Source organism: Carassius gibelio, chromosome B3 (genome assembly GCF_023724105.1).
Source record: "Carassius gibelio isolate Cgi1373 ecotype wild population from Czech Republic chromosome B3, carGib1.2-hapl.c, whole genome shotgun sequence".
Lineage (NCBI taxonomy): Eukaryota > Metazoa > Chordata > Actinopteri > Cypriniformes > Cyprinidae > Carassius > Carassius gibelio.
This window is the reverse complement of record NC_068398.1, coordinates 34,391,944-34,536,122: the sequence shown is the minus strand read 5'-3', so window position 1 is coordinate 34,536,122 and position 144,179 is coordinate 34,391,944. Positions and strand designations below refer to the sequence as shown.

At 37.5% G+C, this 144,179-nt stretch overlaps 3 protein-coding genes and 3 long non-coding RNA genes across 6 annotated transcripts; 2 read left to right on the top strand and 4 right to left on the bottom strand.

Moving 5' to 3' along the window:
* Positions 1 to 9,466: 9,466 nt before the first annotated feature.
* LOC127953424 (E3 SUMO-protein ligase ZBED1-like) lies at positions 9,467 to 11,216 on the bottom strand. Its single transcript, XM_052552670.1, has 2 exons — positions 10,204 to 11,216; positions 9,467 to 9,990 (listed from the first exon to the last, which is right to left on the bottom strand). Exons 1-2 carry the CDS (start codon positions 10,651 to 10,653, stop codon positions 9,586 to 9,588), a joined length of 855 nt encoding a protein of 284 aa, XP_052408630.1. The 5' UTR covers positions 10,654 to 11,216; the 3' UTR covers positions 9,467 to 9,585.
* A 16,496-nt stretch (positions 11,217 to 27,712) lies between these two features.
* On the bottom strand, positions 27,713 to 68,728 carry LOC127953349 (endoplasmic reticulum metallopeptidase 1). Its single transcript, XM_052552549.1, has 15 exons — positions 68,370 to 68,728; positions 64,405 to 64,688; positions 61,985 to 62,112; positions 61,678 to 61,783; positions 56,789 to 56,935; positions 56,428 to 56,520; positions 48,410 to 48,622; positions 46,539 to 46,792; positions 45,721 to 45,895; positions 43,758 to 43,948; positions 34,176 to 34,328; positions 29,332 to 29,507; positions 29,124 to 29,239; positions 28,312 to 28,469; positions 27,713 to 28,237 (listed from the first exon to the last, which is right to left on the bottom strand). Exons 1-15 carry the CDS (start codon positions 68,639 to 68,641, stop codon positions 28,061 to 28,063), a joined length of 2,643 nt encoding a protein of 880 aa, XP_052408509.1. The 5' UTR covers positions 68,642 to 68,728; the 3' UTR covers positions 27,713 to 28,060.
* Positions 68,729 to 81,305: 12,577 nt separating this feature from the next.
* On the top strand, positions 81,306 to 83,502 carry LOC127953480 (uncharacterized). The gene is made up of 2 exons (XR_008153232.1): positions 81,306 to 81,573; positions 82,876 to 83,502. It is a non-coding gene; the product is annotated as an uncharacterized LOC127953480 (long non-coding RNA).
* A 22,470-nt stretch (positions 83,503 to 105,972) lies between these two features.
* Positions 105,973 to 111,772, bottom strand: LOC127953467 (uncharacterized). The gene is made up of 3 exons (XR_008153201.1): positions 110,199 to 111,772; positions 106,778 to 106,941; positions 105,973 to 106,613 (listed from the first exon to the last, which is right to left on the bottom strand). It is a non-coding gene; the product is annotated as an uncharacterized LOC127953467 (long non-coding RNA).
* Positions 111,773 to 114,801: 3,029 nt separating this feature from the next.
* Positions 114,802 to 126,228, top strand: LOC127953538 (uncharacterized). Its single transcript, XR_008153304.1, has 3 exons — positions 114,802 to 115,043; positions 125,728 to 126,124; positions 126,156 to 126,228. It is a non-coding gene; the product is annotated as an uncharacterized LOC127953538 (long non-coding RNA).
* A 6,305-nt stretch (positions 126,229 to 132,533) lies between these two features.
* LOC127953027 (uncharacterized) lies at positions 132,534 to 134,080 on the bottom strand. The gene is made up of 3 exons (XM_052551922.1): positions 133,649 to 134,080; positions 133,192 to 133,401; positions 132,534 to 132,998 (listed from the first exon to the last, which is right to left on the bottom strand). The coding sequence occupies exons 1-3, from the start codon at positions 134,078 to 134,080 to the stop codon at positions 132,654 to 132,656; spliced, it is 987 nt and encodes a 328-aa protein (XP_052407882.1). The 3' UTR covers positions 132,534 to 132,653.
* Between the last annotated feature and the right edge of the window lie 10,099 nt (positions 134,081 to 144,179).

Sequence of the window (144,179 nt, the reverse complement as noted above, 5' to 3'; positions counted from 1 at the left end):
TACTTTATTTGCGGGCTGGGGCGGGCCAAATAATTTCATAAAAGTGGGACCAGTGTGGGACATGAATTAAACAAGGACTCCGTGAAGCCCCCCAGGGCGGAGCAGAAGACCACCACAACCGTGTGGTCAGGACGAGAGTCCTCCAGGGCAGGGCAGAAGACCACCACAACAGTGTGGTCAGGGCGGAAGCCCCCCAGGGTGGAGCAGAAGACCACAACCACCGTGTGGTCAGGACGAATGCCCACCAGGGCAGAATAGAAGACCACCACAACCGTGTGATCAGGATGAGAGCCCCCCTGGGCGAAGCAGACGTCCGTGCAGCCGGACCAACGGGACGACGAAACTCTGGTAATCCCATGGTGTTTCTACTGGATTCCAGAAGATTGGTGCTGGCCTGGCTCTGCTCATGAAGATCATTGGTGACTGGCATTTGTTCATGAAGATCAATGGTGACTTGACTCTGTCCTTGAAGATCACCGGTGACTTGACTCTGTCCCTGAAGATCACCAGTGACTTGACTCTGTCCTTGAAGATCACCGGTGACTTGACTTGCCTCTGGAAGGTCAACGGTGACTAGTCCTGACTCGGGACGGTCATCGGTGACTAGCCCCGACTCTGGAGGGTCATCGGTAACTAGCCCTGACTCTGGAGGGTCATCGGTGACTGGCCCTGACTCTGGAGGGTCATCCGTGACTGGCCCTGACTCTAGAGGGTCATCCGTGACTGGCCCTGACTCTAGAGGGTCATCCGTGACTGGCCCTGACTCTAGAGGGTCATCGGTAACTAGCCCTGACTCTGGAGGGTCATCGGTGACTGGTCCTGACTCTGGAGGGTCATCGATGACCAGCCTTGACTTTGGAGAGTCATCGATGGCTAGCCCTGACTCTGGAGGGTCATTGATGACTAGCCCTGACTCTGGAGGGTCATCGATGACTAGCCCTGACTCTGGAGGGTCATCGATGACTAGCCCTGACTCTGGAGAGTCATCGATGACTAGCCCTGACTCTGGAGGGTCATCGATGACTAGCCCTGACTCTGGAGGATCCATGAACACCTGACTCGACTCTGGAGAGTCCACGAGCACCTGACTCGATTCTGGAAAGTCCACGGGAACCTGCCTCGACTCTGGAAGGTCAACCAGAATCTGACTGGACTCTGGAGGGTCAACTGCAACCTGACTCGACTCTGGAAGGTCAACCGGAATCTGACTCGACTCTGGAGGGTCAACTGGAACCTGACTTGACTCTGGAGGGTCAACAGCAACCTGACTCGACTCTGGAGAGTCCACTGGAACCTGACTCGACTCTGGAGGGTCAACTGGAACCTGACTCAACACTGGAGGGTCAACTGGAACCTGACTCGACTCTGGAGAGTTCACTGGAACCTGACTCGACTCTGGAGGGTCAACTGGAACCTGACTCGACTCTGGAGGGTCAACTGGAACCTGACTCGACTCTGGAGAGTTCACTGGAACCTGACTCGACTCTGGAGGGTCAACTGGAACCTGACTCGACTCTGGAGAGTTCACTGGAACCTGACTCGACTCTGGAGGGTCAACTGGAACCTGACTCGACTCCAGAGGGTCAGCTGTGGCTGTCATCCTGTGCAGCGGCGCTGGACAAGCAGCCATCTTGGGCCATGGCTCTGGACAGGCAACCATCTTGTGCTGTGGCGCTGGACCGGTGGCCAACTTGGGCATTGGCGCTGGGTTAGCGGCCATCTTGTGCTGTGGTGCTGGGCTGGCAGCCATCTTGTGTTGTGGCGCTGGATTGGCGGCCATCTTGGGCCGTGGCTCTGGACCAGTGGCCATCTTGGGCATTGGCGCTGGGTTAGCGGCCATCTTGTGCTGTGGTGCTGGGCTGGCAACCACCTGGTGCTGTGGCGCTGGGCTGGCGGCCATCTTGGGCTGTGGCGCTGGCTCAGCAGCCATGACGTGAACAGTCTTAGGAATCTCTAGGATCTTTGATAGCGTGGAGAAATAATCCAAGAACGTGCGAAATAAGCGTTCTGTGTGAATGGCTTGGTTTCAGTTTTGAATTATTTCCATTGAGCTATTTGCTATCATCATGTTGTTTCTAAGCTAAAAAGCAGAACATTTTGGTTCACTTCAGATCCACTTTACTGTTCGTGAGAGCAGATATGGCTGTTCATAACACAGCAAGTGTTCTCAATTCTAATGTGTTTTTAACTATATAATTGAAATTTTAACTTCTATGTCCATCTTTAGCCTACCCAGTCTCTACTGTAGTGATGGTGTCCCCAAATCATGGAATGTACTGCATTGCTAACATCACGTTCCCATTCTGATGAACACGCCCTCTTTACGTTATGATGTAGATGCAGAGTAATCAGTTTAATGCATTTACATTGCAGGATTTGACTTTTTTTTTTGCAGTTTATAGAAAAGTTTATCCCACCCCTCTCAAACTGATTAAAATGTAATTCAGTTTGTGCATTTTTATTCCGACTGAGGTGTTTACATTGAGCATTTTCATTCGGATTGGACTTTTAAAGTGATTCCAATGCTCCATGTAAACACACCTACTGTAAACAACTCTTGTTTTTATGAAACAATAATATAATAATCATTAGATTAATCAGTTATCAAAATAATCATTTGTAGCAATCCTAGAACACAAATGTTTTCTTTTTTCAAAAGTCCCAATTGATTCTTATTTATTCATTTTAGGCTTGATGAAAGTGAAAGAAGAAGCACAAGATCTGAATAAGGAAGAGATTCATAAATGTCAGAAAGATCATGATGTCAATGGAGAAACATTTTGCAGCATTCAAAAAACAGAAGTCAAAAGGCCTTTCAGCTGCTCTCAGTGTGGAAACACTTTCACTCGTAAAGAAAGCCTTAAGAATCACATGTTAATTCATGCTGGAGTAAAGCCTTTTACCTGCTCTCAGTGTGGAAAGGGTTTTACAAAGAAAAGGCAACTAATGGATCATTTGTATACTCACTCTTCTGAAAAGCCTTTCAGCTGCTCTCAGTGTGGAAACACTTTCACTCGTAAAGAAAGCCTTGAGAATCACATGTTAATTCATGCTGGATTAAAGCCTTTTACCTGCTCTGAGTGTGGAAAGGGTTTTACAAAGAAAATGCAACTTAAGGATCATTTGTTTACTCACTCTTCAGAAAAGCCTTTCATCTGCTCTCAGTGTGGAAAGACTTTCACTCGAAAACCAAGCCTTAGGAGGCACATGTTAATTCATGCTGGAATAAAGCCTTTTACCTGCTCTCACTGTGGAAAGGGTTTTACAAAGAAAGCACACCTTAATGGTCATTTGGTAACTCACTCTTCAGGAAAGCCTTTCAGCTGATCTCAGCGTGGATGGAGATTACATTTATGTTTATTCATTTAGCAGAAGTTTTTGTTCAAAGTGACTTAAAGAGGCAAAATGACAGTGCTCATAATACCACATTTCAGACCTTGTTCAATTAAATAATTGCTATACTGTACGGTATACTTTCCATGTCCAGAAAAGTAAGAAAAACATAATCAAAGTAGTCCATGTGACATCAGAGGGTCAGGGAGAATTTTTTGAAGCATTGAAAATATATTTTGGTCCAAAAATAGCAAAAACTACGACTTTACTCAGCATTGTCTTCTCTTCTGGGTCTATTGTGAGTGTGTTTACTGCAGTTTAGTGATATCCGGTTTGCGAACTAATTACTCAATGTAACCGGATCTTCTTGAACCAGTTTGCCAAATCAAACTGAATCGTTTGAAATGTAACTGCCCCTTTTGATGTCACATGGACTACTTTGATGATGTTACTACTTTTCTTGACATTGACATTATACCGTGCATTCATTTTCAATGGAGGGACAGAAAGCTCTCGGACTAAATCTAAAATATCTTAAACTGTGTTCCGAAGATGAATGGAGGTCTTGCAGGTTTGGAACGAAATGACGGTGAGTTATTGATAACATAATTTTAATATTTGGGTGAACTAACCCTATAAGTTGAGGATTGACAGTCCACATGTCCTCTTCATGCAATCCAGGTATGGGTTGACTGTCAGGTTCTCATTCTTTCTTTTTGACTTTTCTGATGACAAAGTAAAATACACCATTAAATAGCCATTGTTTGTTTACACTCACAGTACCTTCTGTCAGTCGATAGTCCTTCCTTCTTGAAGACAGCAAGCACATTGTTAAAGACCCACAAGCAATGAAAGGTCATGTGGCTATCTATAGTCTGACATGTTTTTTTTTTTTTTTTAAAGGGGTCATCGGATGTAAAATTCACTTTACAAGTTGTTTGAACATAAATATGTGTTGAAAGTCTGTGTACATATCCATCCTATAATAAAAAAAAATCCCTATTTCAAAATCCCCTTTCTTAAATCAGGCTGTTCTAAGATTCCTGTCTCCTCCCACAAAAGTTCATTGACATGAGCATCTTACCTTAGACCTGCTCTGAGTGAGCTGTCATTAGTCTGTCATTGTGTTGACTCAGGTGCAGGGGAAGACAAGAATGTCTCCAATGAATATTCAGGTGTTTTGTTGTTGGATGTAATAATGAATTCTTGAAGGTAATATGCTGATCCTGATCTACATAAATGCATCTATTGTCGCGTGAATCATTTGTGATAAAGCTTAATGTTTTAGTGGTTGCATTTTATTTTACAGTCCTGTTCCTCATGTACATACTATGTATTTATTATAGTAATTACAATAACTATGTAATAACTAGGTACTTACCCTGAACCTACCCCTAAACCTAACCTTACCCCATGTAGTTACCCTGTATAATCAGAACCTTCTTAGATAAATACACTGTATGTACATTATAAGTAGGGCTGTGCAAAAAATCGAACGCGATTTTCATGCACATCTCATCAGTAAAGACGCTCCTTTAATTAGAAGTATTATCTTCAGCACGTGTATTCAGATCAGGGTTGCCAGGTTTTCACAACAAATCCTTCCCCGGTGCTTTTCAAAACTAGTCCAAAACTAATTTTAAAAAAAATGCTTCCTGGGGTTAAAATATACGTTTTTTTTGGCATGGTTGTCTTGGTAAAATTTGCATTTTAGGAGCTTAATATCACGTTATTGGTATTGGGGTTGCTTCGAACCGCGGACATGAAAAACAACCGCAGACTTGGCAACACTGGTTCAGGTGGAGCGGCAGTTACTACACAGAGCCATAGTCTACCGACAACTAACACAACATCGCTTTCAAAATCGACAAAGAATCGCCTCCGATTTTAAAATCGATTTTGTGTAGATTGTCAGTGATTTACGGCTCGGTGTAGTAAATGCCAACCAGTGTTGTCAAGTCTGTGGTAAGTTTTTCATGTCCGCAGGTCGAAGCGACAATACCAATAACGTGATATTTAGCCCCTAAAATGCTAAGTTTACCAAGGGAACCATGTCATATAACTTAAATTTTAACCCCGGAAAGCAATTTTTATTGGGGAACCTCCTGGAAACGCGATTGTGCTACTTTTGGACTAGTTTTGAGAAGCAACTGGGCAGGATTTGTTGTGAAAACCTGGCAACCCTGATCTGAACCTACGTGCTGGAGATAATACTTCTAATTAAAAGAGCGTCTTTACTGATGAGATGTGCATGAAAATCGCATTCGATTTTTTGCACAGCCCTAACTATAAGTACATGTTAGTACACGTACTGTGAAATAAAGTGCAACCGTTTTAGTTCACCCAAAAATTTAATTAGACTGTGTTTAACTCACCCTCGAGGCATCCTAGGTGTACATGACTTCTTTAAGATGAATCCAGTCCAAGTTGTATTAAAAATTGTCCTGGCTATGCAGTCAGCGGGTGTTACATTTGAATGGTACACAAGTCATTAAATACTGCACAAGCATTTATAATGAAAATGCCTCACGTGGCTCCGGGGGGTGAATAAAGGCCTCCCGTAGTGAATCCATGAGTTTTTGTAACAAAGAAAATTCTTATTTCAAATGTAATAAACACTTTTCTCTTACTTCCATTATATGTCATATGCAGAAGATGTTCCGGCGAATGATGCAGCATGTATGCGAAGCAAGCTCGCCTTTGAGATAAGCTTGTCTCACAAGTTTGTTTATAGGAGAAAAGGAAGCACATTTGTTCAACATAATGAATTTTTTTTTTTCCCTCAATGATTTTTCTCACTAATCTCAACGTTTTAATTAATAGCTAATCTTCACCAACCTCATCAGATGAAGATCACTGAAAGTAAACGACCCCTGATTCCCACCTGAATTTATCACCTTTTTATTAGATTGTCTTTTCTATGTCAGCCATGCCACAAGAATACGTAATCTTTGTGTATTTATGCCTTGATTCGAAAGAAAATAGCGCATCCTTGTGGCGCCGCTGAAAAAGACGCGAATGCACTGTCTTCCAAAATGTAGCTACATTGATGTGGAGAGACACAGAGGAAACAAATTATTGAATAAAGTAATTTTTTTGTTTTCTTCACAAACAAAAAGTATTCCTGTTGCTTTATAATGTTAAGGTTGAACCACTGATGGCAGATGGACTATTCTAGTTATACAGCTGTTATTTCCTTGTCCTCAAGATAGATGACGGTCTCAGACCCATCTTAGACCTCAGGCTCCTGAACCTCCCCCATGAGATGTAAGTTGAGGATGTTGACATTGCTCTGATCCCTTAGGTCATTGGGTAGTCAGGGAAGACAAGCACAGAGTCTACCTGGTGGCCCCACTCTGGAGGAGCCAAGTTTGGTCCTCGGAGCTATTCAGGCTTTTCACGAAAGCCCCATGGCCAATCGCCCTGAGGCGGGACCTCCTCTCTCAGGCAAACAGGACAATCTGGGCTCTGCACCTATGGTTCCTCGATGGGAGCCTTTAAGCCTCCCCGGGGACATGCTACACACCATTGCTCAGTTGAGAGCCCTGTCTACAAGACGCCTCTATGCCCAGAAATGGTCAGTCTTCGTTGACTGGTGCTCAGCACGAAACAAAGACCCTGTTGTTTGTGATGCATCTCCGAAACTGTCATTTTTCCAAGAGAGTCTAGACCAGGGTCTTTCCCCTTCGACGCTCAAGGTTCATGTAGCAACCATCGCAGTATTTCATGCACCTTCTGATGGCAAATCATTGGGTCGAAACAACCTCATTGTGCGTTTCCTAAGAGGTCCTGGGCAGTTAAACCCCCCACGTCCTCTCACTGTTCCCACATAGGACCTTCACACAGTCCTCTGAGCACTCATAGGACCTCACTTTGAGCCGCTGCGCTCAGCTGACCTTCGGCCCCTTATGCTCAAAACTGCTCTGCTACTTGCTATTCGGTTGTTAAGTGATGACGTAAGAAGCGCTGCTTCCGGGTCCAAGCCTCAACTCGCTTCACTTGAGAATACTACCTCAGCAGCCGTTTAAGAGCACTGTTTATTCATATTAATCATTTAAGCTAAACGCTTTCAAACTTACGGTATACACTACAGTCTCCGTGCTCACAGTGTCCCAAACACAAATATTTTTTTATATATTTTTTAATATTTATATTTTCATTGTCTGGCTATCTGGGACTTCGGTATGGAGTTAAAGGTTAAGATTATAACTTTTTCGCTAGTATTCTATCACATTGTGAGTTTATATTAGCACCTTTTGTTGTTTTCTTGTGGTAACTGATAGAGCGTTTGGACACGGAAGCCCTGCTACGTGACGTCAGACTTAACAAGCGAATAGCATCAGTCAAGCGTGTTGGTGATCTGCAGGCCTTCTCTGTGAGCCCTGCATGCCTTGAGTTTGGGCCCAATGACTCGAAGGTCATTTTAAAATCCAGGCATGGCTACATCCCTAAAGTGCTCCTGACCCCATTCAGAGCACAGGTCATTTCCCTCTTGGCCCTGTTTCCTTTGTCAGGCGTGTGAAAGGTAGAATTACTCTGCCCAGGGAGGCCTCTGAGGATATACATTGAGTGGTCACAGCCATTCTGGTGGCCGCACCAAGGGGTCTTCGATCTCAAAGCAGCGCCTCTCGCGTTGGATAGTTGACGCTATCACTCTGTGTTACTCCTCTATGGGCCTTGAGTCTAGGGCTGTGCGATATGGGGAAAATATCTCACTGCGATTTTTTTTTTTTAATTTGACAGATTGCGATTTTGATTGGCGATTTTAAATTTGCAACGTCAAGCTTCAGCTCAATATTGTCAATAATGTGCAGCACAGTATGAGTATCATTACCCTGCTGAGAGAAAAAAAAAATTCTTACAGATTCTATGAAACCATTACGAAATTCCTTTTTGTAAATATACTGATTAAAGTAATACCTGATAGAGCACTGATGAGACCACCAAACAAACAAAACATTTTTCCCCGGACAAGTATACTTTTTTACTCAGAAAAGTGAATGATTGTTATACTTGTCTGAAGGACAAGCTCATGTAAAAGCTTAATGTGGAGCCATGTATTAGCAATGTAATTGCTGTGAGTTTCATTCTCTTTAATATTCATTTTTGTAATGTTGTTATTGTTTGTCTTTTCCTTGTTGTTACTTGGCATTTAAAATGGTTTGAGATGGATAGAAATGTCATCGCTGAGAGAGTTTAGTCTTTTTCAAAATGCACGTTTGCAGTGTAGCTATATTTGATGTATTTCATTGATACAGTCTTACTCACTTTTAGTTTTTTTCTTTTTTTTTTACATGAAATACTTTACCTAGTAGTAATATTGCTGTGAATTTCATGTTTTTCAATATTCAATATTGGTTTTCAAAATGTACTTAATTATAAGTAAATATGCTTTAAAATCATAAGATGTGATTTTTTTTTTTCAGTGTTACTAGCAAACTCTAACAGCAAGGTAAATTAGTGTTAGTATTTTCTAAGTATTAACTGTCCATAAATTGCACTTGACAAATAAGCTATTGAGGTTCTTTTTGCTGAATATTTTATATATTTAAATATATATAAAAAAAGTACAAGATTAGGCTAACTGAATATATGTGATATCAAATAGGGGTTAGCACAAATGTAATCTAAATGTAATCCAAAAGTAATCAGATTACGTTACCAAAAATGTGTAATCTAAGAGATTATATTACTGATTACAATTTTTTTCATGTAATCTGTAATCAGTAACTGATTACAATTCATAAGTAATCTACCCAGCTATATATTTAGGGATGCAACAATACAGTTAGCCCATGGTTCAATACATACCTCGGTTTTAAAACCACGGTTTTCGGTTCGGTTCGGTTCTGATGGCTTGACACATAAGAGTGTATTTCTGTTATTCTATGCTTAGGCAATAAGAACAGTAAAAGGTTAAGAAGAAAAAAAAATATTTTTATTGCAATACTCCTTTATTTTACTTAAGAGGAAAGAAAAGCCCACTAGTTCCTAGTGTATTGTATAATAGAATTTTTTTTTTTATTAAAACATCACACAGCTGCTGGTAGCCCATGTACAAACTGGGGAACACATAAATTCCTAAATTTTGAAAATACACATACATGTCAAGTTAGTAAACATAAATTGACCATTTCAAAGAAACATACTTGTACTTCAGTAAACATAAATCATCTTAATTAACCTTAACAGTACTCCAGTACAGTATCCTTCATTCAGAATGTAAAGTGCAATTTGACTTAGGTCAGCTATCTATTCTTGGATTTTGAGGTTCTTCTGTAAAAAGATAAGCCTGTCAACATTCTCTGCAGCAAGGCGAGAGCGTTTTGCACTTACAATGTCCCCGGCAGTGGAGAAAATTCTCTCACTCGCAACAGAGGTTCCTGGGACACAGAGGTGTTTTTGTGCAGCTTTTGCTACATGGGGGAACTTGCGTTCATTTGTTTTCCACCATATGAATGGATCAGCATCCACATGAATACTGTCTGCTAACTTGTATGTGGTGACTTCCTCCTCAATGATCTGGGGAAATGGCTTACCCTGCTGTTCCTCAGTTTTGAAAAGCTCCCCAAATACCTCTGACATTGCTGTCTTCTTGGGAGGGGGAGAGGATGGATTGTGTTCATCTGTGGAGGGCACAGGATTCTCCACTAGACCCTTTGCATCAAAGAGAATCATCCTTTAGTATAATTATTACACATATAAGCACACACAGCTCAGAACCACAACCACCTCCAGTGTAACATATGACAAATGTGAAATTATTTTGATCAGTGAAAAGGACACAATATATAAGAAACATCTAAATAGATAAAACAATCAAAATAACAAATGATAAAAAAACAAAAACAAAAACAAATCAAATAGTACCTGCTGTTCATGCTCCAGAATTTCATTGATGATATTCCTGTAGAGCTTATCGCGAGAGTCTTCATCAAGGTAAGGCAGGGATTTAAACCTGGGGTCAAGGGCTGTGGCAATTTGGAGGTAATCATGAAGATTGGGGTCAGTATACCTCATTGCCAGGTCATTTATAATGGCTGCTTTGGCTTCTTTGACTGTCGCACTGTCCTGGTCTCCTGGTGACATGGATTTGAGAATCATCTCTTTCAGAGGATGGATCATTGATATAGTGGGGGTTGTTTCACTGCTCATGAGAGTTGTCACTGTTTTCAGTGGTGTGAGGACCTGAATCAGTTCTTCTGCAAGTTTCTGTTCACTGTCATTCAACATGGTTACGTTCTTGACAGACAGCTTCAGATCTTTGTCCAGTAAGGTTGTGACATCATGAATTAACTTGTGTCTGGGCAAGTTTAACATCTCCTGGTTCACAGTCAAAACATGGTGGGCTTTGGTGCTTTTGTGAAAAAAGTCAACATTTTTCTAACCCTCCCCAGGAGGCGGGACACTGTCAGAACACTGCTTCGATGAATCTCAAACACAGTTTTTCACTTTCAAATGACAAGTTTCACGCTCTCCCTTTTGCACTGAGATATTTGGTTCAAAAGTGATTTGTGCATCTGTAGAGGTAGTGGGTGGGACTGTTTAGAGATTAGAGATTTTTTTTATTTTTTATCTTTTAAGCAACAAACAAGAAAGAAGGGAAGTTTGCATAAACATTTGTTATTTAATTGGCCAAACTGGCTTTTGGCTATTGAAAAAAATTATCATAACCATCTGAAATTAACGGCAGTAACTGCACAGTAAGTAGCCTACATTCAATACAAGCATAGATGGTACAGACATCAGCATTTAGCTTTTATTTTTGAATTAGGTTGAAACTACAGAGAACTGGCCTTAAATAAAAGATTAACTGTAACCATGTGAAATTAAAGGCAATAACTTCATAGTTCTACAGTACAAACAACACAATCAACCCACAAGAGGTTTCTTAATCAGCATTCAGTATATTAGTTTTTACATTTGTTTTTGTTTTTTTTTTTTAAAGAAAAAAGGTCTTTACCAGTGAGACTAAATAAAAGTATGCTATACAAATACATTTTTCAAAATGTTAAAATCAAATAATGTTGGTGCGAATAAAACAAAGATGCAAAGTGTTTCATTCATCCAGTTAAAACATTTTAGGGTAATGATTCACATCTATATTTTTTTACTTGAGCCAATGAAAAATAAATTTATTTTAACTTATTGTCTCAAGTAAAAAAATATAGATGTGAATCATTACCCTAAAATGTTTTAACTGGATGAATGAAACACTTTTTTTCAGTGTGCTACAGCAGGTGATTTTTAAATCAAATTAAAGCTGCAGTAGGTAACTTTTGTAAAAATGTATTTTTTAAAATATTTGTGAAACCTGTCATTATGTCCTCACAGTAGAATATGAGACAGATAATCTGTGAAAAAATCAAGCTCCTCTGGCTCCTCCCAGTGGTCCTATTGCCATTTGCAGAAATTCGCCGCTCCCGGTAAGAAACAACCAATCAGAGCTGTGGTTCGTAACTTTTTTTTGTGTTCAAAATTTACAAAATGTATATTATAAGCGAGTATACCATGAATCCATTTTCCAAACTGTGTTTTTAGCCTGTCATGAATCACTAGGGTACACCTATAATAAGTGTTTATATCCGGACTATTTTCGATTGCTTCGGGGTACTGCGGCGGAGTAACCCAGTACCTTTGTGATTCTTTATAGACATAAACAGAGAAGTAGCTCCGGCTACAATGTTCTTCCGCAAGATGCAAGCAGTTCTGTTTATTAACCGCTAGAGCGTCAAAAGTTACCGACTGCAGCTTTAAGTCTATGTAATTTTAAGGTAAAATAAAGGTAAAAATACAGAACTGACGTTTATCTCTGGCTTTTCAAACGTGTATGCAAGTTCTAATAAAAAAATAAATAAATCAGTTTTGTCACAGTTTAGTCCGTTTCGTTTCTCATCCAAAACGTGGGAAGTTGAACATCTCTTTATGGTCTACTCGTGTTCAGGGCGCGGACCGGTACAGTATATGCTCATGCAGGAAAGGCTCTTATTTTGTGCGCCAGTACACCAGCGGCTGTTCGCTTCCTGCTATCTGTGCCTCAGAAATTAAACTCTGCATTTCCAGTACCGATCGGCTGCCTGTGTCCTGCGCACAGATTTCGAAATACTCTTCCACACAAATGACATAGCGAACGATTACAATGTCGTCTGTGCACGCGAGCGCACTTCTGGAAAAATCGGACCCAAAAAAGACCAAAAACCGTCCAGTTCCGATTTATGGTCGGTCAACTGGTGCATCCCTAAGAGCTACTTTGGGTCGTTGCTGAGTAGGGGGAGGCAGACCTGGAGCCAGTAGATATAGGCCCCAAGCAGTTTTATGTCCCCGTTGTTCCTCATGCATCCAGTAGGGGGAGGCTGTATATTAGTATATGAGCCTAGTCATATATCAGAACAGCAGACCATATCTATATGTATGATAGCTGCAGACCTTCTTGAAGTGATACGAATTGAGGTATGTTAAATAATCTGTTTATTGTAAAGTTATTGTTGTTGATTGTATTGTAATGATGCAACATCTATTATTTATAAACGACTGATGCGATATCAATTCAAAAGATGGGTCAATTTATTTAGAGAGGCAAAAGTACTTGATTGAGTCAGATGTTCTGTCTGACTCAAAGTTAGCTAGGTTAAGCTGCCCCTGGTCTTCTCTTTAAACTCTCTGTCTCACTTTTAAAATTAATTACATTTTTATTTTTATCTTGTTATTTGTCTTTAGCTAGCGTGGCATACCTTCTGGTGAGACCCTGTTTACTCCTTGCATGTAAACATACTCCACATGGTTTCTGGAGCAACATTAGAGTGGATAATCACAAATTTATTTTTGACATTCTATGATGTGAACACACAAAATACACATTTATAATAGGTATGTATGTATGCAAATCTCAAAGTCTCTATTAAAAAGAGTTGAATTGCACACTCACTCAAGTATTTTGTCAAATAATACATACATACTGTACGTCATGCATGATAAAACCCACATAAATTTTTTTTATCCCATATGGTTTGAATTTAGATTTTGGTTTAAGTTGTTTCTTATAAATGAGATGATCTAATTCTCTAATGTATATCTTAATATACTGTTTCCTTAAAATGCCTTACTGATCTGGACAAATGTATGTACACTTAATATTTGTTTTATCATAGTCCATTCTTTAGTTCTTTAACTTGTATCTCAAAAATCACATACATGCAAATGTTTTTAATGTAATTTTCTCTGCACAGTCCACCATCAATGAAAAAAAAATAAAATTGTGGCTTCCATCGAGAAAGTGCCCGTGCCATTGTTCATTGAAGATCAGGAGCAAATTGATGTTATCTACACTCACATGACTCCAATTGTGGACGGCACACCTACACACTCAGATTCATTATGGATGTCCGTTTCCCAGAGGTAGGTCTTGTGTGTGGGTTGTGCTCTGCATGGTGTCATATTCACATTGTTTTTAATGTCAAATAGTTTATCCATAATGCTAGACCATTGCTCTAAAATAATAGTTTTGTGCTTAATATAGAAAAAGCGTTTTTGATTTTACAACAACAACAAAAAAAAAACTAAAAAACTAAAAATGCAAAATGATGCTTTGTTTATTTGGGCTGTGATAAATCTTTCTGTGGTAGTCTATCATCTATGCTCTTGCTGTTGTAAAACGTGTCCATCCTGGAGGCTGAGGAGAAATTCCTGCGAGGACCTGTCGTTGACGCAAGGTAAAAAATGTTGAAACATGACATCCTGCGATTATTTATAAATAACCATTGTTAATGGGAGCACTTTGACAGCAGGATAAAAAAAAAAAAAACAAATAAAGAAAAGTGGCAAGTCATAGGAGAGTCATCTACAGGAGTCATGATATTAAGAAATAAAGTCATGGTGTTAATAAATAATTTTTTGTGAGCAACAATATTGTCTCTTTCTTTTAAATGACCGTTGGAATTTTAGAAAAGGGTTCGATTGTGTTTGTCCGAATGCTATTGTAAGGTCCAAGGAAGGTATCCGGTGCTGGATGATGGTCTCCTGCGTGTTCGGTCTTTCAGTGCGTAGGGTTAATTCAACTTAGGTTAAACTCAAATCTGACTCCATTTTATTATTTAATCTGACTCCATTTTCTTATCTAATCTGACTCCATTTTAGTATGATCTCGAATTTAGGTTGAAAGACAAATTAGTTCTTTGTTGGTGTTTAATTATAATTGTTATTTTTCTGACATTTGATTATTCATTATTTAACTCTTTACTTTATTTAACTGTCTTTATTTAACTGTGTTTATATGTCGCTCAGGGTGCCCCACGACGGCCGTTCTTCAACGTGTGCCCCACGATCACAAACTCGCCAGTCTCAACAGTAGTCAGAGGTTATGACTAATACTATTTAATAGGTTACCCATAATTACCATATTTTAAATAGTATTTCCGTTTAGTCCCCCTCAGCTACCCATGTACAACTTAGTTAAAGCTCAGAACAATAATCAGCGGTTCTGCTAGCACTATCTGTCTCAGTAACTTGCATGCCACTTCTTCTGATGATGATGGCTTTTTCTCATCCATCAAGTCAAACGCACAAGAAAGCTCCAAAGAACTTGAAGGATATCTGTCAGGCTGTGCTGACCACACCAGTCTGCTGAAGACCTTTCCCTCCATCTGCAAGTTGTACATCAGGTTAAACACAACCCTTCCTGCCTCAGCAGCATGTGAGCGGCTGTTTAGTACAGCAGGGCATTTATTTAGCCCCAGGAGAGCCAGGATGGACTCTAGCAATTTTGAAAATCAGCTTTTGCTAAAGCTGAACAGAAGCTTTTACAACTTTAAATAGTATTGTGTAGCTTAATGGTATGTTTTGATGATATTTCAACTTAAAGGGTTAGTTCACCCAAAAATGAAAATTCTGTCAGTAATAAATCACCCTCATGTTGTTCCAACCCCATAAGACCTTCGTTCTTCTTCAGAACACAAATTAAGATATTTTTGATTAAATCTGAGAGCTGGATCACTCCTCTGTATGCTTCTACGGGAATGAAACTTGCTGTCCCAGAAAATTATTAAAGAGATCGTTAATATAGTCCAAGTGACTAAAGTGGCTCAATCTTAAGTTTATCTAGCGACGAGAATACTTTTTGTGCGCAAAACCCCCCCAAAAATAACGACTTTATTCCACTATTCATTTCCTTCTCTTTGGGCCTTGAGTTTTTTCATGTAGTGTTTTAGTGCAGCGCTTCTGTGTTGTACGTCACATGCATCACACACATGACCAGCGTCGGCCAATAGTGAACCTACGTGGTGACGGGCAAAATAATTTTTATTTTTGGGTAAACTAACCCTTTAAAGAGGTGGTTCTTCCTCAGTATTAACAGTATTACCTTGTATCTTGCACATCTTCTGTTTGATGTAGCTATAATGTTATGGAACATGTCTATTAAAGTTCAACCCCTATACTGGGACAAGGTGCTTCGTTGTCTATTTTGATTTTAAACTTAACAAATTCTTAATTGCAGTATCTAATCTCATCATTTGTTCAATTAAAACATTGCATATCCCACCCAAAACAACTGATCTGCTTAATTATTGATATTTACAGTTAATTTGAATATTTATTTTTTACTTCCGGTACTTAAGTATGTTTTAAATCGGATACTTTTGTACTTTTACTCAAGTGATGTTTGAATGGAGGACTTTCTACTTTTACTGGAGTCATTTTTTATTTAAATACATCTACTTTTACTTGAGTATAACTTTTGAGTACTTTTACCACCCCTGATATTTTCTAGCAATTAAATGAAAATAAAGTTCTGTTTCTATAATAAAAACCAAATTATAGTTTAGTTTGGAAATAAATTTTTCAATATGCACTTTAAAATTTAACTGACTATCCTATACAATGCCCAGATATTTATAACACATTGAAACACATTGAAATATAACACACTGAAAATATGAAATATGAAGTATAATGAAAATAAATAGGTCCCAAAACTGATCCCTGAGGGACACCCTTTGAAACTGACAGGACAGATGAAGGTCTTTCAAAACCACAGACTGTGTTCTCTACCTGATAGATAGTCAGCAAACCAATGTATAGCAGAATCAGAAAGAAAAGTAAAAAAAAAAAAAAAAACTTTTGTATAGTTAAATTATATGAAGTATCAGTTAACGATGCATTGAGTGGATTAGACAAAGCAGGAAGGTGGTTTAGACTCAAATAAGGAACCTGATTAAGTGAAATGTTTGTTAAGGGTCATGAAACCCCCCATTTCTGCACTAGTTAGTTCTCACCGCAGTTTTAAAAAATGCTAAAAAAGTGGGAGCGGACCAGGGGAGGGGGAAGAGGGAAGACAGACAGCACACACAGCTTTGCGTTCAGACAGTTTCATTTCGCTACCATTGAGTTAGAAACACAAATAAATGCACAGCCATTTGATGCACCCTGCATTGAAAACATATTTCATTTACATTCAGTCATTTAGCAAACGCTTTTATTCAAAGCGTTTCAAACAGTTAAAATTAGCGGATGCTAACATTGTCCTCTGCTATAATTTTAGAATAAGTAGTCTGGGGGTTTCATGACCCTTTAAAACTACCTAAAATAGAGGTCTTCTGTGTTATCAGGTGGCCGTTTTCTGTAATAATTTTGCTTTAATTTCTGTATTGTTGGCTTGCGACAGTGATTTAACCATTTTCCAAAAATTAATCTGATTATTTTGATTTTGTGATGTTTCGAGTAAATATAAATCTGATTTGGCCTTTTTTTAAAATAATTTAAATTAATACGACTCCAATCAAATAAATAAAAATCATGATGGAATGCTTGTTCAACTAAATGTTTTCTGTTTCTCACAACGAGAATTTGAGGTTTACATTTTGGACGTTTGCTATTCCTCACAGCAGCTATGACACAGTGATCACTAACATCATTGGCAAAAACACCTATATCGGTGTACTTATGGGGTGCATTAGTCAAAAAAGATCTAATAAAGTCGATTTGAGATTTAGCCGAGTGGGACTGTCAATTAGTTGTGTTAAGTTGTGTTAAGTGTTACAAATGGATTTAAAATGATCTGAGGCAGGAGTTAACCAATCCCAATTAAAATCCCCAAATAAAAGTATTTCATTAAATTCAATGGCAGAGAGAGGCTGTTCAAGTAAGACGAGAGTCAGAGTTTGCTGAGGGAGGCCTATAAAAACCGGCTAAATAAGCATCCTTAGCAAGCTCAATTTTCAGTACTAAAAGCTCAAACATCTTACTAATCGATATTGCAGTTATCACCCTGGTATGGAATTTATTTTGTATTTATATTACAATTCCACCAGCCTTTTTCAATCGATCACATCTAAACAGAGAAAATCCACTTATATTTATGTCACTATCTGGTGTAGCTTTACTTAACCAAGTTTCAGAGAGAACAATAAAATCAGCATCTGTTGAATCAGCCCAGATCCTAACAGAGTCCATTTTCGGAAGTAAGCTGTGAATGATCAAATTAATAAAACCAATACCAGATCTAGATTTAAAATCATCTGGTGTACTCAAAGAGCCAGGTCCAGGATTAGGGTGAATATTTCCAGATATCCGGTTCGTAAGACGTACCCCTAACACAATGAGTGATTCTCTTGGCACAGCTATTAGAAAACTTACAATTGTCAGACAGGTTGCTCACATGACATCTATGTCATCAAGCTCAGTTTGAATCTGTACGCTCGACCCCCAGAAAGTGCGTGCTTCTAATTTACTTCACTTGTCTCTGTTGAATCCAATGAAGGTCACTGTGTCCATTTCTTTTATTGCCTATGGTACAAGCTTGCGTTTATGCTGCAGAAACCTACTAGCTTTAATAACTTTTGTTGTTGTGTTCTGTTTGTATAATGTGCGCAAGGTTTATGTGCATGCTCCAAGTCTTTCAATTTTTAGTGTATCTCTGTGGCAGAATTACAGCTCCACATACTGATCTGACATCTATAATACATAGTTTTGAGTCAAAATGAGAAAAAAAAAGTTAAATTGGCCTAAATTCAGACTTTTCTAAAATGGAGGCTGCCATCATGATGATTTCAAGATCAGGGGACATTTCAGAAATATCAGCAAGTATGTATTTATCACAATTTTGATTAAATATGTTAAAATCTGCAAGTTATCAACACCACAGACACTAATAATTTACAACATGAAATTGTCAGACATTTAGTTAACTTTAAGAAAATTCATCAGAAAGAATCTAATCATCATGCACCCCTCAGATCAACCAGCACCTGCAGTGACATTTACACACAGGAAGTAGTCTAAATAGTCCCCCCCCCCCTTTTCTTAAAGGGGCAAAGGGTTAGTTCACAAAATAATCATATCGATTGAAGCATTTAACATTTATGAATGAATTAAATGTCAGTAATGAACAAGACTGCACAAATTATAGCGATCACGAGGAAGCTCCATGTACAGTAAAGTACAACACCCCATCAGTTATATTCATGTCTATAGTGCCACCTGCTGGTGCAGTTTTGTAACTTCTTAGAGAAAATTAGGATGTTATAACGAGAAAACAACTTTCGTTATGCCGAGATAACAATAAAATTAAGTCGTTATAATGAGAAAACATTCTTTATGTCGAGATAACGAGAAAATTAAGTTGTTATAACGAGAAAACAAAAAGAAAAAAAAAGAGATTCCGTAGGTGAGAAAAGATGTGTGAAGCATTTAAAATCTCTCAAAAACATTGATTAGACCATTTCTGCCACAAGGTTGTTCCTGTAGTTTACTGTTAAATCCATGGTGCATGGTGGAGATTTTGTGTTTACTGAACAATGTTTTTTCTGGTTTCCACATCAGTGGAGTTTGTTCTGATATCAGCTTTAACAGAATTCTTCGCTGAGTTTGAATGCTTCTCACAGGATTTCACAGAAATGTTATTGATTCTGTGGTAAATTCGACTGCTTTCTTCACTGAATCACCCAACGCTGTGTATAACAGTGTAACGTGATCGAGGTCAGCGCGTGGCTCTGGCTCGAGCAGATGAACGGTCTGCGCAGCCCGAACTAGTAGCGCGGAATCATTCCTCTTTCAGTTTGTTTATCCAATGACTGAATGAGAATTGCAATGTCATTACGGGACGCTTCTAAGCCCAAATTCTGCGGACCTGTTATGGCAATTACGAAAATGTGTGATCTTTTGCGAAATTTGGTCCGAAAACTTTTCTTCATGTTTTAATTACTGTATGGAATCAAGCTCGTTGGCAGAAAGCCAGCCAGTTACCTAGTTTGTTTCAGCGCAGGCGCGAACGAACACCACCTCACATGGTATCGCTCAGGTCATACTCTCAACATACCGTAATTTCTCAAATAAAAAACGGTAGTCAAATAAACGCCGGGCCTCTTATAGTGGCCGGGGGCGTGGTCTACACAGACAAATAAAGGCCGGTCTTAAATAAATGCCGGGGGAAGATTTGTGCAGCAGAGCCAGATAACAAACGAACACGCCCACTGCCGGAGCATTTCTCATTCTCAAGTCAACAACTGGTTGCATCGGTTTTCGGATCACCAGTACACTGAACCGAGAAACGTTTCTGTCAGATGCGTCCGGTTCGAGAACCAAGGAGCTGATGATACTGCTTATGTGTGATTCAGCATGAAGCAGACTGACACACAGAGCGCGTCTGAACCGAACTGATTCTTACCTCGTCAGATGACGTTTATTACCTCTTAATACTTTTTAATGCCCTTAATTTTGGCTAATTTCATTTACTACCTTTTACAACCCCGCGGACACCCTGATATGTTTAAGTATGTGATTCTCTCCAAAATGGCTAGGGTGAGACTGATGAGACAAATTGATGAATAGTCAATGAAGTTCATATCTTAATTTGTGTTCTGAAGATGAACAGAGGTCTCTTGATGTGCCAGTGATGGTAAATCACAACTTAAAACATGTTTTCATAAAAAATACCACACGGTTAAACACAACCTCAGCTATAACTTATAGCTGAGGTTGTGTTTAATCGTGTGGTACACCTGCGTTAACTCCGCTGGTGTAACCTAGAGAGGAGTAGGATGAGAAATTGCTAATGAACTTTAGTAATTGTTTAAGGAGGTGTGAACACAGATTTTGGATAAAATATTTGTCATTTTTTTTCAATCTATTGCTAATAAGATTAATCGTATTTGTGAAATTCTTCTAACATACACTCACGGTGTAGTGCAGCTGAAAAATCATTATCATAAGCTTTATCACCATATTGAAATATAGTTGCAAGACAGTATGGCTTAGGTGTACTATGGTATTTATTTATTTTTTAAATCTTTGCGTGTGTGCTATAAATGAATAATCATAATAAAAGGCTGTAAAATTGAGATATTGCCATCACGTGTAACGATCTTAAATACTTTTTCTCATTTTTATAACCATTTTTTTTCTTACCATTATTTCAGCTGGCATCAAAAGACCTGTCACCCAGGAGGACAAAGAATGGGCACAGGCAACCTTGTTTCAACTTGGGCATTTTAGTGGGATGGGGTGGATTTTGAGTACAGAAACACCTCAGGTAAGAATTTTGTCTTTTGTACTTTCATTTGCCCTTAAAGTTAGCAGAAACATCACAATTACACTACATGAGATCAATGACAATTCAGCTAAGGTATTGTCAACCAACACTTAATAATTTTGTACAATGTCATATGTTTCATAATTTCTCAAAATTTAAACCAGGGCTTTCAGACTGTGTAATATGTAGTTAAAAATGTATATAGTTTAAGCTCATGAAAAATGGGCTAAAATACACAAATGTATTCAACCCATTGCTTTCATTTAAAATTTATTTTGTATACACTTATGTGGCTATGTATGTGGACACCTCACTGTCTTCACAACTTGTGTCTAACTTAAAATTTAGAATCTCCCAATAAAGACATTTGATGGGCTGGTGACCAGCACAGGTTTTGTCCAAGCTGAGGACAAGGCTTTATTAATAAAAATGCGTGTACAGTATGTGTGTATATATATATATATGTGTGTGTGTGTGTGTGTGTGTGTGTGTGTGTGAGCTGTAGAAAGAAAAACACCAATCATGTCATCTTAAGCACACAGAAAAATGTAAGTAAGCAAGTGCAAATTTGATTACTTATGCAGCCCTAGTACATGGCTCAGTCTACTGTTTATGGATGTGAATGGATAGGTCTATGTGGCTCTCATCTACAATACAATCGTATGCTTTTATTAGTTATATTTTAACAGTTCAGCTCTTAAGGGGTATTTCTCATCTAAGCTTCTATTTCTTCCTAGATGGTGTTAAAAGACTCGAAACCTGTCATTCTGGTTAGCACCCACTGCTCCTTTGTGGCGGGGTGTGCCTTATGCAACCATTTGCTGGGACAGGAGCTCCTAAAGAGGAAGCTGACCATGGTGGGAATGATATGGTAAAACAAGACCGAGCTCCCACCCCAAATGCTGACTACAAAAAACAGACCTGTCAAGTCTTCCAAGTTTGTGTCCAAAGCTGACACATCCCTGGTATCCCATGTGCCAAAGAAAGGGAAGAATGTGGTACTCATGAGTACACTACTCAGGGATGGAAGAATCTGTGGCCAGGAGCATCAAACCAAGAGATCATCATGGATTATAGTGCCACAAAAAAAAAACCAAGTGCAAGAACACACACACAGTAAAACTCTGCCCCTCATGTGTTGTATTTACTGGTATGCAAAGGCAATGTGTTCAATGGGGCTGATGTATCATCTAGACTTACATGGCTACTGTTTGTTCAGCTTGTGTTGTGTAAACTAACCTGAGTGGGTTAAAATTCTAATGAAGTTCAAATAAATAAGTCTATAGTTACGAAAAACCTTGCTTCATTTGTAAATTTATTGAATTGTTCCACTCATATCTCGATTATAATTGATTTTCTTTTTTTAATGTCATTTTAGTAAAAAATAAACAAATAACGAGTAGCACTTTAATTCTTAAATGTGATCTAACCAAGGTAAAGAGAAAATATTAACCATACATGATGTTTATATTGCTTGTAATTGGGTTGAAGTAAACATCTGTTGAGTATTGTAACATAAAATTGTTTGATTGTGTTGTATTAAAAACCCTAAAATGCAGCGGGTCCACCAGACCCACGAACACTGGCTGAATAACAAAAAAAATGACCACCACACAAGGGTTAAATGCCCCAACATCAAGAGTTACGTTGATTGTCCCTACCTGAAATTGTCTGATTGCTCTTTGCAGCTTAGGAGGCAGCACAAGTACTATTGGCAAGTACAAGGTCAGATCCTCCTGACAGGTTTGGAGTGGTGCGATTTCGTGGTATGTGCGCAGGAGGTCATGCTTGCTGAGCGTATACACAAAAATGTAGATGTAATGCGTATTAGAGTCCAAGTAGATCTTTTTTTACCACTACCTACAGAAGTGTTTGTGTGTTTAAGTCATTTCAGATTTAATGACTGTCTAATATATATATATATATATATATATATACACACACACACACACTATATTTATACAATATATACCTATATATTATATTACATTACACATGTATATACTATATTTTTAGATTCTTATTGTTTGTGTTATTATAATAAAATATTCATAAGGAAACTGTCTGTTGATCAGAGGTATTAATACAGAACAGAGTGATAAATTCATAGTATTTACAAAAGTATATGTACAATATTTATACAAACCCTAGCACATCATCAAGGATGAGAGTTTTTAGATTCAGTGGATCCATGCCTTGACAAGTGGTCCACATTGGTAGTTCACAAGCAAACATGCCACTGTGAACAGTTGGTTTATGCTACCAGAAATGGACAAGGGGATAATTGTGTCAAACAACTTATGCTCTTTAATGGTGGTGGATGAGGAGATGTCCCCTGTCTATGTAAAGCGCTTTGAGTGCTAGAAAAGCGCTATATAAATGTAAGGAATTATTATTAATTATTATTATTAATGCGACGGATAAGACGTTCAACATGTACCCTGAGCCTAGCCACAGACTGAGTGTGTGTCACTTCATCAGCTGACAATTGTTTTCCATTGGTCAGGAAAACAGGCCAGTGTATTTTACATGGCACTAGGCTATCAATTAAGAAGCCCTTATCCACCATGATGGCCATATCAGGGGTAAGAAGGTTAATGATCCCTGACTGTTTGAACAGCTCCCGGTCACTAATAGACCCTGCATACAGTGCAGAAACAAATGTTATTGCACCATGAGGTGCCATTCCTACTAAAGCTTTGAAGGTGCAGTGAGACTTGTAATTTGAAAAGACCTCACTTTCTAGTAGCAAAGAGGAAGGTGTTTGGCAGCGGATCTCTGTACAATCCAGGATAACCTGTGTGTCTCGAAATTGGTGGAATTCTTCTGGCAGATGAGCTCGTACTTTCTCTTTTGGCACCCAAATGCACACTGACCCCAGGACAAAGTACAGGAAGTTGGCTCAGGTTGTTATGATGCGGCTTACGGTGGTCTGATGTACTTGAAACCGATGACCAAGGTCCTTTTGCTTGAGGCCCAAAGCAAGATGCATCAAGAACAGGAAGAACTCGTCTATTGCAGGAAGTGCCCGAGTGTTTCCAGACTCCTTGAAGACTTTGGAGTTGGTGACACAAATCATCCTGTGAGTTGCCGGTTCAATCAGTTCCCAGAAGGCCATCACATGGTTGTATGTTGCAAATCTGTCAAGAAAAAAAAACATGCATTGGTTCTCACATGGCATAAAATACTTATACATAGCTTTGTAGTAAGTTTAAGGTTTAGGAAATAGGAATGCTGAACTACAAGTAACTGATACAACAATCTTGCAATATTGAGTTATGACAATTATGGAATTTGCTATGTATAATTAAACTAACTCTGATTTCTGTTGAAGACAACAGTTGGTATTCATACTTATAATTATGTTGTTGTTATTATTTTGGTCAGTGTAGCCTACTTTTAGGCTGCCTAGGCTACGTGTAGCTATCGTATACAACTCCAATCATATTTATCAGAAATGTGGACCAGTGTTTTCAGGACAGTGGCAATGCTATTACAAATGCTTACCATAGGCAATGCAATCTTACCTTGTATAAAGGTGAATGTCTTCATCGGACCCAGCAAATCTATTGATACCAAAGCGGTTTATCATCTTTGTTTGCTCCAACTGCTTCCGTGCATCTTCTATCTCCCTTTTTAACTCCTCGTTTTCATGTAGAACCATGTCCACAGCTGCAGCTTTGGGAACTGAACAATAATCATGTCCAGTCCTCTCCACATCAAAGTCCATATCTTCCTGTTCTGCGTCCGAGTCAGGATCAGCGGTCTCGGTCAGCGGTCTCTCTCGACGCTCCAAAACACTCAACCTTGGCGGCTGCTCCTGGTAGTGGTTCCACTCAAACAGTGTAGGGAAAACAGCTTTTTTCAGACGTTTCAGACAAGCCCCTTCCATAAAGTCATCAGGTCTGAAATGAACGCTACACACCTTTGTGTTTTTGTTGACTTGGAAGTCATCTCTCCTGACCTGAACGAGCCACTTTTTTTCTGAGATCCTCTTCCACTGGAAATGAATGGAAACTAACCGTAGAGTTGTATCTTGCCGATACAACGCACAACGGCACACAACAATGTTCCGATCTAGGTCGCATTAGCTTTTGGTATCGGAAAACCTTTTTCTCCATGGTTAAAATGCCAAAAACTATATATACTAACAACTATAAATGTTTATCGCTTTAAGTTTCGCGCCATACCCAACGATCTCGCGAGGCGTCAGATGTAAATATGGAACTGGAAACTGTTAGCCCAGTAGAGAGTGTAGTCGGAAACACGTCACAATTCCTGCTGCATAGAGCCCATTGAACGCTCCACATGTATCCTGGCTCTTGAGATTAGTCTATTATGGTTCACTTCCTCCTGTGTGAACTGTCCATTTACAAGGAAAGATGGGATGTTTAGGGAAACTCCCTCTGTCAAAATGTCCCGAATTGTGAATCCCTTGTCTGCGATAACCATGTCGCCTGGTTGTAAATGTTGGAAAAGTCCACAGTCAGCTCTTATTTCACTCCAACCATTCAGGTCACTGACAAAGGTAACACCATTAGGCGCAACCCCAATTAAAGCCTTAAGTTTGGTCCGTCCTTTGTACTGGCTGTACATATGACACTGCATTTCAAGCCTTTCTGTGTTAGAGACGGCAACCTCTGTGCAGTCAAGCACGAGCCTACAGGTCTGGAGGCAGTCTGGCAGCGATGTTTGATTCTTGGCTGTGGAGGGGATGTTGTTCTCAAGCAAACCGACATACAAAACATCACACAGGGACAACACGGGACACAGCATTGTGGCATGCTAAATTTAAAAAAAGTGAGCGAAAGTGGTAGGCAGAGGAGCCGGACTTTGGACCCGAAAAAATAGAGTGGTTACGTCACGACTTAGTAGTCTATTGTTAAATAGTCTATTGTTAATTCTACAGTAGCCTATTGAAGAATGCAATCCTTTAAATTAGTTGTTTATTTGCTTCACATAGGCACTATATTTTTATGATTAACTATATCCCTCTTATTAAAATAATACTTTGTCTGACTTTACACCTTAACACAATAAACAAATCTTTAACACTTTAAAATAAGGTTCATTAGTTAACTACATTAAGATTAACTAATTATGAACTGCACTTATACAGAAATTGTTCATGTTAATTTCCACATTTAATATCACTTTATTAAAATCTTGTTAATATTAGTTAATGAACCATGAACTAGCATGGTTAACATGGTGCGCACGCGGAGAGAAACCCGCGTATCATGGACAGCGACACTGAACCGAGCTCTCTTCTGCGAAGTTCTCCTCGAAGTCCCTCCAGCACCTGAACGAACAAACACAAATCGCAGTTTGAACAAACAAAAAGATGTGAAAGAGCCCAATTCAGTACCGTGGTGTTCTGGTGTTCAGGGCTCACGCAGAGAAAGGCGTCTCAAAAAACTTGAACAACCGAATTTGCTTATTTTTGCTCTTGTGCCGACAAATACATACAAAATATGTCAAAATATCCACCTTGAAAATTATGCTCAAAAAAACTGTCAGTTATTTCTTAAGTGAAAGTAAACAGTTGAGGAAGAAAAATGGGATGCGTTCATGGTCTCTTAAAGTTACCGCGCCTAATTTAGCTACTGGCTGCTGTAATGTTAATCCAAGAAAATATAAATGAAAATCACTGCTCTTGACTGAATTACTTTTACTTTTAATTATTTGGTTTCTGTACCTTGACACCTACAAACTTGAAAAAAAAACTTAAACATTGTGCAAATAGCACAAATAAATAAAATAAACGAACATACAAATTAAACAATTTCAAACAGGGCCCACTTTTTCAAGCACTTTGTGATGCATTTTGGAAATAGGAGATGAGCCCCTAGCTTGATAAAATCCCTTTTCAAAGACTTACTGTTTGTCAATTTTATTTTGGTAACACATATTCTGAATGCCTTCGGCAGATTTCGAATGAGCTATTTTAATCTAGATTAATCTATATTAATCTATATTAATTTCAAGATCACAGTGAGATTAATCTAGATTAAAAAAATTAATCTATGCCCACCACTAATATACTTACAGTCTGTTAGTCAGAACAGCAGGCATTGTAGTCTTCTGTCCCAGGATCAGGAAACAGTCCTCCATAAAATGTGCTGCACACATCTGAATATTTGGGTTGAACTGATCTGGAACAGTGTTGTAAATACAACTTAACCACTGACTTCTAGTTGTGTCCTCTTTTGGAAAGCCAAACAAAGTATTTTTGCTTTCGCAATGAAACAGCGTCTCCACAACATGGCACCGGCAGCAACAACATGAATCACAGGTTACACCTTTTTCTTTTCTTTCTGTGAACATTTGGGCGGCGTTATACAAATATTCCCACATTGTGATGTAGACATGTCAGTGTTTAAACAAGGTGTTTTAGGTGAGCGTGGACAAGTCTTAACTTTTATAAAGAATATCTCTTTGGATATGAGACTTTAGTCTTTGCAACTTTACACATCTTATATATAAACAAACAGCTTGTAACACTCCAAAGAGAAAACTTGAAATCGCATCATATGTCCCCTTTAATATTTATTAAATCATGGAATTTCATTAATAAGAATCAGAAATAATTTACTTGTAATTATGGGATCTTACCAAAATAATGAGAATCACATGAAATCAAGTAAAATAAAATAAAATACGACTTCAAATGATAATTTGGGGTAAATCGTTCAATTATCATAATTATAACATAATTATCATAACAAAGTAAAAATCCTAACTGTCCTAAAGTAGACTTCATTTCATTTTCATTTGTAATTGTATTTTGCTCTTTTGATTTTGTTTTGAAATATGAGCCAGATAGATAATAATAATAAAACAAAACACTGTGAGCAGTTTGATGTGGATGAAGGAGCTCATACGGTGTTTATGGGTCTCCAGTTCGTGTGTGTGTCTGGTATTCACCAAATTATGTGGATCAAATGTCCTCACCAATATATTTCTACCATTAAATTTTAACCTTGTTGGGACATTTTTGGAAACAACACCATTAGGAAACAAGCTAATATATCACATAATGAAGTGCTTTGGAAATCCGGAAGTTTTGTGTAAGGGGTAGGTTTAGGTCTAGGGTTAGGGTAAGAGGATAGAAAATACACTTTGTACAGTAGAAAAACCCCAAACACCTGTGGAATGTCCTCATAAAAAAGGAAACCAGTGTGTGAGTGTGTGTTTGTGTGTCCCTCAGTATCTGTACACGTGGTACGTGCTGATCCATGAGGATGAGAACACCCAGGCTGGGAATCTCTTCAGGAACGACTCGAGCGGCTCCGAACGGCCGTCTGAACCAGATAAATAATGAGCGGAGATGATCAGAGAGATCAAGCCCTCATCAGGAGACTCCTCTGAGGACTTGAGCATCTGAAAACCAGAAAACACAATAAACACTGTGGTGCTCCTCAGGTTAAATATGTGGTTCTGGAGTTCAAACTCACCCAGATCTCAATCCAGAAGGTCCAGGATATTGCGTTGAGGCCGTGAGTATAAAATATGAAACCCCTTCCAATTTGGGGCACCATCTCGCCGCTGAAAGACCAGCCAGTCAGAAACGCTTCAGCGTGAGGACGCAGATACAGAGACATGTGACTCGGACCTGAGTGAGAACAACAGCTGTTCAAAACCATTAATAAACACAAAGAGTGTGTTTGTTACTCTGAACTAAACCAGTCAAACACACTGGATCACTGAATGCTGCTGATTATTGCATTTTGTTCTCTAAAGCCAAGTTTGATTGCTGGACTATGTGTAACTTTTTATTACAGAATACCTGCTAACCTAAATGTCTGTTGCTGTTTAAACAAGTGTGACATACAGACAGACAGAGAGATGCATCAAATTAATAAAATGTGCTATATAAACAAACATTTGTATAGATGTATATAATAAATTGAGGTTATGGTCTGGACTATAGTTTCTGGAATATGTCTTCTGACTCAGATGTTTTAGAAACGTTTACATACTTAATTTTTAAAGGTTAAAGAACTTTTCATGCTAGAAAAAGAATAATCACTGTAATGATCCAATCGTAGATTCATAAGTGTTTATCCTTTAAAATTCTAACTGTGATTTTGTGTTATTTGTTTGTTTGTTTCTTTGGCCAGTCAGTGTATACAGTTTTAAAATTGTTTGTATTTTTGTATAGTTTTATCATTTAAACAAATTTAGCAAAAGTCATTATTATATATAATTAAAATTCAGCAGAGATAGTCCCCATTAGGATCATGTTAAAATGAGGCTGGACTCTCACCTTTGACCTCAAAGCTCATTTTGACAGTTCCCCCTTGAGTCTGCTGTCTGGATAAGAGCTGGACCTCCAGCGGAGCTTTAGGAGAGACTTCAGGAGCCGGAACATACCAGCTCTTCCTGAAACAATGAGAGAAAAACATCATCAAGTTCAGTGGGTGGCTCAGTTATACATGAACTCCATCATTCTCAGGAACTGGAGCATGGGGAACCTTGGGAAGCCGTAGTAGGGCAGCCAGTCCTGACAATGTGTGCTGATGCTGTCGTTGATCTGTGGGATGTGTGGAGTGATGTGCTGCATGCCAGTGTAATCCAGATTGCTGATACAGAAGCCAGAGTCGGAGCTCTGCAGTGATCCGTTCAGTGTGTGGAAGCTGCGAGTGATGTGCTGGAAACACACCCACACACACACACACACACACACACACACACACACACACACACATCTGACTGATGAAGGCTGAACTCACAATTCATACAATAATTCATCAGATTTAGACTCATTTTGCTGAAGAATTCTTCTAAACTGCTTTACAGCTGCTGTATGTAAGATTTTGACGCTACTAAAGCATAAAAATACCATAATATATTTGCAGATGTTTAAGAAACACACAAAATTAACATACTTGTTTAAATGAAAAACAATGCTACAGTCAGTTATTCTCCTTTGAAAATGTGCGTTCCAGGCCAGAATATCAGTGTTTTTGGTTTGTGAAACCCACCCACTGCCAGTTTACCCAATTGTATTTCGGCACACTGAGTTGGCAGTAGGCGGAAAACAGCGAATATAATTTCAGGCATTGTCAAGTGCGCTCATTCCTGTTTGTATTGTCAATCTGGCAACCTGCATGTGAGTCAAGTCTGGGGAGGAGGGGCTGGGTGGAAAAAAAACCCTCTCCAATATCTAGCATTTTGACTGCATTACCTAGTTCAACCACCCGATGTACATCCTACATACAGCAACTTTAAGAAATAATAAGTTTCATGTTTGTGGTTCTTATAGCATCTGCTCGATTAGTCCTCTAACACAGTGATATTGTTTTGTATAATTGAGATTTTTACAGTAAATTATGTATTTAGAAATTTTAAGTTTAATTTTTATACTGTTCCATTTTAATTTCTGTATTTTTTTATATTTTATTGTGTTTATCACTTGAATGAAGACACATTGTTATCAGAGGTGTAGTGGTAAAAAAATAGGTGGGTAAACTATAAATTCTGGGTGACCACATCGTGGTCATGGTAAGGTGGGCCACTGCCTACCGGTGTATGTGTATCATGATGACATCGCTATAGGCTATCATTTGATATTACTAGCAAGGGTATCACTGGTTGGTCCCTCATATAGGTCACACAATCACTATTCAATTCATACATTAATCTAAGTTCTTGTTAAAGAGACTCAAGAAGGAATAATAAGGTTGAAATCTATAAAGTTTACTAAATGAAAAATCAGAGAGAACAATTTTTTTAAGAGGAATAGAGAGGGCTTATATCCAGGGGTTCCAATGCAATGCACTTATACGTAATGACTAGGGATTTGGGATTATTTTCATTGTCGATTAATCTGTTGAATATTTTCTCAATTAATCGGTTAGTTGTTTGGTCTATAATATGTCAGAAAAATGTGGACCAGTGTTTCCCCAAATGCCCAGGAATGGTCCTCAAATGGTCCTCTCGTTTTGTCCACAACTCAAAGATATTCAGTTGTCTGTCACAGAGGAGAGAAGACACTAGTCTAGAACATATTCACATTTAACAAGCTGGAATAATTTTTTTTTTTTACTTTTGTCTTTCATATATTTTTAATCAATGACACAGACTGCTATGACACAGACAGCTTCATTGCAGAAGGACATCCTTTTGGTCACGTGGGTTCACGTGAGATGATTGACAGCTTTACAAACTAATGATATTGCACTGATCGATGTCATAGCTGACGCGTATCAATAAGAGGAGAGTAATCGTTAGCTCTGTTAGCTGTTTTAGCTCTTCAGATTACATAAATCAGTGTAAAATGAATAGAAATGTTATTCTGTATGACGAAATATTTTACAAACATGTCATAAAATTATTATCTCTTCAAATGTGCGTACCATTGGACTATAGCCCTGGCGGATCGTGGATATTGTATGTATACGGACACAAAGTCTCAGAGAGTGATTTGTTCATTTTGTGTTGACTGCATATGCGGATTACACAACATATGGGTTCTGAATCGACAGGTGAGGTCCGAGTTTTTATTGTTCCAGTCAGTCCCATAGAGACAGGAAGAGAAAAGATTAGTTCATTTTGCTGAACGAGACTCAAAGATCCGAGTCAGTAAAATGATCCGAACTTCCCACTACTACTGGCAACACCGCAAGCAATTGGTCAACACTGACAAATTGCAGCGCAATATGAAACACTTCATCTTTAACAACAAACAACCTATGAAACTAATAATGAACAATATGAAACTAAAAGACATAAGTTTAATTTAAAATGTCATAGGAACTGTAGGCTATTTAGAGGTGGATAAACTCAATTTAGAGGTGGATAAACGCACTTTCGAGGTGGGTAAATGCTATTTCCGAATTTTGGGAGGTGCGTAAATGGCGTTTACATATGTTTAGCCTCCACTACATCCCTGATTGTTATTTCATGTTAGTTAATGCATAACTAATATTAATAAATAATACCTTATTGTAAAGCATTACCATTTTTATAAATGCTTTATATCAGTTTTAGTTACTAGTGCATCATGTTAAAGATAATGAAAACTAAATGCTTAGAATATATACAAAAACGTATACAATGTGCTTATTTAAAGGTGCCATATGCAAAAATTGAGGTAAAAATATCCATAACATGACCTACACGCATCAAAAGAATGAGAAGAAATAAGGGCGATGATGTCATAAAAAAATGTCAAGTTATAGTGCTGCAGAGATATCAACCTTAATTAGCATGAGCATTACTAGCCCCGGCCCGACAGGTGTCGTAATACCAGTTTCGGCCATGGGAGGCGGTATGTGGGCAACATAACCACCAGCCAACCTGCAATACACGAATAACTCGCACGGCTTGTGGGCATGCCTGAACCTGATGTCAATCATGTGGAAAGTACAGCCCACTACTTCATATCAGTTCAGGGAAGAGAGCGTCACCCGCTACAGGGAAACAACCGCGCTCGGAATCACAAATCAAATCCGATAAGAAAAGGAGCCGAACCAAAGTAAACATTGGCACTGCTTTTAATCGCTGGAGACAACTGATGGACCTGAAAGAAATGAGGTTTGACTCCGAACTTGCAACATTTCTTTTGGATTGGTAAGTTAGACACTGTAAGTATTTCGCTAGAAGTTTGTTTTATACGTTTGTGTATTTGTTTTCGGGAAGTTATAACATAGAAATGTATCGAAGGCTGTTCGATAAACGTGCTAATGTTAGCGATGGCTAACCGTAGCTTTGTTTGATAATTAGCTAGCTATAACTTAACGTTACCCATTTTATTATATAGGGCTGTGCATGTCTTTACTCATGTACATCTCATCAGTAAAGACGCTCCTGTAATTAGAAGTATATCTCCAGCACGTGTGTTCAGATCAGGGTTGCCAGGTTTTCACAACAAATCCTGCCCAGTTGCTTCTCAAAACTAGCCCAATCCCGCTTCCAGAAGGTTTCCTTTTAGCAGGGTTGCCTTGGTATAATTCGCATTTTAGGGGCTAAATATCACGTTATTTGTATTGGGGTCGCTGTGACCCGCGGACATGAAAAACAACCACCACAGACTTGGCAACACTGGTTGGCATTTACTACACAGAGCCGTAATTCACTGACAATCTACACAAAATCGATGTTAAAATCGCAGGTGATTCTTTGTCGATTTTGAAAGCGATTTTGTGTTAGTTGTCGGTAGACTACGGCTCTGTCTAGTAACTGCCGCTCCACCTGAACCAGTGTTGCCAAGTGTGCGGTTGTTTTTCATGTCCGCGGTTTGAAGCAATACCAATAACGTGATATTTAGCCCCTAAAATGCTAATTTTACCAGGGAAACCCTTCCCAAAAATGTATATTTTAACCCGGGAAGCAATTTTTATCGGGGAACCTCCCGGAAACGCGATTGGGCTAGTTTTGGACTATTTTTAAGAAGCAACTGGGCAGGATTTGTTGTGAAAACCTGGCAACCCTGATCTGAACGTACATGCTGGAGATATACTTCTAACTACAGGAGCGTCTTTACTGATGAGAGGTGCATGAAGATCGCATTAGATTTTTTGCACGGCCCTATTATTATATCATAACTAACCTGCTCTATCTAGTCTGTTGGTCTCCGTGTCCTCTTTGCTTTGTGGTTTTTCTGAGCGTGAAACAATTTATGTGTGGCGTGAAAGCGTGTGAAAAGAGTCAATTGCGTGTCTCACGGTGAATGCTTGAGAGTTGGCACATAGAAGACAGGTTCATTATTGCTATTTAGCTTTTGTATTAATCTATGATGTGTCCCTGTTTGCGTACAGGGACATAAAAAATAAATTAAAATTGATACGTGGACCAAGGTGTCTGAGATTGTTCATTTTAAGTGAAGGATCCTAATATTTCGTCCACAACAATATTTAATGAGGTTAACTTAGAACTCCTTGTGGTTAGTCTGCACGAGATCAACAAGCTTGTTTGCTCTGCGGCCGCTTTAAATACAAAATAAGCATTCGATCTACGTTAGAGCATCTGAGCACTCACAAATCTTTCTGCAGCGTCGCGAGCAGAGCGGCAAGAGGGATTTTTGACACTCTAGACGCCGGCGTTGTAAACGCACAGTTAGGCTTCGGCTATGGCTGTAGTGTTGTTGTGAAAGTAGGGGCGGAGCATAGAGACTATGCCGTTTCTCGTTTGTTACTCTAGAGTAGACCAATTCACTTTATTGAGGCATACTGCCCCCATCTGGTATGGAATGTGGAGTAAGACTTGATTTTTTTTGCCAAACATTACAGATGGCACCTTTAAAGTAAAGAGAATATTTTATGGTATCAGTAAAGTGAAAAACCCTGTGGTAAAGATGAATCCGTGACAGCTGTACCTGGACAAAGACACGTTTGGGTCGTGGGCTGGATGGGTCGGCAGAATACGGGAAGAACAGACCACAGCTGACCAGAACAAACATCAGCGTGAACACTGACCCCAGAACAGCCAAGACCCGCTTCGTACTTTGGGACAGATAGATGAAGTGAATCTGGAGAGAAGGAAAAACAGACAATGAGTGGAATAAGATGATTTAGGCCCAATCCCAATTCTACCCCTTAGCCCATCCCCTTTCCCCTACCCCTCTGTTTTACGCGTTCACGTGAAGGGGTAGGGGTGTCTCAATTCTCTTTTGGTTGGAGGGGTAGGGGTAAGGGGAAGGGCCAGATAGCCCTTCAAACTAATTTTTCGAGACCACACTTCAAACGAAGGGGTATGAAGCTTTTTTGGCATAAATGAAGAATGTCAATGTCATGTTAATCAAAGAAATATTTGTAAAAAATCGCTAATATTTGCTAACGTCATATGGCGTGTGACGGGATAGTAGTGGTGTCCCAATCTTTAGGGGAATATTTTCTCCCCTACCCCTTGACACTATTGCCGCGTTTCCACCGAAATTACCCGGAACATTTTTACCAGGAACTTTTTTTCCCAGGAACTTTTTTCCCCCCAGACCTGTTGCTTTCTGCGTTTCCACGGCGGTGTAAAGTACCGGGAAGATTAGGCAAATGACTGGTGACGTAAGTCCGCGCGCGTTTCTCAATACAAAGTACAGCTGATAAAAAAAAAAAAAGTACGCTGATTTTGGACGTGCATCATCGGTAGTTAATTCAGACTTTGTGCATTCGACTGGGGAGTGTGATGTCCGCAGCAGCGCAAGTCCGGTAAATCTATAAACAGCAGTGTAACTATATACTATATATATATATTATACTTGATAACTTCAGTCAGCTCGTCTTGGCTACTGCAATTTTCCCTACTGTATATTTACAATAAAACGAAATAGGATATCAAATATCACTGCCTCCTTTGGTTTTCATTTAAGCATAATAACAGCTGCAAAAATATACTTAGTTCAGGGATATGTGTATATGCAGCCATTACAATGAAACGAAATATTATATAAATTTGCCTTTTTTATTTTCATTTTAACATATAGATAAATTGAATACAGACCAAAGAAAACCTGTTAGATTTACTCCGCAGCTGAATTATATTTTATGTTTAACCACTAAAGACACATCAGAGCCAGAGGCACATATCAGAAGGTCTATCCAATGTGAGGCTGCTTCTCGGCGGATACATGAGGACTGAGCTCCCGCTGATCGAGTGGAGCTCACCGTCTCTGAGATCGGCGAAACACATTTTTAAATAGGCGCTGTCTTTATAAATAAACCACAGATTTGAGTTTTAAACAACTACATTCTCGCCTGAAATACTTTTAAAATTACATTTTTATGACACAATAACAGTAATATTTGAAAATGATCCGAATAAATGGTGTTTGAACTCAACCAATGCTGCGTGAACTCAGATGGCTTTGGCTACAGCAATTTCCCCTCAGTATATTTACAATAACACAAAATAGGATATAAAATACCACTGCCTCCTTTCGTTTTCATTTAAACATAATAACAGCTGCAGAAATGTACTAGTTCAGGGATATGTGTAACGTTATATACAGCCATTACAAACGAAATATAATATAGACTTGCCTTTTTATTTTCATTTTAACATATAGATAAATTGAATACAGACCAAATAGAAAACCTGTTAGATTTACCCCGCAGCTGAATTATATTTTATGTTTAACCACTAAAGAGACATCAGAGCCAGCGGCACATATCAGAAGGTCTATCCAATGTGATGCTGCTTCTCGGCGGATAGATGATCACTGAGCTCCCGCTGATTGCGTGAAGCTCACCGTCTCAGAGATCGGCAAAACACATTTTTAAATAGGCGCTGTCTTTATAAATAAACAACATATTTGAGTTTTAAACAACTACATTCTCGCCTGAAATACTTTTAAAATTACATTTCATGACACAATAACTGTAATATTTTGAAAATGTTGATCCGAATAAATGGTGGTTGAACTCAACCAATGCTGCGTGAACTCAACCAATCAGAATGTTTAGCGCCAAAGTCCCGCCCCCGAAAGTTCCGGAACTCTGAAAAAGTACCACATCGCCAGCAGGGACTTTCTGAGGGGCATTTTTTTACCCAGAACTTTATTTAGTTCCTGGTTCCTGCGGTGGAAACACACCAAGTACCAGGCCAAAGTCCCTAGTTCCTGGGTAAAGTTCCTGCGGTGGAAACGCGGCTTATGTTTCAAGGGACAAGGGGAAGGGGTAGGCGGAGGGGTAGGGGAAGGGGAAGGGGAAGGGGAAGGGGTATAAAATAGAATTGTGATAGGGCCAAAGATGTTGTCGGTAAAGTCAGCAGAGAGCAATGAGATTTCAACACAAAGGTAAATTAATGAATTAAATGTACTTAATTATTCAATAAATCAATGTTGTTGCAAATATTAATGTACTTTTTATCAATGTGTCAGTGTTTTATTCGCAATAACAACAAAGTGACAAAACCCTACTGAACATCACTGTATGTATGTATGAGTGTGTGTGTTTGTGTGTGTGACAAGGCCAACAGTGGATTAAAAGAATTCAGTTTAATCACTGTTTGATATTAATGTGCTGTTTCAATTGATACACACACACATACACGCATAACTCGCACACAGAGATCATGCTGTGCACACACAGAAACATTCAGGAGCTCAGAAACGTATCTGCCCCAATATTGAAACTGCACGTGCATCTGTAGACTAGCACAATTAGATCTAACACTTTAATTGTATTTGTAGATCCTAACAGGCTGTGTGACTATTATGAATGATTATTTAAAAATGTACGTCGTTATGCAGTTTTCCCTATTGCTTGTGTGCCAGTGATTATCCCTCTGTGTGCAACAGGTTGCTGACCACAACCTCTCATTCAACTTGAACTTGAATTAGGATGTTTGCATTTTAATGTTTAAATTTAAAGGTTTCAATTTTGAATATTTGACTCTGATTAGGGGACTACCTATTATTGGCCTGACCTATACACTACAAGTGTTTTTATGATTATCTGTATCTGACATTTTCAACACCAATTCACTGATAAAATAATTCTGTGGCCGAAAGCAATCTCTGCCCACTGCCCATCTGTTTTGTTGGGAGTCAATGAGGAATTCAGTCTCACTCCAAAAGCACTTGTTAACTGGAGCTGCTTCAGTGATCAGCATCAACAACATGTATGTTAGACCCTATACCATCTAAGCTCCTAAAGGAGGTGCTTCCAGAAGTCATAGATCCTCTTCTGACTATTGACTTATTAATTCCTCATTGTCATTAGGATATGTCCCCAAAACCTTCAAACTGGCTGTTATTAAGCCTCCCATCAAAAAAACTCAACTTGACCCCAAAGAACTAGTTAATTATAGACCAATCTCGAATCTCCCTTTTCTGTCCAAGATACTAGAAAAGGTGGTATCCTCACAATAATATTCCTTCTTAGAGAAAAATGGTATATGAGAGGATTTCCAGTCAGGATTTAGACCGTATCATAGTACTGAGACTGCTCTCCTTAGAGTTACAAATGATCTGCTCTTGTCATCTGATCATGGGTGTATCTCTCTATTAGTTTTATTGGATCTTAGTGCTGCGTTTGACACAATTGACCAAAACATTCTTTTGCATAGACTTGAACACTTTGTTGGCATCAGTGGAAGTGCATTAGCATGGTTTAAATCGTACTTATATGACCGCCATCAGTTCGTAGCAGTGAATGAAGATGTATCATATCAATCACAAGTGCAGTATGGAGTACCTCAAGGCTCAGTACTAGGGCCGCTACTCTTCACATTTTATATGTTACTTTGGGAGATGGGTGAAACACACCAATTTGAAAAACTAATGGAATGCATAGTTGATATAAAAAACTGGATGACGAGTAATTTCTTACTGCTAAATTCTGAAAAAACAGAGGTGTTAATTATAGGACCTAAAAACTCCGCTTGTAATAACCTAGAACACTAAGACTTGATGGTTGCTCTGTCAATTCTTCGTCATCAGTTAGGAACCTAGGTGTGCTATTTGATCGCAATCTTTCCTTAGAAAGCCACATTTCTAGCATTTGTAAAACTGCATTTTTCCATCTCAAAAATATATCTAAATTACAGCCTATGCTCTCAATGTCAAATGCAGAAATGTTAATCCATGCATTTAGGACCTCAAGGTTAGATTATTGTAATGCTTTATTGGGTGGTTGTTCTGCACGCTTAGTAAACAAACTACAGCTAGTCCAAAATGCAGCATCAAGAGTTCTTACTAGAACCAGGAAGTATGACCATATTATCCCGGTCCTGTCAACGCTGCACTGGCTCCCTATCAAACATCGTATAGATTTTAAAATATTGCTTATTACTTATAAAGCCCTGAATGGTTTTGCACCTCAGTATTTGAATGAGCTCCTTTTACATTATAATCCTCTACGTCCGCTACGTTCTCAAAACTCAGGCAATTTGATAATACCTAGAATATCAAAATCAACTGCGCGGCAGATACTTTTCCTATTTGGCGCCTAAACTCTGGAATAACCTACCTAACATTGTTCGGGAGGCAGACACACTCTTGCAGTTTAAATCTAGATTAAAGACCCATCTCTTTAACCTGGCTTACATTACATTACATTTACATTTTACATTTATTCATTTAGCAGACGCTTTTATCCAAAGCGACTTACAGATGAAGACAGTGGAAGCAATCGAAAACAACAAAAAGAGAAATGATTTATAAGTGCTATAACAAGTCTCAGTTAGGTTAACACAGTACACGTATCATTTTAAATAATATAATAAATAAAAAGAAAACAGATAGAATAAAAAATAAAAAATAAAAGAATAGAGCAAGCTAGTTAGAGGTCTTTACACATACACACACACATACATATACAATTGCATAATAAATGAAAAGAAAATAGAATACAAAAAGATTATAAAGGTAGTTAGATTTTTTTAAAGAATAGAATTAGAATAGTGAGTGTTAAAGTTAGAGGGTCAAATCAAGATGGAAGAGATGTGTTTTAATCCGATTCTTGAAGATGGCTAAGGACTCAGCTGCTCGGATTGAGTTGGGGAGTTCATTCCACCAGGAGGGAACATTTAATTTAAAAGTCCGTAAAAGTGACTTTGTACTTCTTTGGGATGGCACAATCAAGCGATGTTCACTTGCAGAACGCAAGCTTCTAGAGGGCACATAAGTCTGAAGTAACAAATTTAGGTAAATTGGTGCAGAGCCAGTGGCAGTTTTGTAGGCAAACATCAATGCCTTGAATTTTATGCGAGCAGCTATTGGAAGCCAGTGCAAATTGATAAACAGAGGTGTGGCGTGTATTCTTTTTGGCTCATTAAAAATTAATCTTGCTGCCGCGTTCTGAATTAATTGTAAAGGTTTGATAGAATTGGCTGGAAGACCTGCCAAGAGGGCATTGCAATAGTCCAGCCTGGACAGAACAAGAGCTTGAAAAAGGAGTTGTGCAGCATGTTCTGAAAGAAAGGGCTTGATCTTCTTGATGTTGAAAAATGAGTGCTTACACATAACATACTAATATGCTTTTAATATCTAAATCCGTTAAAGGATTTTTAGGCTGCATTAATTAGGTAAACCGGAACCGGAAACACTTCCCATAACACCCTATGTACTTGCTACATCATTAGAAGAATGGCATCTACACTAATATTTGTCTGTTTCTCTCTTATTCCGAGGTCACCGTAGCCACCAGATGCAGTCTGTATCCAGATCAGAGGGTCACTGCAGTCACCCGGATCCAGTACGTATCCAGATCAGATGGTGGATCAGCACCCAGAAAGGACCTCTACATCCCTGAAAGGCAGCGGAGACCAGGACAACTAGAGCCCCAGATACAGATCCCCTGTAAAGACCTTTTCTCAGAGGACCACCAGGACAAGACCACAGAAAACAGATGATTCTTCTGCACAATCCGTTTTTGCTGCAGCCTGGAATTGAACTACTGGTTTCGTCTGAGGAGAACTGGCCCCTCAACTGAGCCTGGTTTCTCCCAAGGTTTTTTTCTCTATTCTGTCACCGATGGAGTTTCGGCTCCTTGCCGCTGTCGCCTCTGGCTTGCTTAGTTGGGGTCACTTCATCTACAGCGATATCATTGACTTGATTGCAAATAAATGCACAGACACTATTTAACTGAACAGAGATGACATCACTGAATTCAATGATGAACTGTTTAACTGGAGTGCATGTGATCATGGTCTTGTTATTTAGGAGCGGAACATGCAGGGCTCGAGGGGGCTGATTGTGCATCGTGCTCCCATCAGGCACAAATGGAGTGTGTCTCTGTTTGCAGTCTCTACGGCTCCTGTCCCCCTGTTGCAGAGCCACGGCGGCGAATGGGATCACGGGGATCACATATGAATTTAGCGCTCTCTCTCTCGCTCGAGGTTCGGAGACCTGCACTGCGGTCTCTTCCCACTTTGAGTGAGTTTATGCTGTAGCTATTTTCCTCCAAGAATTAGCAACGATGTATATAGGACATTTTAGATTTCTTGTTTTTCCCTTTCCCTTGCTATAATTAGGGGCGGGGAAGCACACGATTTATGAGTTGTTTGGGGCAGAGCACACACAGTCAGCACTTGATGGGGCTAAAATGCCCTAAAGTGTGGGACCTTGGATGTTTAGCTCTGCTCCCGCTGGCCTTTCTTCTTGAGAGAAGAAAGTCTTACCCATTTTAGAATCTAGTGGCTCGTGCGTTGCCAATAATATTGGGTGAATTGTTTTATCACGATTCTTTTTCGACAAAGCTCAAGTTCCTGAAGGGGAATGTCTCTAGGTTACTTATGTAACCATAGTTCCCCTAGGGAACGAGACGCTGCACCGTGTTGACATTTTTCTGACTTGCTTCAAAGTTTGGAAGAATTAATAAAAATATGGATTAGTATCTGTAAATATTAAGCCACAAAAATACTGTTTACATATTAATCCACCATGTACATGAGGACATAAATGCATGAAGAACATTTCCAGAATTGCTCCTATCTGAGTCATTTCATGAGTATTTGACAGTTTCATTTGAGTAAAACTATCATCATATTATTTAAGACTACAGAAATATAAATGTTCCCTCATGGCAACACATAAAAAAATAAGTTTGGGTTAGCATAAAGAAATTATCAGAAATATAATACTGTGGGGCAGTATGATATACATAATACAGGGTTTGATGTTTTCTATCGCTATGACAGATTTCCGTCAATTGAGGAAAAAAGATTTGCAACAACGAATCTAGTGAGTGATTCATGATACCCATTCATAAAGACTTGTTTCATTCCTGAATGAATCAGCCATTCAATTGAATGATTTTATCACTGAATAGTTCAGTGACTTGCCACCACCTGCTGGTGGTTTCAGTTTAATTTTTATGTATAATTGCAGTTATTTAAATAATTTAATATATCTGTATTCAAAATTTTATATTTAAAATATTAATCTCCACATGAATTTACTTGCAGTCATGCCACCCCTGAGCCTCATTAAACATCTGAAAAGGAACATACAAACCACTTGTGTTCTTTTGTGCTACCTCTGTAGTACAAATTGATTTTATTTTTTTTATTAATACTTATTTTATATGATTGGTAACTTATTTGTCTTATTCTGCTTCTTATTATATTCTTTTAAATATAAAATTTAAAAAGCTTATGAACATAAATTTTGAATTTGACAGATGAAAATTATGCCATTGCAGACGGATGCACAGAGGAAAACAGGAGTAAGAAGTTCAGCATGGGAGTACTACACTCAACCAACTCCAGGTAAGACAGTTTTTGCCTTGTTATTCTTAAATATACATTCATTTTCATTTTCACCAGACACATACAAACCCGATTCCAAAAAGGTTGGGACACTGTACAAATTGTGAGTAAAAAGGGCATGGAATCATTTACAAATCTCATAGACCTATATTATATTCACAATAGAATATAGATTACACTTCAAATTTCATGAGAGGTACACATTCCAAAAAAGTTGGGACAGGTAGCAATAAGAGGAAAAGTTCAATGTAACAGCTGGAGGACCAATTTGCAACTTATTAAGTCAATTGGCAACATGATTGCGTATAAAAAGTGCCTCTCAGAGTGGCAGTGGCTCTCAGAAGTCAAGATGGGCAGAGGATCACCAATTCCTCCAATGCTGTGTTGAAAAATAGTGGAGCAATATCAGAAAGGAGTTTCTCAGAGAAAAATGGCAAATAGTTTGAAGTTATCATCATCTACAGAGCATAATATCATCCAAAGATTAAGAGAATCTGGAATAATCTCTGTGCGTAAGGGTCTAGGCCGCTAAACCATACTGGATGCCCATGATCTCCGGGCCCTTAGACGGCTTAGACTCACATACAGGAATGCTACTGTAATGGAAATCACAACATGGGCTCAGGAATACTTCCAGAAAACATTGTCAGTGAAGACAATCCACCGTGCCATTCGCCGTTGCCGGCTGAAATGCTATAGTCCAAAAAAGAAGACATATCTAAACATGACGCAGAAGCGCAGGCGTTTTCTCAGGGGCCAGGCTCGTTTAAAAATGGACTGTGGCAAAGTGGAAAACTGTTCTGTGGTCAAACGAATCAAAATTTGAAGTTCTTTTTTGCAAAACCGGACTAAAGAGGACAAGTTGACAATTACAAGTTTTCATCAGCGCTCAGTTCAGAAGCCTGCATCATGGGGGTTGCATGAGTTACATGGGCAGCTTACACCTCTGGAAAGGCACCATCAATGCTGAAAGGTAAATCCAAGTTCTAGAACAACATATGCTCCCATCCAGCTGAAGGGAAGTCCTTGCATTTTCCAACATGAGAATGCCAGACCACATACTGCATCAATTACAACATCATAGCTGTGTAGAAGAAGGATCCGGGTACTGAAATGGCCAGCCTGCAGTCCAGATCTTTCACTCACATAAAACATTTGGCACATCATTAAGAAGGAGATGTGAAAAATAAGAACTAAGTTGAAAAATTAGAAGTCTGTATTACACAAGACAAGGAAAACATTCCTATTCCTAAACTTGAGCAACTTGTCTCCTCAGTCCCCAGACGTTTGCAGACTGTTATAAAAAGAAGCGGGGATGCCACACAGTGGTAAACATGGCCTTGTCCCAACTTTTTTGAGATGTGCTGATGCCATGAAATTTAAAATTAACTTATTTTTCCCTTAAAATTATACATTTTCTCAGTTTAAACATTTGATATGTCATCTATGTTGTATTCTGAATAAAATGTTGAAATTTTAAACTTCCACATCATTGCATTCTGTTTTTATTCACAATTTGTATAGTGTCCCAACTTTTGGAATCGGGTATGTGTATATATATATATATATATATATATATATGTGTGTGTGTCTGTGTGTGTGTGGGTGTGTACAGGTATATCATTTTAAAATATTTGTTATCGGTCTACTTGACCTGTAATAATTGGTTTTTTGCATTGGCCCTGATCGACCCCTAATTCTGAACGTTTTAATTGAATTGTTTGATATTTTACAGTTGATCTGTATGACTCACAAAGTAGGAAGACAGAATAATGGTTGCCAAGGTAACAAGTGATGCCAGGATGATGTCGGGTGGGATTTCGTCTTTGCTGCGGCCCTGAATCGGTGTAAAGACCACAAAAACCACCCGAATGAGGAACATGATGTAGACATACGGCACAGCAAGACCCATCAGGTACAGGATGGAGTACTGAAGAGATGCTCCTACAAACACACACACACACACACACACACACTTACACCGCATAAATGATGAGCACAAACCATGTGGCACTACATCATAAATGACCTCAGTCCAACTGCAACGGTCTGTTTGGACAGCAGAAAGGATCATTAGTGTGCACCTGCCCAGCCTTCAGTACTTGTACATATCCAGAGTGAAGAAATGGTTAGGTACTGTAACTTCATCATAGATCCATCTCACCCTGGACACTTCTCTCCTCAATGTTCTGGTCAGGCAGACGCTACAGATCTCTGAGCGCTAGAACATCTAGCCATAAAAACAATTTGTGCCTCATGCCATCTCTAGCCTAAACAGCTTACACGGGAATCATTACCTGTGTTCTGTATTTCATTCTACATCTTTAATAATTGACTCTTTCTCAAGTATTATGTGAATATATATGCATATCTCTTCATTTATACAGCTGTATATAGAGTACATAATGCATAAATCTGTACATAAATACTGTTCAAGAGATTATTAATACGTTATTAATACAGTTAATCAATCTCTCAAGAAGGAGAGACCAGGACGAGGTTGCAGACGAGAGTACTCCTCCCCTAATCATGGATGGTAAGGAGGCATACCAGGTAGGATTCTGGATTCCCATCACAGAGGATGAGTGCTGCAGTATCTGGTCGACTGGGAAGGATATGGCCCAGAGGAAAGGTCTTGGGTGAACGCCCATGATATCCTGCATCCCACACTCACATTTGAGTTTCATCAAGCTCATCCAACTCGATCCGCACCTCATCCCCGTGGAAGGCAGCAGAGTCAGACTGCCCCTCGCGTCCGGGGCCGCTCACAAGGGAGGGGCTCTGTCATGGATCAGACCTCTGTGGCTCTCTCAGATGGCCACCAGAGGCCCCCCTCACCATCGTATTAAGTTCCCCCTGGACTCATCACTGGACTATTTAACCAGCGTTCACACACACACTCACTGCAAAGTTTTGTTTTGCCCCATCCAACATTTCTGAGCATTTTCCCTACCAGTTTATTCTGTGTGTGACCCTGGACAGTTTGACTTCACTGATTCTCTGCCACATACCCTTGTGATCTTGCCTTCTAGAACTTTGATTGTTTGCTGGTTGCCCTGACTCCTGCCCAGTATAGTTTCTGCTTTCATCTTGCCTCTGACATTCCTGCCACTCTTGTTTGACCGTTGCCTGTTGTTAACCTTGCTTTATTCAATAAAGTGCTACAAATGGATACACATGCTTTGGACCATTCATTACAATTAGGATGCTTTGAAAGTGAACTAACCCTTTAGTTTGTGACGTCTTAATTGGTTCCCCTATTTAGATCCCCTCGTGTGCTCTGTCTTTGGTAGGTTAATTGTTCCACTGAGTTTGTTCCACACCGTGACTGTTCCTACTTGTGAGTGTTCCACATATGTGATTGTTTCTACAGATGTGTCTCTATATGTTTCTGTATCCCTGAAGAAGTCTTTGTATTACCGTGAGTGTTTGTTTGTAGTTAGTGTTTGGAGTCCTTGTTTATCTTGTCAGCCCAGTCCTGTTTAGTTATTTAGTCTTTACCCTAGTCGTTGTTTTCCCCCTCGTGGGTTTTGTTTTCCCCTTTTTGTTCAATAAATCCTGTGTTGGCACTTCCTGTCTGCATCTGAGTCCATCCCAACCCCTCCACATAACAAAACACAGGGTTTTATGATTTTACTCTACTGTACTCATAACAGTCCACTAGTGGAGACGGGATGAATTGATGTGAATCAGGTGTGTGTGGTGTGACCTCTGACCTCTGGCTCTGAAGAGCTTTGTGAGCAGCAGTTTGCTGATAAGCGGGAACAGCACCATCATCATGGGCACATATGCAGAACCCCATCCACGGTGAGTGAAGAAGATCAGCACAAAACACCACAGCAGCAGACTGCCATCAAAGAAGAGCTCGGCCAGATCCACACGACTCATGCTCTGAACCGCATACACACGCACACACACACACACACACAGTAATTTCAGGTGATTTGCTTCTATTTCTCTCATCGCCATCATCATCATCATCTCTTCAATAATGATACTGATTGGAAATAAAATGATTTATTGTTTAAATAGTGCTACTTCTTTGGCATAAAAAAGTGTGTTTAGGTAAGGTAAGCAGATTTGTTGAAGTGTGACATCAGATCAGCAATTTGGAGCAGTGGGTGTGCTGAAAGTTCTTTATAATTGCTGAAGGATCTGTCTGTCAGGGTGTGGGTTAGTGGTAGTTTCTAGCTGCTATTTCAACATTGTGCCAAACCGTGCATTTACCACGGCTATAGAGAATCTAGCAACCAGACAACAGATGAGTAACCGATCCTGAGTGGTGACATCTGTACATGCATTCCAGCAGCACACGTTAACATTCCGGAAGAATTATATCCAATTGTGCTATGCGTTTGGCCCAATGGAGGAAAAGCAGCTTTTGCTGTAGCAATACACCTTTCAGCAAACCTGCTACTAAGAGCTGCAGCTCTAGATTTCAGTTGGCTGAAATCACAGAATATTGTTTCTGGTGTGATGATGACAGATGAGTTTTTGTGTCAGTAAAGTGTGTGGTGTCTTGTCCATCACTCACCCTGTAGCAGCGGTTCTTCAGCAACGTGTGGATCAGTAGGAGAATGCCAACAGCGGCGGGTCCATACAGATAGGTGGCTGCATATAGGTTACTGTACCAGAACATGGAGCGGCCCATCAGCATAATGAGCCAAGCCACGAGCAGAACCATTAGCAGAGAGAAGATCCAGCTCAAGACCAGCACACACATCGCGCACACCAGATCACGCATGTACCGGCCAGCTGCACAGGTCATGTGACGCACCGACCTACACCCTGTCACATTCAGTGTTTCAATGAAGGAATGAATGAATGAATAAAGTGAATGAGTGAGTGAAATGAATTAATAATTAATGAAAAAAGAATGAATTACCCTAATGAAACAAAAATATATTGCAGTATATTGAAAGCGGCAATCATTTGTATATTTTTCAATATATTATTAGGGCTTTTCGATTCCACAATTCCTGGACCTGGAATCGAATGGAATCAATTCCAAGAATCGATTCCTCACTATTGTTTTCAATTCTTTTCCAATTCTTTTTTTTTTTTTTTGGATTAAAAGGAACTTAATCTCACCATGATGACTGCAGGATAGGTCGTATAATGTAGCCTTCCTATAATATGACGCTGGAAAAATTAATTGACGATACGAAAATTGTAGTTTTTTCAGCTTTGCCCGTGAAATTAGCCATAGCCCAGCTCAGCAGGGACATGCATTTATTGCATGAATTAAATAAGATATGAAGTGTCTACAATAAATGTGCACAGTTCAGCTGAATGATGAAGTTTACTTTGTATACTTTGAACAATATTAACAAACCGTACACTGAAACAAAATAACCAGAACATTAATGACTGATATAGCTCTGTCAATCAGATGCACTCTCGTCCACTGATCTATGCTTGTGACATATTATTTATAATTATCATTGGCTGATAAAAATGTTTTTAAAAAAATATTTTAGATGGTAATAAGATCAAGACCCTCAGTGACGTCATGATCTATTCGTTCATGCAGCGCTCAAAATTTTGGACAAGCCAGTTCCACCGTAAAATAACCTCTGAATCGTTTATATTATATATAATTGAAAATAATATTTTATCTTACAACTGTTGTAATTATGGCTTAGGTGAACTGTGCTTCTGAAACGAAAGGCTACATCCTAAAATTCAAATGATCAGGTCTGGCTCGTTTTCTTTCTGTTTATTTTCATGAATTTAAATGTGTACAGCCTTTGTCGGATGTAGCCTTCTGTTAGAGAGACTCCCATAGATAAGCTTTGTTGAACTGAAAAATACTCTGAATGAGGAGTCGATTCCCCTTGATGGAACCGATTCCAACCTTTGGAATCGACTCTCGATTCCCAACGCCTCGGAATCGATTATTTATAGATCCTATATATTATATGTATCATCAATATATTATTCAATGTATTCAAATATATAATAGAAAATAAAAAGGGGAAAATAATATATTACAATATATCACACTATATTTTAAGAAATATATTGGTAAATATATTTTCCTTTCGTAAGGGGAATGAATAAATTAACAAATTAATAAATAAATAGTATTAGTAGATATTAAAATAATTATCTAAACACAGGAACATCAATAAACATAGACAATGCAATACTTTAACAATATATTTTAACATATTTAACAATACTATTTTTAATAAAATCAAAAATATAATGAATAGTATAAATATTATAAAATACATCAATTATATAAGTCTCATGAAATTTAATAGTAAATCAAAAATGTTCAAAGAAGTGTTCTTTTTAAAAATGCCCATAAACAAAATGTCTTAAACATTAAGTGATAACATGAAAATAAACAAACACAATTAGTAAAAGACATATTAGGTCATGTTATCCATTACGTACCCACACTGCTGGTTAACAAGCATTTCCCGCCCAGGTAGATCACCGCGGCGACAGCCACCAGGTAGTTGATAACAGTGCCAACGTGAGCAGGATATGACACCATCATCAATCCAAGCATGTCGAAGAACACCATGGTACCATGGCGATACTCAGAGGAATCCGCCAGTTCATCTGACATCACCAAGTGCTTGAGGACGGACAGGATGTTGTCGCCTGATGACAGAGATAAACATGAAGTCCATCATTCTCAAAACAACTGATACATACAGTATTTGTCCAACTGTATAAAAAACGGTCTCTCCTCACGCTTCATGTTTAAGGTGCTCACACAGCTATAAATCTAAGTCAACAGCTGAATGACGGATGACACATTACAGCAGCATCAGTGACGTCTGATCCACAGAGAATTATTATAATACCATGAAACACACAGCACTGGCTCTACATTCTGATTGGACAAACCAAGGTTTAAAAGTTATGCAAACATAAGTGTAGCACATGAGCTGAATACAATAGTCTATTTGCTTATAATACTAATGGCTTATTCATTTTGGTCTATTTGCTTATAATACTAATGGCTTATTCATTTTGATTATTATTTTTATTAATAAACATAGTTACTTACGGAACATTGGTATCTTTCATTATATTGCTCTTCTGCAGCTTTACAAAAACAATACAACAGTCAAAGTCAATCATTACATTACAGAACAAGAGAGCAGATCTAACACACACACACACACACACAGACACATGCATTTACTGAGCAAGTATTAACATTTACATTTAGTCATTTAGCAGATGTTTTTATCCAAAGCTACTTACAAATAAGGACAATAGAAGCAATCAAAACTAACAAAAGAGCAAACAATAACAAAATAACAGAGCTGCTAATGAAAAGTGTCAGTTAGCTTAACGCTGTCAGGTGGCTGTGGATTTAGAAGAGGGACACGAAGGAGTAGGAAAAAATTGTTTTTAATAAACAAACTTTGACCATTCAAACGTAACATTAATCAAGGACAAGGGAGAACAGAATGGGCTCAAACTCAAATAGGGCAGATAACAAGGGGCAGACAAGTGATGAGGACAACTAAAAACAAGGGAACAGGTGATCTAAATGAATGTAGATGAACTAAAAAGGAGCAAACTGGAACTAAACGGAAACCAACACATTGTAGATATCGACCCGCATCAATAGTAATAGTAACATCTGTGAGGGGGCAGGCGCCCCGGAGGCTGGTGCAGGACAGAAACAGTGTAGAGACAAGGAGAGCATTCAGGGTAGAGCAGGAAGTTGGGGTTGCCATGGTGGAGCTGGTAGCTCGGGAGGACATGGCGGATCCTCTGTGACCTTAGCCAGCTTGGCCACGGGTCTTGGGGAGAACTAGGGAATCTGGGGTCACTCAGGAGGTGCGGGCTCTGGTGGGTGCTCTGGAGGAGCAGGCCCTGGAGGGCGCTCTGGCGATGAAGGGGGGTTTGAAAGGGCCAGTGGAGGTGAAGGAGACTCCTGAGATGATGGAGAGCTGGATGGGACCAGCGGAGATGAAGGAAACTCAGGAGACGTAGGAGAGCTTTCCAAAGTCGATGCTGGTTTGATGATTGGAGCTAGGGAGGCACTACTTGTTCCAGACTCTACTCTAACTCTACCTCGAAGTCGGAATTATTTAAATAGAGAGAACTAGATTAATTAGCTTGATCAGGGAAAATCACACGTGGGGTGGATATTGCATTGGGTTACAGAACTGTGCTCCTCAGCCTTCTGGAATGCCTGGGGCTCAGGGTGAATTTTGTCAAGAGCTCACTGTCCCCCAGCCGACTAGTGTTAGACTCAGTAACGATGAGGGCAACAATGGTGAAGGAGCGCGCTGCGGCTCTACAGCGACTTGCGGCCTCTTTCAAAATAGGTGCTTCTCGACCCCTAAAGACATTCCAGAAGCTGCTGGGTCTTATGGCGGCGGCATCACCGGTGCTGGAGCTCAGGCTGCTACGTATGCGCCCCCTCCAATATTGGCTGAAACCGCGTGTTCCACCTCATGCATGGCGTCACGGATGCTTGAATATCAAGGTGAGTCAGGACTGTATTTCGGCCCTGACCCCTTGGAGGAACATGCAATGGATGGAACGGGGTGCTCCACTTGGTATGGTTTGCAGAAGGAAAGTGATCTCCACAGGCGCGTCCAACAAGGGTTGGGGCGCGCTGTGCGAAGGAAAACCCGCTTTCGGCCAATGGTCGAAAGAGGAGAGCAGGCTTCACATCAACTGCCTCGAGATGACTGCAGTTAAACGAGCCTGCCAGAGCTTCCTGTCAGACCTAAAGAGCCACCACGTGCTGGTCAGATCAGACAGCATGACGGTGGTCTCTTACATAAATCACCAAGGTGGGCTGTCATCGACGCGTCTCTTCAGACTAACGTCGCGACTGCTGGAATGGACCCAAAGCAATTTGGGGTCCCTGAGAGCAGTGCATCTTCCGGGCAAGCTGAAGAAGGGCGCGGATATGCTGTCAAGAAGCGGAGTCTCCTCAGAAGAGTGGAGACTCCACCCGCAGACGGTTCAGAAGATATGGGAGGTCTTTGGCAGAGCGGAAATAGACCTCTTTGCCTCAAAAGACAACTCTCATTGCCCAACATATTTTTCCAAGATCGAGGACGCGTTGTCCCAGGACTGGCCCAACTATCTTCTTTATGCTTTTCCTCCGGTTCCTCTGATTCCCCAAGTAATTAGGTGGGTCAGGGACCAGAGATGCAGGGTTCTGCTTGTAGCCCCATTCTGGGAAAATCAGCTCTGGATAGCCGACCTGTCGCAGATGCTGACTGCAGCCCCATGGCCCATTCCCCTGAGACGGGACCTCCTTTCTCAGGCGGACGGGACGATTTGGCATCCACACCCAGAGAAGTGCACCTTTGGTCACTCGACGGTAGCCCGCGAGACTCCCTGAGCGTGTGCTAGACACAATTTCACAGGATAGAGCTCCGTCTACACGACGCCTCTATGCCTCCAAATGGTCTGTGTTCTCCACATGGTGCTCAGACCATGGTGAAAACCCGAGCACTTTCGAAAACCCAAGCACTTTCGATAAGCCCTAATTGCCTAGAATTCGGGCCTAATGACTCGAGGGTCGTCCTGAAACCGAGGCATGGCTATGTGCCAAAGGTGCTCTCCACACCCTTTAGAGCACAAGTGGTAACCCTCTCTGCGTTACAAAACACAGAGGAGGATCCAGGGCTGAATCTACTTTGCCCAGTGAGGGCTCTAAAAGTCTACATAGAGCGTTCTGCGCCAATAAGACGATCAGAACAGCTCTTCACATGCTTTGGAAACCGCACCAGAGGGTTACCGGTCTCTAAGCAAAGACTTTCAAGGTGGATTGTTGATGCAATCCAGCTAGTCTACTCTTCTCTGGGCCTGCAAAGCCCAATTGGAGTAAGAGCCCATTCGACGAGAGCAGTGTCTTCGTCTTGGGCATGGTCTAGTGGTGTGACTATCGCAGAAATTTGTGAGGTGGCTGGCTGGAGCTCGCCATCCACATTTGCTAGATTTTACAATCTAGACGTCCCGGCGCTTCATGCTAGGGTACTTTCTGTGTGAAGGCCACCTTCTTGTTCCTCATTTGCATCCTCTTGGCCATTCTTGCCCAAGGCTCAAACTCTACTCGTAATCACTCGGTCCCTTGGGTACTGAGGCGATACGAACACGGGATGATCAGGCTAGGCCAGACGTAACCTCATTGAGCTTATTCTGCCCCTAGTTGCTATTGTAATATCTTGGTTTAACAAATCAAGTGTGATTGCGTTGGTCGTCCTCCCTTCTTAGCATGGCGTGATTGAACTGGGTTCCCATATGCGTCTTCGACGCAGTACGAGAGAAGTATTGAAAGGGAACGTACTCGGTTACTAACGTAACCTCGGTTCCCTGAAATACGGGAATGAGTACTGCATTCCTTGCCATGCTAAAAAGGCTGCACAACTCAGTCGTCGCTTCAGTCGAAGTAACCTGAATTCCTGTGGCGAAGCGGGCAATATATAGCCAGATTCCCCGCCCATTTCGGCCAAGCCATTGGTTTGTTTTAATAACACTGCATGATCCAATGGCTGTACAGTTTCACTGCGTGATTGAATAAGGCTTCAGTTCAGGAGAAAAAAGGGGTTTTTCCCATATGCGTCTTCGACACAGTACTCATTCCCGTATTTCAGGGAACCGAGGTTACGTTAGTAACCGAGTACGTTACTCTTTTCAGACACTCTGTGTCCATCTGCTTGACGCTGAATTACACATGCGCATCATCATCAGCTCCTCGGTTCTCAAATCTGACGCGTCCAACAGAAATGGTTCTTGATTGAGTGTACTGGTTACCGATGTAACCGGTTCTTGACTCGAGAATGAGTCAATCTTTTGTTCATTATCTGGCTCGGCTCTGTGTTCATCTTCAGCTCTCTCTTCACAGCAGTTCAGTCAGTGTACTGTTTGAGTAAATTAATTACTCCGGGATATTGGTTTATTTTAACTCAGAGGGAGTGTCAACCACATTTAAAAAGTTAACAGATTAAGTAATTTGTGGATTAATGCTTATTGGAGATGCTAACCGTTTCAAACGATTCAGTTCGACTAATGAACTGATTCAAGAAGAAACGATTAAATCGAATGATTCGTTCACAAAACGGATATCACTACACTGCAGCGAACGAACTTACAACAGACCAAGAGAAGACAATGCTGAATAAAGTTGTAGTTGTTATTATTTTTGGACCAAAATGTATTTTCGATGCTTCAACAAATTCTAACTGACCCTCTGATGTCACATGGACTACTTTAATGATGTTTTTATTACCTTGCTGGACATGGACAGTATGCCGTACACACAGTTTCAATGGAGGGACTGAAGCTCTCAGACTAAATCTCAAATATCTTAAACTGAGTTCCGAAGATGAGGTTTTACAGGTTTGGAACAAAATTAAGGTGAGTCATTAATGAAATAATTGCAATGAAACCCTTCAATGAAAAAGTCAGTGAACCTGATTTTATGCCTCTTTGAGATGTAACAAAAATACACTGTTGACTTACAGAATGCAATCTTCTAGAGGGCATATAAGTCTGAAGTAATGAATTTAGGTAAAGAGGTGAAGAACCATTGGTGGTTTTGTAGGTAAATATTAATACCTTAAATTTTAATGCGAGCAGCTATTGGTAGCCAGTGCAAACTGATGAGCAGAGGTGTGACGTGCATTATTTTCCGCTCATTAAAGATTTATTTTGCTGCCATGTTCTGAATTAATTGTAAAGGTTTGATAGAACTGGCTTGAAGACCTGCTAAGAGGGCATTGCAATAGTTCAGCCTGGACAGAACAAGAGCTTGAACAAGGAGTTGTGCAGCATGTTCCGAAAGAAAGGGCTTGATCTTCTTGATGTTGAATAAAGTAAATCTGCAGGACCCGGCAGTTTTAGCAATGTGGTCTGAGAAATTCAGCTTATCCACAGGAAACCACAGGAAACAGATGATTCTTCTGCACAATCTGACTTTGCTGCAGCCTGGAATTGAACTACTGGTTTCGTCTGGTCAGAGGAGAACTGGCCCCCCAACTGAGCCTGGTTTCTCCCAAGTTTTTTTTCTCCATTCTGTCACCGATGGAATTTCGGTTCCTTGCCGCTGTCGCCTCTGGCTTGCTTAGTTGGGGTCACTTCATCTACAGCGATATCGTTGACTTGATTGCAAATAAATGCACAGACACTATTTAACTGAACAGAGATGACATCACTGAATTCAATGATGAGCTGCCTTTAACTATCATTTTGCATTATTGACACACGGTTTTCCTAATGAATGTTGTTCAGTTGCTTTGACACAATGTATTTTGTTTAAAGCACTATATAAATAAAGATGATTTGACTTGACTTGACTTATCATCAATCACAACACCAAGGTTTCTGGCTGTTTTGGAAGGAGTTATGGATGAAGATTGGATGGTAAAATTTTTATAAAGTGATGGGTTTGTTGAAACCACAAGCAGTTCTGTCTTAGCCAGGTTGAGTTGAAGGTGATGGTCTGTCATCCATCAAGAAATGTCTGTTAGACAAGCTGAGATCCGAGTAGCTCTCATCGGATAATCAGGATGGAATGAGAGTTAGAGTTAAGTGTCATCAACATAGCAGTGATATGAAAAGCCATGTTTCTGAAAGACAGAACCTAATAGTGAACTGAGCTCGGAGGCTCCCCAGTAGCTAGATGTTGGGACTTGGACACCTCTCCAAGTGCGGTTCCTGAGATGCCATTTTCCAATAAGCTTGACAGGAGAATCTGGTGGTTCACAGGTATCAAAAGCAGCAGATAGATCCAGCAAGATAAGTATTGAAGATTTGGATTCCGCTCCTGCCAGTCTTAGGGCTTCATTAACTGAGAGCAAGGCAGTCCCGGTCGAATGTCCACTTCTGAAGCCAGATTGGTTGCTGTCAAGGAGGTTGTTCTGTGTGAGAAATGTAGAGACTTGGTTGAACACAAATTGTTCCATTGTTTTTGCAATGAAAGGTATACGGATAACCAGTCTGTAGTTCTCTAAAAAATTAAGAGTTAAGAGTGGGTTTCTTAAGAAGTGGGGTTATATGAGCCTGTTTTATTTTGAGGGAAAAACAGCAGTGTGGAGGGATGTATTAACGATGTGAGTGAGTGAGTGCACAACGGCAGGAGAAATTGCTTGAAGTAGTTGAGATGGAATATGATCAAGTGGACTTGTAGTAAGATGATTGGAAAGGATGCGTTTAGAGACTTCTGCATTAGAGAGTGAAGAGGAGGATGAATATGTTTGCTGGTAAGATGTGCTTGACAGGTTGTGGTGTGGCAAATTGTGCACTGAGGTTCGTAATTTATTTAATATTAATAAAGAATGTGGTTAAAATCGTCAGCTGTTAGAGTTGATGAAGGAGGGGAGAATGAATACAAAGGAGGGAGGAAATGTTTTAAAAGACTGTGAGATTTAGGCAAATAGTTAATGTTGTTGTGATAGTATGTAAATGTAGCAGTGGACACATTAGCAGAGAATGAAGAGATGAGTAATCAATATACATTAAGGCCAGTAGGATTTTGTGATTTGCGCCGTACAAGTACAAGTTTTAGGTTTTTAATTTAGGTTTATTAACTAAACCAGTCTTGAACTTCAGCAGCACAGAAATAAATTTCATAATATTACGAAAGCTGAAGGAGTCTCTTCTGTAGTAATGTCAAAAGATGAATCTGTTTAATAACTGACATTAACCACTTTTGCACAAGCTGTGAAATGTACTAAAAGCTTGTGTCACTAGAAACTTTCTTTTGATCTTTAAAAACGGTCAGGGTTTATTATAGGCACACGTTGCAAAATTAGCACTGAAAAGGCACAGACAGTTATTTTTGTGGCTTACCTTATGCATTTATTGGAGTTTCCCTTTCAGACACTACATTTATGGGAGGAAAATATTTAAATAAATCACTTAACATGACTTTCTAATGTTTGCACAGGTCAGTTAACTGATATTTGTGCCATTATTTCACATGTCTTAAAGCATATGCTAATTTGCACTGCTCTTGGTAGATTGTTGGTCATTATGGAGATGATCTGTGTCTATGTTCTTTAATGTGCACATTGTCAGTTAATCACCTGCAGAAATTTACACTCAAATCTGCTCTTTTATGGCATTATAGTGCTCTCACACTCATTTTCCCTGATTTATTTAAAGTAAAACTAGCTCTAAGAAATATTTCTATGCATAAAGACCTTATTAAAATAGTGTCCATCTTTTGATACGTCTGACTTCTGATTTTGTCAAAGTGTTAGTCTTATCAGAACAATAACACTTAGCGAGAGAGTGTGCTTGTGTTTGTATAATGAGAGTGCAGCTGGTCTCGGGTATGATTTTCTTTCGTTAAGTATCTCGAGTATCTTAAACAAACCAGCTGAGAACTTTCTGAATGAAAACATTCTCTCTGGAGCAGATGTTTTATTTCCAAATGTTTTCATATGAGGCTGTAGCTCAGGAATCAGACGTCTCACCTGCTCTCTGGATGGAGTCGGTGTGGATTCGCCCAGGAGTGTCATATTTAGTGTGATAGATGAAACCATTCTCTATGAATGCAATATCAATTCCTGCAGTTTGAGATGGAGGAAGATTTGCACTTAAAAAAGTCTTAAACATGGTCTGACAGTCTCAGTCAACACTTCTGGTTTTCTCATTAGCAATATCATCAGCAATACATCACTTAATAAAATGTTTTTAATGTAAATACATTTCTTAATCTGTAAAACTTGTTAATTCTGTATTGTTGTACAGTAAAGTTCTGGCAGCTACAGCTGCTGGTTTTAGTTAACATACTTTTTATTTTATTATTAAAAATTTGTAGTGTTTATCGCATACCAGGAATATTCCCAAAGTCCCTGAAGATGCGGAAGTCTGTGTCTGAAGGAATGAGTCCGCTCTGGAAAATGTCCTGACCAACCACTGTGGCGAACGGGTGAACAGCGGCACGGGCGTAAGCCTGGGCCAGCCACGGGTTCTCCGGACCTCAAACACACACACACCGAAAGACATGACAGACACACATGACTGAGGCTCATTCTACCTCCTTTACTAACCCTCACGTTTAGTCATAACAGAATAGTCACATTGTTCTTTTCCATGTCGTGGAAGTGAATATGAACAGAAAAATTAACTAACTGATGAAAATTTCTGTTGCACAGAAAAACAAAACAGACACATCTGGTTAAGATCAGCCATCCTCAATATTTCTGACTCCCAAAACTCCATGTGGGATAATATTTTTCCTCTGGTTCATCTGATGTTATATATATATATATATATATATATATATATATTTATTTCTTTTATTATTATTATTATTAATAGAAACCTGGAGTTTTTCCAATCAAAACGTAATGTAATCAAAACTGTGCTGAGTTTTCCTCACAATTCAGATCATTTATTTATCTAGTTTGCTCATAGTTGTGAGACATAAATGTGGTAAAAGTCACAATTGTGAGGTATAAATTTTACCTCACAATTCTGACGTTTTTGTTAGAAACGTGAGATAAATGTCATCCTTTTTATTCAGTGGTGGAAACAAGATTCTATAGGTTCCTGCTCTTTGTAACCGGTGTATTTACATTTAATTTACAGCCATGCCTGATTTACTGGATAAAGATAAAATATTTGGATTTTTAAGAATATTGTTACTTGCGATTTCTAACTGATATTTTATATATTACCAGAGGGTGAAACAAATATATTTATTATAATATGCTATAAAATTAAATTTCAAGATTTTACTAATTTAATAACCTTTCAAATTTTTTAAATTAGGCTTCTTCATTTTTCCCAGTTATATATCACAGTCTCACAATATCTTATCTTATCTTATAAATGCTGTGACAAATTCTTCCCAGTTTTGAGAGGTATTTTTGAGAATATCTAGACTGGAATGAGGCTATGAACTTACATATGTGTGCCATTTAATAAACACAAAATTGCATTTAACAATCAGCTGTCATGATGATTATTGTTAAAACAGGACATCACTGTGTGAATCAAATGTACATTCATTCTTATTAAAGTTATAACATTATTCAGTCAAGAGCAGAAATTGATGTTACACTTGTCTTTTGTTGTTTGAATTAACATTACGACAAAAACAGCAACATGTTTATTAGGCTACTGTCTAAGACCAAAAGCGCTGATAAAATATACTGACACTCATCTGATTTACTTAAAAAATTGTTTCTATTCACTTAAAGGTGACATAGAATGCCACAAATAGCTTTTATAAGGTGTTCAAACACAGTTTTGTGGCTGCAGTGCGTGAAAACAACCAGCCTATAATGGTAAAAATCCACCCACTCATTGTTTAATAATCCCCAAAAAATCTTAGACATTCTTTCCACATGAGCAGTTCCAGACAATGTCAGCGCCAAATAGCCATTACAAGTGTTGTGTTTTGGGATTCACCAATGAACATAGGAGTCCCTAGACCGCTGAGGACGCTGTAGTTTTCGAAAGAAATGTCCCAAATAATAACCGGATCTGTGCTAATCATTTTACACCAGACTGCTTCACAAACAAGGGTCAGTTCAGCGCTGGAGTTGTGCAAAGATTACTTCTGAAGGGAACAATAACAACACTTTGTGCGCAAACGTCCAGAATATAGACAAAGTAAACATCACACATCATATTTTGTTGTTCAAAAGAGCATCTTGGCTAAAGCTAATGTTACTAAAGCTACAATTGTTTTATTGCCTGTTTTCACTAATGCTGCCTTCACATGCTACCAGAATGATCGCGAATAGGAATGTGGTAGATAAAAATTGTGTTTGGAAGAAATGTGAGGTCAGTAACACTGTCACCACCAGTTAAACCGTAACACTGGTGGTATACCCGTGAGCATGAGCTCTTGAAGCTCTGCAGTCATCTAAAAAGGGAAGCAGGAGCAGCAGCTCATTTTCATTTAAAGAGGATAATGCATAAACAGTGGCAATTTCAACAAGCTATAAAAAAAAAAACATCTGTAGGGTATTTTGAGATAAAACTTCACAAACACACACTGAGGACATCCGAGACCAATTTAAATTATTGTATTAATTCTATGGCATTGCTGTAGAGGAGTGGAATGTGATGCAAATCTAAACTGAAACTAAAATTCATCATGCTATTATTGCTAGGCTAGCTCACACTGAATTGTTTTTAATACATTACATGCATGAAAGACACGTGATAGAGACGCGTAATATGATTTGTCAAGTCAAATGCTCTGTCCAAATACCCACACTTGCAAAATATTGGGCACTTGAGAGCATGTGCGCGCGACAGGAAGTAAGTGTGCAAGACTGTCCAAGTTCTTAAAAATGCCAAAGCGCAGTGCCCTTAACGCACACTAAATCCACAAATACTTCAGAGCGGTATTCAAGGCTTCATGTATCCCATCATGCATCATGTTCTGGAAATAAATCATGAGACTTTTTGCCAAGATCACAAGAGATAACGGGTAACTTTTCCAATGTAAGTGAAATATTAATAATAATTAGATATTACATATAATTTGGTAGTAAAAGAAAGTGCTTCAAGTTTTATTGGTGCAAAAGTGGATAGCCTATACTTATTTTGTACATCATTTCCAACTGCTTTTTATCACTTAATAAGAAGCAACAGAGATTAAATTGTGTCATCTGTTATAGGGACTACTGAACAGACATTTAAACGTTTATTTTAAAATGCAAAGTACAAATCTTTAAACACTTGTGAATTTTTAACACTTTAAGTGTGTCCCATCAGGTAATGAAAAGAAGTTGTAAACGCACTTGTGGTCTTCATCCTCACTTTAACACTTGTGTCAAATACAGGAAATACATAATTGAAGTAGTCAAGTGATCGAGTGCAAAAGGCCGCAAGTGTGGGTACTTGGACAAGGCAATAATCTAGCAGGCAGGAACTGCTGTAGTTTTAAAGTAGAGATATTATTCCCCTTTTTACAATATGTAATAAACTGTAAGTCTCTGGTGTACCCAAAATGTGTCGGTGAAGTATCAGCTCAAAATACTCCACTGATCATTTATTATAACATTTTGAAAGTGCCTATTTTGAGTGGAAGCAGAAACACGCTGTTTATCGGGCCTTTGTCTTTAAATACAAATGAGCTGCTGCACACTGTCCCATTTTCCAGAATAGAGCTGTGTCATTACAGCTCCATCTTGCTAAAAACATCTGTTTTGGTTCTGATTATCATGTTTATCCGCTGAACTCATGCGTTTTATACCATATGAGTTTAAACTTCTATTATAAGGTTTTCTGAGAGCACACATCTGAAGCACATGGATAGAAAAAAAAACTGTCACAGCATGTGAGTACTAAACTAAGTTCTTATTCATAAAGAAATGTACGTTAAAAATTCACACGAGTTACAAAAACAAACAAACAGTTGGTTATGTGAAAATGATGCTGGTAAATAAATTGCATGTTTATTTTAGATCTTCAATAAACAAGCTACAGGTAGTCCAAAATGCAGCGCCTAGAGTCCTTACCAGGTCAAGAAAATATATAATCATATTACCCCAATTTTAGTCTCTGCGCTGGTTACCTGTTGAGTCATCATAAGACCTTAAATGCTTTAGCTTTCTTAAATTGTGATTGCATTTGCATCTTATCAAATGTGCATTCTTATTCTTTAGCTAGGGTTAAACTAATACATTTTACTTTTTTTCCGGAACATCAGCTATGCTAATGATGTCTCTATTTGTTTCTATGTTTTGCAACTAGATTTGCACAAGCTCCAGTCTGGATGCAGAACACCTCAGAAGAGATGATGCTGACCCTCAAGAGGACCTCAGATGATCCATACCCTATATCAACATACAGAACTAACAAATATTGCTGCATGTGTGACTGCATCATATAATAAATGCTGTTAATAATGTTCATCGTCTGGTTCTGGTTTGGAACCAGAGTAAAACTATCGTTAGGTATGTGGTTCAGTATAATGGCATTTATGTGTTTTGCAGTATGTTTCTGTAAGTGTGTTTGGTTTTTGCTGGTGTGGTTAAAGACAAATTTCAACCATGGTTGACAATAAAGAAGTATTTTATTGTAAATCAATACATCCACTGCTCTGTTGTTTTCTCTGATCCTGGGACTCCAGATAGTGTTCTGTTCTCATCTGTGCAGCCAAAGAAAAAACACTTACTATGTTTTCCTCAAACTTTCACCATGGCATCTGGTACACCGGTGTCGCTTGCTAAATCAAAATGACGGCGCCGTGGGTATAAATTTACAGATTAAGGGGCGGTAATATTATGAAAAGATCCCTTTGCAATGTCACAAAATCAGACACGCTCATTTTTTGTGGGTTAATCTTTTTCACGTTTCCTTGGTTGGTAGATGTACCAGGGACCTGATTATAGCAATTAAAACCTGAAAAAGTCAGATTTTCCTGATATGTCACCTTTAACACTATTATGAGGACACTAAAAAAAATCACGATCTCTATGATTTGCTTGAAAAGTAGATTGTGAACGTCTTTAACGTCTAATCGGCCATCCTCCTCCCAGTTTTTCAAGGCTATGTGAATTCTGGGGTGAATGAATATAAGAAATATCTTGATTTTGAATTGTTGCAGCTGACTGCCATGTTTATTTTGTCTTCTGGAGTTGACTGGTTGAGAAGCGCTGGATTAGTGTGAGTAAATGACGACTGATCTGTGGCGCTTGTTCTTCCAGAAACAGAGCAGATTTCTTCTACCGCAGCTGTTGAGCTCAGATACACACCTGTCTGAAACACCAGCTCTTTCCCTCCCACTCCTGCCGCCTCCAGGTTCACAAACGCTCGCACCTGCTGAGCCCACGGATGCTGGGTAATGAAGCCGTGACTACCCTGAGAGAGATGGAGATCAAACTCGACCTCTACATGCATGAGTGTGTATGTGTGAGTGACAGGGAGTGATTGTGGCACACACACAGTGAGACCATGAATGATGTCAGTAATAGAGATTCACATCAAACCAGCAGAACACATTTCAATGAAATGATCACGTGCTCACTGAGGTCAAAGGTCAGCTGTGCTGTGGCCTCTCACCTGCAGCATGGTCTCCTCAGCCCCGTTGAACAAGAAGATAACGCCATGTTTGAGAGGTGTGGAGAGATTCGCTAGAGAATGTAAAATCTCCAGCATTACTGAACAACCAACGGCGTCATCACTGGCTCCTGAAACACACACACACACACACACACACACACATACACACACACACACACACACACACACACACATAACATACATGTGTCATTATTCACCCAGATCTAGAAAGATGACTCAAAGAAAAAAATAAAGCATACTACAAATACATAAAACCAATTTATACAATACAATTTAAGCATGGCAATCAAATTATCTGCTTTTATCAAAAGCAAATTACAGTGCATCCAGGCTAACTTTGTTTACCCAACACATGTTCCTTGAGAATCGGACCCACAACCTTTTGCACTGCCAATGCAATGCTCTACCACCAAGCCACAGGAACACTTAAACATTAATGTTACTGAGATTTCATTTCCCGGTTTTCTAATGATTGGGATTGACACAGGACAGACTGCCTTTAGATAACTTCTTATCTAATGATCTCCACATTCATTTCACCGCTCTAGAGTCTGAATGATCACTGAATGATGGCGAGAGGCTCATTTAAAACGTTTTATTTTTTTATTTCCCTACTTAAGGAGAAACAGCTGAGATGAAGGCACTTAATTCAATTCTCATTTACATCTCATTTAAGTCTTAGAAGTTATAAAAGAGCAACTTATGAGCAATAACATTTCATTAACTCTCACTAATGAGCTTCATAATACTCACTGCAAGACATGAGTAGCATCATGTTGATATTTAAATCAACATTGAATTTATCTTGAATGAGATGTGACTGAGATTCTCAAAGAAACTGAAGGATGAATTAAGGAAGAAGCATAACTCCATTAAAGCATAAACAGTGGGTACGGAATGTATTCAGACCCCCTTACATTTTTCACTCTTTGTCATATTGCAGTCATTTGATAAATCATTTAAGTTCTTTTTTTTCCTCATTAATGCACACATAGCACCCCATATTGACAGAAATATTTGCAGATTTATTAAAAAAGAAAAACTGAAATATCACACTAAGTATTCAGACCCTTTGCTTTGTCACTCATATATTTAACTCAGGTGCTATCCATTTCTTCTGATCGTCCTTGAGATGGTTCTACACCTTCATTTGTTATTAGACTGATTGGACTTGATTAGGAAAGCCACACACCTGTCTGTAAGACCTTACACCTCACAGTGCATGTCAGAGTAAATGAGAATCATGAGGTCAAAGGAACTGCCTGAAGAGATCAGAGACAGAATTGTGGCAAGGCACAGATCTGTGCAAGGTTAGAAAAAGATTCTGCTACACTTAGGGTTCCTAAGAGCACAGTGGCCCCCAGAATCCTTAAATGGAAGACGTTTGGGATGACCAGAACTATTCCTAGAGCTGGCCGTCCGGCCAAACTGAGCTATCAGGGGAGAAGAGCCTTGGTGAGAGAGGTAAAGAAGAACCCAATGATCACTTTGGCTGAGCTCCAGAGATGCAGTCGGGAGATGGGAGAAAGTTGTAGAAAGTCAACCATCATTGCAGACTTCCACCAGTCAATGCTTTATGGCAGAGTGGCCAGTGCAAGACAAATGAAAGCCCGCATGGAGTTTGCTAAAAAACACCCGAAGGATTCTCTGGACTGATGAGACCAACATAGAACTTTTTGGCCTTAATTCTAAGCGGTATGTGTGGAGAAAACCAGGCACTGCTCATCACCTGTCCAATACAGTCCCAACAGTGAAGCATGGTAGTGGCGGCATAATGCTGTGGGGGTGTTTTTCAGCTGCAGGGACAGGACGACTGGATGAATGAATGCGGCCAAGTACAGGGATATACTGGACTAAAAGGTTCACCTTCCAGCAAGACAATGACCCTAAGCACACAGCTAAAATACTGTTATTGAATGGCAGCCAGAGCCCTGACCTAAACCCAATTGAGCATCTCTGGTGAGACCTGAAAATGGCCGTCCACCAGCGTTTACCATCCAACCTGACAGAACTGGAGAGGATCTGCAAGGAGGAATGGCAGAGGATCCCCAAATCCAGGTGTGAAAAACTTGTTGTATCTTTCCCAAAAAGACTAGCTATATTAGATCAAAAGGGTGCTTCTACTAAATACTGAGCAAAGGGTCTGAATACTTAGGACCATGTGATATTTCAGTTTTTCTTTTTTAATAAATGTGCAAAAATGTCAACAATTCTGTGTTTTTCTGTCAAAATGGGGTGCTGTGTGTACATTAATGAGGAAAAAATGAACTTAAATTATTTTAGCAAATGGCTGCAATATAACAAAAAGTGGAAAATTTAAGGGGGTCTGAATACTTTCCGTACCCACTGTAAACTCAGAGGGGTCACTGAAGCGTTGATGAAATGATCTAGAAACGCACCGGGGCTGTTGGCCACCGAGTCAAAGTGGCAATTTGCAAGCATGAAGTGCTGTGCGGTGGTGTTTGGCTGAAGTTTGACGGCGATGTTGGTTACACGGTCGTAGCAGCTGGAGAAGAAGCAGCCGCTGGGCCTCTGGATGTCCACCGTGATGAAGTGAGGTCCGGTTTCACTCTCAGACCGGATCTGCTCGATCTGATCCAGCAGGTAGTTGACTGTGGTGATCTCGTTCTCTGGACTCCCGACGGTCCTCGGCCCGATGCTGGTGATCCGCTCCAGGTGCTTCCTGATTCACAACAGAAGAGTGTTACAGATGTGCTATGGACTTTGTACTGCCCTTATTCTCTTGTTATTTATTTATCTACAGATATGGGTTTTGTTGAGTTATTGAATTGAAGCGGAGAATCCAAAAAGAGTTTCATAGTATCTGTGTATAATGACAATAAAGACTATTTTAGTATTCTCTCCTATCCTATCTTAATCAATCAATCAATCAATCACCTTTATTTATATCGTGCTTTAAACAAAATACATTGCGTCAAAGCACTGAACAACATTCATTTGGAAAACAGTGTCTCAATAATGCAAAATGATAGTTAAAGGAAGTTCATCATTGAATTCAGTTATGTCATCTCTGTTCAGTTTAAATAGTTTCTGTGCATTTATTTGCAATCAAGTCAATGATATCGCTGTAGATGAATACACTATTCTATTCTATTAATTCTTTATGAATTTATGAAACATTTTCAATGAGGTGAATAGCATTCATTTGGAAACATGAATTGTCATTTAATGCCAACTTTATGCATCATTAGAGGAGATACAGTATTTGCTGTGTGATATGTAAAAATAAACATTGGAAGATCTTTTTTCTTTCTTATTTAAACGATACAATGCAATGAACTAAAGACCTTCATGTGACATTTTGTATGTTGCTAGAGATATTTACTATTTGAAATTAAAAACAATACTGGTCACTAAAATGAATCTTTTATTATCCCTTCAGATTCTTTTAATGCTTCCTTGTTTATTAAAACCCAGTAAACAGATATTATTAATGCTTTAAAGTTGATTTTTCATACACTCAAAAAAAATACTCTTTGAATGAACATAAAAAAAATCATGGAAAGGATTTCCACATGATTAATTTGCTTTATTTCAGCATTATGCAATTCTGTTACTCCAATTTAATGTACTTACTTTGGGTCAACGTAATTTATTAAGGTTGATTCAACTTATTTACTATGGTTGGGCAAAGCTTAATTTAATAGTGTCAACCCAACTAATTTGCAATGTTTTGGACAATGTTTTTAATAATTATGTTCATTTTACAAAATAAGTTTAAGTAAACTTAACAAACCTTAATAGAGTCAACAAACAACAAATGAGTTAATTGTACCTGAAAATGTTAAACAATGATGACATAAAATTTGAATAATGCCATATTAGGAATGCCACCCCTTGCATTAGGACCATGAGCAGCTGATTAATATTACTCTTCATTCAGACCTTTCTATAAATATAGTTGATCAATTATATCACAAACACATTTGAAACATAAAGCAACATTTCAAACCATTTGTTTCTTTGTTTTGTTCTAAAACTTATAAGCACAACTTCATTGCTATGAGTTGTATTACTCATCTACCTATCTAATGGTGCTACACTTCTCCAAGAGGGTGACAGAATAACAATTACCCATAATACACTGCAGAAATCCTCAGCCAATGAGATGCAAGTCTGTGTTGGTTTCATTAATCAGTTACTATTACGCAACAATGTTATGTTGGCTGAACAAATAATTTTTAATTAAAGCTGACAATACACACTTTTTTGTTGAATGAACTAGATTAAATCAAGTTCACATTGTTAAATAATTGTTTTTAAGTAATCATAACATGAATGGATTAAGTAAAATTAGCAAAGGTGAAAGTACATTTTTTTGAGTGTAGTCTATGTCATCGATTTTATCTATGGTTAATTCAATACATCAGAGCTGTCATGATAACACTCTGGTAAACTGCATCAACCACAACTGTTATAAACAACATCAGTAACCAGAGTACCAATAACAGTAGTAACCACTACAATATATGTAAACTGACTTTATAGTCAGTGTTGGGGAGTAACTAGTTACATGTAACAGCGTTACGTAATTTAATTACAAAATAAATGTAACAGTAATCAGTTACAGTTACTAAGAAAAAATGAGTAATTAAATTACAGTTACTTATGAAAACTGTAACAATTACAAAGAGGATTACATTTGAATATTTACACACATCCACATACAGCTTATTTCTTTCCCAAATTGCACTAAGACATATGGCCCATGATCTCCGCGAGGCGGAGAACACATTCGTAGAATTCAGTCATAAAAATGGAATTCAGCCTATAACGCGGACGAAATATGCCACATTTTGGATGAATAAATCAAAAGTAGGTCGTACACTTGAATAAAAACGCGATATGGACTGGTGTCTGTGATTATTAAGCCGCAAAAAGACTGAATATGAATCCTGCATGTCCTGCGTGTCTGTGGAAATCAGGCGCTGACTGGACATCGGGAGAACCGGGACTATTCCCGGTGGCCCGGCAGACGATTTGGCCCTCTACTTAAATATTGTTATTGTATAATTGCAGGCCGAATATACTAAAGCGATTATTTCCGAATCTCTAATAAATCATGAATCGGCAATGATTCATGACTGGCAGTCGTGACTGACAATGGTTGGGCTCGCGCGCTCTCTGCGCCTCCGCCGAACGGTTTGGATCAGACTCAATGCGAGAGAGAGAGAGACCGGAGTGAACTGTGTAAGCGCACAGCTGGAGCAGAAGCGACACTTCTGTTCAGGGTTTCAGGTATAGGTCAGTCTCATCTGTAAATATGCTAATGTAGTTTTGTCTTTTAGTCAAGCAACAGCAGCACATTGCTCACACTCACACAAAATACTTTATAAACGACGTCATTATTATCTATTGTAATGTTACAGCAGTAATTTAGCAGACAAATCATCATATTTTATCATAGGTTTAGGGGGAGCTAGTGCATACAAAAACACAACCCTTAGGAAAATTTATGTAGCCTATGGTATGGTACTAAGCGTGGTTTAACCATGGACTTTGTAGTAAAAATAAATACAAGTGGTAATTCATTTGCCAAAAAAAAAATGCACTTACAAAACATGGTAAAAGTCAAATAAAAATCTTCAGTATTAAATTCATGAGAGAGATGGATGGATAATGAAAGATTTGGTTTCAAAAACAGTATCTATAAACTATTTCTTTTGATTTTAAATCTGCATTGAACTTCAGATCTCATTGAAGTAAAAGGCAGTACTAAAGTCTGATTGTGTGGTGAATGTGTTCAAATGTGATCATCTTAATTCAAGTGATGAAGGATGGTGAAAGTCTGACAGTATTGAGCACTACTTTAAGGTTAAACCTGCCTGGTGTAAATGGTGGAAGATGATTAACAGTTGCAAATAAACATTCATTAGAAATTTATAAAAGTAATCAAAAAGTACTCAAAAGTAATTAGTTACATTACTTTTTTAAAGTAATTTAAAAAGTTACACTACTATTACATTTTAAATAGGGTAACTTGTAATCTGTAACCTATTACATTTCCAAAGTAACCTTCCCAACACTGTTTATAGTAATATATATATATATATATATATATATATATATATATATATATATATATATATATTTATGTATATATATATATAGCCCTACACATAAAGACAAGTATAATTCTTATTGTTAATCATGAGTCAACAACAAGTTTAGGGGGTCTATCACAACCATAAACACTCGAGAAAACTTTAGTATTTAATACCATATATTGCATTATGTAAATTTACCCTTTTATTACGTATTCTTGAAGTGATATAACGTGATTACGCAATACCATCGTAAACAAAGTACCATGGTATTTTCACCTGACTGTGCTAAAGTATACCTGGCGCGGACGGAGCTGAAGTGTCCCGGGCTGCTGGCGATTAGCTGCTGGTCTGAGATCAGAACCAGAATCCACAGCAGAAACCCGAACCCGAGCAGCAGAATCAGCACTGCGCTCTCGCCCATCAGCGGCTTGGGCTCGCGGCTCTGGAGCGCATTCAGAGCGGCCTCCTCCTCATTACTGTCCCGCTGCTGCTGCTGGTTCTGTTCAGCTCTGGTTCTGCGGACCGTGGAGTCTATCTCCCGCAGCTGCAAAATCTCTGAATCGCTCATTGTGTCCTGAACGAGAAGAGTGAGGCTCAGTCAGACCTGGAGCGGTACGGTTTTACCAGTTTTACGCCCCTGTTGTTCCTGGTGCGTCCAGTAGAGGCCTGTACAGTACGAGACTTCAGAAAAGACCCGTCTAGAATCGCGATTATTGTTCAGCAATCGGGCAATTTTGCCACATTTATAATTAAATAGTTCGAATGAATGTCAATTCATTTCTAAGTATTAATAGACAGTTCTGTATAATTAAGAGACAATAAAACAAATTATTGACGTTCAGGTAGAAGTAGTAGACTAACATTTGCATACACATGTGCTTTTTGTTTTCTTTGTTTTAAGAACTTAGACTTATATGTGCTAGCTATTTTAATTGTTATCTCTAGCTCTCTAAAAATGCCTTCATGAACCTTGAAGAGGCTCGAGCGCATGTAAATATATATTTTTCACATTATTTATATCAGCAGTTCTTTTTATTTATTATATTTATTTATATCTTATTTATTTTTCTTCATTTCATGTATGAATGGAAAGTGGTATTCTGCTTATTTTTTTGTTTTAATCACTCGGGTCAGTAGATCGAGTTGTCCTATTGTGTGGGTCAGCAAATACAATGTTTTGTTTTCTTTCTTTTAAAAAGGCCAGGCAGTGGCCAAAAAAATTCAAAGTGACTCAATCTTTCCAGGCATTCTGCCAAGTCAGAGCCTGTGCTGGTATAGAAGATGAGGATAAGATTGATGCAATACACTCAAGGAAAACATGGTCAAACATGACATGAATAACTGCAGCTCAATCACAGTTCTATGGGTGATTCTATAACTGGAGATACATTTGACACTACAGAAAGTTGAGGAAAAAAAAAAACTTTTCACTAACAGATTAATTTTTTTCAGTATCTTATTGAAAACATGTTTAATTTTAAGAATTCATTGCTTTCCAAACACAAGTTACTTCCTTTTTTTTTTTACTTTACTTTTACTAATGAAAAAAAAACTGTATTCTCGTAGACTCCAAACTCAATTTTAATTCTCATATCACCCAAACTATTAAGGAAGTACAATTTAATCTATCCAATTTTCGATTTATCAGAAATTCATTGTCCACCCGAGCAGACAAAATGTTTATGCATTCACTGATCTTTTTCGCATATGACTTACCGCCTCACCAGCTGGTCTCAGGCCAACCACACCACTTTGAAACCAATACAGTCCCTATACAAACAAACACTTAAAAGTTCTGGATAAGAAACAACGTCATTTTCATCACTGCAATGTATCTGTCAAAATAGAATTTATTAAATTGGGAAAATCTTATTAAGTTCACAAATATCTGTTTAGCATATAAAATCCTTCATGGCCTGGCTCCTTCACCTCTTGAGTAACACCAGTCGCCTCACTAGAGGAACATCCAGAGGAGACTGTGTTATTCCATTCAGGAAAACAGCGTTTAGTCAGTCAGCCTTCTCTATTAAAGCCTCAAAAGAATGGAACAATATTCCAACACCAATCAGAGAAATCAATAGTAATAATAAAACGTTGGCTCCTTAAAGGGTGAGTTCACCCAAATATTACAATTATGTCAATAATTACTCACCCTCATGTCGTTCCAAATCCGTAAGACCTCCGTTTATCTTAGGAACACAGTTTAAGATATTTTAGATTTAGTCAGAGAGCTCTCAGTCCCTCAATTGAAACTGTGTGTACAGTATACTGTCCATGTCCAGAAAGGTAAGAAAAACATCTTCAAAGTAGTCCATGTGACATCAGAGGGTCAGTTAGAATTTTTTTTAAGCATCATAAGTACATTTTGGTCCAAAAATAGCAAAAACTACGACTTTATTCAGCATTGTCTTCTTTAACTCTAAATCTACAGAAGACATGAAACAGAACTGAATTAGGATTGAATATTGAATATTGAATATTGAATTAGGATTGTTCCAGAATCCAAAATTACAACCCCTAATAGAAGACTGCAAATGAGAGTAATAAAATGTAATAGTCACACTGCAGTTGTAATCAAGTCATAATTTAAATGGTGGTGGGGTGGGGGATACAATAAATACATCCTTCAAATGGTTAAGCCAGGGCCACCCTGTGTTTTTCAACAGCATAGTAGGCCTAACTGTTCAGCTACGGTTCAAAAACCTAAGCAATTTTATTCCTAATAAGAATATTTATTGTTGTCAGCCACTTTAACATTTTAAATAGACAGTCTGAACATTAACACTATATATATATATATATATATATATATATATATAGCCGACTGTTTACACGCTAGAAAAACAAAGAGCGTACAAATCGCTAGACGCATATAATTACGTAGTCTGTGGGCATGTCCAGATGGTTTTATATAGCGATATAAGCGATGACTTTTGTGTGTTAAAAGTGGAGGTTTTAACGAGCCAGCACCAAGGGAAAAGCACCTCTATGTACCAAGCCTGGGTTGTGATCAACAAGCCGGAAGACTACATCCATACTGCAAATTGCACCTGCATGGCAGGGTAACGTTAAGTATTTACTATTGGAGATTGATGCATTGTAGACTGATTTCCTTGACATGATGGTTTTATTTCCCTAGAAAACTGTCACGACTACTAATCACTTATACCATGCATCCATCACCTTCCCTCTAGGGTAGCTACTGCTAAACTAAAGTGTGTCTGTCATTCCACCAGTTAGCTCGGAGATGCGAGGAAATCACGTCAGTGCGTGATGAGGTCAAAAAAATCAAATAATAAAAAAAACTGTGACATTTCATTAAGACACAAAGCACACAGTTAGAACAGGCATACATAGTAGCCAACTAAAAAAAATAAAAAAATCATAGTAGACATGTTAGTAGTATTTATTATTTAGTTTGTAGCTATGTCTTACCTGCAGGAATTCGATGGAACGTTCTGACCCCAACATGCGCACTACGCACTGTGAATTTTCCTGTGATGGGGTCTATTTATTCATGCATTTTTTTATTTATCATATGTATTTATTTATTCCCACATGTATTTATTTCCAGATTGATTTATTCATTTATTTCTTTTTATTTTTCCATATGCAACATGGTTTCATTTTCCTGGTTCTGTAAACCCATTGAAGCTGACGAAAGCTTTACATGACACTGTAGGTACTGTGAACGTTAAACCACTTTGGGATGGCAGTTTGTTGATTACTTGTTCTGATGGCAAACAGAGAATTAATATGATTAAAGTGAGAACTTTGAAAGGAAAGAAAGTCCAATTTTTTTTGTTTGGGGACAACAGAAAACAGTGCAAGGGGTTATTACAGGGATTTCAACTGACATATCCACTGAAGAAATCTTGGAAAATGTATCAGGAGTTAAAGTAGTGAAGGCTAGGAGATTGATGTATTCCAAGAATGGAACAAAACAGGAGCTTATCTGTCCTATTACAATTTTGTGAGGAAATGCTGCCAACAAGAGTTACTGCGTATAAAGGAAGAACAGAGAATCAGAGTAGAAGTAAGTCTGACATATGTTGAAGCCATTAAGGAAACGAATACAAAAAGAAGTGTGATAGTATCGCCAATAGCGAGAATGACTGAACAGAGACAGGACCAGAATTCTAACAAGATAAGAAGAGAATATGATAGGCCTACAGCAACCAAACCAAGTACTGGAGTGGACAGTGTTGTGTATGTAGCATTTCTGGCAGAAGTAGTCAATTGTTCAGCTTAAACACAAAGCAGAAAAGAGAGGATTAAAATTATCATAAAGCCAGCACAAAAATATCTTGGGGAATTATGCAATAAATGCAAAACTCATGCAGGGACACAGGAAACTCAGCCATCATGTGGAGAATCATAATGGTTTTTGCAATTCTGTAGTTGAACGCTTTGCTCTAATGGGCAGGAATTTAAGAAGTATATTGAAGAAAGAATTGAAAAACCAAATGTTATTTGTGTGCAAGAAACATGGCTTAGGCCTCACTTAGATTTTATATTACATGGATATGTTGCTGTATGCATGAATAGGGAAAGTGGCACTAGAGGTGGTGTAGCTATGTTTATTCAACAGGGAATAGGATATAGGATTATAAAAATAAGCAAAGACTCTGAGGCGATAGTAGTTGAAGTATGGATGAGAAAAACAACCATATGGATAGTGAACTATTATAATCCATGTGGCAAACTAAGTAAAGAGGCACTTGAAAAGATAACTGGTGAAGAAACAAACCAGACAGTTACCTTTAAGGTAGTCCCCTGGTGGTCAGATGAATTCAATAAAGCAATTAATGCAAGAAATAAAGCTTTTAGGAAAGTTAAAGGATCCTTTTCTTTTAATGACCTAATAGAATACAAAAAGACACAAGCAGAAGTTAGACGAATGATTAGAAATGCTAAACGAAATTACTGGAAGCAGTTTTGCAATAACATAGGAAGAGAAACACATATTAATCAAGTGTGGGGTATGATAAGAAGGACGGGAGTAATTAGGAGGGAGTATACATTGCCAGCTATTAAATATAATAACAAAGTTATGATAACAAATAAAAATAAGGCGGAGGCTCTGGCAAAAACATTTGTAAAAGTCCATAGCTCTACTAATCTGACACCTGATGCAAGGAAAGGTAGAGATGAAGTAATGACAGAACATTCTAACATACTAATGAAAAAGGATGATTTTAATGGAACACTAAATGTTTCCTATTCTTTATTTGAGCTCAAAAGAGCGTTGGTAGGAGCCAGAGCAACGTCCCCTGGTAAGGATGAAATATTTTATAAAATGGTTGAAAACTTAAATCATCAAGCTCAGTCTATGATCCTGCAGCTATATAATAAGGTGTGGGAGTTAGGGGTATTTCCGTCAGCATGGAAACACTCTGTTGTTATGCCAATTGGAAAACCAGGGAAAGATAAAAGCGAAACAACTAGCTATAGACCATGGGCATAGGTTTGGTCTCAGCTTTGGTGGGGACACCCCCATACACCCCCCCCCCCCCCCATTATTTTGTTGTAAGATACCAGTGATTTAATGATTTCCCTTTTTATTTCAGACTGTTTGCAATACAGAATATCACAATACAGAAGTGAATCTGCTTCATCTCATTATACTGTGCCCTGACCCCGATATATCATCATGTATACTGTCCCTAAAGAGCTAGTATAACTGTATAATCTCAAAAATGCACTCTCAAAAACACAACAAAAAAAACAAACAAACACCCCAGACTGTGTAATGCTGAACAACCAAACGTTTATTAACATAAATTAGTATTTAAACTAACAAAAAAAACTCTGCCACAAGGAAACAAATCTAAATAAATAAATAAATATAATAACCTTTTTCTATTATAAACACTATTTACCCTCCAGTACACTCACGTATATGTTGACTGCAAGATTCTAAGTTAAGGTACAGGCTAATTGACATTCAGTTACTTGCTAACGTAGTATTCTATCATCCTGGGTAACACATACTATCACCAGTTAATACTATTTTCCACAGTAGAATCTGCATTTGAAAGCCTGGTCAGTTACTACTGCTAGTTTATTTGTGTGGCTAGCTAGTTATTTTGCTTACACTCCGACTCTGCTTTATGAAAAAGCTTCTTATGTCCCTTTTGCATAAGGCATCTACAAAGTAAAAAAAGGGGCAAAAAAAACGGAATATTAAAATGTTTTTACTCTGGCCTTTGTATGTGGCAGAGAGACAGCCCTGGTAACTTACTGTCGGCGTCGTCAACATGCGCGCGCACACACATACACAGCGCGTGCATCACCCGCTCGCTGCAAGTGCAAGCACAAAAGTAGTCCCGGCCCGCGCGTGTAGCCTGTCAGATACCCCGGTGCCAATCAAATTACAGCGTTTCTTGTACTGTCGTCATCCTGGCCGTTAGAATCGATCCAAATAGCAGTGCAAAAATACAAATAGCAGTTTAAAGGAGCTTGCTAAATACTGGTGGGGACAAATTTGTCATCTCAAAATATTGATAGGGACTAGTACCTAGCGTCCCCCCCTAAACCTACGCCCATGCTATAGACCTATCGCATTAACATCTAACTTATATCAAATAATGGAACTGACAGGTTAACTTACATATTAGAGAGTAGGAATTTGCTAATACCACAACAGAGTGGTTTCCCTAGAGGGAGGTCAACTATGCATCCGGTGATATGTTTGGAGGATGAAATTAGGAAGTCTCAGGCTAAAAAGGAACTAGTAGCTGCGGTCTTCTTATTAAATTAGAGTATGCGAATTGGTAGAAGAATGTTCAACTGGATTATGAATTTTCTGAAGGATAGGACTATAGAGGTAAGAATTGGAGAATCTTACTTCAATGTCTACTCTATAGAAAATGGGGTACCACAAGGAAGTGTATGTAGTCCTAATTTATTTAATATCATGATTAATGAGTTTTTTTCAGAGGTTGATGCTAGCCTTGGGAGGTCTTTATATGCAGATTATGGGGCAATATGGGTAAGGGGTCGTAATGTAGCCTGGTAATACCAGACTCTGCTACTTCACTTTGCTTCGTAGACAGAGTCTGGAATGGCATAATAGAGAAGTGTTTTCTCTCTTGCTAGGGGGCGCTTGTCTAAAGTTTAAAATTATTGGTTACCCGTAGTTAATCAGATACGTTTAGTTATGACGTATGTTATGCGCCTGTACAGCCGAATCGAAGCACAGACATGCATCAAACTCAAATCTATGATTGAACTTCCACTGTAAACCTGTTGTTAACACATGATGATTCGAGCGAAATACCGGAGTGAACATGGCTGTAAACGACTTTTGCAGTTTGAAAAAGAGTTGAATGTTCTTTATAACAGAGCGAATTGCATCCCGTGTCTCGTTTCCCATTTCCGTGGTCGTTTCGGTTTTCGATTTCTCTAACCTACAATGTAAAACTCGGCGCTAAGCATCTACGTCACGGCTCTCAGCCCGCCCTCTGTTCGTTGATTGGCCCGGCTGTTTCCAGACCGGTGGCAAACAGAAAGCTCTGACACTGTTTCAGACTGAGTACAGAAGCGAAATGAAATTGAGCGGAAGTCGGAAGTCTGACGTAGTCAGGCTAGTCTTAATGCAGCGTTTGTTGGAAAGAAGCTACAGGCAGCAGTCAGCACTGTTGAGAAATGGGGAAACATTTTTTGGTTTTCTGTGGACAAGACACAGGTTATTTGTTTCTCTAAGAAGCATATTAATCCTGCAATACAAGTTACTCGTTATGGGCAACCAGTTAAGCAGGTTGAAAATATAAGGTTTGTTAAGGTTAGGTGTGTGAATGGACCATCCCTTATGAAAGGAAAATATATTTACCAATATATTTCTTAAAATATATTGTGATATATTGTAATATATTATTTTCCCTTTTTATTTTCTAATATTTTATATATTTGAATACATTAAATAATATATTGATGATACATATATTATATAATATATTGTAAAATATACGAATGATTGCCGCTTTCAATATTGGACCTAACCAATATATCATCTGTTCGGACTCAATGGCATCATTAATAAGTATTGCAAATTGAAAATCTGTTTGTAGGCCTGACTTGATTTATGAAATCTTCCATGGTCTGTATAGATTACAAAATCTTAATATTACAGTGTGTTTTATGTGGGTCCCATCTCATGTTTAAATAGAGGGTAATGAAGCAGTTGATCATATGGCTAAAAAGACACTTAAGTCAGACTTGCAATGGCAAGTTCCATTGAGTAATCAGAAGTGGAAAGTGTCATTAAAACAGAAGTCAATAAGTTATGGCAAGGACAATGGAAACAGGTTTATATGATAGAATTTATATATATTATATATATATATATATATATATATATATATATATATATATATATATATATATATATATAGTTTATATATAGCGTCTAAATCCGCATTGAAGCTCCACACCCCAAACAATTGGTGGTGGTAATGCACCAAATTGGTATGCCAACCGCCAATAAATTTAAAGAAGAAACAACCATAAGTATTTTCCTTTAGACAAGAGAAGATGGCGGCAGTAAGATACGGTGTAATTCATCATATGTTTATCTATGCTTTATATAACCTAATTATGTCAATTATGATAGATTGTTCTAATGCAAATTACTTTGCTTTATACCCTGCAACTTTTAGTAATCAGTTTAATGTTACTGTTGTTGACAGACACATGTTACAGTGTGAAAAATCGATGACCGTATGTACATCGAAGGCGAAGTATTCAGAGTTGGTAGATCGTATTGTTGTCCTTTTTGTCTAACTAGTGTTGTAAAACCACAGGAGAGTCACTAGGTGTTTACTCATTTGCAAAGCCACAGATTTCGAGTTGTTCATCATGAACGTTAGTATAAGTTTCGTTTTGCTATACATGTTACATTAAGGATAATTTGGGTAATTTTGTGTCAAATCAAAAAATCTTTTTTTTTTTTTTGGCTAAATACAATTGTTGCATATATACAGTGAAATTCAGTATTTGTAGATGGGGTCAAAATTACCAGTTTCCCCTGAAATTCTAAGCCAAAAAGGGGGTAAATTACTTACTAAATTACTACTTAATTTCATTTTGGGGGGCAAAAAACAAAGATTTTCCCCCCATTTTTGAACTGCCACCATGGCATAAAATGCAACAAATTTTGCTAAAGTAAATGGATTTAACTAATAGACCTACAAATCTGTTAAAATAAAATAATAAACCCGTTATCTTTCTAAAATAATCCCACCACCTTGGTTCCGAATCTCTGGTGAAAATCTACAAAACAGTGTATTAATCAGTAAATATGCATTAATGAAATGTAATATTTTGTGGCTTTCTTCATTTATGTATTTCTTTCACTAGAAAAAAAACATATTACTGTTTGAATTTTTGTCTGATTCTTTCAGATTTTCTAATCTTCAACTGTCACTTGGAGTGCAGAAAATACAATTTTGTAGTGATAGCCTATGCTATTAACACTGCAAATAGCTCAATTCTATTTATACACATGGGTTAGCTTCACATAGACCAAGCCAGTCGATTTAGTAAGTCAAACTTTTAAATACGTTTTAGCATTTCTGTAGTAAACCTAAAAAGTCAAAATCCATGTACCATTAAAATAATTTTATTATGATTAGAGCAGCAGCAAGCGCGTTGGGTTGCTATTGCAACTAGATACACTGCGCACAAATCACTTGTAAAAGTTGCTCTATTCTGCTGCCCTAGCAATAAACACGTTGAAAAGAATGAACCATAAACATGTTTGCCAACAGAATCACAAAGTAGATTTTAAGCAAATCAAAAAGTGAATTACCCACTGCTTTAAAACAGATATCTTTTGGACATTATTCAAGTCAAATGTACAGGCACACAAACACATTTTGTAACGTTAAATCTTACAAAAAATGGTCGATTGAGCAGTTTATATATAAGTTCTTAATCTCCACCTATGTATGTACATTATAAACCTGTTTGCACTCGTTGAGTCTAAATTAATTAAAATTCTTAAATGGATGCCAACTTATTGGGAAAAAACCCTTCCTTAACCTACCCTGACCCTACCCGATGATTTTGATGATTTTCTTAAATTTAATTATTAATAAATGCTTTTCTGAAGTGATTTGAAATTTTAAAATGAAAGGAAAAATGTTCGCCAAAACGCAGATTCAAAACCATGTCAATTGTGTCAAAAGGAATAGAATGACACATGATTTACCATCTACACCACTGGATTTGGTGATTTAATATTTAAAAATAAACTTTTTTATATTGATTAGCACAATCACAATCCACCAACGATACCATCTACTTGCACTTGTTTAGTGTAAAATAGATGCCTGTTTTTCCCAACAGCCAAACAAAAAAACAACGGGGTGCTGCAGCACCCCCACATCCCGCGCCTTTGCTGCTATTGTGTATTTTAAAAGATGAAGTGACATGAGATCTTGTCAGTGTGCACACTTAAAATCTGTAGATTATTGCAGATTGGATGCAAAAATGTTGTCCTGGATGAAGAAGTTTTAAAAGAAATGGTACGGCACAAATGGTTTTCAGAGCAATGCAAAAGACATTGTTCAAATTTTCAGAAGAAAGCTGAAGAACAAGATGTCTATTTTGCATCCTAAGTGAGTCTTGGAGGTCCATCATATATGCACTATGTGTCAGTGTTATGACCCGTGTTTGTGTTTTGTGTGTGTTGCTGTGTTTTCTGTCTCTATTCTGCAAGTGTTGGGTGTCTTGATGTTGACAAGGTGAGAATCCATCAGCTGAAACTGATCAGTGACAATTAGTGGGGGACCATAAGTTGAGCCAGTGAAGTGCTCTCAAAGTTTGGTTTTCCCTGGGCTACTGTGTGAATTACTGTTTGGTTTATAGCGCAATCTGCTGAGTGCTGATCTTAGTTTCTCCCCGTACTGTCTGTCAAGTGACTCTGTGGAGGCAGCTGTTGGACCGGAGTTTCTGATCATCTGGAAGTCGGCGTGGTGAGCAACGGGCAATCTCTTTCATGGTGGGAGCCGTGAAAACTGTATATTGTGTTGTATGTTTTTGAGTTTTGTTTTTGTAGTTTACACTCTAAAAAAATGCTGGGTTGTTTTTTCAACCCAACTGCTGGGTTGAGGCCGTTGGATAGGACTTTGGGATGTTTTAAATCAAGTTTGGGTTGAAAATAAGTCTCTTTTTTAACCCAGCGGGGCTGGGTTGAGGATGCGGACGTGAAGGAGAGCACGCACGTCACGTCAAAATCGTACGTCTCCAGTGCGAGCAGCCGCCATTTTCTCAGGGTGATAGAAGCGAGAAGCGAGTGAAAGACTATGGTAAGTAAATATTCAAAATGTAAAGTTATCTTTTATTGTTTACCCGGTTGTATGAAAGGTGGAAGGTTTATATATATATATATATATATATATTAAAAATATTAAAAATATTAAAAATGGACGCGGTTTTCGCCTCAGACACGGAGGTCTTAACTGCCTCATGTAACGTTACTGAACGGTGGATGTACTTTTAATATAACGTCTGTGAATGTATTTTGTCATATTTACATAAGATTTTACATTATCTGTACTTTTTGAGGCGTTAACAGACAGTTATGGTCACGGTCAGGCTCATGTTAATTTGTCTTTTTTCACGGTTAAACTGAATGTATGTTTGTCTCCTAAAGGAAACGGCATTGTGTAGTAAAGACTAGCATAATTATTTTGAGGCTGTTGAAGTGGTAACTGTTAAAAGTATGTTTTACATGTAATATTTCTTGTCGAGCTCCTGTCTTCATTGTCCTCGCGCTGAGAGTTAAAGACACAGAAGCTGTTTGTGTGAGGAGTCACAGACCTGTGTGAGGATGAGGAGGAGGTGTTCTTCAGAAGAGAGGGACAGACGGTTTAAGGAGAGTAAACTTCAGAATAACATCAAGTTATCTTATTATTTTAGTCTTCGTAAAAATAGTTTTTTTTTTTTTTTTAGATGTTGAAATCCAGAGACAAGATAACTTCATTCTTTTGAGACTGATGTAAGTTAAGTTATTATTACTTTTTTTTTTTAGAAAATTGTTTCGGTTGTGTCCTGCCTGTTAACTTCACATTTTGATGCAAAAACAATATATGTGTATTATGTGTGTGTATGTATGTATATATATATATATATATATATATATATATATATGTATGTATGTATATGTTAATATTTTATTGAAACCATTGATGTCCCTCTTTGCAGAACTCAAACTAACTGGAGTTAAGGACACAGAAGTCTGCTTGTGTGAGGAGGAGGTTTTCTCAGCTTCTTCTGAAGAGAGGGAAAGATCGTTTAAGGCAAGTAAACTTCATAATTTCATGTTATCAGTTGTTGTTGTGTTTTACTAAGAGTAAAATAATGTTTGTTTTTGTAGATGTTAAAAGCAAGAGACATGGGAGAGCATCATTCCTTTGAGATTTTATGTAAGTTATTTTTAGAAAATTTTTCTGTTACTTCACATTTTGATGCAACAACAGTGTGATTACGTGCTCATTTCATTAAGACCATTGATGTCTGTGTTTTTTATTGCAGAAATAAAACCAACTTTGTAGTTGTCTGATTTGGAGAGTCATTTATTCTTGGTCTTCGCTCTTAAAGGTAAAGTTCACACAAAAAAATCATTTACTTGCCCTCAAGTCATTCCAAACCTATAAGACTTTTGTCTGTCTTTACAACATAAATTAATATATTTTTAGTTTTCTCATAATATTTGTTAATCCATTTATAGTTTAGATAATCAGTATTTTCAAGCTTCATAAATAGAGTTATTGTAGAAGTAAATTCTGATATTTATATATGAATACATCTTAAATTATATGATAGCAAACATGTATGTTCAAAATAAAATACTGGTCTCCCAGACTAGCAATGGAGGACACAAAAAGAGAATATTAAATATATTCATATGTTTTCCAAAAAATGAGCAGAGTTTGTATTAGTCTGGAAAAACATGGGGAGAGTAAATTATGAACATTTTAATTATTTGGTGAACTAACGGTTTGAAGAGCAGCCCTCCATGTACATGAATATTGTGAGGTATGTGAATGTCATGTCTGTTTTAATGTTTCAGTAAAGAAGCTTTCTGAAAGCAATATTTATTCAAACAATATCACCTGCCCTCACAGTAGTGCTGCCATTATAGCATTCTGGAGCGCTGTGGCTCCAGACATTAAAGGGGGGGTGAAATGCTCGTTTTCACTCAACATCCTTGTAACTGCCTGATGCCAGTTTATTTCTGTATTAGCACTTTTACTATTCTGTTGTTTCTGTATTTGAATATTAACAGCAAGACGGAACTAATTATTGGTTCCACCCGGAGGTTTCCGGCCGGGCGCTTTTGAGCGACGCACTGAGAAAAACTTTACGGCGAAAGAGACTGATTATTCCGCTGTTGTAGTGTTTAAGTGGATAAATTTACAAGAAAATAGACAGAAGATGATATGGGAGATCTGAAAGGATGTTTAGCACCTCTTTGTGATAAGCAGCAATGAGGTTTGTTAACTGTTAATTTTACTATAAGGGTGTTTGTGTTGATATATGTTTTCATGTGCCATTTTTTCTGATGTATAACATATAAAGTATCTAGCTGTAAATGGCTGGATTGTAACACAATATGTTGAGACATGCATATAGCATTATTTTGTTAATTTGTTAATTTTCTTTCTTCAAACCAGTTCTCACGGGTTGACCAACATTAAAGCCCTGTATTTTAATCAAGACCTCTTGCCTCATGCCTGTCACTGGGGGAGCTACAATCCTGTTAATCTTGAGTACCTATAGAGTAGTACTGCAGCCTTCATACCTCCAAAAAGTATTTAGTGTTATTATATTCATAAGAGAAAGATAGTCTGTACCGATTTTTCCCGGAAAAACACGAGCGCCTGGAGGTGTGACCTGTGGGCGGAGCTAAAGAATCACGAGCGCCAGTTGCGTTGAGAAGCTGTGAAGGCTGAAACTGAACGAGAGCAGCAGCAGCAAGGACTCGCTCCGAGCGGGGCTCGAACCCAGGTCTCTAGGCGGACGCACTAACAAGGAGGCAGAGATATTTTAAGCAGTTTTACTCACCGCCTGTGGTTCCAGCACACAATCGTGACCCTTTTTCGTTGGGATTGCATCATCCTTAAGAAATAAACGATACGCAAATCCGTCGTCATACTGGGCTTTGTTTGTAAAACAAGCATTTTAGAAATGCAGGGAACAAACACAAACACTTGCACAACTCCGTTCATGCTCTGTAAAAATAAACTCCATCCACTGGTCCCTTAATGCTGTTTCTCTTTTGGTAATCTGTGCAGGGTTGTCTTGCCCTGGCAACCAAAAACACACTTCTTTTGTGACATTTCGCGACGCTCTCGCTCTGATCAGTGATTGTCTGTGCACAGCCTCTCTCTGCTCTGCTATATGGGAGCACGAGCTCTTCCGGCAAACGTGCCCTCAGGACCCATATAAGGAAATTCCGCTCCATCTAACGTCACACAGGAGCCATACTCGGAAAAAAACTTTCCAAAACTTGTGACAAACCGGAAGGAGTATTTTTGGAACAGAAATACTCCTTCAAACGTACAACTTAATTTTTGAAACTTTGTCCATGTTTAGCATGGGAATCCAACTCTTTAACAGTGTAAAAAACTCAGTATGCATGAAATAGCATTTCACCCCCCCTTTAAACAACCGCACAGTGTGTTGAAACTTTAAAACTGATTATTTACCTATCCTTACGGATGTGAATACACCTCTACCTGAAAATTGATAGTTTAATTAAATGTTAAATTTTTTCAAATGTGTTTCTCTTAGGCCACTGATGAAGAACAGGTGGTGACTGGGATGAATGCTGGTCAGAGAGGAGAATCTTCTTTCCCCTAAACTGATGCAGCGGTGGTTTTAAAGGAGGACGCTGCCCTGGATGATGTAGAAGATGTCACATATGCTGATGGGGTTTCTTCATGATTACATCAATTATGCTAAAGAGATCATGAAAATTGACCGTTATGCATGATCTGTATTCATGGACTATGAAACAAACTGTAAGTGTATAATTTGTAAAAAAAAAAAAAAAGTTAAATGCTTTTTCTGTGTTGTTTAGTAGAAGAGTTTACACTCTGTCATTCATACACCTGCTCACATTCTTTCACTCAGACACACACGCGCGTCTGTTAAATGTTATAATATCAAAGTTAATGTTGTGATTTATTTGTGTACTGTCATGCCAGAATAGTTGGAAAAAAACCTAACTAATTGTAAATTTATTGTGTTTTCGTATATTTTTATACAATATGTCCAATTTGATCTTAAGTTATATTCATCAAATGTTCAATGCTTTATGAACTCTGTAGCTGTTAATGCCATCCTTTTCTGCATTTCTTCTAACATGTTACTTTTTGACTTTTCTCTTGTTTTAAATAAATATTTTCCTTTTGATAATTATTTGTGTAAAAGTGATATTTAAAATGAACAACATTTGTAGGTTTAATGCCTAGCTCAATTTGGGTTAATTTTAACGTAGAAATGCATTGTTTCCCCACATGGCTGCACTCTGCGAGTTTATTTTCTGCCAGCAAGGAGGCGCTAAGAGCAGGAGAGGTAGGTTTCTCCGGTAACGGCTGCAGAGCGGCGCTGAGCTCACAAACGCTGCCTTATCAAGCACATGCGAAATGATATCGAACATTTTCTAAATACAGTAGTTTTCCTTCTGAAATACAGTGATAAAAAACACCCGCTCTGGTTTTTGAAACCCTGCAATATAGTCATTTTAAACCATAAAAAAGGCAACCCAGCAGGCTGGGTTAAATATGATAACCAAACTGGTTGGGTTAAAATAACCCAGCGCTGGGTTCATCCCTTTTTGACCCAGCGCTGGGTTGTCAAAATAACCCAAATTGGGTTGTTTTCAACCCAGCAGTTTTTAGAGTGTACGTGGGGCTGAAGTAGATTAATATATGACCTTGACACGTTTTGAGTCATCCTGGGTATATATGTTTGTTAGTCCCACATCCCTAGACAAAGCCGGGGACTTAACAGTCAGTTTTTGAGCCAAATGTTTCATTTTATGACTGATTGGCTGGATCATGGTGGTTTATAATGCCAAACACAACACATGGCATTGCCCTTGTATGCTTGGTAAGTGTTCCTGCATACCCAGGGCAGTATGGAAATGGTACCCATTTCAAGAGGAGGATTTGACCTGCAAGACTTCATTGCCAGTGCACACTGGTCTTTCTTTAGAAAAGTATGATTCTGAGAACACTGTGTACCCTCCAACAAAAGAGGATCTGAAGAAAATGGTGAAATATATCTTTATGAATAAAACCTTACCATCTTCCCTACTGCTCTCAAAAACGTATTTAGATGAGAGGGAACTCCCAAAAGTTTTTGTTCCAAATGAGATGCACTGCTCATCATGCTTGGAACATGCACCCCTTAGTGATCCTCTTCTCATCTCTAATAAAGCAAAAATTGTCACAACAGTTGGAATAATTGAAGGTTTGTATTTGTTTGTTAGTAGTAAATTCTTATTTTAGAGTATTTACTTTAGTATTTATTCATTATTTTTCTTGGAGAAATGAACAGTGGTGGTACAAACTGCCCAGCTGCGTTCATGGAACAGGCAGCAGTGACAGCAGAGCCTCTATTCACACTTGTATCTCTTGCCACCTGCCTCTTCCCCTTTGAATCAACAATTTTGTTTGGTTTCTGTACATTCTGGACACCCACCTCATTCATATTCCACAGACGGGTGGGGTCAACGTTTTCGCCAAGCCATGGAGCTCATCCTCAAAAATATGGAAGAACAGGTCCAACTTCGGTCTGTTGAACCCACCATCCTAGAAATGCTCGTTGCCTGTGGAGTCCTGACAGACAGGGTTCCTTGTCTTCTTAGAAAATTATAGAACCTATCTTTTCCTGCCTTCTTGCACTCTGAATGAAAATAATGTTTCAAGCCTAACCTCTCTGCCAGGTCATAGGCCAGCAGTGTTTTGAACAACGGTGTTTAAAAGAACGGTGTTAGGTAACAACGTTATTTTTTCAGTAACGCGGTAATCTAACTAATTACTTTTCCCGTCGTTACAACGCCGTTAACGTTACTGAACGTTAAATGTGGTGCGTTACTATGCATTGATTTAATAAACTATGAAATCCGAACGGACCCCTAGCTCACACAGCGAGTGAGCAGGTGGGTTAAAGACGAGATAAGCTGTTGTGATTGGCTAAGGCAGAGTCATGTGTTTCATGGTAGCCAATCAGAGGCAGTGTTTTTACACGCATGCCGGCACACGCGGCAGCGCCAGCGGCGCCAAACACACACACACACACACACATACAACCCCTGGCAAAAAGTATGGAATCACCCCTCTCAGATGATGTTCATTCAAATGTTTAATTGTGTAGAGAAAAAACCAAGCACATATATGCCACAAAACAATTTTCACTCAACAAAACAATATTCTGGCTTTATAAAACACTTAAAAAACAACAAAGAAAGATAACTATAGTCAATTACAACTGTTTTTACAGATCAAACAGAGGAAAAAAATATGGAATCACTCAAATCTGAGGAAAATTATATGGAATCACCAAATAAAAACACTACTAGTACTTTGTTGCACCACCTCTGGCTTTTATAACAGCTTGAACTCTCTGAGGCATGGATTTAACTTGACAAACAGTATACTTCATCAATCTGTCTCCAGCTTTGTCTTATTGCAGTTGCCAGATCAGTTTTGCAGGATGGAGCCTTGTCGTGGACCATTTTCTTTCATTTCCACCACAGATTTTCAATTGGATTGAGGTCCGGACTATTTGCAGGCCATGCCATTGACATTATATGTCTTTCCTGTAGAAATGTTTTCACAGATTTTGCCCTATGGCACGATGCATTATCATCCTGAAAAATGATGCTACCATCACCAAACATCCTTTCAATTGATGGAATAAGAAAGGTGTCCAAAATCTCAACATAAACTTGTGCATTTATAGAAGATGTAATGACTGTCATCTCTCCCATACCTTTACCTGACATACAACCCCATATCATTAATGATTGTGGAAATTTGCATGTTTTCTTCGGGCAGTTGTCTTCATAAATTTCATTGGAACGGCACCAAACAAAAGTTCCAGCATCATCACCTTGCCCAATGCAGATTCGTGATTCGTCACTGAATATAACTCTCATCCAGTCATCCACAGTCCAAGATTGTCTTTCTTTAGCCCACTGAAACCTTGTTTTTTTCTGTTTAGATGTTAATGATGGTTTTCGTTTGGCTTTTCTGTATATAAATCCCATTTCTTTTAGGCGATTTCTTACAGTCCGGTCACAGACATGAACTCCACTTTCTGCCCATTTGTTCCTCATTTGTTTTGTTGTGCATTTTCTGTTTTCAAGGCATATTGCTTTAAGTTTTCTGTCTTGGCGCTTTGATGTCTTTCTTGGTCTACCAGTACGCTTCCCTTTTACAACCTTTCCATTTGATTTGTACTTGGTCCAGATTTTAGACACAGCTGACTGGGAACAACCAACATCTTTTGCAACATTCCGTGAAGATTTACCTTCTTTGAGAAGTTTGATAATCCTCTCATTTGTTTCAACTGACATTTCTCGTGTTGGAGCCATGAGTTATGTCAATCATCTTGGTTCAACACTTCACTAATGTGTGCAAGCACTCTTTTTTAACTGCAGACTAATTAGCAGTTGTAATCAGATACAGGTGTTTGTTTTAGAAATGCAAAATGCATGGTGATTCCATATAATTTTCCTCAGATTTGTGTGATTCCATATTTCCATGCTTTGTTGTTTTCTTAAGTGTTTTATACAGCCAGAATATTGTTTTGTTGAGTGAAAATTGTTTTGTGGCATATATGTGCTTGGTTTTTTTCTCTACACAATTAAACATTTGAATGAACATCTTCTGAGAGGGGTGATTCCATACTTTTTGCCAGGGGTTGTACACACACACACACACACACACACACATGCAACAGCTACACAGAGATTCGCAGCAGAGATGGCGAGTCAGGAGCAATCAGATGAAAAGTTGGCATGTTCAAGGTATAAGCACTACTTCAAATTCATTGTGGTCAAAGGCAAGAACGTGCATGTAATGTGTACATGCAATGTGTGACACGCATCTACAAAGCTAGTGGCCAAAAACACTTTTCTTACAAAGATAACCCTTGAAGTGCAGGATAAAAATCTTGCTGTCTGTTGACGTGCAATAAATATTGAAAGTTATGTACCTGTCTGTTCTACTCATTTCAAATGACTAGTTCCTTTCCCTGGTAACGAGCTACTTTTATTATAGAGTAATTCAGTTACTAACTCAGTTACTTTTTGGAACAAGTAGTGAGTAACTAACTAATTACTTTTTTAAAGTAACGTTCCCAACACTGTAGGCCAGCCTCCTTACATCAATCGTTGAAAGCCCAAACAATACCCTCTCCATTGATTGAATGTGCTCATTTAACTGGAGCTTGAATGATGACATAAAAACTGCTTTGCGGCTTAAACACATTGATCCAGGCTCCAAAACTTTTTTTATCCCTATGCCACCTCAAGGTCTTTGGGGGGGACTCCAAATTGATGGGCTGCAGCCTTCAAAGCAGTTCCCTCTTCAATCGCTCTGATGGCATTTTGTAGAGCTTGCTCCGTATAAGCACCATGGTTATCTTTTCTTTTATATGTCCGGATCTATATGGAGAGAAAAAAAAAAAAAAATATATATATATATATATATATATATATATATATATATGAAGATGAGCTTTCTACACTAGGCCTTTTTGGGGTTGATAATTGATGCATTTGTTCACCACTATCACCAAGACAAACAGAAAGCCCTAAATAAATATTAAACTTATAAATTTGTATATTTAGTGAAATATATTCAATAAATGCATTAAAAGCCACTATGTTTTATCATTGGGTCACCTATCCACCTTCCATCAGTGAGCTAACTGTGAAATCAAGCTAGCTTAATGCTCACTTGAGGTAATTTTTATTTATTTATTTTGTTCAAACATTTTGATTTTACCACCTAGTTATACTGCATTGTGTAAAACAAAGGATTTGATAGACAGAAATATGTTATAATAATAATTATGATAGAGAGAAACTATGCCCTCTGGGGGCATTTTACCCCACAAGCTATGACTTTAAAAAAAAATATATACATCTTCTCAAACTACAGACTTCACTATTCATCTATCATACATCACTGTGATATCCTGCAGAAAAATATTCTCTTAAACACTTTTTAAAGGGGGGGTGAAATGCTATTTCATGCATACTGAGTTTTTTACACTGTTAAAGAGTTGGATTCCCATGCTAAACATGGACAAAGTTTCCAAAATTAAGTTGTACATTTGAAGGAGTATTTTTGTTCCAAAAATACCTCTTCCGGTTTGTCACAAGTTTCGGAAAGTTTTTTTCGAGTATGGGTCTGTGTGACGTTAGATGGAGCGGAATTTCCTTATATGGGTCCTAAGGGCACTTCTCCCGGAAGAGCGCGCGCTCCCGTATAGCAGAGCAGAAACATTTACTGATCAGAGCGAGAGACCGAAATGTCACAAAAGAAGTGTGTTTTTGGTTGCCATGGCAAGACAACCCTGCACAGATTACCAAAAAAAAAACAGCATTAAGGGACCAGTGGATGGAGTTTATTTTTACAGAGCATCAACGGAGTTGTGCGAGTGTTTTTGTTTGTACCCTGCATTTCGAAGATGCTTGTTTTACAAACAAGGCCCAGTTCGACGCCGGATTTGCATATCGTTTATTTCTTAAGGATAATGCAGTCCCAACGAAAAAGGGTCACGATCGTGTGTTGGAACCACAGGCGGTGAGTAAAACTGCTTCAAATATCTCTGTGTTGTTAACTTAGCTATCGGTGCGTAAGCACATCAAGTAAACCACATGCAATGTTGTCATCAAACTGCACTTTCCACATGTACACCTTAAAAATTTTTTTTTTTTTTAAAGACGACATAAAGTGGAACTTAGTCATTTTCCAAAACCGCTAAGCAAATATATACAGTTTCAATACATACCACATAGAGACTTTGTTGCTGCTGCTGCTCTTGTTAAACTTCAGCCTCTGGATCTGATTCTGGATCATAAATATACAGCTGAATCTGACTGTTAGCCATGGTTTGTTTTGGATGTTTTTTTCCTCACGGTAATGTCACAGCTTCCAAACGCTCTAAGCGCAAAAGCCTACTCGCGCTCATGATTCTTTAGCTCTGTCCACACGTCACGCCTCCAGGCGCTTGTGTTTTTCCGGGAAAAAACGGTACAGACTATCTTTCTCTTATAAATATAATAAAACTAAAGACTTTTTGGAGTTATGAAGGATGCAATACTACTCTATAGGTACTCAGGATTAACAGGATATTGAGTGAAAACGAGCATTTCACCCCCCCCCCCCCCCCCCACCCTTTAATAAAATCTGAAAATTATAGCGCTTACCATGTAATCCTTTTCTCTTCAATTACGTCATTGGTGTCAGCTTCTCCAAGTAGATTTGTTTATCCCCGTTGTCAAAGGTAGTGCAAAGCAACAGTGAAAATGTATCTTGAATCCCTCTAGTGGTTATCTTGGGAAAAAACAGGTGGGGGTGTTTTACCCCGGGGGCATTTCCCCGACTCTAACCTACGCTGTGTATATATATATATATATATATATATATATATATATATATATATATATATATATATATATATATATATATATTAGTGCTGTCAAAATTAGCGCGTTAACGCATTCGATTAATTTGAAATATTTAACGCGTTAAAAAAAAAATAACGCAATTAACGCGGTTGCAGTTTTTTTTTATTTCCAGTTGTGGCCTATGTGTGTTCGACGTGCAAAGAAATATGGATAAGACCAAGGAAGGACTTTTAGACGGAAAGTTTCAGTATAAAACTCTGCCGGATTACTCTTCAGTCTGCCACAAGAAACATTACTCTTCATTTAGTCTGCCACAAGAAACAGCAACATTAAAATCATGAACTCAAATGTCATTGTTTAAAAAAAAAAAAAAAACAATGGCTGTAACAGTGCGTAAATCAGACCTTTCTGTAACGCTAACGTTAATAAGCTTAAACGAAAATAAAGAAATAATTGTGTAGCGGAGTATTTTTTGTACACAGTGCCGCGAACTGTCAATCACTCCTGTGCGCGTGCATCACTGTCCTCCTCGCAGCTGCAGCAACTTGCGCTCTCTCTCTTCATCAAGCTTTAAAACAAAAAGGGGACAAAAAGATCATATTGTCTTTGTGCATAGGCTATAGATTAATTAGATAAATGAATATCTAAATTTGTGCCTTGCCGTCTACAGTATTTTTTTAGAACTTAGAAAAAAGATACTGCAGCCAATGAACAGCCAGCGGGAGCTGCAGGACGACTCAACCTCCGCAGACAGTTTTTAATGTTTATCAGACAATAAATACTCAAGATTTTGCTTTAGTATAACTCACAACGAGTTTCACACACCTTCTCCGGCCACGTTGAGTTGTTGACACTTAACAGTGGGAAAAGCGACACATGCGCTATTCACTTGTATAATTTAAGGGTGAATGGGTAATGAATGTAGTTTCTGCTCTGGGTGGGATGAATTAGGAAGCTTGCATTGTGAAGGGCGCTCTGAAAATCGACAAAAAGATTAAAACCTCTATTAAAAAAGATGTCCAAATGAGCGTACCGGTACGCTACAAGCACGTTCTGGGCGCACGGAGAGGTGGCGGTACGCTCAAGAGCTATATTTGGAAGTGGCGGTACTGAGTACCGGTGTGTACCGGCCCACTTAAAGCACTGGCAATGACTATACTTTGGAATTTTTTTGCAGTCCACTTAGAATTCAACATGGAAATCATTTTAGTTTTTTATTGGCATTGATTGTTTTGAAATTCAAATGGTACTTACATGCCTGTGTTTTTATTTCTGTAATAAATATGGCTTTCAAGCCAACAGTTAATTTGGAGGATATTGATGGTTTATTGCAGGTATGTTGTTTACATGAGAAAAATCTGTGTTACAAGTTAAACAAAAATTCCAATAAACAATCATATTTTGAATTTAAATAGTCTTGAGTTTACATTAATTATTTACATTTTACATTTACATATCCAAAAAGTTTCAGTCTTTTAATTGCGATTAATCGCGATTAATCTTAAAAAATTGTGCGATTAATTAGTTAATTTTTTTTAATCGATTGACAGCACTAATATATATATATATAATATTTAGAGAAACAGAAAGAGAGAAAAAAACATGAGTTTTTTTTTTTTTGAGAAAAAAAGATTATTAGAAATAGACATAATGCAGACACAAAATGTTTGCAAACAGTAGGCTATAATAAACACTGTAAACATAGCTAGGCTACTTTTATAATCATTTGGAATTCAAAAACATCGCGAATACGGAAATATTTGCTTTTGTGTCGAATGAGAGATCCAATGTTGGTTTCAGTTTCGTTTTAGCCTAAATTAATTAGTTTTGGTTTGTTGTTAATACTATAGCTTTTTATATTTGTAATTGTTGTTCTTTTCTAAATACTGTTAATTTAAATTATTTGTTGTGGAGTGAGAAGAACTAAAAATGCCTAGCGGAGCTTCTCAAATTTCCCTGAAGCTGAACTGTTTTTATTTTCTATATTAACCTCAAAATAAGTCTTAGAATGAAATTTGGAGTCCGACTTTCGGATGCATATACAGCGTTAATTTGTTTTTGGATTTACATTTTTAGCCTAAACTTTAGAGGATTTGTTTTGGAGAGAAACTAATAACTGTTTTTATTAGGTTTGTAAATATTTTGCTTTAGACTACAGGCATTTTAGCCTTCATTATTTCGGAAAGTGATAGGGCTAATAAAATGTGACGTGAGTTTTTTCAAACTCAAAACTCTGTAACGCCATGCCAGCATAGGGAACTCTCACCGGAGTACTGACTGTTCACCACTCCCTTTGCTTCTACAGTCATTTCCTGTTTGGGACTATTTAACATGTGATATCATGACACTTCACTGTGAAGTATTGCCAGTTAACCTGCCTTACCGAGTGTTTTCCTTGTGAGTATTCTGACTGCCTGTTTGATCACGATTCTACCTGTTATCTCGTTCATGTCTCTTGGATTGCCCCTTTGGATATATTGCTTGATTGGACTGATGTTTGTGTTTGACCTGTTTGCCTGCCTACTCGCCTACTTGCCTACAGGATAACCCCTATGTATGTTGAAAGATCGGACTGTCCTTACGGTACTGACACATTGCCTGGTAACACGACTCTGATTGTACTATCTTCCTTTAATAAACTCCTGCAAATGGACTCACATTCTGCCTCAGCCTCTTCGTTACAGAATACTTCGCCTCAACTGAATCCAGCAGAAGTTTCTAACATGCAAGCGGTGTTCGCTTATCAAAGTGAAGTCTTAAAGGGTGTAAGGAAAACAGGTCAATATAGCTCAAAGGGAATCATTTAAGAATTTAAAGGGAATTTGAACAGAATCACTGTTTCACGGCTGATCACTGAGACGCTCTGCGATTCAGTGAACGAGCCGTTTAACATCAAATCTGCGCTGGAAATTAATATCCAAACTATAGTGAAAACACTATCAATTAACACAGTAACAAGATCGGCAGTTTAAGACATCAACTTGTAAGCACAAAACACAAGATACTTCTCTTCTCAATATGAATAAGGGTTTATTAGATAAATCTAAGACATATAAACTAATCTAACACATAAACGCACGCACTCACACATTCACACAAGTTGCAGGAAGATCGAAAGTTAGGGAAAGATGAGTTTAAGAGAATGGAAATATGGAATCCCAAGTTTACAGCAATACGTTAATTTGCATAGACATGAACAACCATCAATCACGTAAATAGCCCTTGCATTGAGTTCCTCAATGAGGTTAAAATTCTATTAGGTACACCAGTAAAGGTCACAGTCTGGAGGATACTTGCGTCTCCTGTGAAAAGGGAGTCCCGTTGAAAGTGGTATCCCGATGTCGCTGATTAGCTGGAAGTTCAGTAGTCGCTGAAGTGACGTCTTGGGAAGGCCCGTGGTGGGGCGTTGGCTGAAGGTGCAGAGTTGTGTGCGCTGGTTGAAGTTGAACGGGCACCCGAGGTCAGGCGTCGGAGACTCGACATTACAAAACTTAACTCAGAACACGAAACTCTTAAACGAAAAAGGAAAGAAGTTTGACGAGACTAAGCTGTGTTTCTTCTCATCGTGGCTAAGTAGCTGCAGGCGTGCAGGCTGAAGCCCGCTGCAACCGCGCTCAAAGAACAGTGATGACAAACAGCATGGCTAAAAGCTAAAGCTAAGAAGCAAAGCTAAAAGCTAAAAACTTAAAAGCAGGCATGACTAGTAGCAGAAGCAAAGCTAGAGACTAGAAAGCCGGCATGACTAGTAGCAGAAGAAAAGCTAACAACTAAAAGCAAGATTTTATGGTGTCCTAAGTATTTAAACTGGCCTGTTCGCCACACCTCAACTGTTGTCTTGACCAATCAGATATTGTCTTGGCTTGGGGGTATCATAAATCATATGTTTATCTTACCAAGCATGTGGTCCGAATTTTCCCACTCTTGCAGGGTCTAATTTTGGACATGATTCCTATAACATGAATATGAGACATTTGACCAATAATTGATTGTCAGGACAACTTCAAGCAAGCAGATTCAATTACATAGATACTAGGCATGACTATGTATCCTTCAGCTATCCCATAGTTATCAAAAGACATACACAATAAGTGATTATAACATGATAGTCGAATGTGTGGGTTACACATAAATGAATATGGAGTGAAGCGAGTTATCTGAGATAGTTGCACGTTCATGTGTTGGTTTAAAAGGGGATGTGTATCGATACTCGAAACCATGATCAGCAGTGCAGCGATTGGCTGGTGGCAAGACGGCGATGTAATGACGTCATATAATTTAAAATGACACCCGACGAAAAACTTTTATAAGGAAACAGCCAAGCAAACAAAACTACATAAATGTTATAATAGGTACATGAAACGGATAAAAGATACATGTTTTTATTTTATTGGATTTTTTTTCATGATTCCCAATTAGATTCGTAATTTATAATAGTTGTGCAGTCTTTACATTTTTATTTCAATGTAGAAATTATCTATTCATTTCATTTTATATTTGGACAGATTTGTTACGTGACAGCATTAATGAAAGTTTCTTAAGGGTCAATATCATGTTACCCTCCATCAAGCCACTCTTATAATAGCAGTCATCACTCGAAATAATGCACAAAATAATGTGTAAGATAAATATTTCAGTGAGTAAAACTGGCTGTGTCTATAGTAGACTGTTATGGACTACACAGCATTTTTATATTATTTTTAAATAAATGTAATGATTATTATTTTAAATTATTGTCCCTGGATCAGTACGATACTCTTGTAATAAAGTAGCGGTGGTAGCAGACATATTTTGATTATCAGTTCTGGTTGAAAAGAAGCGATCTTATCCTGTTTACATGAAATAAGCCTGCTCCCAAGCAGGTTTAAGCTTACGGACCTATTGCTATGACAGCAGCTCCGGGATGAGCTTCGAAGAACCAAACGATCCAAGATCATGCCAAATCGTCAACATTCAAATCCAGATAACTGAGTTAGCGATGTACGAAGAACAGGCCCCAGAGGTTCAAAGCCCCCTTCCCCCCTTAGGAATTTCAGTCTGTTTCTGCTGGGTGGGGGAAGTGTTTAAGGAAGTGTTTTAACTCTCATGGGTTTACATGTGATGTCCGATGTTGCATCTCACTTACGAACAACAACTTTGATAGTCTCTTCTGTGAATTAAAATTGTCAATAATTTTTCTAGTGGTGTTAATGTTGAAAGCTGTTCTGTGAAAGCGTTGATTGGTTGGTTATCTTTCTTGGGACTTGTGGCACAGAATGTTTTATGACTTCCTGAGGAATTCGGCTCGTGTTTCAAACACAACCCTGATAGACTCTTTAATTTATCTGGTTCAAGTCATTTCTGTTACATATCCCCCTTTCGATCGGCGAGGTGTTTAGCTGAAGACATCGTCGATTGCTGGAGAAACAAAGGCAGAAGAATCAGAAAAAACACAGCAAACAGCAAGACAACACCTCCATGACAGTTACTGTACTGGTGCAGGCATCAGATTATTTAGGTACACATGGTAAAGTTCAATTAGTCTATGTAGTTTAGCACATTGAGGATAGTTTAGACCGTTTTGGAAATTGTTGTTTTATTTTGATTCATCAATCAAATTTGTGGTTAACTTTGTTTGGTTCTTCTAGGTTGTCTTACTTTACACATTTACCGTTATTTTTCTAGTAATCTCATTTTCAATTAAATTAATTGACCTATCATGAATGGACCTCTCTAGCGTCCATACAGTTTAGAGTGGCTGGCGGATATTAGGTGTTGCGAGTCAATCCTAATATCAGACCTTCGACCCTTGCAGGGTGTCTAGGCATTTCACCTGCTCAAGAAAGAGGAGAAGGATAGGTAAAAGAAGAACAAAACAAAACAAAGCTGCTGTGGGTTTTCCTAGCATGGGTTACAACTACTATTGAGCTAGGATGTCAGGTGCAGCTAGTGTGTCATGAACCTTAACTTAGTGTCAGGTGTTCTACCTATTGTGAGGATGGCTGCACGTTTCTTCATGGTGGGTATGTGTAACTTTGTTACACTAAAAGTTGGATATTCTACCTGTGGGAAGAATACGTTTGTTGAATGTGTTATCAGTATGTTATGCCCACAGCATAACATAGGTTTCATAGACAATTGGACGAGCTTTTGGGGCAGACCTGACCTGTTTAAAAGAGATGGTCTTCATCCCTCCTGGGGTGGCGCCACTCTTCGGTCTAGAAATATGGCAAATAGTCTTCGAGTTCATACTTGACTAACTGGGGCCCAGGTCAGGAAGCAGACAGACTGGCTAAACCGACCGTCTGTTACCTGCCTCCCGTCACAGAGGTCAGCTAATTCTCAGCACATAGAGACTCTTTCACCTAGATATCAAACTATAGAGACTGTGTCTGTTACCCGAACTAGAAAATACAAAAAATGTCCAAACCAAGTTAAGGTTAACGATTTAATTGAGGTTCAACAAATAAAAAACAAATGCAATACGGATAAACAAATGATAAAAATTGGCTTATTGAATATCAGATCAATTTCTACGAAAACACTTTTTGTAAATAATATGATAACTGATCATAATATAGATGTGCTCTGTTTGAAAGAAACCTGGCTAAAACCTGATGATTACATTATTTTAAATGAGTCCAGCCCCCAAGATTACTTTTACATAGACTTGAACACTTTGTTGGCATCAGTGGAAGTGCATTAGCATGGTTTAAATCGTACTCATATGACCGCCATCAGTTCGTAGCTGTGAATGAAGATGTATCATATCGATCAAGTGCAGTATGGAGTACCTCAAGGCTCAGTACTAGGGCCGCTACTCTTCACGCTTTATATGTTACCCTTGGGAGATATCATCAGAAAACATGGTGTTAGCTTTCACTGTTATGCTTATGATACTCAGCTCTATATTTCTTCGTGGCCCGGTGAAACACACCAATTTGAAAAACTAATGGAATGCATAGTCGATATAAAAAATTGGATGACGAGTAATTTCTTACTGCTAAATTCAGAAAAAACAGAGGTGTTAATTATAGGACCTAAAAACTCTGCTTGTAATAACCTAGAACACTGTCTAAGACTTGATGGTTGCTCTGTCAATTCTTCGTCATCAGTTAGGAACCTAGGTGTGCTATTTGATCGGAATCTTTCCTTAGAAAGCCACGTTTCTAGCATTTGTAAAACTGCATTTTTCCATCTCAAAAATATATCTAAATTACGGCCTATGCTCTCAATATCAAATGCAGAAATGTTAATCCATGCATTTATTACTTCAAGGTTAGATTATTGTAATGCTTTATTGGGTGGTGTTCTGCACGCTTAGTAAACAAACTACAGCTAGTCCAAAATGCAGCAGATGATTCTTCTGCACAATCTGACTTTGCTGCAGCCTGGAATTGAACTACTGGTTTCGTCTAGTCAGAGGAGAACTGGCCCCGCAACTGAGCCTGGTTACTCCCAAGGTTTTTTTCTCCATTCTGTCACCGATGGAGTTTCGGTTCCTTGCCGCTGTCGCCTCTGGCTTGCTTAGTTGGGGTCACTTCATCTACAGCGATATCATTGACTTGATTGCAAATAAATGCACAGATACTATTTAAACTGAACAGAGATGACATAACTGAATTCAATGATGAACTGCCTTTAACTATCATTTTGCATTATTGAGACACTGTTTTCCAAATGAATGTTGTTCAGTGCTTTGACACAATGTATTTTGTTTAAAGCGCTATATAAATAAAGGTGATTGATTGATTGATGATATATGTTTACCTCTGGGTGTAGGTAATGTTGTGTGTGTTAATGGTGTAGTGCATGTGTGGTCAGATCTTTTCAAGTCTGTGTTGTCTCCCCCTTTTTCTAGTATGTCACTGAAGACTGGCTCTCTGCATCCTTGGCTTGGATGAGGGTGTGTCCATGGTCTAATGGGGATCAATCCAGCAAGGCAGGAAGTTCTTTAGCAGACAGTCGGAGGCAGTTTGGCATGGCTGTGTGAAGCTGGGTTGCAAAACTTTGTCTCCTATGTTGCATTCTTCTTGTGGTGCCTTCTGGCTGTAGCAGACTTTCTGACCTTCTGTGCTCTGGTGGTTGCTGTTGCACAGACAGGGAATGTGGTTCTTGGAGTTGGAGTTAATTTGACAGTTTGTTAGTGACTGTGTTAGGTGACTGAGGTGATGTCCTTTAGTACGTGAAAGATTTGTTCTGAAAGAAGGTTCTGTTACCTTTCTTTGAGGCCATCTTCTGCTTGTTATAGGCCTTCTGTGTTAGGTCACGCAACTGTTGGATGGTCATGGAGTTCGGACAGGCCATGACACCTAGATGGTGACTGACTCCAGGGTGCAGATTCTTTAAAAAGAGGCTTCTAAAGTTCACATCCTCTTCAAGGTCAGGTTGGTTTTGTGCACCAAAGTAGGCTTGTCGGAGTCGGTTGTAGTAAGCTTGTGGAGTCTCTTGACGACCTTGTTTGGGTTCCAAGGCAGTTAACAGTCCATGTTCAGACTCTGGGTCTGTAAACTCTTTAATCAGGACCTCACGAAGTCGCTGGTAGTTTGACTTAGTTTGACTGGGCTGTCAATCTAGAAAGTTTTGTACCTCGGGACTGGACGTGGCTCTAAGGAGGTATAACCAGTCTCTGTCAGTCACATGAGGTCTCACTTCCAGATGAAATTTGATATCTTGCAGGTAAGCTTGGATGTCGGGGCTCTCTGTGGAGTCCGGATTGAACCTTCTGATGTTTTCAGACAGCTTGTTGAGGTCTTTGATTGTCATCCCGTGTGCAGCTCCAAGGCCAGTTCTTGGATGTGGGACTCTGCTCTGCTCAGCAGTGATGAGGCTAAGAGAGGTTTCTCTTTCCTTGGCTCAAGTTTGTGCTTATAAGCATATTGGAGTTCTTTTCTGACCATGTAGAGCTCATCGTTGTTATCATTTAGTTGTTGGGTCAGATTGTCCGTTTCAGTTCTGTACCTTTCAAGGTGGTCTTTCAAAGCACTGATTTCAGAATTCTTGTTTCTGATGTCTAGCTTGGCTTTCTCTAGAAGCTGTTCGGCATACTGGAGTCTGTTTACCAGGTCTTTCTGAGCAGCCATTGTATGTTGCTGGTTGAGCTGAGCTGCTGCCAGGGCTGCTTGGAGCTTCATAACTTGTTCCGTTGTTTCCTGCTCCCTCTCGCTGGGTGCTTTGAGTTGATCTTGAACTTTCACTTCCAGCTTGTCTATGCGACGTTGAGCACGTGTCAGCTCCTCTTGAAAGGTGGGTGATTGCTTGTCGCTCAGTTTCAGCTGGGTTGTGAAGGCATAGCTTAGGGAGCTGGTGATCTTGACTAGCTTCTCGTGGTGGTTGTTCTGGCTTGAATCTTGTGTCAGGAATCTTCTCAGGATTAGGATTATTATTACAAATAATAACAGTTCAAATATCTTGGGGGTGAGGCTGTCTGTCATGCCTCTCAGCCAAGTGTTCACATCATCCCCCATGGGGCATGGGGTCTGCAGTCTGCGGCATGTTGGCACGCTAGGGAGAAGAGAGACTGACACAGATCTGTGTGGAGTAAAAGCCTATGTGTTGCGGGACAACTAAGTGTTGTATCAGTGATTGTGAGCCACTAGTGAAGTGTTGTGATGACTGTGTTGGTCTCAGTGGGTCTAAGTAGACTAGAGATGTGAAGACTTTGTCACTCTAATGAGGAGGAGGAAAAGAAGAGAAAGAGGTGAAAAACAAATTAAATGACAAGAAAAATATCTGTTTTTCAAATGATGAAAATGTATTTTTTCCAATTAAATGTTATCAAAAAGGTAAACAATATTATTATATTTCTTGTTTTGGACAAAAGAATACAATAATAATGTTGATATCTCTTTTCTTAGTCTGACAGGATTGACACCGTACACCTTACAGTTGGACCGCTCACCAGGGAGGCTGCGAGGGCGACAGTTGTTCAACACGTATCTCTATTAAATTGATCTCAACGTTGGATTAGATGCTAAAACTTGGATTGTGTTTCCAAATGTAGGGAGGTTAGGAAGAACAAAGGAGAGGTTGATTACAATCAAAATTCATAAGGATGATTTGTTGTCTTTGGCACGATTATGTATTTAATTCACTTAGAATTGATTGATGGTTCTTACATGTCCTACAAATGTAAAAAGAGAAGAGGAAAGTAAAGGAGAGAGAGGACTGAGATGATAAGTCTCAGTAGCGGTTATCTCAACTACAAGGAGAGCGTTGTAGTTGAGATAAACTTTAAGTGAAAGAGAATTGTCCCTCGAATTTATTTGAACTCATAGTAAGGGATAACAATGTCTCCTTTTAGGGCTCAGGTGTGTCGTTCCCAAGCTAGGATACAAAAAGTAAAGAAATGGTAAGAAAAATTAAAATAAAATAAAAAACTAATAAATGGGCAAAATACGCAAAAATGAAATTAGAGGAAATCACTAAGTAAAACGATAGTGGTTAAGTGTATAACCAAAACAGGAATAGGGGTAAAACGCAATCAAATAAGGCCCCGTCCACACGGAGACGGAGCTTACCCCAATCCGATCTTTTTTTTCCTCGTCTCAAGAAATATCCGCGTCCACACGAAACCGCATAATGATGTAGTATACATGCCAGACCAGTATGTGGCGCTGTAATTCTGCCACAGAGATACACTAAAAACAGAGAAGAAGACTTGGACTATGCTCATAAACCTTGTGCGTGGTACACAAATGAACATGGAAAAATACATTTATTAATCTGTGTTAATGTTAGTTAATAAAAAGACAATCTTTCAGTGTTTGTTCATGTTTTTGTTGCTGTTACGTGACGTAGAGGTGTCTGACTAGGGGGGAGACATGGGCTGATGACGTAATCGTTTCAGAAAATATACAGATTGGCCGTCCAGATGAAAATGCAAAGATGACGTTTTCAAATTTATCCACTCTGGGACCCGGTTTAAAAAAATAGCGGGACGAAACGCCTATCCGATAAAAAATTTGTGCGTATTCACAGAAACGCTTCTCCGTGTGGACGGGGACTAAGTAAAGGTCTGAATAGCATATATTTAGATGGGTAATAAATAGATTAGGAAGTTTACTTAAACTTTCAAAGTTCAAGGCTTATTTATTCCTAAAATAATTAGGCCCCAAAGAGAATACTAGAAATAATGATCATATGAAATGATCTGAGAGGGAAATTTTGAATGATTAAAAATTAATTTAATGTTTCAATTAAATTTCAATTTGACAATTAATAATTGTGAGTCAGTATTGCCCTTTCTAGTCAAATTAAAATAAGTGGTATAGTGAGAAAAGAGAGCATTAAGAGAGAGAAAGAGACCAAGAAGTGTTAGTTAAGATGTAAAAAAGGGTTCAATCACGTCAGCGTTGTCCAAACACACACTATTTATCCACTGGATTGTAATCCTAACGGCTAACCTTTGTTGGTTTTTAGTTGGTTTTGCAGTGTGGCACTTAAACTCTCAGTTCGTATAGAGTTAAATTTATCTTAATTCAAATAGCAGCTTTGTGCTTTAGTTAAGGGAAAGTGATCTGAATCTCCGTGCCAGTTTTTCTGGACACAAACACAAAAGGTTTCCTTCGCTGTTGGTATACAGTTAAAATTTACTTGATCAAGCTTTTAAAACACTCCCATTCAAATTACTCCCGGACACACGCAGTGTTATGCGAGATTGCATTCACTTTGTGAACGGACACAGACAGGCAAACAGTATTCTCTAATGTTTAACTTAGGGGAGTCAAATATCAAATTTGATTCGGCAGTGGAACATGCACTGGCAATCAGACTATATGAAATATGAATACGTGGGCTTTGATAAATAGATTGAGGAACACGCTCAAAACTATTCTTTATTCACCGATTTATATCCCTTTTGAAACCCTAACAGTTTAGCTCCGTTCAGCAAACAGTGACTGAGATAGATTTTGAGAGACACTGGAACACGCAGTGAAATCAAATCAGCTATAAACAAGGCATTACAAAAATGAGGAACACGCTCAATTTCTACCTTATTGTACAATCTCAGATGTTTACTTTTAAGTTCACTTACTGCTGTTAACTTCCGGGTGAACGCTGGCGCTGTTAGCTGCCGCTGCTCAGAGAAGGAATTTTAAACCTTTTAGCGCTTCAAAATCGTCCTGCACTTATGAATGCATGGATGCATCTATTAACTATTTTTTAAATAATTTTAAGGAGTCTGACCTCTGTATCCACGCTGATTCGGCGGGTTTGTACGCTGGTTGATCTACCTGCGTACCTATGACTGCTGATGCTCTATGCGGTTGCCGATTGACTGACGGTCACATCTCCAGCCGATTGACTGCCGGTTACTAAGTGTTTGTAAGAGCTACTGGTGCGGATGAACTACACCTGGGTCGTTCTTTCTGCAGTTTACCACTCGGTAACATGGGCGATGCTCCAGTATTCGGTGGCGGAACTTACTCAGCTCCGTTTGCTTCCTTTTAATCTTCTGTCAGCTCCACATCTTCCCTTGGATATTGTGTACATTCCACGTCAGAAATATATACATCGCGGGTCTCGGCGGAGTTATAACACCGATGACTCATGTCAAATACGGTCCTTTTGGTCATCTAAACCACGCCCGCCTAGGAGGCTTATACGGACTGCCAAATGCAGTGTATTAATCAACCCGGCCAGATCAGTTGGCAACGATTCTGGTAAAAACATTTTTTTTTCTTTGGATTACTTGACATACAATCGCTTTCCAGCAAAGGACTCCTGGTGTACGATCTACTGTCTGACCGGGAGTTAGATTTTTTTCTGTCTAACTGAGACATGGCAGAATCAGACGACTTTTTCCATCTAAACGAGTGTGTTCCCCCAGGATATAGTTATGTTTGTAAATCTCGTGATACGGGAAGGGGAGGGGGGATAGCAATACTTTATAAAAAGAAATTGAAAGTATCTCAGTTAACTTTGTCTATATATTCTTCTTTTGAGTGAACTGCCATAAAAATCAATGGTGCGATTCCAACCATTCTCAGAACTATCTACCGCCCTCCCAAGAGCAATAATGCCTTTTTAACTGAATTATCTGAACTCTTGACTTATCTATGTTCCATAACTTCAAATGTTATCCTTCTGGGTGATTTTAACATTCATACAGATAATGTCAGTAATTCATTTACAAGCAAATTTTTATCATGTTTGGCTTGCTTTGGTATACAACAATTTAACACACAGCCAACTCATACTAAGGGGCATACTCTTGATCTTATTTGCTGTTATGGTATAACACCTTTTAATTGTACTGTTTCTGATCTATCCATATCAGATCACTTTCTGGTCTCATTTTGTGCCAAACTGGCCATTTTTAAGGTAAACCTGTGTCGCCCGAATACATTTTGGAATATAAAGAACATTGATTTGCCTACTCTTGCTGATGAACTTGCCATCTTTTCCAGTAAATCTGATTTCACTACGGTTGATGAACTGGTAAAATATTACAATGATGGACTGAACATGCTGAATTCGCACCCGTGGAAACTCGAAGGGTATCATTTGTGCATTCAGCTCCTTGGTTTACACCTGCGTGAACTTAAAACTAAAGGCCGTAGGTTAGAGCGGCTGTACGTCAGGTCTGGCCTTACTGTTCATAAAGACATGTATGCTGAACATATTCAAAATTATAAAAATGCACTGACTACAGCTAAATCCGATTACTACTCCAATGTAATTGGAGTTAGCAATGGGAACTCTAGGTGTCTTTTCTTGGTGGTAAACAATATTCTGAAACCACCTGATTCTTTGCCATCTGATATGTATTCCACTGACTTATGTGATCGCTTTTTGACTTTTTTTACATCTAAGGTTGAAAATGTACATCGGCAATTACTTACTGGTACTCTTCACAACGACTCCTGTCAGTCTATCACTCATACACCTCCCCACTCTGTCTTCTCTAACTTTACACTACCAACTACTTCAGAGATAGTGGGTCTGATAGATAAATCTAAATCCTGGACTTGTCAATTAGACCCTCTACCAACTCCTTTAGTAAAAGCTTGTTTACCACCCCTTTTGCCGTTGATTACTAAAATTGTTCATGCTTCACTTGGTTCTGGTTTTGTATCTCCATCTCTTAAATCTGCTATTATTAAACCCATACTTAAGAAACCAGGGGGTGATCCATTTGATTTTGAACATTTTCGTCCAATTTCAAATTTACCATTCATCTCTAAGGTAGTTGAAAAGTGTATTGCAATTCAAATTCATGAACATCTGTCCAATAATAACTTGTATGAACAATTCCAATCTGGTTTTCGTCCCACCACAGCACTGAGCCCACTCGTCAGAATAACCAATGATCTACTGTTGGCAGCTGACTCTGGGCTTTTAACTATACTTGTCCTTCTTGACTTGAGCGCTGCCTTTGATACGGTCTCACATAACGTACTTCTTGACAGATTAGCTTCCATTGGTATTACTGGTGTGACATCATGACCCAAACGAGGGAAATGAGCAGGCAGAAGGCAGTAGTGAAGTTTCAATAAACAAACATTTTATTCAAAAGAAAATATAATTACAAAGAAAACAAACATTAACGTGTTAAACGGATATAGCAGACCTTCAATGCAATTACCCACAAAGGAAAAATGTAAACAAAAACAATCAAAAATAAAGAAACAAGACCTGCAGATGGCCACAGGTTACCTAGATTGTGAAAAAAAACAGAAATGGCAACCGTGCTCCCACTGCAATCAAGCTCACGGCAATCACACTGCAAGCCTAAAGAGAAGAAAAAATAAAGTGACCAAACCACCACACCACTGCTATCCACCAGTGAAGGCAACCCCGCAGCCACCGCCAGGTCAAAAGAAATCTACAACAAAAGAAACACAAGAAACAAAAATATTAACAGTGGGTAATGCAAACAGGACAAATAAGGCAACACTGTAAAACTAGATAGTAAAGTTTGTTTTCAAACTTTAAGTTGGCTTGAAAAAGCCTGGCCAGAAAGTTAGAAAAATGTAGAAAGTTTGAAAAGCTTAAAAAGTTTTAAAAATGTAAAAGTTTGAAAAGTTAAGAAGTTTAAAAAAGAAAGTGATTAACATATTACTAGCATTATAAGCAAGTGACTACCATGTCGTTAGCATGATTAGCAAAGTTGTTAACATGTTTCTAGCATGTTGAGAGCATGATTTTAGCATGATTAGCATTTTGCTAGCATGTTTCTAGCATGTGACTAGCATGTTTCTAGCATGATTAGCATGTTGCTAGCATGTCGCTAACATTTTGCTAGCATGATTAGCATGTTGCTAGCATGTTTGTAGCATGATTAGCATGTTGCTAACATGTTTCTAGCATGATTAGCATGTGGCTAGCATGTTGTTAGCATGTTTCGAGCATGATTAGCATGTTGCTAGTATGTCGCTAACATTTTGCTAGCATGATTAGCATGTTGCTAGCATGTTTGTAGCATGATTAGCATGTTGTTAACATTTTGGTAGCATGATTAGCATGTGGCTAGCATGTCTCTAGCATGATTTTCATGTTGCTAGCATTTTATTAACATGATTAGCAAGTGACTAGCATGTCGTTAGCATGTTTGTAGCATGATTAGCATTTTGCTAGCATGATTAGCATGTTGCTAGCATTCCACTAGCATGTTTGTAGAATGATTAGCATGTTGTTAACATTTCGCTAGCATTTTGTTAGCATGATTAGCATGTTGCTAATATGTTTGTAGCATGATTAGCATGTTGCTAGCATGTCGCTAGCATGTTTGTAGCATTATTAGCATTTTGCTAACATGTTTCTAGTATGATTAGCATGTTGCTAGCATGTAACTAACATTTTGCTAGCATGATTAGCATGTTGCTAGCATGTTTCTAGCATGATTAGCATGTTGCTAGCATGTTTCTAGCATGATTAGCATGTGGCTAGCATGTTGTTAGCATGTTTCTAGCATGATTAGCATGTTGCTAGCACGTCGCTAACATTTTGCTAGCATGATTAGCATGTTGCTAGCATGTTTGTAGCATGATTAGCATGTTGCTAACATGTTTCTAGCATGATTAGCATGTGGCTAGCATGTCTCTAGCATGTTGTTAGCATGTTTCTAGCATGATTAGCATGTTGCTAGCATGTCGCTAACATTTTGCTAGCATGATTAACATGTTGCTAGCATGTTTGTAGCATGATTAGCATGTTGCTAACATGTTTCTAGCATGATTAGCATGTGGCTAGCATGTCTCTAGCATGTTGTTAGTATGTTTCTAGCATGATTAGCATGTTACTAGCATGTCGCTAACATTTTGCTAGCATGATTAGCATGTTGCTAGCATGTTTGTAGCATGATTAGCATGTTGTTAACATTTTAGTAGCATGATTAGCATGTGGCTAGCATGTCTCTAGCATGATTTTCATGTTGCTAGCATTTTATTAACATGATTAGCAAGTGACTAGCATGTCGTTAGCATGTTTGTAGCATGATTAGCATGTTGCTAGTATGTCTCTAGCATGTTTTTAGAATGATTAGTATACAACTAGCATGTTGCTAGCATGATTAAAATGTGACTAGCATGTGGCTAGCATGGCTAGCAAGTGACTAACATGTTTCTATGCTAATCCAGGTAAAACCAGTTGATTAAGTTAGAAACCAGCTAAGACCAGCGTGACAGTGGCCAAAACTACTTTAAAACCATGTTAAAAGCATGTTTTTGACATGATTATCAAGTTACTAACATGTTGTTAACATGTTTCTATGATAATCGAGCTAAAACCAGTTGATTCAGTTAGAAACCAGCTAAGACCAGCTTGACAGTGGCCAAAACCACTTTAAACCATGTTAGAAGTATGTTTCTAGTCTGATTAGCAAGTTACTAGCATGTTATTAACATGTTTCTATGATAATCTAGTTAAAACCAGTTGATTCAGTAAAGAAAACCACCTAAAACCAGCTAAGACCAGCTAAAGCCAGCTTGACAGTGGCCAAAACCACTTTAAAACTTGTTAGAAGTATGTTTCTAGACTGATTAGCAAATTACTAACATGTTGTTAATATGTTTTTATGATAATCTAGCTAAAACCAGTTGATTCATTAAAGAAAACCACCTAAAACCAGCTAAGACCAGCTAAAGCCAGCTTGACAGTGGCCAAAACCACTTTAAACCATGTTAGAAGTATGTTTCTAGTCTGATTAGCAAGTTACTAACATGGTATTAACATGTTTCTATGATAATCTAGCTAAAACCAGTTGATTCAGTAAAGAAAACCACCTAAAACCAGCTAAGACCAGCTAAGGCCAGCGTGACAGTGGCCAAAACCACTTTAAAACTTGTTAGAAGTATGTTTCTAGTCTGATTAGTGAGTAACTAGCATGTTGTTAGCATGTTTCTATAAGAATCTGGCAAAAACCAGCTAAAAACAGTGGATTCAGTAAAAACCAGCTAAAACCCAGCTAAGACCAGCGTGAGAGTGGTCAAACCCACTTAAAAACCAGTTTGGGAGACTAGCCAAAACAACTGATCAGCTTAGGCTGGTTTTAGCTGTATTCTCAGTAGAGAGTTTTTAAGGTTTGCCCTGGTAGTAGACAGCTTAAATATATTATAAGCCTTATTTTTCAAAAGTTTGTACCCCCGCAATGAAAGTCTATGGGATTTAAGGTGGTTTTGGTAGTCTGGTTTACGAAAACCATAAGCAGAATCAGTTAGAAAAGATATAGCAACCCGAGTCAGACCAGTCTGAAGGTCTGACCCGAGTTTGGTGGTTCTAGCTTGAAAGCTCTAGGAGGAGATAGTGTTTAAAATTTGGCTCAGAAGAATAATAATAACTAGATAGTAAAGTTTGTTTTCAAACTTTAAGTTGGCTTGAAAAAGCCTGGCCAGAAAGTTAGAAAAATGTAGAAAGTTTGAAAAGCTTAAAAAGTTTTAAAAATGTAAAAGTTTGAAAAGTTAAGAAGTTTAAAAAAGAAAGTGATTAACATATTACTAGCATTATAAGCAAGTGACTACCATGTCGTTAGCATGATTAGTAAAGTTGTTAACATGTTTCTAGCATGTTGAGAGCATGATTTTAGCATGATTAGCATTTTGCTAGCATGTTTCTAGCATGTGACTAGCATGTTTCTAGCATGATTAGCATGTTGCTAGCATGTCGCTAACATTTTGCTAGCATGATTAGCATGTTGCTAGCATGTTTGTAGCATGATTAGCATTTTGCTAACATGTTTCTAGCATGATTAGCATGTGGCTAGCATGTTGTTAGCATGTTTCGAGCATGATTAGCATGTTGCTAGTATGTCGCTAACATTTTGCTAGCATGATTAGCATGTTGCTAGCATGTTTGTAGCATGATTAGCATGTTGTTAACATTTTAGTAGCATGATTAGCATGTGGCTGGCATGTCTCTAGCATGATTTTCATGTTGCTAGCATTTTATTAACATGATTAGCAAGTGACTAGCATGTCGTTAGCATGTTTGTAGCATGATTAGCATGTTGCTAGCATTCCACTAGCATGTTTGTAGAATGATTAGCATGTTGTTAACATTTCGCTAGCATTTTGTTAGCATGATTAGCATGTTGCTAATATGTTTGTAGCATGATTAGCATGTTGCTAGCATGTCGCTAGCATGTTTGTAGCATTATTAGCATTTTGCTAACATGTTTCTAGTATGATTAGCATGTTGCTAACATGTTGCTAGCATTTTTGTAGCATGATTAGCATGTTGTTAGCATGTAACTAACATTTTGCTAGCATGATTAGCATGTTGCTAGCATGTTTCTAGCATGATTAGCATGTTGCTAGCATGTTTCTAGCATGATTAGCATGTGGCTAGCATGTTGTTAGCATGTTTCTAGCATGATTAGCATGTTGCTAGCATGTCGCTAACATTTTGCTAGCATGATTAGCATGTTGCTAGCATGTTTGTAGCATGATTAGCATGTTGCTAACATGTTTCTAGCATGATTAGCATGTGGCTAGCATGTCTCTAGCATGTTGTTAGCATGTTTCTAGCATGATTAGCATGTTGCTAACATGTTGCTAGCATTTTGCTAGCATGATTAGCATGTTGCTAGCATGTAACTAACATTTTGCTAGCATGATTAGCATGTTGCTAGCATGTTTCTAGCATGATTAGCATGTTGCTAGCATGTTTCTAGCATGATTAGCATGTGGCTAGCATGTTGTTAGCATGTTTCTAGCATGATTAGCATGTTGCTAGCATGTCGCTAACATTTTGCTAGCATGATTAGCATGTTGCTAGCATGTTTGTAGCATGATTAGCATGTTGCTAACATGTTTCTAGCATGATTAGCATGTGGCTAGCATGTCTCTAGCATGTTGTTAGCATGTTTCTAGCATGATTAGCATGTTGCTAGCATGTCGCTAACATTTTGCTAGCATGATTAGCATGTTGCTAGCATGTAACTAACATTTTGCTAGCATGATTAGCATGTTGCTAGCATGTTTCTAGCATGATTAGCATGTTGCTAGCATGTTTCTAGCATGATTAGCATGTGGCTAGCATGTTGTTAGCATGTTTCTAGCATGATTAGCATGTTGCTAGCATGTCGCTAACATTTTGCTAGCATGATTAGCATGTTGCTAGCATGTTTGTAGCATGATTAGCATGTTGCTAACATGTTTCTAGCATGATTAGCATGTGGCTAGCATGTCTCTAGCATGTTGTTAGCATGTTTCTAGCATGATTAGCATGTTGCTAGCATGTCGCTAACATTTTGCTAGCATGATTAGCATGTTGCTAGCATGTTTGTAGCATGATTAGCATGTTGCTAACATGTTTCTAGCATGATTAGCATGTGGCTAGCATGTCTCTAGCATGTTGTTAGCATGTTTCTAGCATGATTAGCATGTTGCTAGCATGTCGCTAACATTTTGCTAGCATGATTAGCATGTTGCTAGCATGTTTGTAGCATGATTAGCATGTTGTTAACATTTTAGTAGCATGATTAGCATGTGGCTAGCATGTCTCTAGCATGATTTTCATGTTGCTAGCATTTTATTAACATGATTAGCAAGTGACTAGCATGTCGTTAGCATGTTTGTAGCATGATTAGCATGTTGCTAGTATGTCTCTAGCATGTTTTTAGAATGATTAGTATACAACTAGCATGTTGCTAGCATGATTAAAATGTGACTAGCATGTGGCTAGCATGGCTAGCAAGTGACTAACATGTTTCTATGCTAATCCAGGTAAAACCAGTTGATTAAGTTAGAAACCAGCTAAGACCAGCGTGACAGTGGCCAAAACTACTTTAAAACCATGTTAAAAGCATGTTTTTGACATGATTATCAAGTTACTAACATGTTGTTAACATGTTTCTATGATAATCGAGCTAAAACCAGTTGATTCAGTTAGAAACCAGCTAAGACCAGCTTGACAGTGGCCAAAACCACTTTAAACCATGTTAGAAGTATGTTTCTAGTCTGATTAGCAAGTTACTAGCATGTTATTAACATGTTTCTATGATAATCTAGTTAAAACCAGTTGATTCAGTAAAGAAAACCACCTAAAACCAGCTAAGACCAGCTAAAGCCAGCTTGACAGTGGCCAAAACCACTTTAAACCATGTTAGAAGTATGTTTCTAGTCTGATTATCAAGTTACTAACATGTTGTTAACATGTTTCTATGATAATCTAGCTAAAACCAGTTGATTCAGTAAAGAAAACCACCTAAAACCAGCTAAGACCAGCTAAAGCCAGCTTGACAGTGGCCAAAACCACTTTAAACCATGTTAGAAGTATGTTTCTAGACTGATTAGCAAATTACTAACATGTTGTTAATATGTTTTTATGATAATCTAGCTAAAACCAGTTGATTCATTAAAGAAAACCACCTAAAACCAGCTAAGACCAGCTAAAGCCAGCTTGACAGTGGCCAAAACCACTTTAAACCATGTTAGAAGTATGTTTCTAGTCTGATTAGCAAGTTACTAACATGGTATTAACATGTTTCTATGATAATCTAGCTAAAACCAGTTGATTCAGTAAAGAAAACCACCTAAAACCAGCTAAGACCAGCTAAGGCCAGCGTGACAGTGGCCAAAACCACTTTAAAACTTGTTAGAAGTATGTTTCTAGTCTGATTAGTGAGTAACTAGCATGTTGTTAGCATGTTTCTATAAGAATCTGGCAAAAACCAGCTAAAAACAGTGGATTCAGTAAAAACCAGCTAAAACCCAGCTAAGACCAGCGTGAGAGTGGTCAAAACCACTTAAAAACCAGTTTGGGAGACTAGCCAAAACAACTGATCAGCTTAGGCTGGTTTTAGCTGTATTCTCAGTAGAGAGTTTTTAAGGTTTGCCCTGGTAGTAGACAGCTTAAATATATTATAAGCCTTATTTTTCAAAAGTTTGTACCCCCGCAATGAAAGTCTATGGGATTTAAGGTGGTTTTGGTAGTCTGGTTTACGAAAACCATAAGCAGAATCAGTTAGAAAAGATATAGCAACCCGAGTCAGACCAGTCTGAAGGTCTGACCCGAGTTTGGTGGTTCTAGCTTGAAAGCTCTAGGAGGAGATAGTGTTTAAAATTTGGCTCAGAAGAATAATAATAATAACTAGATAAAAAAGTTCGTCAAGACAAACTTTAAGTTGGCTTGAGAAAGCCTGACCAGAAAGTTTGAAAAGTTTAGAAAGTTTAGAAAGTTTAGAAAGTTTGAAAAGTTTGAAAAGTTTGAAAATGTGAAAAGTTTAAAAGTTTAAAAAGATTTAAAAGTTTAAGAAGTATAAAAATGACAGTGATTAACATATTGCTAGCATTACAAGCAAGTGACTACCATGTGACAAGCATGTACTTAGCATGATTAGCATGTTGCTAGCATGATTTTAGCATGATTAGCATTACTACTAGCATGTTGCTAACATGATTTTAGCATGATTAGCATGTTGCTAGCATGATTTTAGCATGATTAGCATGTTGCTAGCATGATTTTAGCATGATTAGTATGCGACTAGCATGTTGCTAGCATGATTTTAGCATGATTAGCATGTTGCTAGCATGATTTTAGCATGATTAGCATGCGACTAGCATGTTGCTAGCATGATTTTAGCATGATTAGCATGTTGCTAGCATATCTCTAGCATGACTAGCATGTTGCTAGCATGATTTTAGCATGATTAGCATTACTACTAGCATGTTGCTAACATGATTTTAGCATGATTAGCATGTTGCTAGCATTATTTTAGCATGATTAGCATGTTGCTAGCATGTTTTTAGCATGATTAGCATGCGACTAGCATGTTGCTAGCATGATTAGCATGTTGCTAGCATGATTTTAGCATGATTAGCATGCGACTAGCATGTTGCTAACATGATTTTAGCATGAGTAGCATGTTGCTAGCATGATTAGCATGCGACTAGCATGTTGCTAGCATGATTTTAGCATGATTAGCATGTTGCTAGCATGATTTTAGCATGATTAGCATGCGACTAGCATGTTGCTAGCATGATTTTAGCATGATTAGCATGTTGCTAGCATGATTTTAGCATGATTACCATGCGACTAGCATGTTGCTAGCATGATTTCAGCATGATTAGCATGTTGCTAGCATGTCTCTAGCATGACTAGCATGCGACTAGCATGTTGCTAGCATGATTTTAGCATGATTAGCATGTTGCTATTATGATTTTAGCATGATTAGCATGCGACTAGCATGTTGCTAGCATGATTTTAGCATGATTAGCATGTTGCTAGCATGATTTTAGCATGATTAGCATGCGACTAGCATGTTGCTAGCATGATTTTAACATGATTAGCATGCGACTAGCATGTTGCTAGCATGATTTTAGCATGATTAGCATGTTGCTAGCATGATTTTAGCATGATTAGCATGTTGCTAGCATGATTTTAGCATGATTAGCATGCGACTAGCATGTTGCTAGCATGATTTTAGCATGATTAGCATGTTGCTAGCATGATTTTAGCATGATTAGCATGCGACTAGCATGTTGCTAGCATGATTTTAGCATGATTAGCATGTTGCTAGCATGATTTTAGCATGATTAGCAGGCGACTAGCATGTTGTTAGCATGATTTTAGCATGATTAGCATGTTGCTAGCATGATTTTAGCATGATTTTAGCATGATTAGCATGCGACTAGCATGATTTTAGCATGATTAGCATGTTGCTAGCATGATTTTAGCATGATTAGCATGTTGCTAGCATGATTTTAGCATGATTAGCATGCGACTAGCATGTTGCTAGCATGATTTTTAGCATGACTAGCATGTTGTTAGGATAGATAGATAGATAGATAGATAGATAGATAGATAGATAGATAGATAAGTTTGAATAGATAGATAGATAGATAGATAGATAGATAGATAGATAGATAGATGAGTTTGAATATAGATAGATAGATAGATGAGTTTGAATATAGATAGATAGATAGATGAGTTTGAATATAGATAGATAGATAGATAGATAGATAGATAGATAGATAGATAGATAGATGAGTTTGATGATAGATAGATAGATAGATAGATAGATAGATAGATAGATAGATAGATTAGTTTTAATATAGATAGATAAGTTTGATAGATAGATAGATAGATAGATAGATAGATAGATAGATTAGTTTTAATATAGATAGATAGATGAGTTTGAATATAGATAGATAGATAGATAGATAGATAGATAGATAGATAGATAGATAGATAGATGAGTTTGATTATAGATAGATGAGTTTGATTATAGATAGATAGAAAGATTAGTTTTAATATAGATAGATGATTTTGATAGATAGATAGATAGATAGATAGATAGATAGATAGATAGATAGATAGATAGAGTTTGAATATAGATAGATAGATGAGTTTGAATGAGTTTGAATGGGTTAGTAATAGTACATAGGTTAGTCTGATTGAGTCTAATGGGCTTCAGTGTGTTTAGATTTGAATTTTTGACAGTTGGAGTTCACGGAATGTTCAGATGAGCAGAGGCTTTTCAATGCAAGTCTATGGGATTTTTATGATTTTTAATCTTCAGTTTTATGAAAAGTATAAGTCCGATCAGTCTAAAAAGATATAGCAACTAACTTCAGATCAGTCTGAAGAGCTGGGCTGAGTTTGGAGTTTGTAGAGTTAAAGCTCTAGGAGGAGTAGCAGTCAACAGTTTTAGTCTCAGAAGAATAATAATAACTAGATAAAAAAGTTCGTCAAGACAAACTTTAAGTTGGCTTGAGAAAGCCTGACCAGAAAGTTTGAAAAGTTTAGAAAGTTTAGAAAGTTTAGAAAGTTTGAAAAGTTTGAAAAGTTTGAAAATGTGAAAAGTTTAAAAGTTTAAAAAGATTTAAAAGTTTAAGAAGTATAAAAATGACAGTGATTAACATATTGCTAGCATTACAAGCAAGTGACTACCATGTGACAAGCATGTACTTAGCATGATTAGCATGTTGCTAGCATGATTTTAGCATGATTAGCATTACTACTAGCATGTTGCTAACATGATTTTAGCATGATTAGCATGTTGCTAGCATGATTTTAGCATGATTAGCATGTTGCTAGCATGATTTTAGCATGATTAGTATGCGACTAGCATGTTGCTAGCATGATTTTAGCATGATTAGCATGTTGCTAGCATGATTTTAGCATGATTAGCATGCGACTAGCATGTTGCTAGCATGATTTTAGCATGATTAGCATGTTGCTAGCATATCTCTAGCATGACTAGCATGTTGCTAGCATGATTTTAGCATGATTAGCATTACTACTAGCATGTTGCTAACATGATTTTAGCATGATTAGCATGTTGCTAGCATTATTTTAGCATGATTAGCATGTTGCTAGCATGTTTTTAGCATGATTAGCATGCGACTAGCATGGTGCTAGCATGATTAGCATGTTGCTAGCATGATTTTAGCATGATTAGCATGCGACTAGCATGTTGCTAACATGATTTTAGCATGAGTAGCATGTTGCTAGCATGATTAGCATGCGACTAGCATGTTGCTAGCATGATTTTAGCATGATTAGCATGTTGCTAGCATGATTTTAGCATGATTAGCATGCGACTAGCATGTTGCTAGCATGATTTTAGCATGATTAGCATGTTGCTAGCATGATTTTAGCATGATTACCATGCGACTAGCATGTTGCTAGCATGATTTCAGCATGATTAGCATGTTGCTAGCATGTCTCTAGCATGACTAGCATGCGACTAGCATGTTGCTAGCATGATTTTAGCATGATTAGCATGCGACTAGCATGTTGCTAGCATGATTTTAGCATGATTAGCATGTTGCTAGCATGATTTTAGCATGATTAGCATGCGACTAGCATGTTGCTAGCATGATTTTAGCATGATTAGCATGCGACTAGCATGTTGCTAGCATGATTTTAGCATGATTAGCATGTTGCTAGCATGATTTTAGCATGATTAGCATGTTGCTAGCATGATTTTAGCATGATTAGCATGCGACTAGCATGTTGCTAGCATGATTTTAGCATGATTAACATGTTGCTAGCATGATTTTAGCATGATTAGCATGCGACTAGCATGTTGCTAGCATGATTTTAGCATGATTAGCATGTTGCTAGCATGATTTTAGCATGATTAGCAGGCGACTAGCATGTTGTTAGCATGATTTTAGCATGATTAGCATGTTGCTAGCATGATTTTAGCATGATTTTAGCATGATTAGCATGCGACTAGCATGATTTTAGCATGATTAGCATGTTGCTAGCATGATTTTAGCATGATTAGCATGTTGCTAGCATGATTTTAGCATGATTAGCATGCGACTAGCATGTTGCTAGCATGATTTTTAGCATGACTAGCATGTTGTTAGGATAGATAGATAGATAGATAGATAGATAGATAGATAGATAGATAGATAGATAGATAAGTTTGAATAGATAGATAGATAGATAGATAGATAGATAGATAGATAGATAGATAGATAGATGAGTTTGAATATAGATAGATAGATAGATGAGTTTGAATATAGATAGATAGATAGATAGATAGATAGATAGATGAGTTTGATGATAGATAGATAGATAGATAGATAGATAGATAGATAGATAGATAGATAGATAGATTAGTTTTAATATAGATAGATAAGTTTGATAGATAGATAGATAGATAGATAGATAGATAGATAGATAGATAGATAGATAGATAGATTAGTTTTAATATAGATAGATAGATGAGTTTGAATATAGATAGATAGATAGATAGATAGATAGATAGATAGATAGATAGATAGATGAGTTTGATTATAGATAGATGAGTTTGATTATAGATAGATAGATAGATTAGTTTTAATATAGATAGATAGATAGATAGATAGATAGATAGATAGATAGATAGATAGATAGATAGATAGATAGATAGAGTTTGAATATAGATAGATAGATGAGTTTGAATGAGTTTGAATGGGTTAGTAATAGTACATAGGTTAGTCTGATTGAGTCTAATGGGCTTCAGTGTGTTTAGATTTGAATTTTTGACAGTTGGAGTTCACGGAATGTTCAGATGAGCAGAGGCTTTTCAATGCAAGTCTATGGGATTTTTATGATTTTTAATCTTCAGTTTTATGAAAAGTATAAGTCCGATCAGTCTAAAAAGATATAGCAACTAACTTCAGATCAGTCTGAAGAGCTGGGCTGAGTTTGGAGTTTGTAGAGTTAAAGCTCTAGGAGGAGTAGCAGTCAACAGTTTTAGTCTCAGAAGAATAATAATAACTAGATAAAAAAGTTCGTCAAGACAAACTTTAAGTTGGCTTGAGAAAGCCTGACCAGAAAGTCTGAAAAAGTTTGAAAAGTTTGAAAAGTTTGAAAAGATTGAAAAGTTTAAGTTTAAAAAGTTTTAAGTTTGATGGTTTTCAGTCTGAGATATATAGATAGATAGACAGATAGACAGATAGATAGATAGATAGATAGACACAGTCAGAAGATAGATAGATAGCTAGATAGATATATAGATAGATAGAGAGATAGATAGATAGATAGATAGATAGATAGATAGACAGTCAGAAGATAGATAGATAGTTAGATAGATATATAGGTAGATAGATAGTTTGAAAATGTGAAAAGTTTAAAAAGTTTAAAAAGATTTAAGTTTAAGAAGTATAAAAATGACAGTGATTAACATATTGTTAGCATTACAAGCAAGTGACTATCATGTGACAAGCATGTACTTAGCATGATTAGCAAGGTATCTAGCATGTCGCTAGCATAATTAGCAAGTGACTAGCCATGTCGTTAGCATGATTAGCAAGTTACTAGCATGTCGCTAGCATGATTAGCAAGTTACTAGCATGTCGCTAGCATGATGTTAACATGATTAGCATGTTTCTAGCATGCGACTAGCATGTTGCTAACATGATTTTAACATGATTAGCATGCGACTAGCATGTTGCTAGCATTATTTTAGCATGATTAGCATGTTGCTAGCATGATTTTAGCATGATTAGCATGTTGCTAGCATGATTTTAGCATGATTAGCATGCGACTAACATGTTGCTAGCATGATTTTAGCATGATTAGCATGTTGCTAGCATGATTTTAGCATGATTAGCAGGCGACTAGCATTTTGCTAGCATGATTTTAGCATGATTAGCATGTTGCTAGCATGATTTTAGCATGATTAGCATGCGACTAACATGTTGCTAGCATGATTTTAGCATGATTAGCATGTTGCTAGCATGATTTTAGCATGATTAGCATGTTGCTAGCATGATTTTAGCATGATTAGCATGCGACTAGCATGTTGCTAGCATGATTTTTAGCATGACTAGCATGTTGCTAGCATGATTTTAGCATGATTAGCATGCGACTAGCATGTTGCTAGCATGATTTTAGCATGATTAGCATGTTGCTAGCATGATTTTAGCATGATTAGCATGTTGCTAGCATGATTTTAGCATGATTAGCATGTTGCTAGCATGATTTTAGCATGATTAGCATGTTGCTAGCATGATTTTAGCATGATTAGCAGGCGACTAGCATGTTGTTAGCATGATTTTAGCATGATTAGCATGTTGCTAGCATGATTTTAGCATGATTAGCATGCGACTAGCATGTTGCTAGCATGATTTTTAGCATGACTAGCATGTTGCTAGCATGATTTTAGCATGATTAGCATGTTGCTAGCATGATTTTAGCATGATTAGCATGTTGCTAGCATGATTTTAGCATGATTAGCATGCGACTAGCATGTTGCTAGCATGATTTTTAGCATGACTAGCACGTTGCTAGCATGATTTTAGCATGATTAGCATGCGACTAGCATATTGCTAGCATGATTTTAGCATGATTAGCATGTTGCTAGCATGATTTTAGCATGATTAGCATGTTGCTAGCATGATTTTAGCATGATTAGCATGTTGCTAGCATGATTTTAGCATGATTAGCAGGCGACTAGCATGTTGTTAGCATGATTTTAGCATGATTAGCATGTTGCTAGCATGATTTTAGCATGATTAGCATGCGACTAGCATGTTGCTAGCATGATTTTTAGCATGACTAGCATGTTGCTAGCATGATTTTAGCATGATTAGCATGTTGCTAGCATGATTTTAGCATGATTAGCATGCGACTAGCATGTTGCTAGCATGATTTTTAGCATGACTAGCATGTTGTTAGGATAGATAGATAGATAAGTTTGAATAGATAGATAGATAGATAGATAGATAGATAGATAGATAGATAGATGAGTTTGAATATAGATAGATAGATGAGTTTGAATATAGATAGATAGATAGATAGATAGATAGATAGATAGATAGATAGATAGATAGATGAGTTTGAATATAGATAGATAGATAGATAGATAGATAGATAGATAGATAGATAGATAGATAGATAGATGAGTTTGATGATAGATAGATAGATAGATAGATAGATAGATAGATAGATAGATAGATAGATAGATTAGTTTTAATATAGATAGAGAAGTTTGATAGATAGATAGATAGATAGATAGATAGATAGATAGATAGATTAGTTTTAATATAGATAGATAGATGAGTTTGAATATAGATAGATAGATAGATGAGTTTGATTATAGATAGATGAGTTTGATTATAGATAGATAGATAGATAGATAGATGAGTTTGATTATAGATAGATAGATGAGTTTGATTATAGATAGATAGAAACAGTTAGATAGATAGATAGATAGAGTTTGATTATAGATAGATAGATAGATAGATAGATAGATAGATAGATAGATAGATAGATGAATATATATGATATGATAGATGAGTTTGAATGGGTTAGTAATAGTACATACAATATGTACATAGTACATAGACTATGAGTTTAATGGGCTTCAGTGTGTTTAGATTTGAATTTTTGACAGTTGGAGTTTGACGGAATGTTCAGTTGAGCAGAGGCTTTTCAATGTAAGTCTATGGGAGTTTTTATGATTTTTAATCTTCAGTTTTATGAAAAGTCTAAGTCCGATCAGTCTAAAAAGATATAGCAACTAACTTCAGATCAGTCTGAAGAGCTGGGCTGAGTTTGGAGTTTGTAGAGTTAAAGCTCTAGGAGGAGTAGCAGTCAAAATTTTAGTCTCAGAAGAATAATAATAATAAGAAGTTTAAATACAATATCAGTAAGTTGGCTCTCTCAAGCCAACTTAATAAGAAGTTTAAATACAATATCAGTAAGTTGGCTCTCTCAAGCCAACTTAACTAGATAAAAAAGTTCGTCAAGACAAACTTTAAGTTGGCTTGAGAAAGCCTGACCAGAAAGTCTGAAAAGTTTGAAAAGTTTAAGAAGTTTAAAAAGTTTTAAGTTTGACGGTTTTCAGTCTGAGATAGATAGATAGATAGAGTTTGAAGATAGATAGATAGATAGAGTTTGAATATAGATAGATAGATAGATAAAGTTTGAAGATAGATAGGTAGATAGATAGAGTTTGAAGATAGTGTTTGAAGATCGATAGATAGATAGATAGATAGATAGATAGATAGATAGATAGATAGATTAGTTTTAATATAGATGGATAGATAGTTAGATTAGTTTTAATATAGATAGATAGATAGATTAGTTTTAATATAGATAGATTAGGTTTAATATAGCATGTTGCTAGCATGATTTTAGCATGATTAGCATGCGACTAGCATGTTGCTAACATGATTTTAGCATGATTAGCATGCGACTAGCATGATTCTAGCATGATTAGCATGTTGCTAGCATGATTAGCATGCGACTAGCATGTTGCTAGCATGATTTTAGCATGATTAGCATGTTGCTAGCATGATTTTAGCATGATTAGCATGTTGCTAGCATGATTTTAGCATGATTAGCATGCGACAAGCATGTTGCTAGCATGATTTTAGCATGATTAGCATGTTGCTAGCATGATTTTAGCATGATTAGCAGGCAACTAGCATTTTGCTAGCATGATTTTAGCATGATTAGCATGTTGCTAACATGATTTTAGCATGATTAGCATGCGACTAGCATGTTGCTAGCATGATTGTAGCATGATTAGCATGTTGCTAGCATGATTTTAGCATGATTAGCATGTTGCTAGCATGATTTTAGCATGATTAGCATGCGACTAGCATGTTGCTAGCATGATTTTTAGCATGACTAGCATGTTGCTAGCATGATTTTAGCATGATTAGCATGCGACTAGCATGTTGCTAGCATGATTTTAGCATGATTAGCATTTTGCTAGCATGATTTTAGCATGATTAGCATGTTGCTAGCATGATTTTAGCATGATTAGCAGGCAACTAGCATTTTGCTAGCATGATTTTAGCATGATTAGCATGTTGCTAGCATGATTTTAGCATGATTAGCATGCGACTAGCATGTTGCTAGCATGATTGTAGCATGATTAGCATGTTGCTAGCATGATTTTAGCATGATTAGCATGTTGCTAGCATGTTGCTAGCATGATTTTAGCATGATTAGCATGCGACTAGCATGTTGCTAGCATGATTTTTAACATGACTAGCATGTTGCTAGCATGATTTTAGCATGATTAGCATGCGACTAGCATGTTGCTAGCATGATTTTAGCATGATTAGCATGTTGCTAGCATGATTTTAGCATGATTAGCATGCGACTAGCATGTTGCTAGCATGATTTTAGCATGATTAGCATGTTGCTAGCATGATTTTAGCATGATTAGCATGTTGCTAGCATGATTTTAGCATGATTAGCATGCGACTAGCATGTTGCTAGCATGATTTTTAGCATGACTAGCATGTTGCTAGCATGATTTTAGCATGATTAGCATGCGACTAGCATGTTGCTAGCATGATTTTTAGCATGACTAGCATGCTGCTAGCATGATTTTAGCATGATTAGCACGTTGCTAGCATGATTTTAGCATGATTAGCATGCGACTAGCATGTTGCTAGCATGATTTTAGCATGATTAGCATGTTGCTAGCATGATTTTAGCATGACTAGCACGTTGCTAGCATGATTTTAGCATGATTAGCATGCGACTAGCATATTGCTAGCATGATTTTAGCATGATGCTAGCATGATTTTAGCATGATTAGCATGTTGCTAGCATGATTTTAGCATGATTAGCATGCGACTAGCATGTTGCTAGCATGATTTTTAGCATGACTAGCATGTTGTTAGGATAGATAGATAGATAGATAGATAGATAGATAGATAGATAGATAGATAGATAAGTTTGAATAGATAGATAGATAGATAGATAGATAGATAGATAGATAGATAGATGAGTTTGAATATAGATAGATAGATAGATGAGTTTGAATATAGATAGATAGATAGATAGATAGATAGATAGATAGATAGATAGATAGATAGATAGATAGATTAGTTTTAATATAGATAGATAAGTTTGATAGATAGATAGATAGATAGATAGATAGATAGATAGATAGATAGATAGATAGATAGATAGATTAGTTTTAATATAGATAGATAGATGAGTTTGAATATAGATAGATAGATGAGTTTGAATATAGATAGATAGATATAGATAGATGAGTTTGATTATAGATAGATGAGTTTGATTATAGATAGATAGATAGATTAGTTTTAATATAGATAGATGAGTTTGATAGATAGATAGATAGATAGATAGATAGATAGATAGATAGATAGATAGATAGAGTTTGAATATAGATAGATAGATGAGTTTGAATGAGTTTGAATGGGTTAGTAATAGTACATAGGTTAGTCTGATTGAGTCTAATGGGCTTCAGTGTGTTTAGATTTGAATTTTTGACAGTTGGAGTTCACGGAATGTTCAGATGAGCAGAGGCTTTTCAATGCAAGTCTATGGGATTTTTATGATTTTTAATCTTCAGTTTTATGAAAAGTATAAGTCCGATCAGTTAGAAAAGATATAGCACACCCGGCGACATCAGTCTGAAGAGCTGGGCTGAGTTTGGAGTCTGTAGAGTTAAAGCTCTAGGAGGAGTTAGAGTTGATAATTTTGTCTCAGAAGAATAATAATAATAACTAGATAAAAAAGTTCGTCAAGACAAACTTTAAGTTGGCTTGAGAAAGCCTGACCAGAAAGTCTGAAAAGTTTGAAAAGTTTGAAAAGTTTAAGAAGTTTTAAGTTTGACGGTTTTCAGTCTGAGATAGATAGATAGATAGAGTTTGAAGATAGATAGATAGATAGATAGGAGTTTGAATATAGATAGATAGATAGATAAAGTTTGAAGATAGATAGGTAGATAGATAGAGTTTGAAGATAGTGTTTGAAGATAGATAGATAGATAGATAGATTAGTTTTAATATAGATGGATAGAGAGATAAACATCTAACATTACCATGTTGCTAGCATGATTTTAGCATGATTAGCATGCGACTAGCGACTAGCATGTTGCTAGCATGATTTTAGCATGATTAGCATGCGACTAGCGACTAGCATTTGTTGCTAGCATGATTTTAGCATGATTAGCATGCGACTAACATGTTGCTAGCATGATTTTAGCATGATTAGCATGCGACTAGCATGTTGCTAGCATGATTTTAGCATGATTAGCATGTTGCTAGCATGATTTTAGCATGATTAGCATGTTGCTAGCATGTTGCTAGCATGTTGCTAGCATGATTTTAGCATGATTAGCATGTTGCTAGCATGATTTTAGCATGATTAGCATGCGACTAGCATGTTGCTAGCATGATTTTAGCATGATTAGCATGCGACTAACATGTTGCTAGCATGATTTTAGCATGATTAGCATGTTGCTAGCATGATTTTAGCATGATTAGCATGCGACTAGCATGTTGCTAGCATGATTTTAGCATGATTAGCATGTTGCTAGCATGATTTTAGCATGATTAGCATGCGACTAGCATGTTGCTAGCATGATTTTAGCATGATTAGCATGCGACTAGCATGTTGCTAGCATGATTTTAGCATGATTAGCATGATTAGCATGTTGCTAGCATGATTCTAGCATGATTAGCATGCGACTAGCATGTTGCTAGCATGATTTTAGCATGATTAGCATGTTGCTAGCATTTCTCTAGCATGACTAGCATGCGACTAGCATGTTGCTAGCATGATTTTAGCATGATTAGCATGTTGCTAGCATGATTTTAGCATGATTAGCATGCGACTAGCATGTTGCTAGCATGATTTTAGCATGATTAGCATGTTGCTAGCATGATTTTAGCATGATTAGCATGCGACTATCATGTTGCTAGCATGATTTTAGCATGATTAGCATGTTGCTAGCATGTCTCTAGCATGACTAGCATGCGACTAGCATGTTGCTAGCATGATTTTAGCATGATTACCATGTTGCTAGCATGATTTTAGCATGATTAGCATGCGACTAGCATGTTGCTAGCATGATTTTAGCATGATTAGCATGTTGCTAGCATGATTTTAGCATGATTAGCATGTTGTTAGGATAGATAGATAGATAGATAGATAGATAGATAGAAACAGTCAGAAGATAGATAGATAGATAGATAGATAGATAGATAGAGTTTGAAGATAGATAGATAGAAAGATATATAGATAGATAGATGAGTTTGATTATAGATAGATAGATAGATGAGTTTGATTATAGATAGATAGATAGATAGATAGATAGATAGATAGATAGATAGATAGATAGATAGATAGATAGATAGATAGATAGATAGATAGATAGATGAGTTTGATTATAGATAGATAGATAGATGAGTTTGATTATAGATAGATAGATAGATAGATGAGTTTGATTATAGATAGATAGATAGATGAGTTTGATTATAGATAGATAGATAGATAGATAGATGAGTTTGATTATAGATAGATAGATAGATAGATGAGTTTGAAGATAGATAGATAGATGAGTTTGATTATAGATAGATGAGTTTGATTATAGATAGATAGATAGATTAGTGTTAATATAGATAGATGAGTTTGATAGATAGATAGATAGATAGATAGATAGATAGATAGATAGATAGATAGATTAGTTTTAATATAGATAGATGAGTTTGATAGATAGATAGATAGATAGATAGATAGATAGATAGATAGATAGATAGATAGATAGATAGATAGATAGATAGATAGATAGATTAGTTTTAATATAGATAGATAGATGAGTTTGAATTTAGATAGATAGATAGATGAGTTTGATTATAGATAGATAGATAGATAGATAGAGTTTGAATATAGATAGATGAGTTTGAATGAGTTTGAATGGGTTAGTAATAGTACATAGGTTAGTCTGATTGAGTCTAATGGGCTTCAGTGTGTTTAGATTTGAAATTTTGACAGTTGGAGTTCACGGAATGTTCAGTTGAGCAGAGGCTTTTCAATGCAAGTCTATGGGATTTTTATGATTTTTAATCTTCAGTTTTATGAAAAGTATAAGTCCGATCAGTTAGAAAAGATATAGCACACCCGGCGAGATTAGTCTGAAGAGCTGGTCCGAGTTTGGAGTCTGTAGAGTTAAAGCTCTAGGAGGAGTTAGAGTTGATAATTTTGTCTCAGAAGAATAATAATAATAATAATAATAATAAGTTTAAATAGAATATCAGTAAGTTGGCTCTCTCAAGCCAACTTAACTAGATAAAAAAGTTCGTCAAGACAAACTTTAAGTTGGCTTGAGAAAGCCTGACCAGAAAGTCTGAAAAAGTTTGAAAAGTTTGAAAAGTTTGAAAAGATTGAAAAGTTTTAAGTTTGATGGTTTTCAGTCTGAGATATATAGATAGATAGACAGATAGACAGATAGATAGATAGATAGATAGATAGATAGATAGATAGATAGACACAGTCAGAAGATAGATAGATAGCTAGATAGATATATAGATAGATAGAGAGATTGATAGATAGATAGATAGATAGATAGATAGATAGATAGACACAGTCAGAAGATAGATAGATAGTTAGATAGATATATAGATAGATAGATAGTTTGAAAATGTGAAAAGTTTAAAAAGTTTAAAAAGATTTAAGTTTAAGAAGTATAAAAATGACAGTGATTAACATATTGTTAGCATTACAAGCAAGTGACTATCATGTGACAAGCATGTACTTAGCATGATTAGCAAGGTATCTAGCATGTCGCTAGCATAATTAGCAAGTGACTAGCCATGTCGTTAGCATGATTAGCAAGTTACTAGCATGTCGCTAGCATGATTAGCAAGTTACTAGCATGTCGCTAGCATGATGTTAACATGATTAGCATGTTTCTAGCATGCGACTAGCATGTTGCTAACATGATTTTAACATGATTAGCATGCGACTAGCATGTTGCTAGCATTATTTTAGCATTATTAGCATGTTGCTAGCATGATTTTAGCATGATTAGCATGCGACTAGCATGTTGCTAGCATGATTTTAGCATGATTAGCATGTTGCTAGCATGATTTTAGCAAGATTAGCATGTTGCTAGCATGATTTTAGCATGATTAGCATGTTGCTAGCATGATTTTAGCATGATTAGCAGGCGACTAGCATGTTGCTAGCATGATTTTAGCATGATTAGCATGTTGCTAGCATGATTTTAGCATGATTAGCATGCGACTAGCATGTTGTTAGCATGATTTTTAGCATGATTAGCATGTTGCTAGCATGATTTTAGCATGATTAGCATGTTGCTAGCATGATTTTAGCATGATTAGCAGGCGACTAACATGTTGCTAGCATGATTTTAGCATGATTAGCATGTTGCTAGCATGATTTTAGCATGATTAGCATGCGACTAGCATGTTGTTAGCATGATTTTTAGCATGATTAGCATGTTGCTAGCATGTCTCTAGCATGATTAGCATGCGACTAGCAAGTTGCTAGCATGATTTTAGCATGATTAGCATGTTGCTAGCATGATTTTAGCATGATTAGCATGCGACTAGCATGTTCCTAGCATGATTTTAGCATGATTAGCATGTTGCTAGCATGATTTTAGCATGATTAGCATGTTGCTAGCATGATTTTAGCATGATTAGCAGGCAACTAGCATGTTGCTAGCATGATTTTAGCATGATTAGCATGTTGCTAGCATGATTTTAGCATGATTAGCATGTTGCTAGCATGATTTTAGCATGATTAGCAGGCGACTAGCATGTTGCTAGCATGATTTTAGCATGATTAGCATGTTGCTAGCATGATTTTAGCATGATTAGCATGTTGCTAGCATGATTTTAGCATGATTAGCATGCGACTAGCATGTTGTTAGCATGATTATTAGCATGATTAGCATGTTGCTAGCATGTCTCTATCATGATTAGCATGCGACTAGCAAGTTGCTAGCATGATTTTAGCATGATTAGCATGTTGCTAGCATGCGACTAGCATGTTGCTAGTATTATTTTAGCATGATTAGCATTTTGCTAGCATGATTTTAGCATGATTAGCATGCGACTAGCATGTTGCTAGCATGATCTTAGCATGATTAGCATGTTGCTAGCATGATTTTAGCATGATTAGCATGTTGCTAGCATGATTTTAGCATGATTAGCATGCGACTAGCATGTTGCTAGCATGATTTTTAGCATGACTAGCATGTTGTTAGGATAGATAGATAGATAAGTTTGAATAGATAGATAGATAGATAGATAGATAGATAGATAGATAGATAGATAGATGAGTTTGAATATAGATAGATAGATGAGTTTGAATATAGATAGATAGATAGATGAGTTTGAATATAGATAGATAGATAGATAGATAGATAGATGAGTTTGATAGATAGATAGATAGATAGATAGATAGATAGATAGATAGATAGATAGATAGATAAATAGATAGATTAGTTTTAATATAGATAGATGAGTTTGATGATAGATAGATAGATAGATTAGTTTTAATATAGATAGATAAGTTTGATAGATAGATAGATAGATAGATAGATAGATAGATAGATAGATAGATAGATAGATAGATAGATAGATAGATTAGTTTTAATATAGATAGATAGATGAGTTTGAATATAGATAGATAGATAGATGAGTTTGATTATAGATAGATGAGTTTGATTATAGATAGATAGATAGATTAGTTTTAATATAGATAGATGAGTTTGATAGACAGATAGATAGATAGATAGATAGATAGAGTTTGAATATAGATAGATAGATGAGTTTGAATGAGTTTGAATGGGTTAGTAATAGTACATAGAAGGTAAGTCTGATTGAGTCTAATGGGCTTCAGTGTGTTTAGATTTGAATTTTTGACAGTTGGAGTTCACGGAATGTTCAGATGAGCAGAGGCTTTTCAATGCAAGTCTATGGGATTTTTATGATTTTTAATCTTCAGTTTTATGAAAAGTATAAGTCCGATCAGTTAGAAAAGATATAGCACACCCGGCGAGATCAGTCTGAAGAGCTGGTCCGAGTTTGAAGTCTGTAGAGTTAAAGCTCTAGGAGGAGTTAGAGTTGATAATTTTGTCTCAGAAGAATAATAATAATAATCTAATCTATAAAAAAGTTCGTCAAGACAAACTTTAAGTTGGCTTGAGAAAGCCTGACCAGAAAGTCTGAAAAGTTTGAAAAGTTTGAAAAGTTTAAGAAGTTTAAAAAGTTTTAAGTTTGACGGTTTTCAGTCTGAGATAGATAGATAGATAGAGTTTGAAGATAGATAGATAGATAGATAGATAGAGTTTGAATATAGATAGATAGATAGATAAAGTTTGAAGATAGATAGGTAGATAGATAGAGTTTGAAGATAGTGTTTGAAGATAGATAGATAGATAGATAGATAGATAGATAGATTAGTTTTAATATAGATGGATAGAGAGATAAACATCTAACATTACCATGTTGCTAGCATGATTTTAGCATGATTAGCATGCGACTAGCGACTAGCATGTTGCTAGCATGATTTTAGCATGATTAGCATGCGACTAGCGACTAGCATGTTGCTAGCATGATTTTAGCATGATGAGCATGCGACTAACATGTTGCTAGCATGATTTTAGCATGATTAGCATGGGACTAGCATGTTGCTAGCATGATTTTAGCATGATTAGCATGTTGCTAGCATGATTTTAGCATGATTAGCATGTTGCTAGCATGTTGCTAGCATGATTTTAGCATGATTAGCATGTTGCTAGCGTGATTTTAGCATGATTAGCATGCGACTAGCATGTTGCTAGCATGATTTTAGCATGATTAGCATGCGACTAACATGTTGCTAGCATGATTTTAGCATGATTAGCATGTTGCTAGCATGATTTTAGCATGATTAGCATGCGACTAGCATGTTGCTAGCATGATTTTAGCATGATTAGCATGTTGCTAGCATGATTTTAGCATGATTAGCATGCGACTAGCATGTTGCTAGCATGATTTTAGCATGATTAGCATGCGACTAGCATGTTGCTAGCATGATTTTAGCATGATTAGCATGATTAGCATGTTGCTAGCATGATTCTAGAATGATTAGCATGCGACTAGCATGTTGCTAGCATGATTTTAGCATGATTAGCATGTTGCTAGCATTTCTCTAGCATGACTAGCATGCGACTAGCATGTTGCTAGCATGATTTTAGCATGATTAGCATGTTGCTAGCATGATTTTAGCATGATTAGCATGCGACTAGCATGTTGCTAGCATGATTTTAGCATGATTAGCATGTTGCTAGCATGATTCTAGCATGATTAGCATGCGACTAGCATGTTGCTAGCATGATTTTAGCATGATTAGCATGTTGCTAGCATTTCCCTAGCATGACTAGCATGCGACTAGCATGTTGCTAGCATGATTTTAGCATGATTAGCATGTTGCTAGCATGATTTTAGCATGATTAGCATGCGACTAGCATGTTGCTAGCATGATTTTAGCATGATTAGCATGTTGCTAGCATGATTTTAGCATGATTAGCATGCGACTAGCATGTTGCTAGCATGATTTTAGCATGATTAGCATGTTGCTAGCATGTCTCTAGCATGACTAGCATGCGACTAGCATGTTGCTAGCATGATTTTAGCATGATTACCATATTGCTAGCATGATTTTAGCATGATTAGCATGCGACTAGCATGTTGCTAGCATGATTTTAGCATGATTAGCATGTTGCTAGCATGATTTTAGCATGATTAGCATGTTGTTAGGATAGATAGATAGATAGATAGATAGATAGATAGATAGATAGATAGATAGATAGATAGAAACAGTCAGAAGATAGATAGATAGATAGATAGATAGATAGAGTTTGAAGATAGATAGAAAGATATATAGATATATAGATGAGTTTGATTATAGATAGATAGATAGATGAGTTTGATTATAGATAGATAGATAGATAGATAGATAGATAGATAGATAGATAGATAGATGAGTTTGATTATAGATAGATAGATAGATGAGTTTGATTATAGATAGATAGATAGATAGATAGATGAGTTTGATTATAGATAGATAGATAGATGAGTTTGATTATAGATAGATAGATAGATAGATAGATAGATAGATAGATAGATAGATAGATAGATGAGTTTGATTATAGATAGATAGATAGATAGATGAGTTTGATTATAGATAGATAGATAGATTAGTTTTAATATAGATAGATGAGTTTGATAGATAGATAGATAGATAGATAGATAGATAGATAGATAGATTAGTTTTAATATAGATAGATAGATGAGTTTGAATTTAGATAGATAGATAGATGAGTTTGATTATAGATAGATAGATAGATAGAGTTTGAATATAGATAGATGAGTTTGAATGAGTTTGAATGGGTTAGTAATAGTACATAGGTTAGTCTGATTGAGTCTAATGGGCTTCAGTGTGTTTAGATTTGAAATTTTGACAGTTGGAGTTCACGGAATGTTCAGTTGAGCAGAGGCTTTTCAATGCAAGTCTATGGGATTTTTATGATTTTTAATCTTCAGTTTTATGAAAAGTATAAGTCCGATCAGTTAGAAAAGATATAGCACACCCGGCGAGATTAGTCTGAAGAGCTGGTCCGAGTTTGGAGTCTGTAGAGTTAAAGCTCTAGGAGGAGTTAGAGTTGATAATTTTGTCTCAGAAGAATAATAATAATAATAATAATAACTAGATAAAAAAGTTCGTCAAGACAAACTTTAAGTTGGCTTGAGAAAGCCTGACCAGAAAGTCTGAAAAAGTTTGAAAAGTTTGAAAAGTTTAAGACGTTTAAAAAGTTTTAAGTTTGACGGTTTTCAGTCTGAGATAGATAGATAGAGTTTGAAGATAGATAGATAGATAGATAGATAGAGTTTGAATATAGACAGATAGATAGATAAAGTTTGAAGATAGATAGGTAGATAGATAGAGTTTGAAGATAGTGTTTGAAGATAGATAGATAGATAGATGGATAGATAGATAGATAGATAGATAGATAGATAGATAGATGAGTAACTATGGGTTAGAAATTGTATAGAATTCTAGTATATTTAGATTTTATAAGTTTAAATAAGTCTAAGAGTTCAGAGTTGATTAATTTATTGGTTTAAGAGTTTATAATGAGTTCATGAGTTTATATGTTGTTGGGGCAAAATGAAATCAACTCTCATCAGCATAAGAGACGGTGTCCACACAGCAATTCTAAGAAAACATGCATATATGGGCATACAGAAGCAATGTTAATGAATTTTTCCACCACAACATCTATGTGTTTATGATTTTTAAAAGAAGTTTACAATAGTTTAAAGTTTAAATTAGTTAGAAGTTTAAAGTTTGATGGATGGATAGATAGATGGAGCATATTTTAAAATCTTCATAACTTTTATAGCAACAAGAAAATTATATTTAATTATATTTATAACAGCTAATGTGATGATCAACGTGCGTTGTCACAGTAACCAGGTGAAGGAAATGAGGGAAATAAATTGCTAAATTTCCCTGCATCTTAAACTTTAAAAATGTTTTTAAAAATCCCCCTATTAAATCAACTTTGTTTTTAATGACAAAATGCATTTCTGATAAATCTGACAGTTGTAATGTACCAGAAAAGCGTCGAGCACCAATCACACAAGTCTTTGTTGAGCTCATAATGCAATAACCAATCAGATTACCGATGAAGAAACGAACTACGGGTTATTTTTGCTGCGTTCACATGTGCTATTCACCTCAGTCAGTCAGTCATGACCTCTGACTGGATTCTGCCAATTCGCTCGAGGAAAAGTATAGATACGATGTAAGATAATAATTTATAATCCTTTTGTTTTTTTTATGCAATGTCTTGTTTTTCTAATGCATAAAAAGCAGTTAACTGATTCCTAAGTGGTTCTTGTAATACAGGTATTACATTTTCCCTCTCACATAAAAAATGTTTAATATTCTTTTAATTGACGATATTCATTATAACAATATGAAGAGCAATAATCGGCAGAAATTATGTTTTTTTCAGTTATTAGTCAAATAAATTGCTATCATAAGCGCTTCAACCTTTCTGGGAATGCTGTGTTAAATACATGCAACATCTTTTGTGTCAAATTCTTCCAAATGAATCAGTCATTTCCAATACTCACTTGGAGTTAATAATAATTTATTAGCCTATCTATTAAGAATTAATTAACAATGCTTTGTTTTTAAACATAACGTTAAAACTATAAATATAAATCATTAAAACTGTGCGTTAAATGTGAAATTAAAACTGCCACTAGGTGTCAGCAATTCATTTTTATTAAGCGAGTCACTGAGATTAAACAGATTCATTCAAACAGCTTATTTATTCATGAACGAAGCAGCGAGTCGAGTCATTGATTCATTCGTCAACCGATTCGTCTAAAAGTCTGAATGATTCATCCAATAAGACACCACGTGGAGTCCAAGTTAAACCATGCTGTCATTTGTTTGGAATTATTTTTGTTTACGAAATATAAGCAAAAACGGATAACCATGTGTCTAAAATGTAAGTAATTACTAATAAAACATCATTTATAGAACTGTTGTATAAAATCGCTACTCTTTGAGATGATAATAGATAAATTCATCTGTTAAATTATATAAATATTTTTATAGAGGCATTTTTGCCTCTAATGTTGAATTCTAGGGGCTTTCATTCTCGACCAAATCAAGTAGTGAAAGCGTACACTATGAAAGTAAATACACGGGGCAACTTTTTGAGCAATGTTGCTAATAAATGGGCATCAAATTTGGATAATTTAGATCGGTCGTAGGCCTGTTTATGCCTGTTTACACACTGACAGCAACACTATCCAGAAAGATTTTATTCATTAATTTATTTAAACACTATTATTATTATTATTATTATTATTATTACTGTTTTTTGTGCTTAGTTGATAAAACAACAGAGCTGTAAACATCTGGGGGTTTGACCTGCCACAAGATGGCACTGTTTGCAACATTCCTGATGCTTCGAATCTTTTCCTGAAACAATCAGAGAACATATCTTTTTTTGTAAAATGAAATCAATATGAAAAAAAAAAACATTCTAATACCCCATAAATAAAAACAAACTGTAATGTAATAGGGTGAATGCAAAGAAGCATACAACATGATATTCAAACAAATAGTCTTTAATAATATGTAAAATACTGAGAACATTTAGAAATAGAGAACAATCAGAACGAAAACAAAACCTAATCAAAATAAAAGTTGATGATCATGATAAAAACACATTTTAAGCCTCAGTGTTTTCAACTTCTAGGGCTTCTGCGGCCTCGATAAGTTCCAGGGATTCTGCATCCTCAGCTGTATCCAGGGATTCTGCGGCCTCTGTTGTTTCCAGGGATTCTGCAGCCTCAGTTGTATCCACGGCCTCAAGTTTCAGCACACGATTGTGAATATGCTGGACTTTCAGTGTAATTGGCAGCTGCTGTACCAAGTCATTTATACTGCCATGGTAAAAATGGCTTGGTACAGCATAGTCTTCAAGTTCACTGTCCAACAGGATGAGCATATTGTTATCATCCTCAGACACTCCGATAATTGTCAGCACCGCTTCGAGGATCTGGCGCTCAACGATCTGGTGAAAAAAAAAAAAAAACATCCACACTTAGGGTTAAGGTTAGTGTTACAGTTAGATTATTATAAACAGTATAAATGCACAGATTATGTTTTACAAGATTTCAATGCTTGCAGTTGTATTATTTGTTCTTATTTTTTATTAATGACTGTTTACTTGTCTTTGATAACCTTTGAAATTTATATTTGTTTACCTTGACAGTCGTATAGTTAGAGGAGTCAAATTTGCCTCCTCCATTGGGCTGAATTTTTGCCCTTAGGTGGCTGACCTCCACCTTATCCCCGACGTACAGGTCCATCAACGCCTCTTCTCTCCACAAAGTTACCTCCAGGAGTTTTGTTCCAGACCTCAAAGAAAGGTCCAGGAGGGGATACTGGGCCCGAGTCATCCTGGCCACTTGCAACTGGAAAACAACAGCCCAGTGTCACAGATGAGTGTATCTCAGCCCTGGTTCAGGTATCCCCAACACTGAATATTTTCTATGTATTCCCAATCAAGGTTAATTCATCTAAATGTGTATCTCAAATAAGAGTGTTAGGGTACTCTAGAACTGTAATTGAGAAACACAATTATAATAGCTTACATTTGCCTAGGTTAAGTAAACCAGGATAATGTACTAGATATTCAATTGTGCTTTTAAATTCACTAACTTTCTCAATATTGCCCCGCAGACTCAGGTACCCAGGTCTTGTGAAGATCTCCTGTTCTTCCCCGGTTACAAATGGGGAAGGAGGACAGAGGACCTCTTTAGCAGCTCTCTCTGCGTCCTCGGTTATGGCCAATGGGGAGGTTTTAAATTTCCTGCTTGCCCGGTTTAAAAAAATACACTGCCGGCCATATTGTTTTGTGAGGGTATAATTTTTAATGATATATGACCCACCCTCTTCAAACTCTGGGTCACTTCCATTTTTTATTGAGGTGTACCATGTCTGTCCATCAGTGAGGGCTGACAGTGTGGTCACCTTGTATGCGCCAACATCAATTATATTGTCTTTTGTGACAAAATTTAAAGCCTTTTGGCTCCTGCGGCTACCCACACACTTCACTTTCAGCGGTGCTTGCTGACTGTAGGGGGTTGCCATCCTAAGAATAATACAAAAAAGGTATGGTTATAACTTTCACAATGTTTCTATTGACTTTATAAAACATGAAAATATCATTCATGACCTGTATATATAGCCTACTTATAACATTTAATTACTAATTTACTATTTATATATTTTTCTTTCTATATTTCTATTACTGTACTTTTGCATAATATCTTTTTTTTCATTTTCTTTATAGTGTTTCATTAATTTGTGAAATTATCTTTTTTTTTTTTACTTCATATTTCACAGGAATGTATTTATTCAAAAATACAATCTAATGAAGTAAAATTTCTAATGAAGTAACGCTTTACCTCAGAAAATGAACTCAGCCTTAGCCATAACCCTATAGACGGCCCCTTTTTCAATACCTAACTTTTTTTTTTTAATTAATAAATATTTAAATCGCAAGAAATGTTAATCAACTTCCAATTAATAAGTTAATCACGCAAATACATTGCTTGTGAAATAAAAATTTACCTCAGAGAATTACATTTCCTGCCAGGAAGAGGAAAAAGAGCAGCCTCTGACAGGATTCATTTTTTAAACTTCATACTCTGACAGGACTTCTCTCTTTTTTAACTTAATATTTTACAGGAATCTATTTATTTATTCATTTAGTTGATTTATATATTGAAAGTCATTGATACAATTTCTAATGAAGTAAAATTTTTCCTCAGAAAATGAAATTTCCTGTCAGATAATGGAAAGAGCTTTTTTCTGACTTTTTTATTATTTGTATTTATTCATTTATTTGTAAAATAACCTTTCTAAATACACAAATTCATCAATACATGTTATATCTTCTGTCTCACCTTATAATTCAGCAGGGGAACAATAGCGCCTTCTCTGGTAAGCGGTGGAGAACTGCTGCGGACTGAAGAAGACTGGCTGTGCACGTCTTTTAAGCGGGAATCCTGCTGCTCGCACCCTTTGTGTGTGTCTCCGGGTGCGCGCGCGTGTGCGTGTTAATGTCTTTAACTGATAAGGAATTTTATTTATATTATTTGTTATATTATATTCTTTGTGATTTTATGATATTATAAGCATCTCCTGCGCTGTCTGTGTGTGCGCGTTTTGATAAATATTTTTAACTTGTAATTATTTTTATTTATTGTAATAAATATTTTAACTTTGAATTAATTGTATGTATTGTACTTCATATTTTAAACTTTAATTTTATTTAAAAGGAAAAAGGCTTTGCACAGTTTTTAACAGACTCTGGCGGATCTCCTGCTCTTTGTGTGTGAGCTCGCTTTGATGAATATTTTTAACTTGTAATTAATTTAAAATAAATCACTATTAAATCAGTTTTGCCTGCAATTGTTATTAAATTAACAATAAATTACCCTATTTCCTATTTCCCCACTTTTTATTGCTGATTTCTATCTTGTCTAGTTGATGCCTAATGTATTAATGAAACATTTCCGTTTTTTATTAACTGACTGGGTGCGCGCATCTCCTGCGCGTGTGTGCGCGGGCGCGTTTTGATTACATTTTTAACTTATTTTTATTTATTGTATTTTTTACTTTTAATGACTTTTAAATGTATTTTTACTAATTAAACTTGATTATAAGTGTATCAGGGTTCAGTATTTAAATGGAAAACGAATATAGCAGCCAGCTGGCCAATGAGACACTGGAACTGCATAACTAATGAGCTGTCAATCATTCTGGATTCATCCGGTCCAGTGGTCCTTCCTTCAGGTGAGTACTGAAAGATTTCTGAGGTAATTTTTCATTTAAAGATTATCAAAATAGGTGAGGGTCAATGAATTTGAAGTGGTTAGCTTTATTTATTTGTACTAAACGTTTTGTTACTGCTAAAACATGAATAAAAATGTTAATTTACGTTAAGTATTATGATAATTCGTCTTGTGAGGGAACTGCAGGAGATTCTGTAACGGTTTCTGTCTTTTTTATTTTGTCAAAAACATTAACTGATGTGCGCAATGTACGGTATTTGATGGATAAGCAGTAACAAAACGGCAAATTTACTATGAAATGAGCCCCGGATGTATAACGCAAGGTAACAGTTTACGTTACACTTAACTTAGGGAAAAAATAAGTTTCCTCCCGTATGGCCGTGACTAAACAACGTCCCTCGACTTCAAAAGTGGGCTTAATTGGACAAGCATTGATGGATTGTTATATGTTTACTTCACATTTATTTTGAGAGTAGTATTATGTTTACCAAAAAGCAAGGTGATGTGAGCATTTTAAAGCGCTAAACATGATCAATGTCTGTTTCATTCATACTCGACGCCGGAGGGCGCCCTCGCGCAGCAAGTCCACAGAAGTTAGGAATATTCGCGCCGAATCTAGAACTCAAACAACCATATGCCTACACCAAGTAAAACATGACGTCGCTGGGAGCCGCCGGTGTGGGTAGACTAATTGAAAATAATGTGTAGATCTTTAAAGGCATGGCGCCGTGGTCCCCGTCCAGTGACCGCCTCATACGGATGTCATGAATCTCTCATATCGCGGTAAAATAGAGATATTGACTTATGAACTATGGAAACAATAAACAGCCGTTGACAACAATGGTTTGTCTGTGTTCTTCAATTAATCTCAGGTATTTCCATAAGAATTATGTATATTTCTAATACAATGCAAATGGATAGTATGAATATAATAAATGATCATGTGTTAATGCTCAAGTTTTTACTGCAATAGCAACTAAAGCTACTTACAAGACAAACTTAATGCCACTTACACAACTCATGCTCATGTCCATCTGCACCTGTATTTGACCTATTTCTTTCTTTTCCTTTTGTGCAAAGAAGCTGTTGCTCCTGCTGTGTAAGTATTTGATTGACAGCCTAACAGATTCTCCATATTTGCATTTAATCACTGCAAAAACCTACCTTCACATAGTTTCAAATATTATAACAACAGAATGATTTACAGAGACGAAGAACATGGACATAGATTGTGATGTGTTTGATTGCATTTGCCTTAATTTGTTGCTATTTTGTAACTTTGTGGTAAATCAATAATTTATGTATTCAGATCAACAATTTATGTTTAATAAGTTATTCTAATACATGTCAGTACACTCAAATCTATGTAATAGATTAACATATTACTGAATCATATAAGTGATCTCTTCTTTTTCTCCCTTTTGCTTGTCTGTAAATCTGTTATGTCTCTGCATCTTTGGTTGCCAGATCATTGCATCCTCTGTGGTAAGTTATCCTTTAACTGTCTGTCTGACATTAACTGACTTCTTATGCTGGGTACACACCAAAAAATAATCTGGATGATTTTGGGCCAATTTTCCCCCTTCCGACAATCCTATGTCCTGATTATCTTGATGGTTCTATTGATTATCTTATCAGATTTTCCCTTGGTGTGAGATGTGTTAAGACTATCCGAACCTGATCAGAAGAATGTAGGAGCCACCCCAATTGCAAATAGTAAATATTCAACATGTTTAATACTTACGATCAGAAATCCTGATGTGTTGGGGGAACCCCGAGGACAAACGCGTGGAAGCTCTGGAGATAATCAAGTGAAACGAAACAATATCCAATCAGAAAGCGAGATGATGGAAGACGGAAGAAGTCATGGTACAGCACAAAGTGAAATCATCTGTAACTTATACAGACCATGTTACCACCGTCTCCATGACTTCACCCAAAATCTTTTCTTTTTTTCCATGAATTTTCTATGAAAATCATTCCACACACTATCATTGCAATTTCTTCCTGCATATCGTCCGCTATGCTTATTCTGAAGTCTCCCAAGATTTTGCACAGTTGACAGATTGAGACTCTGGTTGAAAATCCGTTTGTGGTGTGCTGTCTTTGTCACATCATGGCACACCACACACTACAGGAACTAAATGGTTAAACAATTTCAAATTGTGTTCTATCACATTTTGAAAATCTTATAAGATGTGAAAATTTTTTTTTGGTGTGTACCCAGCATAAGGTTTTGCATCTATGCTATCTCAGCAAGTACTTAACATTAAATAACATTTGTGTGCAGAAGATCTTAATGGTTATTTATTATATTTTTTAGGTTGTGTTGTCCTCCCTACTGCCAAGTGGTCCTCAGAACCTTCTATAAAAGGTAATTCACACACACACACACATACATTATATATATATATATATATATATATATATATATATATATATATATATATATATATATATATATATTTATTTATTTATTAAATGGGGTGGCACGGTTTGCTGAAAAGAAAAACCTGAACCGTTCGGTTGACCACACATGGTTCGGCACGCCCTGGGACCGTGGTTCAACTTAAATCTGACAAAGAATCTGTAATAAGGTTTGCTATAAATAGCACGTAAAACAAACAGGGTTCATGATCTAATATATGTTTCTGTTGATGGATGTGCATTCTGGAATCCCAGACATTACAACAGCGATGAGGAAAAACAAAACAAAAAAACAACCCTGGACAAACACTTTCCTCTTGTTTAATGTGATTGAAATATACTGGAATATGAGCAGTCATTTATTCCGTCATCATCCGGGTGCTGATAGTGCATGCGCACAGATGAGACCTGAATAAGCACACGTTAATATGTGCTTAAACTAAAGATATTTAAACTTTTGACAGTTTACACATTCAAGAGCCACAGGATGCGAGCTCGCACGTGCAGAGAGAAGATTTTTGCATGCGCTCACCTGAAGCGCGCAAACCCACGCCTGAGAACGCTCACAAATATTAAGCTCTCTCTGAAGTATTGTGTTTAAATGGACAAATTCACACAAAAATTATGTCAAAATGCCCGTCTAGGTTAGTTTCCTACAGCAGACATAGCCAGCTGAGCATAGGCCTGCTGTATCAGTGCATTCTCTTAAAGTGACAGTCTTTATATTAATCGAATAGCAACAACAAAGAAATCTCTCACTGCTCTTGATTAAAAAGCTTTTGTAACTTTAATAAAGAATAATCTTTAATTTATTCCCTGCAAAATGCAATGCTGTTTTACATTTTATTACTTTATTCAATTTCTGTACCTAAAAACTTATGCTAGACCTGCCTAAAAAAAAATAAGAAAATCACTGTTTATTGTTTGTATCTTTACTCTATTGTATTTATTTGTGTTGTTGCTTGTAGTTGGATAGAATATTCTTCTTTTTTTATTTATTAGAAAGTATCGTTTTGCAATAAACATAGCACATACTGAACTGTATGGAAAACCGTGACTCTAAAACTGTGAAACAAACCGAACCGTGCCACCCCTATATATATATATAAATACCCAGTACTGGCAAAAAGTTACAATGAGCAAATTTTTTAAAAAGAGTTCTTTTTATTTCACACTCTCAATTAAAAAACCTTCAAAGAAACATGTGAATTGTCAAAATGTAACTATCGTTCAGGTACCAGTATCAGCCCTTGTAGATATTTATTTATTTTCATTTATTTATAGGGTTGAGGCTGCGTTGGCTGTCTATGCAAGTAACATACGCACAACATGTTAATTAGACATATCTTTATTTTGAAATGTACAGTTCTACATATTCTGTAGCTTTACATAGACGTCATAGCCTTTAATGTACAAACCTGATTCCAAAGAAGTTGGGACACTGTTCAAATTGTGAATAAAAACAGAATCCAATGATGTGGAAGTTTCAAATTTCAGTATTTTATTCAGAATACAACAGATGACATATCAAATAATATAAGTTTATGAGATTTGTAAATTATTCCATTTCTTTTTTACTCACAATTTGTACAGTCTCCCAACTTATTTGGAAACGGGTTTGTATATAGAATAATGAGATGACACATTTAGCCATTAGTAACAATTATAAAGTTTATTTTGAGAGGCATTTGAAAGTTCATGTAAATGTGTTGAGTAAAAACAAGGTGTCATAGCTTAAAGGAACAACCTGATTTGTGTGAGATCTGAACAAAACTGGTGTCTTTTTTCCTACAGTAGATTGGACATCTTTATTTCCATCGATGTAAGAACTATTTTTAAATTTAGACTATTGCTAATCTAATAGCTATTGCTATCCCAATCATCAACCATAAATGCAGTTAATTTCATACAAATCTAATTCAGCCATATGCATTTTGTATAAATTTTTTATTACATTGCCCCCCTCTGTACAGTAAGTAACCATTTTATAAATTATTATATTAGAATTGTTTTATTATTACAATTTATTTAACTGCTTAGTCTTTTTTTTAAGTGCAATTTTATATTCCTGTTGAATAAGAATGTTATTAACTTGTTCTTTTCTGTGTGTGTGTGTGTTTCTGTGTGTGTGTCCTTTACTGTCCTGTTCTGTTCTGTCCTATCCATACCTTTATATCCATTTTTCACTCAAACATTTATCTTGCTTCAATCTCTACCTCTCGCCCATTCTGTTCTTTCTCTTCCAAACCAAAAAACAACCTGCTGGCTGCTAAACCCCCAAACGCTGCTGCACTGCTTGCTGCTTCGCTTGCTTGCAACCCAAAACGCAATCTTACCCAAAACGCAAAACCCAAAACGCATGAACCCAAACGCAAATGCATGCTTGCTAACGCATCTTGAAAAATAAAGCCACCCGAAAATACTTGAAACCAAAAACTCTTTGAAAACCAAAAACTGATTGTGAAAAACCTGATTGTGAAAAACCTGATTGTGAAAAACCTGATTGTGAAAAACCTGATTGTGAAAAACCTGATTGTGAAAAACCTGATTGTGAAAAACCTGATTGTGAAAAACCTGATTGTGAAAAGCTTGAACATCAAACCCAGGTGAGAATAGTGAACTACACATTCAGAAAGAGTGAAGAAATTTCCAGATTTCACAACGTTGGAATATCAACAATTTTAAAGTACAAAATCTTTTTTTGATTAACTTCAAATGAATTCATTTACTGTTGTCTTGTTATATATCAAATATTGAACTTTTCTGTAGAACTACATAAAAGCATTATCTGTGTTCCATTTCAAGTATAAGTGAACATCAATATATTTATCCATTACTCAGACACATTTGCTTGATTCCAGTACTGAAACATCACCATGCCAAGAAAAGGAAAGAGAAGTGAATCTCAGAAACAGCGCAGAAAGCTACAATCTTCATTGGGCACCACTAACAGTACCAACTCTGTATCAGGTATGAGTGAGGAAAACCCATACGTGCTGTCTGTTAAAGCGTCTCACTGTCAGACCGATGCGAGGTACAATGTGTACTCCAGAGGACGTCAGTGTACTTGTAATTCCTTAATGTTCCTAGCAGTCCATAGTGAAAGAAATGAGCTACAGAGTTTCGATTTAGATAGCATTTTACAGAAAGGTGATGCAGTCTACACTAGTGTCAAACAAGCTCTGCAGAGCAAAGGAAAATTTGTGGGTAACTTTTTAAATTTTGACGAGCTACCAAAGATAATTGAGACAAACACTCGCTGCTACAACATCCTGAAACATCCCCAGAGGTTTGGATTTCTGAGAGATACCCCTGCACTAGGCAACTATGAAAATCTTGAGAATACTTTGCAGTGTCTCAGAGCCGATGTCAGTGATGCTTTGCTGTTGTGTGGAAACTCATGTATCGCTGTATTCAGAGATCGATCAGGGAGGTTTGGTTATTTTGATTCTCACTGCAGATCAATATATGGAATGCCTGTTGAAGAAGGCACAGGCACAGCGGTATTCCTGACGTTTTATCAATTACAGGATCTTGTGGACAGGCTTTTAATATTGTATCAAGGATGTTTTGATTTGAGAGACCAGGAAGCGTTTGAGCTGCTGCCTGTATCATTCATTAGCATGATGACTGAAAGCTGTGTACGTATTGAAGTCTCCCTGAACTGCTGTGATCTTGAAAATGATGTGCAACCATCCGTCTCATTTGAGAACAGAGCTATGTCAAACGATGAACAATGCTCATCTGCTGATGCCCCACAACAGTATGTTCAAGTCCAAGATCCAGTTCAACAACTCTCTGAGACTGCTGTTAACAGAGCCACATCAACTGATGAACAAGCCCACTTGACTGAAGTCTCCCCGAACTGCGGTGACCTTGAACATGATGTCTTATTTGAGAACAAAGCTCTGTCAAATGATGAACAATGCTCATCTGCTGATGTCCCACCACAGTATGTTCAAGTCCAAGATCCAGTTCAACAACTCTCTGAGACTGCTGTTAACAGAGCCACATCAACTGATGAACAAGCCCACTTGACTGAAGTCTCCCCGAACTGCGGTGACCTTGAACTTGATGTGCAACCATCTTTCACATTTGAGAAGAAAGATCTGTCAAATGATGAACAATGCTTGTCTACTGATGTCCTACATGTTCAAGTCCAAGATCCAGTTCAACAACTCCCTCAGACTGCTATTAACAGAGCCACATCAACTGATGAACAAGCCCACTTGCTTTATAAAGATAAAATGGAAGTTCAAATTACTGTCACTCAAAATCAAGATAAATCTAAAAATTTACCATTGAGTGAACTTTCTTATAACATATTGTCACAGGATCAATTGGCATTTTCAGCTCCAAATCACCAGAATTCACAATTCGCAGTCAAGCAGACAGAAAAACTGAACAAGACTCGAAAAAGAAAGTTATACTATAAAAAATGGCATAAAGAAATGGTTCAGAGACAAGGTGTTTATGACAAAAAACAGGCTGTACGTGAAGTCTATGATTATAAAACAAGTAGTGAATACAGACAAAGACAAAGCCAAGCCATGAAGAACAACTATAGGAATAATATTAATTATAGAGAAGAACGCAAACAAGCAATGAAAAACACCTATAAAAATAATGAAAAATACAGACAGAATAAAAAGTGTAAAATAACCTTAAATTACAAAAGTGATGAACAGTTCAGAGAGAGACAAAAGAATTATATCATTCAGAATTACAGGAATCGGGAACAGTTCAGAGAGAGACAAAAGAATTATATAATTCAGAATTACAGGGATCGGGAACAGTTCAGAGAGAGACAAAAGAATTATATCATTCAGAATTACAGGAATCGGGAACAGTTCAGAGAGAGACAAAAGAATTATATCATTCAGAACTACAGGAATCGGGAACAGTTCAGAGAGAGACAAAAGAATTATATCATTCAGAACTACAGGAATCGGGAACAGTTCAGAGAGAGACAAAAGAATTATATCATTCAGAATTACAGAAATCGGGAACAGTTCAGAGAGAGACAAAAGAATTATATCATTCAGAATTACAGGAATCGGGAACAGTTCAGAGAGAGACAAAAGAATTATATCATTCAGAATTACAGGAATCTGGAACAGTTCAGAGAGAGACAAAAGAATTATATCATTCAGAATTACAGGGACAATGTTAAGTATAAGGAACAGCTTAAGCAAAATCTTGTTGACAGATATTTAAAAGATCCAATTTTTAGGCAAAGGCAAAAAGACCATTACACAAACCGATGCAAAAATGATCCTAACTTCTATAAAAGAAGAAAGGAAATTTTTAAACAGCATTATCACTGTGATGCTCATTTCAGGGCTCGTCAGAAAGAATATTATTTATTCAAATCTAAATGCAAAACATCTGCCCTTAAGGTACTTCACAAAGTACATAGTGCACAAGAGATAAAGTACAAATACAAAAAAATGTATTTGATGCAGCGGCAGAGAGAAACCGTACAAGATAGCCAGCATGACATAGTACAAGATCCAGGCATGTTAAGAGCCTTAAATGTTTTCAGAGATGTTATAAAACAGGGGCCAACTTATGTCTGCACATGCTGCGCCAGAGCACTCTTCTCCAATCAAGTGCGTAATTGTGTAGTGCATAAATATAAAAAAAATCCTACAGTTGCTGCACTTTGCTTGACTGGAAACTATGTTCACATCTGCTCTGACTGCCCTGATCGATGTGCCTTGGAGAACATGAAAACAGAATGGATCTGTCACAGCTGCCATACGACACTTTTGAGAGGTACAATGCCAGATATTGCTGTAGCTAATATGCTTCAGTTCACTCCCATTCCTTCAGAACTGTGTGATTTGAATATTCTAGAAAGACATGTCATTGCAAAGTACATTCCCTTTGCGAAAATTTTAACACTTCCTAAAGGCCAACAGAAAGCTATAAAAGGAGCTGTAATTTCTGTTGCATCTGAA

What these genes read in the sequence shown, in the direction of transcription:
- LOC127953424 (XM_052552670.1), bottom strand. Translation starts at nt 10,653, where the DNA reads ATGTTAAACTTGCCCAGACACAAGTTAATTCATGATGTCACAACCTTA. An exon ending in TTCTGGAGCATGAACAGCAG is followed by an intron (nt 9,991 to 10,203) that starts GTACTATTTGAT and finishes TTTGATGCAAAG; the next exon opens with GGTCTAGTGGAGAATCCTGT.
- LOC127953349 (XM_052552549.1), bottom strand. Translation starts at nt 68,641, where the DNA reads ATGAGCGATTCAGAGATTTTGCAGCTGCGGGAGATAGACTCCACGGTC. An exon ending in CTCGGTGGCCAACAGCCCCG is followed by an intron (nt 62,113 to 64,404) that starts GTGCGTTTCTAG and finishes TGTGTGTTTCAG; the next exon opens with GAGCCAGTGATGACGCCGTT. An exon ending in CCCTACTACGGCTTCCCAAG is followed by an intron (nt 29,240 to 29,331) that starts GTTCCCCATGCT and finishes TCATTGTTTCAG; the next exon opens with GAAGAGCTGGTATGTTCCGG.
- LOC127953027 (XM_052551922.1), bottom strand. Translation starts at nt 134,080, where the DNA reads ATGGCAACCCCCTACAGTCAGCAAGCACCGCTGAAAGTGAAGTGTGTG. An exon ending in TGCGGGGCAATATTGAGAAA is followed by an intron (nt 133,402 to 133,648) that starts GTTAGTGAATTT and finishes GTTGTTTTCCAG; the next exon opens with TTGCAAGTGGCCAGGATGAC. An exon ending in CTAACTATACGACTGTCAAG is followed by an intron (nt 132,999 to 133,191) that starts GTAAACAAATAT and finishes TTTTTTCACCAG; the next exon opens with ATCGTTGAGCGCCAGATCCT.